The sequence below is a fragment of the Equus przewalskii genome, chromosome 15, assembly GCF_037783145.1.
Source record: "Equus przewalskii isolate Varuska chromosome 15, EquPr2, whole genome shotgun sequence".
Taxonomy (NCBI): Eukaryota; Metazoa; Chordata; class Mammalia; order Perissodactyla; family Equidae; genus Equus; species Equus przewalskii.
Genome location: NC_091845.1, coordinates 46,448,065 through 46,592,243, shown reverse-complemented (window position 1 = coordinate 46,592,243; position 144,179 = coordinate 46,448,065). Strand labels below are relative to the sequence as shown.

Sequence of the window (144,179 nt, the reverse complement as noted above, 5' to 3'; positions counted from 1 at the left end):
CCCCAGGGGGTCTGGGAGCCTCCCAGGTCACAGGGCTTCATCTTGGAGATGAGGGAGGGTCTGTACCAGATGGACATTGGTCCTGGCACCTTTTCAGTTTTTGTAATTTCATGGAGGGATGCCTGTTTTAACAAGGTTCATAGTGAGTGTTTCAATTTAAGTTCATTAAGAAAGAGGGGTGTGAGAAGAGGAGGATGGGAAACGTATTTTGTAAATGCATCAAGCATGGCACCAACACTGACTGAAGGGAAGGAAGCCAGCTAGACAGAAAGGGCGCTGGTTGTTAAGGCCTCTTTTCATCCTAAGACTGTGGGATTCAATGGCCAGATTGTATTCATGTGTTTTCATTAAGGTGTCAATGACTGATACCTCATGCAACTATCTTTAATCTTAAACAAGAACTCTGCACAAGGCTTCTCTCAGCCAGGCCATCCAGACAGCAGTTCCAGGAGCAGACACAAGGAGCTGAAACTCCTGCTGTGGGAAATGCCTTCTCCAGCTCCCAGCTGTACACTCAAATCACCGCAGCCAACCCTTCCAGGAGGAGGGGGCTCTAAGGGGTCAGACAGGCCAGGGGTGGACCTGGAACCATGGCTCAGTGACACTTCCCTGGGTTGGCTGCTCCCCCTTGGGCCTGATGGGCACCTCAGGCCAACTCATCCTGCAATAATAAAATCAACTCCTCTCCTTGCCTCCTGGGTGCCCTGGGGAGGGAGTGGGGCCAGGAGGAAAACTCTTCTCCTCTCAGGACAATCCCAAAGGCAAATATTTAGTCCTGTGGTCAGGTCCCAAGTCCCAGTTTCCAATTCAGCAAGTGTGGTCCCTGACCACAGGGACAGTCACGTCCAGATGCAAAGAGATTAGGGAATCAACCAAATATTTGCTAAGTGCTTTCCAGCTGGACTCTACGCAGGAAGATGAACCAGTGGTCTAGTGACTGTTCAGTGATGTTGCCATCGGAGGAATGCACGGGTGGGTGGTGCGGTGGAGCTCAGAGCAGGGGCACCCAGCCCTTGTGGGCAGGGGGAGGAAGTGGGAAGAACTGTCTGTAGGAGGGCTGACGCTTAGTGACAAGTCGGAGTCAGGCAAGTGGTGAAGGGGCAGAAGGGGCTTCCAGGCAGAAGAGAAGCTTGTGCAAAAGCCCAGAGGTGGAAGAGAGTGGCGCATGCGCCGGGCTTGGCAAGCAGCTTTGCCTTGCTGGAGAGGGAGCCCTGTGGAGAGATGGGGTCAGAGAGGTGAGTGGGCCACTTTAGGAGGGTTCAGAAAAGGAAGGAATACCCAAGGGTACACTAGAGTCTTAAGTCAACAGCAGAGCATCTGGTCTTGTCCCTGTGACAGCTGGGAGCAGGCAGGCCAGAGGGCACAGAGCAGGGCTGGGCTGCCTGCAGCAGTGGGGGCGGAGGTCCTTTCACACTGGATTAAACATGAATCACCAGAGGGTCCTGGCCAGGCACCTTCTAAAGGTCACTGATCCAGAGTGTCTGGCGTTATGATTTGTAGCTGCTGCCAAGTGGGAAGTCTCTGGTCAGGGGTCCTCTCAGTGTGATGTTTACAGAGTCAGTCCCTGTCTAAGGGGGTTGCAGCCCAAGACAGCCTTAACAGGGGGAGAAATAAATGCAGGGTTGTCAGGAGATTCCAGAAGCCAGAGGGTGGCCAGGAAGCTCCTCGCTCTACGAACCCCCGGGAGCCCTGGCTGGGGTGTGGGAACCAAGGAGCTTCCCCTCAGCCTCACAGCAGGTATGACATCCCTGAATCCAGGACAGCTCCCAGCCTGAGGCCATAGGGATGCGAAGACCCCAGCCTGGCCCTGTGGGGCTCCTTGCTGGTCTGGTCCTGTTTGGGTAACGGAGCTCCAGTTATTCCATCTTCCCTGAGGTGGGAATGCCGGCATTGGTGGCCACAGCACGCAGGGTCGTGGAAGGGGCGTTGGGATCAGATGCCAGTACTGAATAAACCAGTTGCATCCATTGGGCAAATCGCTCAACTTCTTGGGACCTGTGATTTCTCATCTGTAAAAAGGGTCAGCATCTCCAGCTTGCAAGGTTGAAGATTGAATGAGACAATGCAGGTAACATTGAGGCCCAGGCCCAGCTCGATCCTTCCAGCCGTGGCCTGACACATTGCAGAGGCCCATACTTCTGCCACCCTGGGCCAGATGGACAGGAAGCCTCCATCAGCTGACAGAGGCCTGGCTCAGTCCACAGACCCCAGCCTTGGGCGGCTTTCCGGGTGCTCTTTGGCTCAGAGCCTGCAGGGGGCAGCAACAGGACGCGCAGCCACGGCCAGGCCTGTCTGGTTTTCTCTGCAGTCTGGGATAGAAAGTTCTCCTCTGCATCAGTGAATGCAGCTTGGGTCGATTTGTTTTTAAATGGGTGATGTTTGAGATTCCTTTATGAAAGCCCTTCACATCTGGAATTCAAAGAAAATCATCAGTCTAGACTCTCAGGCCCGATAGCAGCTTGTGTGAAATTTGGGCTTGTCTTTCCAGTAAAACTGCCTCCCTGTTCCAAGCCAGCGCTCCCACCCTCTCTGCCTCCTTCTCTTCTTGTGACCTTTTATCTCAGCGGGAGCCCTGACTAGAAAGAGGGTTCTGGAAATGTGGTGTGTTTCTCATTAAGTTTCTGCAGCATGAAAGTCACGTGACACAAAGCTCTTTTTTCCCCCTGTTCTTTCTTTACCTTATGTATCTACAATAACTCCTGCTGCTTAGTTTTTATTTAATTTGAGATGATTGACGACCGAAATCTTGTTGATATGAAGATTTAAAAAAATCTGTTTCTAGGGTGCTGGTGGTACATTTGGTTCATTTTTCCTCGGCATCGAGGTGGTCAAACGGGATCCCAAATAGAATCAGTCCTGTGCTAGGACCCAAATATCTCCATTTCCTTCTCTTTGCAAATCTATAAATTCCTTTCTTTAAAACTTGAGGCTATGACTTGGGAGATTTTAAGGTTGGAGGCTGCTGAGGGGGCCCAGACTGCTGAGGGGGCCCCAGGGAACCCCTGGGCACTGCAAGGGGTCTCACAGCTCTCGGAGGTTCATTACTGTGACCAGCTGCTCTCTTTCCAGCATCTGCTGCGGAGCTCTCATCTGAGCCCGGTGGTCCGTGGCAGTGGAGTCAAGACAGAGAGAGAGAGAGAGGGGAGGGCAGGGCACAGGTCCTGACAACTGCCAGGTCTCTTTCATCTTCTCCTGAGGCCAATGGCCCTACTTTTCCTTGAAGCTGCACGCCCTAGACTGCCTCTATGAAACGTAAAGCCACAGGAGTTTGTGTACCTGGTCTCTCAAAATAGGCCCACAGCTTCCTGCCTAAAGCAAAGGCTTGTGAGAGTGTGACTCAAGTCCCACCTGTGCAGGTGAGCACTGCAGTCACGGCAGTGTGAACCGAGGGTCTCTCTGGCCCACCGCCCTGCAGCCCTCAGCCACTGGGACTCCTCTTCCCTTGGGCCCCTCACCTTGGTTTGGGCAGTGGGAGGGCTGGCCTTTTATCTTCCTTTGAAGGGAACAGGGGTACTGGAGCTCGTGGGTCAGCCTCATCCTTGCTGCCTGTGTTTGTCGAGGGGCCTTGCCCCTCATTGTGCCTGCCGGCTCAGAGGCTGATCCACAGGCGGGAGTGCTGACGGCTGTCTCCACGCCTGGCTCTCTGCTGACTTTTGTCCTTCCCTCCTCCTCCTCCTGGGGCATCATGTCACCCTCTATTACCAACATTCATAGAAACCTTTAGGATCAGCCCTAGCACGTAAGCTTCAGTTCTGAACAACAGACTAGAAAAAAGGAGTGGGCCATTCATTTCTAGTCTGCCTGCCACTAACTCCCAGTGGGGCCTTGGGCAAATCCCCTCTACCCTCTGTGTTTGTCCTTGTCTTTGCAATCCGGGGTTGGATCTGAGGTTCACTAAACTCCCAGCTCAAAGGGACTGTGGCAAGGGTCAGCAAACTGTTGCCCACGGTGGCCTGTTTTTTAAATAAAGTTTTATTGGCACACAGCCACACCCATCATTTACATACTGTCTGTGGCTGCTTCTGCACTGCAACAGCAGAATTGAGCAGTTGTGACAGAGACCACATGGCCTGCGAAGCAGAAGACATTTACTGTCTGGCTCTTTACAGAAAAAGTTTGCCAACCTCTGCTCTATGGCTTCAATTTTATTTTCTTTCCCCTGAAGTGAGGCAGAGTTGTTCCCAGAGCCACAGTAATTTTATTTTGTGGTGACGGGTTACTTGAATGAGGCAGAGGAGGCTGTTCCAGGATCCTGGCCAGAGAGCAGGTGAAGGAATCTGTATTAGTCAGCCTGGGTGGCCATAACAAAATACCACAGACTGGGTGGCTTAAACAATGGATATTTATTTTCTCACAGTTCTGGAGGCTGGAAGTCCATGATCAAGATGCTGGTAAATTCAGTTTCGTGCTGAGACCTCTTCTCTTGGCTTGTAGGCAGCCACTGTCCTGTGTGTCCTCCTATGGCTTCTTCTCAGTGCACGTGCATGCAGAGAGAGCTCTCTGGTATCTCTTCTTTTTTTTTTTCTGAAGGGAAAGATTTGCCCTGAGCCGACATCTGTTGCCAATCTTCCTCTTTTTTTTTTTTTTCCTTCCCAAAGTCCCATTGTGTGGTTGTATATCCTAGTTGTGAGTCCTTCTAGTGTTTTCATGTGAACCACCACCGCAGCATGGCAACTGACAGATGGCTGGTGTGGTTCTGTGACCAAGAAGTGAACCTGGGCCACTGAAGCAGTGAGTGCCAAACTTTAACCACTAGGCCATCTGGGCTGGCTCTCTGGTATCTCTTCTTATAAGGACACTAATCCTATCAGGTCAGGGATCCACTTTTATGACCTCATTTAACCTTAATTACTTCCTTGTAGGCCCTGTGTCCAAATCCAGTCACATTGGGGTAGGGACTTCAACATACAAATTTTGAGGGGACACAATTCAGTCCATGACAGAATCTTAATCCTTTTCTCAGGAGGCTTTCTAATTATGCCATCTTGACAGATGGGGAAACTAAGGCAGTGGGGGGTTAGATGCTTATTTTGTGTTTTAGGTTGGATTCTCCAGAAGGAAACCCTGAGATGAGGACTTATGTCAAATGACGCATTGAAGACGTGCTCCCTGGTGGACTGGGCAGAGAGTCAGGGAGGGGCAGGGCAAGACCTCAGGCGAAATCCTTCAGAGAGTGGCTTATCCTGACCCTGCAGGGAGCGCTGGAGTGTGAGTTTCATCCCAGAGCCTGAGACACCGGGCGCGTGTCAGTCACTGGCTAGGGCTGCCTGGGGGAGACGTCAACTCCCAGGCATTTCCGAGCTCTTCAGGTGTGAGAAAGCAGCTCTAGTCGCCTGAGGGCAGTCCTCCAACAGGAGTTGCAGATGCCTGCATCAGAAGCAAGATCACCCAGAGGCCAGTGAAGGGCTGAACACGGTAACCGTTAGAGGGATCGTAAAAGGGATCAAGGGCATCTGGGCAGGACACTGACTGTATTGCTCCATCCCACAAAGAAATGTCTGGGTCAGTAACAAAATGCGTATTGAAGAGTGCCTGGGCTCAATCCGGTAAAACATAATTCGGCACACCTGCAAGAATGTTCTCTGCTTGGAAGTCGTCTGAGGAAGGGACTGGACCTTTTATATTCTCCCATGCCCAGTCCTGGCACACAGTAGGTGCTCAGTTAGGCTTGAGGACTGCTTGGTGAGTGGCCTAGTGGATGTTGGGAGAGGGGCTGGAGTGATGGGTGACAGGCTGGGTCAGGCTTACAGGGCCAGCCCTGCCCTGGGCCTGTCCTCCCAGCTAGGAGACCTGCCCTCCACCTGACAGTCCAGGAAGGCTTGAGGTTTGATTGTTTGCCCCAACAAACGACTTTCTGAGTCTGAGTTTCACACTCTCTTTACCACACGGGGGAGTGGCCTTTCCCAGGGGGTGGGTGGTGTAGAGGGGCACTGAAATGTTGGGGGTGGGCTGGGTGGGAACAGTTGACTCGCGTGGAACGCGAGTGGGATTTTGTTTCTATCTTGATTTTTACACATCTCAGAACAAATAGAACAGTGGCTGATTTCAGGCGGTTTGTCAGTTTTATCACATCACCTAAATTTTTTTTTCCTGTGAGAGAATTGAACTGAAAACCTATTAGAAATAATGAGAGTTCAGTAAGGCAGGCAGTCACAAAATAAATGTACAAAAATCAATAGCTTTCCTATTTCCAACAGTAACCACTTAGAAAAAATAATGGAAAACAAAGATCTCATTCACAACAGAAACAAAAGATATTTATCACCTCGAAACAAACTGATAGGAGAAGACACACGCACTGCACTTTCCTCCCTCTGTCCCAGCATCCCTGTGTGGCGGGAGAGAGAGTTGTTATGACTACAGCGTGGATTCCTGCCCCTGCCCCTTCAGACCTTTGCCACGGGAGGATTGGGGGCCGGTGTTTCCCCGGCTCTCTGGGTGGGAGGCTTTTGCCTCCTCTGAGGCATGTTGAAGATATAAGCTCATGACAGCTGCTCTGGGCAGCTGCTAAGGGGCTGTGGGGCCTGCTGGTTGCCTGTTGTGGTTACTGTGGGTGGTCCGCCAAGCCCAGGGCCAGGCCTCGGGTATAGGCTGTTCAATGGAGCAGGGAGCCATAGCAGTGGTGCTGTTTTCTGGAGGGCTGGCTGAGTCTGGAAGGCTACAGGGTTGACCACTCCTATCATTCTGGGATGTCTCGATGAACAAGCTGGCTATGCCAGGGTGGGGACAGGGCACAAAAGATGTCATTGGTAAGAGTTTCTCCTGTAACCACAATGGTGTTATGTCTGGGATGGGGTAGGTCAAGGAAGACATCCAGGGCTCTTTTATCTCAGGAATGTTCTAAGCTGAACTCTGACGTGGGTGGAAGTGTCACATATAAGTCAGGATGTTTTTCCTTTGCACTTGGCAGAAAGCCTATCTTAACCTGTTTTCCCCCTCACTACAAAAATCGAACAAACAAACAAAAAAAACCCAAGATACAAAACAAGAGTATTCCACTCATTTCCCCTTGCTGCAGGGCCATGGCTGTCTCCGGAGCCTGCTTTGCCCATTTTCACAACAGGCTGGAAATGAAGGGGTACCAAAGCCCCTGAGAAGCAGCCTGACACAGTGACAGGCAGGAGAGGTGGATCAATACCCCAGCTCCCTTGCCAACCTTGGGTGGCATGGCTCTGAGATGTCTGCTCCACAAGGTCACCCAGAGTTCCTGAGTAGGACTGAGCCCAAGTTGGGCTTTAGCAGTTACCTGTTCAGTAAGGCACCTTCTCTTCCCTGTGTCACTTCCCCATTCCTCCCTGGTGTTTTCTGGGATTGCTTCTCAAATAAATTCTTTGCTTATGAATTCTTTTAGGGGGAGCCTCAACTGAAAGATGTGGGGAGAGAGAGATTGACTGATTGATTGATTGATAGATTTAGCCTCAGGTAACTAGAGTGCAGGCATAGGGTTGCCTTCCAGTAGGGTTGGACCTAGAAGACTGAAACAATATCATTAGGTCTTCATCTCTCTCTTCCCATCACTTGGCTCTGCTTTCTTCCCAGGCAGAGTTTCTCAACACAGTGGCTTCCAGCAGTCTCAGGCTTATATTCTCCCAACTAAACTACCCAAGCAGAAAGAAGAGAACTTACTTTTGTCAGTAGTTCTAAGAAAATCTTATAATTGCAAATGCGTGGCCTGACTTGCACCTTCTAAGTCAATCATTGAGGCCAGGTGGATGGCATGGTCTGATTGACCAGTCCTGAGTCTTGTGCCATGGTTCCCTGTCAGGTCCTCATTGTACGCTCCTGTTGTGCTTCTCCCACCCACTCCATTACCTACACTGGAGAGATCAAAAGCAGGGTCAAGGGACTTGAGTTTGGAAGTAGACAGGGGCAGACCTTGCCTGTGTGCATGTGCTGACGTCTGTCTATTTGTAGAAGGGGGGAACCTTGAATTTACGTGTACCTCCAGAATCTGATCACTTGGTAACCATCAGACAACACTGGTGAACATTTTCAGAGAATCCATGCATACGCCAGACCACTCTTCTCCTCAATGGTATGAGATAAAAAGAAAATGAACATTCCAGCTGACGTACTGCATCCCTCTGCTTTTCATAGTGGTGATTTCTGTAGAAGAAACCAATCTTTGGCAAGAAAATAGAAGGTGGGAAGGGAACTAGTACCTGCAGAGTGACTACCATGTGCCAGCCGTCATCTTCACACTGTGTAGTTGTGATTCATTTAGCATCAACCCCACGGTGCTCCTCTTATAGATTGGCACACTGAAGCTGGGAGATGTTAAGTCAGGTGCCAAAAAAGCAAAACAGGGATTCTGAGTCTGGACTGTTTGAGCCCTCAGCCATGGTATTCCCACTCTTCTAGACGCCTTCCCTCAGAGGATGGGAGAGGGAAGTCTGCTCTGCTGGTTCTGTGGGTAAGAGAAACTCTCTTCCCGCTAGTCTAAGCACTGTCATATGGGAAAGAAGAAACTTGAACCGAGTGCGGCATAGTCATACACGGTGTAAGAACTAGAAGCAGTCCATCAGTGCTTGTGACATCACGAAGAACTTAACAGCAAAGAATTAGTCGTTTGCTCAGATCCAGGCTGGAGAAACCTGCAGATGTAGTTCACAAAGCAGGCAAGAGGAGCAAAAGACAGCTTAGCGCTGAGAGCAAGGAATCTGCCTGCAGTTCTTACGACTTTGTCCCCAGCATGCAACATAGTGCCTGACACACAGTGGGTGAGCAGCAGATGTTTGGTGAGTGAATGAACTAATGGATGCTCACTGGCAGTTTTTTTTTTAAATGCAACTTTCCAAATGTATTTTCATGATAACAAATAAATCTTTTCTGATGGTTGTATAATAGTTCCTAATAGTTCAACTTATTTAACACTTTATTGAACTAACAGTTCAGAATTGTTTGATATAATTAACTGTTTAATTCTCTATTTTTGAATGGTTGGGTAGTTTATATTTTAGGGGGATATTAAACAATACTATGAATTCTTTGCATGTAAATTTTGTAAATTTTTCAAATAATTTCCCTAAGATACATGTGGAAAAGAATTGCTTGGTTAAATAGCCTGCATGTTTTAAGGCTTTTTTTTTTTTTTTTTTTTTGATTCACACAGCCAAATAAATATCCATGTATAATAAGGAAAAACATAATTTATTTTTATTTGGGGTAGACCTATCAGTCATATTTTAGCATGAATTAGCACTCCAAAGCTAGCAAATTAATTTTTGTGGATTATTGTATGAGATAAGTGGGCCACAGGGTAAGATTTGAAAATCCTTTGCTTGCTTTTTGTTTCCACCACCCTGTGCTGTGAATCTTTGGTGACTCTCTGGAGAGGATGAGCAGCTTGTCGGTGGGCCTGTGACACTGTGTCTCGTGTAGGTTATATCCTGCTATGCTTCCTCTCCACCCCCGCAACCTCAGTAGAGCCTCACACACAATCCGGATTCCAAAAATACTTGTGGAATTTAGTGTTGGCAAGAGTGTGGGAAACCCAGACTTGCACACACTGTTGGTGGGAGTGTTAATCTGTACAGCCACTTTAAAGGCAATTTGGCAGTGTCTATGAAAATGTAAAATGTGCGTGCCCTGTGATTCAGCAATTACACTTCTCCATGTCTTCTCAGGAAGACCTTTTACACATGTGCAGATGTTCACTGCAGCACTGATCACAATAGTGAAAAACTGGAAACAGCTCACAAGCCTATCTGTAGGGGAATGATCGAAACTCTGAAAAAATTCTGTACTGCCCAGTAGTTAAGGAGAATGGAATAGACCAGAGACTAAAAATTGGGTCCTGTGGGCTAAATCTAGGTCAGCAGAGGCATTTTATTCATTTTGCACAGTATTTTGGCCCATACAATCTACAACTATTTTAGTACAGTCAAATCTTGTTATTTGTGGTGCTTATAGTTAAAGTGGCTGTAAACACTGAATAGTGAATACGGAACCATTGCTCCTAGGGGAAAGATAGGGCTCGGTTCCTGGAAGCCTCTGGCCACATTTTCATCAACCAAATACATATCCTTGTTTGACATGTGTTTTGTTTAAAGACGCCTTGTTTAATATACATTATTGATTCATTAACATGGCCTCATGGCCGACAGCACTATAACTCATGCCTGAACGAAACTTATCTAGCAGACGTATTTACTCCATAAGGTGCATCAAAATCTTCTTGTGCTTAGGAACACTAGACTGCACTTCAACACTTCACTTAGGGGCCATTTGAAACAGAAACATCGCCAACAAAAAGCACAAAAATGTAAACAATGTGACTTAAATAGAACATAGAAAGGACACTTTTTTACAGTATGGGAGCTGAAATAAGAAGGCAGAGTGTCACCTTGTACAACCGCAGTTGAAAAAATGCACGTCGGGTGACTCAAATTTTTGGCCACTCTGCACCTGTCTGTGAATGACTGCCAAAACACAGAGAGTGTTGATTTTGGGGTTACAAATAAATTTTAGTGAGCAGGGGAATTCATAAATATAGAATTGTGCATAATAAGGACTGACTGTATATATCTTTAAAATATAAGGACTCTTAAAAACATAACTTCCATTACCATTATTACTCCTAGATTCCTTAATATTATTGAATATCCAGTCAAAGTTCACATTTTTCCAATAGCGTTTAAAAAAAATCATTATGAATCCATGGATTTAAACATATTTGATATATTTTAATTCATTGCAATGATGATTATTATTTATTTTTAAGATAATTACTGATGCTCAAATTGTCCCATCTTTGGCCAGTGGGAGCTTTTTCAAGTTGGCATAGCCCCAGTAGTCTTTGATAATTTCCTTACTTTCTGATAGAATTAGATGCTTCAGTCTCCTCTCATTTATTTCCTGTTCCATACATGGAATTATTTATTTCTCCAGGCAGCTTTGGTTACTTTTAGTAAGAAATGGTGTATAGAGACCCCAATATGAGTCCTGAGGGTGCTCATTGTTATTGGCATTGTCATTGGTTCCAGTCTGCTTGTGTGGGCAGAACTAGGGAATATTAAGAGTATCTATCTATCTAGGACAAAATACATTGTGAATTTGAGTCAGTGCTTCCTTTTCAGCATAAGGATTACATGGTTTTATTTAACCTCTTCTATCTAACACCTGCATTTCCTTCTTCTCATGCCCAGAATTTTTATTCTCAAAAACAGCATGGGTGATAAAATTAGAATATCGTGTAATTATTCAGTAGTTTTATGCCACATTACCCAGATAGCAGTCTTAGAATAGCAAAACTACACATTACCAACAGCAATATTATTACTGACAACAGTTACTTTTTTTGGTGAGGAAGATTCACCCTGAACTAACATCTGTTGCCAATCTTCCTCTTTTTTTTTTTTTTTTGCTTGAGGAAGGTTAGCCCTGAGCTAACATCTGTGCCAACCTTCCTCCACTTTGTACGTGAGTTGCCACCTCAGCATGGCTGATGAGTGGTGTAGGTTTGCGCCCAGGATCAGAACCCGCAAACCCAGGTCACCCAAGTGGAACTTGTGAACTTAACTGCTATACCACGGGGCCAGCCCCAACAGTTACTTTGTATTGTTGTTTTGTAGTTCTTTTTGTACTTACGATATATTCTACTAGGAGTATGCAGGCAAATTATTAAAACTTCTCTCTGGGTTATTTTACTGCCAAAATGGATATTTTATTTTATTTTCTATATTTTGGGAGTAATATTTTAAAATTTAATTTTGTCTTGAAATTATGTAAAAAATTACATAGCATTGAAGGCTATCTAAAAATCAAAATATTTGCTAATTAGTTTAGCTTCTATCCCTGTCCCATCCACTCTACACCTTTCTTTCCCCTGTAGAAAACCTTTTAAAATTTTTGTGGTTTATTCTTCCATTGAAAAATATAATTAAATCTGTATATATGTGTATCTATATAGCTCCTCCTTTCTTAAAGAAAAATTAGAATATAATACACATGTTTCTGCACCTTGTTTTTTTTTTCAAATTACTTTAACAATGTATTTTGGAAATTACTCCATAGCAGAGATGGAGATATTCCTCGTTCCTTTTTTTAGTCATATGCAGCAGTACTCTATCATATGGATATACCATAATTTATTCAACCAGCCCCTGATTGGGGCATTTTGATTGTTTTCTGTTTTAGCTATTATAATTAGTGCTTCAATTAGTGGCCTTGTTCATATATCTCTTTTGTAGTTTTGCCAGTATGTATTTGGGACAGATTCCAAGAAGTATGATTATTGGATGAAAGCGTAAATGAATATGTAATTTTACTAGATATCTCCAAATTCTCCTCCATGGGGCTTATACCATTCTGCATTCCTTCTGGCAATATATGAAAGTGCCTGTTTTCCCAAAGCTTCACTGATAGAATATATTGTTGAACTTCTAGATTTTTGCTAATCTTTTAGCAAATGGATGGGTGAGAAATTGTATTTCAGTGTAGTTTTAATTTGCATTTCTGTTATTGTTGTCCAACTTTTTGAGGAAAATAAAATCTATTGATAATATATAAAATAGTATTTTCTTTTAAAAACCTGAATCTCCATCTCTCTTGAAAAATTACTTTGGCAGCACTGAATCAACGTTTCCATGTGACACACCTGATTAGAACTGAGTACCAGCTGTCCACTTTAGGTGGGATGCATTTTCCAATTTCATATAGACTCCACTTTACCTCTCTGCTGGATTATAGTATCTGCCTTTCCCTGTCAGCATTTGAATTTGTCAGCCCAGTTCTTGGCTTGGAAAGTAGGTGTATCAGTTATCTATTGCCACAAAAATGCTGTGTAACAGTCACAAAACTGCAGTGGCACATAACACCAAGCATTTTTTGCCCTTGCATCCGGGGTGGTTGGCTAGGTGGCTCTGCTGATGTCAGCTGGGCTCATTCACATATCTGAGAGCTTGGTTAGCTTTCCTCTGATCTAGGTTGTTCTTGGCTATATGGTTATAGAACCATATGAAAAGTGTGATCCCATATATGTAAAACAATGTGCATTGGCTTGTGTGCTTTTTGTCTAGCTACTGCTCATGGCATGAGCCCTCATTGCTAAGTTTACACTTGGGGCCTGTGTCCTATTTAGGTGCATATGTCCTAATATTCCTCTGGACCTCATTCATTCCCTGATTTCTCTCCTTTTAACACATCCCTTGCACTCTAGCCTCAGGCATCTGTTCATTATCAAGAAGGACTTTTTATTCTACTAAGATCTTTTGGCTCTGTCAAAAATGGGAATGTATTTGGGGCCAGCCCAGTGGTGCAGTGGTTAAGTTCACATGTTCCATTTAGGTGGCCAGGGGTTCACCAGTTCAGATCCTGGGTGTGGACCTACGCACTGCTTGTCAAGCCATGCTGTGGCAGGTGTCCCACATAAAATAGAGGAAGATGGGCATGGATGTTAGCTCCGGATGTTAACCCAGTCTTCCTCAGCGAAAAGAGGATTGGTGGCAGATGTTAACTCAGGGCTAATCTTCCTCAAAAACACAAACAAAAAAGGAATGTATTCTGGTTCTGCATGGGGATGTGGCTGGGGGGAGAAATGGAAGTAGTAATGTTGGCCTTACTAGACAAAGCCTGAGCTCCTAGAGGGAAGGAGGAATTCTGCCAGAAGACCACATTTGGACTCGAACTGCAACTCCTTGTTGGGCCTCCAGCCTGCCAGCCAACCAGTGTGAACCAATCCTAAAAATAAATCTCTTTCTCTTTCTCTACACACACACACACACACACACACGCAGACACACACACAGACACACACACACATCCTATTGGTTCTGTTTCTCTGGAGAACCCTAACTAATCGGAATGTTAGTGGGAGAAGGGCTTCCAACCTGGGTTGTTTTTTGTCTTCTCAGCTAACTTAAAATTAAATACACCTCACTACTATGAGAATTCATTTCCTTCTGTTTCCTATGAAAAGATGACTGTTCCTCACATAAACAAGATGCTGACTTTCTTTCTTGTCAATTATAACTATTCTCGGGATCCACTCCCTCCTCATTCTGAGCTGCACTATGAAGATTTCTTGTATTAACTGACGATGAAGGGTCTCAGCTCCAGAGAAGTGTTCTGTACCGCTGGGTTTTTCTCCTGCAGTGGTGGGCTGAATGGGGCGGCAAGAGGGCAGAAGGAGCAGGGTAGAAAGAAGTCTCCTCACCCTGCCACAGACATTCAGAGGGTCTTTGTGGTTACGCCCCCATAGATTTTGACCCTCCCTAAGAACTATTTGTTCTCAGAAACTGTCCTGGGCTCTGGGACAGATTTGGTTCAGGCCAAACCCAATAAGAGGGATGGTGCAGACATGAGAATATTTCAGGCCATTTTGTCTCATTTAATCTACCAGAATTTACACTCAATGTGGACTCAGAAGAGGGACACTCTGGGTGTCCTGGAGATGCTGAGTTTTGTACGAATGGCACCATTGACCTACAAATCTTGACTCACCCCGAGAGCAGTGTGAGAAGGATCTTCAGGATTCCTGAGAGCATGTGAGAAAGTTCTCAGCAGCCTGAATTGGGAAAGGAGAGGAAGTGAGAGGGGACAACAGGTTGCTGATGTATCAGGTACTCTAGACTCTAGTGTTTTTATAGCACCTGAAGCTGGGATGCTCCTCTTCCTATCACGTTACTGTGCAAATATTCCATGCAGTGTTTGTTCTAAATAGCCTTTGATTTGGCAGAGGCACCTCTGCCTCATGGGGAACCAGCAGCTGAGAGAAGAACTGAAGCTAGTCTGCATTGGGGGCTGATTTCTTAAACGCTCATAAATTCTGCATGCTGTGGAAACGACAAAACACATAACAAACACGCTCTCTGCAAATCCTCTTATGAATCCTTTCAGCCTGTGCCTCTGCAGAGGACGGGGGCATCAACTGAAAAATAATCACGTGGCCTCCCAAACCCACAATGGATGAACGAGGCCCTGAGGGGCTTGACTCCCTAAATTTGGGTCTCACCCCCCAGATTCCCACATTAAGTGCTCACTGGAGAGGGGTAGCAGGGTGAATGGAGGAAGGAGAGAGAAGGAAGGAAAAAGTGGTAATGCTAGTCTGCAATGGAGCCACTGCTCTTCTCTGGGGAACGAAACCAACGTGAGGAAGGTGAGAGCAACAGTGAGCCACCAAGGCATAGAGGTATTTGAGCCAGATGTACCTGGACTCAATCCATGTCCTCCTGCTTACCAGCCACCTGACCTGAGGCAAGTTATTTAATGCCTTGAGCCTTAGCTTCCTTATGTGTACAATGAGAACAATAACCACCTCAGAGACGTGTTGGCAGGTTAAGGTCATGTATGAAGAATATGGCACATAGTAAGTCTTAATAAATAGTAGTTGTTGTTGCTTTTATTTTTACCACATGTCTCATTGTGGCCCTGTGAGGAAGGCCAATGGACTGCCATTTCTACTTTCTATGAGGGCCAGGGGGAAAGGAGACGAGAAGAGAAAAAAGGCACAGTGGCGGTGAGTCAGTGTAGGGTGGGGCTGAGTTGAATTCTTGGCTCCTGGTCCATGACTCAGTCTAATTAAAGGGCTGGATTCTTGATAAGCTGTTGCTGAATGATTGGAGAAACCAGACCAGCCCTGGGGACTGGTTTTGTTCTCTGACCCTTGGTCACCTTGCCTGGGAGAGGAAGATGAGCACAGGGCAGCCTTGTTTATCTGACCTCTGCTTCTCTGGGCAGTGGGTTTATCTGGACAGAGTCCTCAGCTGGCTGGCTTGTGTCTCTCCCACACTTCCTTCAGGACGGAGCACTGCACCCCTGGAGATGCAGCGTCTCTGTTTAGAGAGACTTCTCTGGCCTTCTTAGAACACATTTCTCTTAGATTATTCAGGAGTGAGCAAGTGAGTGAGTGTGTGTGTGTGTGTGTGTGTGTGTGCTGGACCTAATTCAGATTAATACAGGGTCTGAAAAGTGAAAAACCCCAAAAGGAAAAGGAAAATGAATTAAGGATGTAATCACTTCATGAACACACACTCCCTTCTCTTTCTCTCTCCCTCCCTCAGTCTTTCCATTGTTTTGATAAACTCGGTGCTGACCCCAGCTGTGGCATCCTGGTAGAATTTCAGCCTTTCTCTACTATCCATGAAGGTTATGTCAGGGTCATTTTCCCTTATAAAATGGAGTTGTTTTGAGGAACTGACCTACTCAGTATGAGACAGCAGCATGGAGTAGTGGCAAAGTTAGTGGATTTGGGTTCAGTTGGCCTGAGTTTGTGTCCTGGCCCTCCAACTCTGGCCTATGTGACCTAGAGTACATTACTTATCTACTTTGAGGCTTAGTTTCCTTATAGTGTAAATGATCTTGGTTTGCTCACTTTTTGTATGTGTCTCACTTTTTTGCAATATTTTTGTTCTGGTTAAAACTGGAATTGTGGTATGTTTTGAGGGTGAATAAGAACTGAACATCAACATTGAAATGCTAGGTGATTATTTATAATAATGCCTTGGAATGTTGTGGATCATGTCAGAGTGTTAGGGAAAAGGTCAAAACTTTCCTGAGGTTTTATATTGGGCAAGATTGAGAGGAACTGAAGATTTTTGGATAGGGAAAGATAAATGAATGACCTTCATTTTTTACGTCAAGAATCAGAGTATTGAAAGAGTAAAGATTCGGCAACATGTGGGGTGTGGAGCATGGCAATGGGTCATTCTAGACAATCCTGGAGATACCAGTCCCACCCAAACTCTGCTCTTCTATGTTTGTCCTGCTCAAAAAGGGCAACAGTGGGGCCACTGATGCCCAGGTACTTAGGATCAGTCTGTTTAGAGCTAGAGTTTCATCCAACAAGACTATTGTCTCTGCACCAGAGGTCTCCTGAGGTTGTGGAGAGCTGAGAAGTCATCCATTGGGTGGTGGGATGGGGTGGAGGACTGGGAGAATTTCACAGTATTCCCTGTTGGGCTGTGTCTCCCAATAACCTGCTTCTGCTTTAGAGCCTGGGGGATGGGCTGTTAATGGGAATGGGAGGGTGCTGGACATGAACTCTGATTGACTTGAGTTGATGTACTGAATGTCCAGGACCATGGGAACTCTGGGTTTAGCAAACACCAGTGATCCTAAAAGAGTCCCAGTCTCCCCCTGTGATGGGTTTGCCAGGGAATGGAGAAAGCAGAGGTTCTTGGATTCCAGGTGGCTTGTCAAAATCCTTCTTCAAAAGGGCTTCATTGTATTGTTGTTGGTGCAGGGGCTTCTGACCCCAGAGGAGGTGCCCTAGTATTCCCACCTATAGCTCCTTAACCCAGGGATCCTTTTGGAACATCTGTCAAAAGGGGCACAAAATAAGTGTAACAGAAGTCCTTTGTAAACAATGCCTTTTATGCATCTTTAAGCTGTCGTAACAATTCTTATCATCACATTGATCTTCAATGGATTGTTTTTATTCATCTCAAATGGAGTATAGAGAAACTCCCCCTGACTGTTGGATGCAAGTTATTGTCACTGTTTAAAGAAGAAAATTCTCCTAGGAATTTACTTTGTGGAATCTTTCCTGACGATGGCATTTTTTTCTTAGCGTTTACTGGTGAAGCCCCTGGAGCAATATTATTCCCAAGACATCTTAATGTGGATAATATTCCCTGTAAAAAGGCAAACAATCTTGGCAGTTTGCTTGCTGTGTAGTGTATGTGACACTTTATCATCTTTACTAAGTACTATGAGGAGTTTAGAAAAAGATAAGATTTCTGGTCCTGGCAAAATGGAAGATTAGATATTCTAAAACCCTCCTATTACTAAACAACTAAAAATGCTAGATAAAATCTAAGAAACACAGTTTTATATGCATGGATGACCTTGCAAGAAAATGAAGGAAGTAGTCAGAGACCAGGGATGAAGTGGGAGTGGGAATGAGGGCAGGGATGTGAATGAGCACTGGTGATGCCATCTGGAGGCACCTGCAGCCACAGACATGAAGGGAGACGAGATGTCAGGCCTGGGGAGCATTGGAGCCGAGTCTTCTCTGCACTTCGTGTGAAGCTATGATCCACGAAGGACTACATGTTCAGTAAAAATGTAAACCAGGAAAAACCCTCCTTGCAAATGAAAAATACAGGAAACTTGTTTGTCTCAGCCTAGTCTTGATTCTGTGTAAAGGAGGAAAGCATTCTCTGTCAATCTGTAGATGTGGGCTGGCCCTTGGGTGGGGTTGGTGTGCAAATGCCATTATTTGCAAGGTTTGAAATAAACAAGCTGAGACCTTTATTTCACATAGGCCCGGAATGGTCAAGCCCCCCAACATTTGCTGGAAGAAGCAACTGGAGATCCTCTCTAGCCTCAAAGAATTCCCCCTGCTGGAGTTCCAATGATTGTGGGATATGATTATATTCCAGTGATTATATAAAAAAAATTATAAAACTTACAAGGAAACAAGGCACCTTGAGAAAGTCAGTAGAAACAACTGTACAGGAAAAACTCTTCTTCTGTTTCTCTGTAATCTTAGTGCTCTCAGTACTTTAGTTCTGGTCAGCAAACATGAGTTTTTTTTCCATATCAAGCAATTCTCTGGCACCAGCTGGGTATCCTACAATTTAACTCAATTCTGACACTATCTACCTGGAGATAGCATGAGATTCCAAAGGTAATGGCCCAGTCCCACAAGACTGCTCCCATTTCAAACATTAATCACAAGTCCAGGTTGTCACCTGTGCTTCTGACCAACCAACTATGAATTGGAGGCTCCCATGACCACTCTTAGGTTCAGTAATTTATTAGAATGGCTCACAAAACTCAGGAACTTACTAGATCATTGGTTTATTATAAAAGGATACAACTCAGTAACAGCCAGATGGGGGTGATGCATAGGGCAAGAGGTGGGGAAGGCACCTGGAGCTTCCATGCCCTCTCCAGGCGTGCCACCCTTCCAGTACCTCCATGTGTTCACCATCCCAGAAGCTCTCCTACCCCTTTGGTGAGGGTTTTTCACGGAGGCTTCATTACATAGGCGTGATTGATCAAAACATCAGCCATTGGTGATTAATTCAACCTCCAGCCCCTCTCCCTTCCTTGGAGGTTGGAGGTCAGAGAGGGGAGGAGGGGAGGTAGGTCTGAAAGTTCTAACCCTCTAGTCACATGGTCGGTTCCCCTAGTAACCAGCCCCCATCCTTAGGGGCTTTCTAACAGTCATTTCACTAACGTTAACCCAGGTGTGGTTGAAAGGGACTTATTATGAATAACAAAAGACACGTTTATCAGGAGCTCTTATTACTTATGAAATTCCAAGTGTTTTAGGACCTCTGTGCCAGAAGAGGATGAAGACCAAATATTCTTATTATAAATCTCAATATCACAACAATGTACCTTAGAAAAAAATTCAGTAAAGCCTCATAGATCAGAATTATCAGATAGAGAATATAAAATAAATATTCCTACTGTTTTTAAATAAATAAAAGAAGGAATTCATAACATGAACAAGGAGCAAGAGATAGTAAAAATGGCCAGAAAGAACTGAAAAAGAGCCAATTCATACTCCTGGAAATGAAAAGCATGACGATGGAAATTAAAGATGAATGGAAATTAATAGTGGGAATTAAAACTCAATGGATGTGTTCAATAGAAGATTCAGGACAGTTGAGGCAAGAATTAGTGAACAACAAAAAACATGAAGAAATCACAAAGAATGTAGGATAGAGAGATGTGTGGAGTGTGAAATTACACATATTCTAGTTTGAGTTCTAATTTGATTGAGAGAATAGGGAGAGGCAATGGTCAAAGAAATACTTGCTGAAAACTTTCCAGGATAGATGAAAGACACAAATTTTCAGATTCAGGAATCCTCTCAAACCTTACCTGTAAATGGGGACATAGATCTCTACTTTGTTGAATTATAGGGATTAAATAAGGTGAGAGAAACAAAAATACCGAATATAATATCGTCACACTGTAAAAATTTCCACTAAATTCTGTTCACCAAACAATTATCAAACATGTAAAATTATAGCAACCACATATGACACTCACTAAATGAAGTGCATCACTACTCAAATTGTGGTCCTTGGACCAGCACCATTGGCATAATCCAGTAGTTTGTAAGAAAGGCAGTGTCTCAGGCCCCACCTGAGACCTGTTGAATCAGAATCTGCATTTTAACAGGATCCCCAGATGAATTATATGCACATTATGTGTGAGAAACACTGATCTAAGCACATGAATGAATTCATTTAATCCTTAAAAGAACTCTGATTCAAGTCCTTACTCCAGAGTTTTCACCCAGAATTGGAATCCCAATACTCAGCAAAGGCCTGGCCTGAGGTGTTGGTCCTGAATAATATACGTTTTGCTCCTTTTCCCATCTGGAAGGTGGAGAGGGGCCTGCCAAGTGCAAAATAAAATCTGAGTAGGGCCTACATTCCACAGGGTTTGGGGGAGTTGAACTAAATTCTGGGGCTCTATCTAATTCAAGTTTACAGTGGAATGGAACACGAATTTGGAGTTCCTTACCCTAAACCCCTGCAGCCACTTCTAGTCTCAGTCCATTCACTCAATTCTTACAGAGAAAGAATTAAGAATCAGAATAAAGAAATCACTAAGGCTTGGTGACCCAGGCTTTCCTTTTGATAGGCGAGTGTGTTTATGGTTGTAAGAGTAGCCGCAGGAACCCTGGATGGCGGTTCAGCCTTGAGAGCCAACAGCCTGGGAAGAGCCAGCGTCACTTGTAAATCGGTGGATGAATTGCTCTATGTGTGTTTCAGAAAGCCCGTGCTCCACTTCTGGGTGCCTCAGCACTCGCCCCGAGGGAATCATTAATCAGCCCGATCGCCTTAATTAAAGCTCGCCAATATTTCATTGGAGATTAATATCTATTTGCAAAGAGCTGAAGTTTCAACTGTTAGGTATAATGAGCTCAAACTCTGAGTTAGAGACACTCTAAATTCCATCAGCACCTCCAGGGCAGAGCAATGCGTGTGATGGCTTTGAAGGTCTTATGGGGCACTTTATGGAATAATTATTACTACTATCGCCACTGTTCTATTACTATTACTAAATGATAGCAACTACTATTACTATGCACCAGGCACTGTGCAAAGTTCTTATGCATTATCTCATTTAATCTTCACAACCATCCTATAAAGTAAGACTTATTATCCGTATTTCACAGATGAAAGAGTTGAAATTTCAAAAGGTTAAATGATGTGCCCAGTAGCAAAGCTAGTGAATGTTGCAGCTGGGATTTGAGTATGTTTTGAGTCCACGTCCTTAGCCACTGCCTCCCAAGGTGCAAAGTTCTCATTATGCTTCTCTCACTTTTGGGACCCCACAACACTCCCATAAGGGTGTTTCCCAGCCTTTTAATTGGTAAGGGAATTGTATCTGTTAGAAAGTTTTCTGCAGCAAATATCTCAGTCTGTGTCTCCATCTGGCTTAAACTATCAGGAAATATGTCACCTCGCACTCCTGGAAAACAGTTCAGAGGAAGGTAAGTATCAGAGAGGAAGGTGGGGATCATCACAGTGGCTCTGGCACTGTGTCTCTGTGATGACTCTGGCTGCATCTTCCTCTGTGTGGAGTCTTCGTCCTCAGATGGGCTTCCCTCATGGTGTAAGTGTGGCCGCGGCTGCTCCAGGCTTTGCATCTGTACTCCAGAGGAGGAGAAGGGACTAGCTCCTTTTTAGAGTGAAGAGAGCTGTGAAGTACCCAGTCTCTGATGTCCTCTCACTTCCTCTTTGAAGATGATAGGATCTGTCTGACCTGCCTATCTCCAAACTGAGCCTGCCCCCTCCCCCCAGCAGCATTGCCGTGGTTTACCATCCCCCTCTGATGTCCTCTGCTCTTGGGGCCTACTAGGCTACCAGTGAGAGCTAAGGAGATGGCCTTGTGTGTACTACTCGGCACTGGGGGAAACGTATTTGTCAGATGCTGTTCTGTCTTAACATGGAAATTCTATGGTTTTTAACTCAAAATGGAATCATGGGTAAACTCTTGACACTGTGGCAGTTGACGAGGTATATTCAGAAAAAGACCCTTCCTATGTCCCCCATTCTGAAAGTGTTTCTGCATGGCTCAGACAAACTGAGTAGTCTTATAGGGAAACAGGGTTCCCTTGTAGCGGACCAGGGTTCAGAAGAATAAACAAAACGACCCCCGTAAGGGACCCAGCCAGAACCTGGTACATAGTAGCTGCCATTATCACCATCATTCTTCCACATCGGTCTATTTACCAATGGTCTTGGGCAGAACACAATTTCCTTGAGCTTCAATTTTTGTATCAAGGATTTTGATTGCTCTTACCTATAAAGTGGAAGCAGTACAATCTTGCCTCTCCTCGATTGGGTTATTGTGTGGCTCAGATGAACAAAGGCAGTAGATGTGCTTTGTAAACAGTAATGTATTCTTCAAATGTGTAGCAGTAGCAGGTTGCTTTGCCAGTGCCTTGTGTGGGAAGGAAAACTTTTCCCTTCTTCCCTTCTAGATCCTTTGGCTGGCCTAATAATTAAATTAACATGACAGATTGAAGAAAATCAAATTTGATATCATACATATGGGAGCTCATTGAAATATGAGACTCAAAGAAGTGACCAAAGCAGGCAGCCTTTATATTTTTTTAGACAAAGAAATGATACATTTGTGAAGCATTGACAAGACAAAGAGGTTTGGGTTTGGGGTAGTAAATTAGTAAAGAAGTAACAAGGTCTGTTTGTAGAGGCGTCTTGGCCCTGAATTCCCTGTCTCTGGCAATAAGGATGTCTCTCTTTCTCCTGGTACTGGGAGGGTAGCTTTTAGACAGGAGATTTATTTCCTGCTTTCAGGGGGACAAAGGAGAGTCAAAGTGTCCCTGTTGCACTGGCTTTTTCCTAAGTAACTTTAATTCAAAATAATCAATATGCCAAAATGGCGTATTTTGGGTGGCCTGCCCTGAACCCCATTACTTGCTTTGAGAAATGAATTAATATTTTCAATAAATGTTAACTGAGTTCCAGAAGCCTGTGTTGAGCTCTGTGTTACACCCTGCGCTGGAGGTCAATGTTGAATAAGATCTCTTCTTGACCCTTGAGGAACCCACGGTCTAACTAGGGACACTGAGAAGTGACTAAGGAACTACAATAAATGCTATTGTATGGGTCAGCCCAGAGCTCTCTAAGAGCCCAGAGAAGGGCAGCAAACTCAGTGTGGGTGGGACCAAGAAAGGCGTCTCTGGGACATGATACTTGAGCTGAGTCTGAGGGTGAGTGGGAGTTAACCAGGAGGATGTGATTAGAGGCAGTGCGAACAGTCAGGGAGAAGATGATGAGTGACATAGAACTGGACTATGTTCAGCTGGCTGGAGTGTGGCACTGGGGACACCAGGAGGGCAGGGAGAAGTGGGTGGTGGCAGATCATACAGGGCTTTGTGTGCCATGCTAAGGATTTGGAATTTATCCAGGGGGCAAGTCCTTCCTGGTCGCGTGGAAACTCACAATCTCTTTAGCTGCTTTGTGGAAAACGGATTGGAAAGGGAGAGACTGGTGCATCAAGACCAAGCAGGAGGCTGTTGCAGTGATTTGGGAAGCATTGAAGAGGGAGGGGAAAAGAAGTGGATATATTTGGGTGTGATTGAGGAAATCAAATCAACAGGACTTGGTGACCGACTGGATACAGGGTTGACAAAGAGGGATCTGAGGATGTCACCAGGTCTCTGGTGTGGGTGAGTAGTTGGGGACATTCAGAGAGATGGGAAAGACAGGAAGAACCAAATAAAATATGCTGTCCACTTAACAGAGGTCTAATGGCTCCAGATGCCACTCAGGAAAACCTCCCAAGGATAGCTTTCATGAAAATACAGATTTGAGGCTGGAGCATCACTGTCAGTCCGAATCTCTGTGCTCCTCTCTGTGTCCTTGGTGGAGATGGCTTGGCAAGCAGAACAAAGCAGAGGCTAGCATGTCTGCCAAGTGGATGAGTCCATAGATGCTGATAGTTGGTATTCCAGCAACCAAGATGGGCAGCAGGAAGGCTTTTGTCGGTTTTTGTGGCATTTGCTTGGCGTGACAGAGCAATTTGAATGTCTCTTTGCTGCTTGCAGATGTGGCTGCATGGTAATGCATTCCTTTGTCTTGTCCAAATGTTAATAAAAATATTTTGCATAGAGCTGTAGGTGCCTTTCCGGAAGGTCTAAGGGCTTTGAACAGGTTCTGGCTGAGGAAGAATTGATCTCTGCAGGGGAGGAAGCTGTTTCTATGTGTCGCACACCAAGTTCCTCAGCTGAGGATTTCAGAGCTGTTGACGGTGAAGGCAGAGGACTCTCACTGCTTTTTCAGAGGTGGTAGCATCTCCTGAAATGGCTCAGCTGCTGTCCCAGGACAAGGAGCCAGCACCTCTGACTCCCACCTGAGCTGAGCCTGGAAAGACCAAATTACATCCCCCCGAAGTGGAGCCGGGCTTAATCACAGGGAGCGTGGTTTCTCCCACCGCCCAGGTCACTTTCTACTTCTGATTTTGAACAAAGGGGCCCTGGGTGGAGAAGTAGAAAGAAATGAAGAGGGTGTGGTATAGGTGCCAGGCTACGTGTGCAAGTTTGTTCATCCTTTTAGTGTTCAAAACAGCCCCGTGATGGAGACATTCTCATTCCACTTAGAGACGAGGAGCTGGAAGCCGAGAGAAGCTAAGACCTTGCCGAAGACCACACAGTGAGTTTTAGAGCTGTGATCTCACCCCAGAGCTGTCTGAATTTAAAGCCCACACTCCTTTCTCAATAAGACACAGAGAAGAGAGAAGAGACGATCCACAGGGAACGAGGGTGACATTTATGATTCCTTGTGTAGAATGGATACAGCGCCTGAAGGTTCCACCCGATCCCCAGGGAATCAGCAGGGCTCTGCTGAACTGATGGAAACCAGGAAAACTAATGACAGAGTCAGGTCCAAAATAGCCTCAAGGGGCTAATAAAAGACCAAATCTAACAAGCTGATATGGAATGAGTGTTATATATGAGTCAGATTCTTGAAAGTCATGTGGGCTAGACCTGCCCATGCATTGTATGGAGCTTTGCACAAATAGTCTCATTGAATGAGTACAACTACCCTATGAAGTAGGCACTGTTAACCCATTTTACCGATATGGAAACTGAGGTGCAGAGAGGTTAAATAATTGGTCAAGATCATGCTGCTACGTACACGGTGGATGGGGATCTGACTCAGGACTGGGCAGTCTGATCTGAAAGCCCATCCTCTTGACCACCGTGCACTGTTTCCTGCTGACAGCAGCTAGCTTGAAACCTGCTTGCGTGGGACATCAGATGTGCATCTGTTAACACCAGGGAGGGAATAAGGATGCTTGTCATTGCTGCAGTCATTTCACAACTTAAAAATAGAGTGACTAGAGTAAAAGAACAAGCAGAATTAAGCCTCAGTTAATCATTACGCACAGATGATATTATCAACTAACCCCCCCACCAAGAGATCCACTTGAAAAACTGTTTATAATAACATAAGATTACCGTATGAGGGTCATATTTTAAAATAGCAAAATCAATGGTTTTTATATGTCAGCAATAATTACTTATAAATCTTACTTTCAAAATCCCATTCAAAATAGGAATACAAATAGAAAGCTCTTAGGGATAAAATCAACAAGAAATGCATAGAAACTATATATAAACAGACAACAAAAATTTTACTGAGTGACATAAAAGGAAACATGAATAATTTAAGAGACATACCTACTCAAGAGTGGGAAGATCCAATACTTATGGGTGTCAATAATTCCCATATTAATGTGGAATTGTAGTTCTGTTAATTCTACATCAGTATGTTTTTTCATTGAAATAATACATATCTGTGGGATAATATATATGCATGGGATGACAATAATTCCCAAATTAATGGTTTAGTGCATTTCTTTTAACTATTTTTTAATATACATCTTTTAATTGAGGTAATACATGTTCTTGGCTAAAAAATCAAATTTTACAGGGCCAGCCTGCGTGGCCTAGTGGTTGAGTTTGGTGGGCTCTGCTTCAGCAGCTTGGGTTTGGTTCCCAGCTGTGGCTCTACACTGCTCTGTTAGTGGCCATGCTGTGCTGGCAGCCCACATACTAAAAATAGAGGAAGATTGGCATGGATGTCAGCTTAGGGTGAATCTTCCTCAGCAAAAAAACAAAACAAAAACAAAAATCAAATTGTACAAAGAAGCTTATAAAAAGAAACAACTGTTTCTTGTTTTGTCCTTCCTACCCTGAGCCCCACTCTTCAGAGACAGCCTTTATTAACATGTTTAGCTGTTTCTTCTGAAAGTTACGCCCATATTTTTAAGTATGTTTTGCTGAACTTTATAGGCTGATCAATTTTGGACATTAATTATTGACTTCCTACTATGGCAGATGAAGACTTAGCTCCCTTCTACCACCTCTCCATCTCTCCCCAATGGCCCAATATGATAAGATCACTCTTTATTTGTTTCTATGAGTTACACTTGCCACTTTTGGAGATTTGCTTACAGTTTAGATCTTGTTAGGTCAATAGCAGCATCTTCTGCCTCCTCCTTTTGTAAGATGAAGGTGTTAACATCCCTACTGAGCTCCTATCCCTTTCCTCTCCGTTGTCGGGCTTAAATGTCTACATTGTCAAGGTGGAGGATGTTTATACTGTGTACTTTTACCTAAAGTCTTCTGGTTTGACTCAATTTTAGGAGTGGACAGTCATTAAACAGTGATTGCATTGTTGTGACTATGTAAACGTCGTTCACTGCAGAGCCAACCAGTGTGCTGTGAGGACGCCACCCTCCTCCAGCAGGTTTGTTTTGATGTTTCCTGGAATTAAAAAAGATCTTTGCTTTTGTTTTTTCATCGTTTGCCTTGGCTGTCTCCTTCAGTCTAAATTCTCATGGAAGGTATAAGATCACTCAAATCTCGCCCCAGCCCCTAGCCTTCCATCCTCTGCTCCTGTTTGAGCTAATTGCCATCTCTCCAAGACTGCCCCTCGCCCTCTCTGCTGGCTCTATCGTTTCCCGGAGGCCATAGATGCTCCCTTATTTTATTGGGGCTCACATCCTAGTGAATTCCCGAGAAAGGACAGATGGGAGATAACTTTTCTCACTTCTACATAACTAAAAATGACCTCCTTCTCCCCTAATTCCCGATGGCTTTAAGTCTCCTTGATGATCCTCGTCTGAATCATTTACTTCATTCAGGGCTGCAAACTGGTAGATTTTCTAATTTCTTTATTCTTCTGCGTCTATTAGCTGGCATTCTTCTGTAAATAAAATTTTTTTAATCATCAATGTTGTGTAAACTATTACTCCTAAAACTTAGGGAATTGATTAATTCTTCTTTTCTACCAATTTTCAGGGTAAGGGTAGGTGAAAGTGTCACAGGTCAGGTTTTTTTTTTTAATGTCAGTTGAAAGTATCTGTGAAACAGAAAGCAAAAAAAGTCGGGCTGCCCTTCTGTGGGGTCGATGCATAAGCAATCCAGTGTGATTTCTGGATTTCTCCCTGTTTGGGAATCAGAAGGACAGGGAGAGCCCTGCACCAAATGGATTCAAACCCCAAGCATTTGCTTCAGGAGAGGTGGAGAAAGAGGACAGATCCTAACTCCTGGGAAAGCTTCCTGGCCTCTCCTGTGATACTGCACAAAGTGTATCCTAGGCACCAACTCAAACCACTGTAGTTCTGGTGTTTTAAAATTTCATGCTCCAGATGTTTTTGGAATAATTGCTGTGCCTACGGAAGCTGTGCCCACCTCAGCAAAGGCGACCTCCTCCCGGTGCTCCCCTCCCCACCCCCAGCCCTGTCCTTGAATGGAGGTGTGTGTAAAGGAAAAAGATCCCAAATGACTCCCCAGCCCTATTTGATTCATCTGTTGTGTTACAGTGACTATCCCTGGGTTTGGAGTTCGTTAGAACTTTGCAATAAAAGGAGAAAAGAAGGATATTTAAAATGTTGTGTAATCCTCTTTTCTCTTGGAGCAAAGATTGTAATTTCTGGTTCAGAGGAACTCCAGCATAGACAATCTGCCTTGTTCTGTTTGTCTCAGGGGAAAAATAAAACTAACACTGCAAAATGGCCTCCTTTCCCGGTGTGCATGAGTATATCTACACATTCACCTGCTCCTCCTTGGCTGTAGCATTCATTCTTTTCTCAACACAGACATAGGTCCTCTGCTGCTCTTCTGGACCTTGTGCTGGGCAGGGAGCTGTGGCAATGGGAGGCAGATGGTGTGGCCACATTCTGGGGTAGAGCGCCATTTCCACACACTCTCTCAAAAGAGTTTCTGTAGACAAGACGTAACTGCTCACAAAGTTTCCTTATCAGGAAAATGACCAGGCAGAACTGGGCAGAAGTCCTGTTCACAAAGTGTCCTGCACAGTGTGGGCACAGAATATGTAGTCGATAAGTGTCACCTCCACACCCCTCCACAAAAGGCAACCTCTAAAATCTCCAGATGTGCAGTTCTGTGCCTCCATGTTTAAATGCGTTGATAATGGGGATCAAGTAGATGCTTCCTGTGGAAATAGATGGGAAGGCTGTGTGCTCAGGCAGGGGTTTCAGCAGTGCTGTTCATAACTGAGAAGAACTCTGGGGAAAATTCTTCACCCAGAACCTCTGCTCTTCTGCACACATCAAGAGGGACAATGCCTTCTTATCTTGGGGAATGAGGCCACCAGAAAGGCAGAGCTCATGACTCCCATTTACTTTGCCATTTTTTTTCTTTCAAAATGAAACTATATTTATGCATTTTTCCTAATACTTGAATATTGTAAAAAAATTCAAACACTACAGAGAAAGTTCACATCCTCCCCTCCCATGGCGGGAATTGCTGTTACTAGCTGGGTATACAGTTGTTTGAGTTTGCTAAAAACCAAAATTCAGCTGAGTAAATCTGGAAGATCTTATTTTCTTTATTCAATGATTCACGAATCGGGCAGCATCCAATCTAGCTGATAGAAAGGAGCTCCAAGGAGCTGTACAAAACAAAAGACTTGTATAGGCAGAGGGGAGCAGACACAAGGACGTTATACTGGGCAAAAAGACGGGCTGGTTATTGTGAGGTCACTTTCCATTAGGGGCTGGCAGGGGTCCACCAGGCAGGTTACCTACCCAGTGCTGATCAGACAATTCTTGATTGACTGGTTTAAGATTCCATTTCTGGGAGAGCCGAAACTACAATGAATTGAGGTCTTGGTTTGTTGATGTGGGGCTTAGCATAAGCGATTCCATTTTGGGTCTGCAGTCTTCTTTTTAACAAACTTAAAAAATGAATATCTAGATAGGAGAATAACTGAAATTTATTACATACATGGAATCTGATTCTGTTTTCTCTCTCTTGCAACTTATGTATCCTTGTCTGTGTAACCCCATATTACCGGCATTGGTCCAGGTCTGCCCATCTTTACACAGAATTCTATTGTTTGGAATTTTGGATCCCCCTTCTTCCTCCTTGCTAGTCTAAGGACCTGACACACACACCGGCCAGGTCTCCTTGTGGAGTTCTTGCTGACTTCTCCCTGCAACATGCTTCCCCTGGTGGGAGGGCTGGGGACAGGTGTCTCTGTGTTTTAGCAAATATTTTCCTCTCCATGAGTACAAACCATAGTGACATCTGAGAGGGAGAGAAAGCATGTTCCCCAAAGCGGGAGGGACCCACAGTACCAAGACCTGATTTGTGTTTTGGGATCCCTGCTGTTCATGAAATACTTCCTCTGCTCCTCTCTCCCAGGGAAGGTTAGTCTGGGAAGCTTTGAACTGTGTCTCTGCTCCTCTGCTCTAGCCTCACTTTCTTTTCTTCCTCGTTTCATTTTTGCTTGAGATACAGGAAAGTGCTCACGTCTGATATTTGCAATGTTATGTAGATGATATTGTAACCACCCGTATATCCACTACCCTGGTCAATGTGCTGGACGTTCCAGTGTTCCAGTGCTTTCTCCGCCTGGCCTCCTTCCCCACTGCCCACATTGTAGAAGGTCTTCTGGCTGCCAATGGGGCCACCAGTGTACCAGGAAACACAGAGCTGGGCCACTGCATTTCCAACTCCCTATGTCACTTCCTCATCACCTCCTCCCCCTTCTTGTGACTTTTTCCAAAGAAGTCACCACCCTGGAGGAACCAGCCTCTTTCCTTCAGCTTCTTGGTTCTTCCCAGCTCCTTTTTCCTGCATCCCCACTTTGGTCTGGACCCAGATCCCTACCAGAGCTCCCAGCAGCAACCCTCGAAGCCCTGACACAGTCCAGAAAGGGTTAAACTCAGGCAAGCACCAGCTCTGCGCAGTTAATCCGGGATTCTCAGCACTGATCTCTGTGCCTGTCATTTGCATTTCTCTCCTTTGTGCCGGCTTTTCTTCCTCCCTTTCCGAGGCCCAGGCGCCTGCATTAGCATACCGTGCCCGGCTGCATGGGGCCTCCTGCTGTGTGCCAGCCTGCGCAATCTGCAGGCGCCATCAATTTTTCAGCACTTTTCTCATTTCTCATTACAGTCAGGCCCAAGAGGCTCCCCATTCAACACCCTCCTAGGCTGTCCCGCCGGTGAGCTGGTGAGCCAGGGGCTGTCACGTCCCTCCCGACCCTCCCGAGCAAGCACTCGCTTGTAGAGGCTCCCACCATAATTAATCACAGTATTAATCCTGGCCAAGTCTGTCTTCCTGAATAATTATAACAACACGCTTGGGTGCCTGGGCCCGACAGAAATTTTACCAACCTTGAGCACTGGACGATATCCCTGCAGCCAGGACTGCCATGGGGACCTGGGCTCCTTGCCTACCCCTGCTGCGACACTCATGTGCACGCATGCACATCCATGCACGTGGGCCTGCTTGCACACACCTACACAAGGCACAAAGCCGTAGGAGCTAGGGAAAGGCAGAATGGTGGAACTGACAGTAAACAGCATTTCCCTTCAAACAAGGAAGCATGGCCACACCATGAAGTTATCTTTAGGTACCAAAGTGGGTGGTTGTCATAGCGATGTGTGCATTATTAAGAGAGTGTTGTTCATCCTGGCAGCTAATCTTATAATGAAGCTGGCTCATTATCAAGTTGAAGCGAAGTTGGCTTTTGCTCTCCTTTTTGCTGTGGGCTTGCGGTGCAGTGGGGTCCTCAGCTCCAGCTCCAAGCTGGATCACCAACTTCCAGCGTGCATCTTTTATTTGGTTACCCCGTCCTCCTTCGCTGCTCTTCCAGGGGACAGATGCGGGAGTATGGGGTTGGGCAGGGCTCCTGATGCCTTTGCCTTCTAAATGTCTCATAGCCGGTACTTGCTCTAGTTTGTGAGGCACTTATCAGCACCTGAGAACCATGTTGGCTCAGGCAACTGGGGTCTGTGTGAATTAAAATTCCAGATTGGCCAGTAAACAATCAGTTCCTCTGCTTTCCTTCTGCACTTGTTTCTCTTGCTTACTCAGTCCAGGGAAGCCAACCTAAAGGACCAAATAGTGCCTTTTGCATCACGATCACCATTTAATGGGGACTTATTTATTTCCCAGTGGATATTGCAGTTTTTGAGTCCCCAAGATTTGTTAAAAGTCCACCATTGCCTCAAGTTTGGGTGCCTGACAACTCTTTCACTGTATGACCAATGTCCAGTTAATTTTCAATCATTTTGGAGAGTATCCAATCTGAAAAACAATTAAGATCTAAGATACACAGTTTTGACCTAAAGACACAAATAGGCTGAAAGTAAAAGAATGGAGGAAGATATACCATGCAAATAGTAGCCATAAGAGAGCTGGAGTGGCTATACTAATATCAGACAAAATGAAACTACAGTGTATCAAAATTTATGAGACACAGCTAACACAGTGCTTACAGGGAAATTTATAGCTTTAAATCACTGTATTAGAAGAGAAGAAACTTCTATTTTTTGAGGCTCCCCATAAATTAAAAAATAAAGAAATGGAAAATTGATGTAAAAAAAAGCATTTTGGAGATGGTTTGCCATTGCTTTCTTTGTCTGTCTCTGCTTGGGTTTTTTGTAGATTGTTATAAAGGTCTATTGGGTGCAAGTTTAGATTTCATGCGGCTTGTGATTTTCATCCTCCCCTTTCTTTTTAAATTAACCTGCTTCTAATTTTGCTCCCTGTTTGGGTTAGGAGAGCATCCTTTACAAAGGGAAGGAAGGAAGCAAGCAGGGTAACCAGCTGCCACATACACCATCCGGTGAGATGGTCGCCATGGACCTGAGAGGGGAGTCGGGGAAAGGAAATGGCTTGTACCTGACTTTATAATTAAGTGTTGTGTCCTGGTGAGCAGAGATGCTGTCCTCCCTGGGACAGCCGGTGGTGATGTGCAGATGCCCTCAGCTCTGCCTGTCTCCAATCCACCAGTTCCTCCAGTGCCTTCGGCAGCCTGTGCTGCAGCCGAATGCAGCTGGCATTTTGTGGTAGGTTTTCTCAGAGCCCAGTCCACTGACATGAGAATCACCTGGGGACTGATTAGAAATGCAGATTCTAGAGTCCCCTGACCAAATGGAGCTGCCATTTTCAACAAGTTCCTCAGCTAAATACGATACCCATAGATTGTTTTCATGAGCCTCTTTGTTTCACTTGTGTGCTTCCTTTTTCTTTTTCTCTTTTAAAAGTAGTATAGGGATATGGTGAACTGGTTCAAACAATGAAAAGGAGAAACAGTCCCTGGTCCTCAGGTTCCCTCCTCAGGGACTCCTACATTTTTCAGTTTTTATGTATCTTTCTAGAGATGTTCTTTGCATACATCTGTATATAAATCCCCTAAAATCCACAAACGGTGGCATCTTATACGCTGTTCTGTCACTTGCTTTCTTCACTATGCAATATATCTTGGCTATGGCTCCATATCAACATACTAAGATCTTCCTCATTTTTAAAAATGGCCGCATAGTACATTTTGTATGGGATGTAGCACATTTTATGGGTTTTGGATAAAGCTGGTGTCTGCTCCTAACCGGGCTTTAAGAATATGGTCTCATAAATCTGCAACAACCTCTAGGAAAAGGGAGACAGTTGATTTTTTTTTCAGCCATACTTTTGACTGTATGGTAGCCTGCCTTGGTCTGGGTTCCTCAGAGGCAAATCCTGAGACCAGGATTCCAGTGTGGGTAGTTCATCTTGGAGGTGACCACAGAGAACACCTGTAGGAATGGAGGGACAAGAGGCAGAAGGGAAGGAAGCCTATAAAAGGTGTGTTATCAAGCAAGTTACCAGTGTGAGGAACTAGTGTTTATCCTTCTGAGCAACTCTGTGAGGGAGTGTAGACCACACTTAGGGTATTATTACACCTGGAGGGTGAGGGGCCTGGGATGTTTATACACCAACTCTTGTCAGCCACTGGTGACGGACTGGTTATTGGTGGGAGTGTTCAAGTCTCCTGCACTTCTGGCCTGCCTCATTGGGTAGGTGGGTTCCAGCGGCCAAAGAAAGCAGATCTCAGGCAAAGAGAGGCAGGTGCCAGCAGCTGGAAGTTGTGCAGGGTGCACTGAAACAGTAAGGGCAAGGGGATGGCATTGGGGTACCAACAGTGGCTGCTACACAGCAGGAAGCGGAGGCTTCCAGATTGATCCCTATACTCAAAAAGAGCAATGCACATGGATGTGGTGCCAGGAAAACAGATTCTGTTCCTAGCTCTGCTCCCACTGGCTGGTGCCTTTGGGTAAGTTGAATCGTTCAACCTTTTGGAGCTTTACTTTCCTCGTCTGGAAAATGGGGTTAATAGCACCTGCTTCTCAGGATAGCTTTGAGGATTAAACGGGATTTCTAGTTTTGGAAACTAGCGCTTCAGAGCCCCTCATGTGGGTGATTACTGTTACTGTGTGACAGCTGATCCTCCGGGAAGAAAGGCAAATTGCATCCTTCAGAGCCTGCCCAAGATCACCATATATGGTGAAATCAGAGCCCCGCTGCGGTCACACAAGTTCTTCTCTAAAGATCCCCAAAGTCGAATTCAGACCAACCCAAATGGCACCAAGATGCCAACAAGAATAGGAACAAAATGATTCTCAGGCAATTTTTTCCATTAGAGAGCAGCAAACCCTTTAATCCTGTAGTAGCAGGAACACCTTGGTTTTTCAAAAACAGCCTAGATTTTAGGGGCAGAAAGATTTTAGGGGCAGAAACAATGCTTAGTTCATTGGTTTCAAGCATTTGTAACCTCAGAGCCCTTTCTTTACAGAGAATGATGCTCAAAAGATTTGTCAAACTGAAGTGGAGCTCCTCCAGTAGAATTTGGTGGGGGACCAGGCCCTCCCTGGGGGTCCTGTCACACCCACCGCCTCCTTTGCTCACCCCCAGCAGGCCTCAGGCTCCCCCAGGCTCTGCAGGTGCAGTTTGTAAACAACGGGTTTGGTACACCCCTTTTTAATGAACAAAGGATGAGGTGGGGCCATTGTCATTGCTTGCTGGGGCCTCTTTAAATGAAAAACCAGGCAGGGCACTCCGGGAGACTGAAAAAAGCAGTCAGGGCTATAAGACCCTGATCTTAGAGGGGGTGAAACTGGCAGAAACCTCTGTCCCTTTGCTTTGATTCTTTGCTTTAAGGATAAGTTCTTGAGTCCCTTTCCTCTGACCTCCTTTGGCCCCACCTCTAAGCTCCCATCCTCGTTCATGTGCATGGTCAAATCATTGCTGTCAAACTCAGTACACTCCTCCCCCATCACCCTTTGCTCTCAGGCACATAAACTAACTGAGATTCCTGCTTCTCAGTGGCCCCAAGGGACTGTCCTGCTGGGCCCACCTCCCTCCCACCAAGCCTTCTGCTTAGGGGAGAGGGACGGGATGCCCTGAGAGACCAGGTCACTTGCCTAGTGTGGCAGAGCGTCTGCAGGCCCCTGGTGCAGAGCGATTTTGACCACATGTGATTCCCAGTAGTTGTTAGTCCAGTGTTTTCAGGCATCTTCTGTTTTGCCTCTCCTCTTATCAAAATGAGCCTCCTCTAGAGGGCTCTGCCACCACTCCAGGTATCAGCCAAATGGCACTGTGGAAGGACAGTTCTCGACTACTGATGGGCACATCTTTTCTTCAGGGGAGGAACAAATGAAAACGAAATTGGAGGTTGTTGTATGGATTGGCAAGAACAACTCTGATCTTTCTATTGTAAATGTGCCACTTCCTGGCAGACAGACCCCCTGAGCCTCAGTTTCCCCATCATAAAATTGGGATTGTGTTACGTTCCTCCTTGGGTTGCTATGAAAACTACATAGAATGACATGAGTGAAAGGGCTTTGGAAATAGGAAAGTCTTCAGAAATGGAAGGGATTTCTTTTATTATCGTACTTTATTGATGGCTGTGGAAGTATAATTTCTGTAAGGCTGAACATCAAACTCAGAGGGAGCTTGGCATAGAGTGCAGAATATACCCACTTCCCCAGGAAACCTTACCCTGCCTGGAGAGGGCTGCGGCCTTCTGATGCCCATGATCGAGGGGGATGGGAGTCAATGGATAAATGCCCCCGCCTTTCATTTCTTCACTGGGGCCATTCAGAGGCACGGCCTCAGTATCTCAGAGGGTTCCCGGCATGACTGAGCCCCAGTACTCTTCATTAATGTACACTTTACTGGATTTTCTCCCCCTTGACTTGTTCTCCCACTGTCCCCTCTTGCCTACTTCCTGGGGGGTCTCCTCCCAAATAAACTACCTGTACCCCAATCCTTGTTTCAGAGATTGGTTTTGAGGGAGCTCAAACTAAGACACACAGCCACTTGGGCAACAGTGAGAAGAGGGCTGAGAGGGGATATAGGGAGACCAGAGAAGGTTAAGGCCTCCCACAACTGTGAAGGTGACAGGGAGGCAAGAATAGAGGTCCTTACTTAGTGGCCCAGGAAGGATGTGAGGCCACTGGAAGCTGCCTGGCCCCAGCTGGGGTGACCCCATCTGGAGCGTAAGGCTTCCAGCCCTGGGCTAGCTTGTCCTCAGAGCATTTTCTGCCTAAGCCCACGCCCAGGCTCAGCCATGCCCAGCTTGGGTTGGGGTAGAGAGCTTAGGTGTCCTGTGCCACAGTGAAGGCTCAACATCTCAATTCAGTGCACTCCTACCAAGCACCTTTTCCATGTGGAGCATTTGGGGCTGACTCTGCTGGGAGCATGTCACAATACCCCCAAGCAGTGTGATGCAGCTAAACAACAAAAACACACACACTCGGGGGAGGGAGGGCAGGAAATTTAGGAATGAAAAAACTCATGAACTTGGACACGTTTAACTTCTCCGGGTCCCTATTTTTCTGTCTGTAAAATCAGAGGGCGGGACTCCATGGTCCCCACAGGAGATCTCCATGGGTTGTCCTAGCTCTGAAATTCATATGTGACTTTTCTTCACTGACTCCATGACTAGGTACACCTGGCAGGGAGAAATCGAGGCTGATCGAATGTTAGCTCACAGTTTGTCCACACTACTTTTAGAGCACTACGTTTTCACAGTTCCCAGCTGGTCTGAGCCCACTGCAAGGCTGTTTCTTCCACTGCAGGTACTGTTCTGCATTCCTCCCCTCGAAGCCTCTGCTTCATGGAGGCACAGTCAAATAAGACCTTTTCCTGCTCCTTGTTTCTTATCTCTCCCTCAAGTCCATCCTGGACACTTAAAGGTTTCTGGCCCTAAATTAGGTCCAAGTTGGAGAAGGGAGAAAAATTTTAAAGTTTTGCTGTTAGATTGGGCTGGGCTTTCTTTTTTTTCTGTGAGGAAGATTCGCTCTGAGCTAACATCTATTGCTAATTCTTCTCTTTTTTGCTTGAGGAAGATTAGCCCTGAGCTAACATCTGCACCAATCTTTCTCCACTTCGTTTGCAGGATGCTCCACGGTATGGCTGGTGAGTGGAGAAGGTCCGTGCCCAGGATCTGAACCTGTGAACCTGGGCTGCCGAAGAGGAGCACACGGAACTTTAACCACTTGACCATGGGGCCGGCCCCCCGGCTGGGCTTTCTTAATACTTAAAAATAAGATAAGGTTTGGACAGGGCCACCCTCCATCTGAAGGCTCTAGGGGGAGAACCTTCCTTGCCTCTTCCAGGTTCTGGTGGCCCTGGGAGTTCCTGACTGTGGCAGCATCACTCCAGTCTCTGCCCTCATTTTCCCACGGCCTTCTCTGTGTCTTCAGAGGGCTTTCTTCTCTGTATCTGGGTCTTCTCTTCTTGTGTCTCTTATAAGGAAACCTGCCACTGGACTTAGGGCTAATCCGGGTAACACTGGATGATCTCATCTTGAGATCCTTAACTTAATTATATCTGCAAAGACCCTTTTTCCAAATAAGGTCATATTCATGGGTTCTAAGTGGACATATCTTTTGAGGAGTCACCATTCAACACAGAGCAGTGGGGCTTCTTGATGTCCGCTGAACATAAATTGTGGTACACATGTGCTTGACCATGCCTATACGAGACAGGTGGGCCCCCAGTTCTCTTATTCACCCAGCCACTTGGAATTGGGGATGAAAGCATGAGACGTTACCAGTGGAAGAATAAATATGAGTGAATGGAGCCTGAGACTTTGCCTCTGCACGTGCCCACCAGTCATGGTGCCCAGTCCACAACTCTGCCTCTGACCAAGCAGATCAGCATCTCCTCTTCCTGGAGGGGATGGAAAGAACTAGGAGGACAGTGAGTGGAGAGGAGACCTCCTGGCATGGGGAGGAGGAGCTGTGGAAATGTTCCCAAGAAGGAACTGACACATGCTTTAATCTTTCTGGTTTCTGAAATTGGTTATCTCAAGGGGCTTTCACCCCCACAGTGGGGGTGAAAGCATTACCTGGAGTAGAGTGGCCTTGTTTTGGGGACCCTGGTCATCGAGGGGATAGATGGGAATGAGTGTGAAAGCTGGATTAGTTTGAGAGATCTTCCAGCCTGAGGAGCCTCAAGAGGAGACAGAAGAGAGAGCCAGGCTGGTGGGGATGTCCCCTCAGTAGAGAGCAGTGAAGTGTTTCCCAGGGGCCTGGGGGCTGTAACACCTGCTGCAGTAGCCATAAAGGCCTTTGTTATCATAGCATGGGCCACAGTTTCCCTCAGGTTTCAGAATCAAGGGTGGCAATGACCATGAGAGCCGAGCTTGTAATGCTCATTAAAAATGATGATCCTTCTTGTCCCAAGGACCAGAGTTATGAAAAGTTTCCAGAAGAAAGAGGGCTTCACAATGGTGTAATGGTTCAGTTTGTACACTCTGCTTCGGTGCCCGGGGTGTGCCGGTTCCGATGCCCAGTGTGGACCCATGCACGGCTCATCAGGCCATGCTGTGGCAGGCCTCCCACATATAAAATAGAGGAACATGGGCACAGATGTCAGCTCAGGGCCAGTCTTCCTCAGTAAAAAGAGGAGGATTGGTGGCAGATGTTAAGTCAGGGCTAATCTTCCTCAAAAAAAAAAAAAAATGAAAGAGGGCCTCAGCTAGTGTTTAAAAGCAGCAGCCACAAACTACCCACCGACTCCAACTGGGCTGCAAGAAGAGAGCACTTGTGGAAGAGGCAGAGGAAAAGTTTCATCATTTTTACCATCGTGGTTCCCCCTCCTCCCCTTTCAAGGAACTAGAAGACCATCCTGAGATAATTGTTTCAGGAGACAAAAGTGACAAGCAGAAAGCAGAATGTAGCCTGCAGGTTTCTTCCTGACTTTGGGATCCAAAAACAGAAGCCGTCAGGGGATGGAGGGGACTCCGGACACAGACAAAATGCTCAGGAGACATGGCATGAGGGAGAGCAGATTGTGGTGGTCCTAGTAAGAGAGAGACCCCAGTTCTGGTTTCTCAGTGCAGCGTCGGGGAAGCAGCCAAGGCTGACACAGGCAGACAGGATCTGGGAGTGGGCTTCTGTGTTCTGTTTCCTGGGTAGAGCCCTGGGGGGGTGGGAGCGGTGATGTAGCATGTTTTGATAGACTAATACAGGGATTCTGTCACCCCCACAAGGCATGGCCTACACACAGGGAAGAGAGCTGCTGGGCCTGAGGGAGCTGGAGGATAGGAAAAGAGGACGACTCAGCAGCACCTTGTGCAGCCTGGTGACCAAGGATGATGGGATGGGGATGCCTTAGCTGATACCTAAGGGGTCAGGTGACTTGCCTATCAGTTGTTCCATCCCAGTCTGTCCTTGCCGTGCCTTGTCCCTCTAGAAATTCCAAGGAACTTTGACTTAAACTGTGTTAGTTTGATTTTCCCTGAAAACAGAGCCTGAGACAAGGATTCATGTGCAAGTGGTTTATTTGGGAGGAGATCCAGGAAGCAGAAGTGAGGAGGTGGGAGGAGTGAGTCAGGGAAGGATGAGAGGCCAATAAAGGGAACATTAATGAGCAGGTTACCACTGCAAGTACCTGGGGCTCTGTTTCTTGGGGCACATTCTGAAGAATAAGCCTCAAGTTTGTCTTCCTAGAGGACAGGAGGCTGGGGCACCTCCCCCCGACACAGCAAAGCAGAGAGGCCTGGTGGCGTGTGCTTGACTTGAGCACTGGCAGCGTACCTGGACCCTTGTGTACTTGTCCCCCACAACTGGGCTGAAGCCAGGTGCCCGACGGGATGTGGTGTGGAGCATCCCAAGCACCTGCTGTAGAGCCCTGGGAAGGGCAGGGGCAAGCAATTGCCTGAGTTTAAGTTACATCACCCTGGTGGAATGGGCTTCAAAGAGAAATTAAGTTGAATAATGGAAAACTAAAGAAAGTTTTATATTTATTAGACACCTGTATTTGTAGACTGAGATTTTATATCTGCTTTATGTAAGATATTCAAGTTGACTAATGTCAGTCTGGTATAATGGAAAGAACATAAATTTTAGAGTCAGACCAGCATTGGATTTGAATTCAGGTCCTATCACTTAGTTGCTGTGTAACTGTGGGTTAATCATATCACCTCTCTGATCTTCATTCCTGCCTGTGTCAAACCAGGAATGATGACATTTGCCTTGAAGTGTTGTTGAGGGTTTTCAATATGCATCATTTCACTAAACCTTAGTTAGTTTCCTTTACATGGTGTGGTCTGCTTACTCTTAACAAAATCTTTTTGTTATTTGAAAAGTTCTTAGCAAAGATATTCCTTCTGGATACTGCTGTAAACAGATTTAAATGGGGTGAACCCAGATGTCCTTAATGTCCTTGTCCTCATGGCCCTGGTGTCTGCAGTCATACCTGGAAAGGAGGCCACATAGAGAGTGCTTCTTTCTGTCCAACCATGACAAATATTGCACATGGGCATGTTTTCCCAACTGACCTTTTGGAATTAAGCATTTGACTTTGGTATTTGTTTTGGGGTTGGAAACAGTAGAGTAGAGGAATTCCCTTCCTTTCTCCTTTCCAGCCTCTCTCCCCACATGCCAATAAAACCTGAATTCTTTAGTTCCTTGCTACAAGTGGTGAAAAATGCATCTGTATTTGCAAAAGCCAAATCTACTGTGGCTGGATGGAGCTGCCATCAAGGCTTAAAAAAACTGGTGAGGTGGCGGCACTGCCTGGTGTAGGGCCCTCATTAAAAACTGGCTGACTCAGTGGAAAGACTCTGCAGACAAGATGTTTGCATCCACGGAGGGGCTGCGCTTGTAGTGGGTCGTAACTTTCTGTGCTGAAAGCAAGGTGTGGACGCTCAAGGAAATGACTCTGCTCTGGGCTTCCTTGTCCCTCCATGGTACCTAGCACAGTGGCCTTGCTTCGTGGGCTGCACTCGCCTAGATTGACAGCACAGCATCTGGGCACACTCAGAACTCTCCATAGCCCCTGCTCACTCACCGGGGAAGCCTCAGGAATACTATGAAAAGTCCTGGAAGCTCAGCTCCAGAACCTGGCTAGGCATCATTTCCAAATTCTCTCTGAGCCCGCTTACTCTCCTCTGGTGTCCTCAGTGGCCCTTCCAGCTGGAGTCTGCCTCCCTGCTCAGTCCTCTGGCAGGATATCAAGTTGGCTTTTATGTTTTCTTTTCACCCTGATGCTTTCTCTTAGCTGGCCTCCCTAGACTTCTTGCTTTGAGAGAAGAGTTTATCTCAGTCCATGAATTACTATCATGTCTTAGTCAGTTTTTATTGCAATAATGGAGCATAACAAACAGCACACCTTTATTGTTTTTGCTTATTGGTCTATGGAGCAGTGAAGGTGGCTCTGCTTCAGACTGTGGGTCACCATGGGATTCCTCCCTCTGCTCCCAGAGGCTCCTCCATGGCAGCTGGCAGACGCTCAAGAGGCTAAGCTAAATTAAGCAAGTGCATTTAAAGCCTCTGCTCACTTCATATCCACTGACATTCCACTGGGCAAAGCAAGTCACATGGCGCAGCCCATTGAGAGTGGGATGGAGATGTACATCCCTCCTCTTCCAGTGGGGGGCACTACAGAGTCACATGGCAAAGGATATGGATGCATAATGTTATCATAGGAGTAGGGAAGAGTTGGAAAGAGTAATCCAATTTACTACATTGTACCAGGCCCCATGCTCAGGACAGCCTCTGGGCAGTCTGGAGTAGAGAAACATCTGATGTCCAAGGAGAGAAATTCCCCTCTGATAAGTTATCTTTCTGTGAATTACCAAGAGATTCTCCTTGTGGGCAGATTGATTATCAAAGGGGCCCCTTCCTTTGGGGTAATCCAGCCTCTAGTGTGGGTGCTTGGCCTGGCAAGTGGAGGATGGGCTGGAATTCAGCCCCCTTCACTCTTTGGGTGGGCACCCTACTATAGGGTCAGTCTACAAGTCTGTAGGCTGTGATGCTGTGCCCACCCAAGGGGTGGCTCCCAGGGCCTGGGGAAGCACTTTGGTCACAACTGACTTCAAGCTATGCAGGTTGGAGTAGTCTGGGATAGTTTTCTGCTTTTGTCAATCCAAGTCAAAAAGCTGGGGTTTTGATTTTTCTTTTTGACTCCACCTTCAGAAAATAATGTGGATTTTTTCTTCCCAGAAGTGGCCTCTCCAGCCAACCACATAGGCCAAAGCCAATGTAAAAGAAAGGAGATGGTTATGAAACGCTTCTAATTGTAGAGTGGCACATTTGTCTTGGAAGAAAGGCCTTCTTCTTCTTTCCCCAGGAATGACCACACAACCCACAATTACCCTCACATTCCAACATCAGAGGGAACACCACATCTCTCTGAACAAGAGTAATAGCCAAGTCTGACAATACAGGCCCCTGAGTGCAGTGGTCCACGTTGACGGGTCCTGCAGGGCAAATGAAGTAGGCAGTGCCCTCCTCTGCTACTGTCCTTTAGTTTTTGTGGTGAGCAGGTGTGAGTGTGTCATTTGCACATTTATACTTGGTAATTACCAGAAATACAACAAATGGATGGGAACTCCAGAGTCTCCATCAATCATCACAGCTTCAGTTTGAGTTTGGAGGCAAGACCCAGGCTTTGGTAGATGGAATTGTTGACTCTGCATCCTTTAACCTGCCCTACATCCTCACCCTTGCTGTGGCCTCACTGCGGGTGGGTGCAGTCCCCACCCCTTGACTTTGGGCTCAGCCATGTGACTTCCTTGAGCCAGTGATATACAGGCAGAAGTGAGGGAGTGCCATTTGCAAGCCCAGGCCTTAACAAGACTTGGATGTTTCTGATTTTTCTCTTGAGCTCAGAGAAGACCTTCTAGGTGTCTGCATCCCCCTTAGTCTGGGCCCTAGGATGAATGTGGAGTAGAAATGAGCCAAGCTTCAGTGAAAGCCAAGATGAGCTATATCCAAAGCTTGAGGCAGAGCCATGCAGCCAAGCCCAGCCTGGACTGGCCAACCTCCAGCAGACCCGCAGACACATGACTGAATATGAATGATTATTACTAAGATCTGGGGTGGTTTGTTACATAGCATTATTGTAGCAACAGTTAACTGATTCACTTGTTTTCTTGGAGAATGTCATAGTATACTGACCTTGGACACCAGACATGGCTGGGACACAGGAAGCAACCCCAGCAGAAAGGCCACTCTCTTTCTGACTTGAGGGCTGGGATCTGCATGAAGGAGAAAGTGTGTGACTCAATTAAGATACAATTAAGATCCTCCTCCATGGTCTCCCTTTCATCCTCCGTCCTCATTATCCCGCTTCCTTTTCTTCTCACCGTGGGAATGGTGCTGCTGTTGCATGCTGATGAGTTTGTCTGTGGCCCAACTTCTGAACTAGAGATGTCTGGGTAATTAATTTGGATTTAAGCTCCTCTAGCCAGCCCTTGATAGACCCACGACTGAGTGCATTGGAAGGCCTTGATTTCTCCTGGGCATTTTTTTGGTACTTAGAGGTCAAGAGTCATTTGGTACCTGTCTATCTACAGTCAGTCTCAAAGTGAGTTTTGAAAAATGTATGAAAATGTACACTTGTTTCAAGTGACTTAGCTTACTCCTGGGAACCTCCCCACTCCCCCCTAATGCTGTGAAGTTTTTGCATTTCATCTCTGCAATTTGGTTACAGAGCAATTCTCCCCTATGAAAGTATGAAATATTTGCTGGGCATGAGGCTTGACTGGAGCTCAGGCAGAATATGGACACCTTGACACAAGGTCCCCATTGAAGTAGGTTGATGAGAAGGTAGAAATAAAAATGTAACTCCAAAAGACAAATGGGGAATTAACTCAAGAAGTAATAGCCCCAGGTTTATATGTCATTGTTTCTGGATGCACAATGTACTTTCCAATTTGTCATATTTCTTTGCCTTCTCTCTACACCCTTTGAATCTCCTGGAAGGCCTAGTCTTTCTAGATTTCTAGATCAGAATTAAATGAAACCACTTGTACTCTGAAATCCTGTAGTGCTTGCTATAATGGCTTTCAAAATTTTTGCTATGTCCCATGGTAAGAAATGAATTTTGCATCAGTTCTTAACACACACACACACATTTTTATATAGGTCTAGTTTAAAGTTGAATCTTTGTCTTGGTCTGGGTCCTCCCAGAAGTAGACTCTAAGATAAGGATTAAAGTTCAAGTGGTTTATTTGGGAGATGATGCCAGGAAAGACCAGTAGAAGAGTGGGGCAGTGAACCAGGGAAAGGACGGAAGATATTAGAGTATGTGTTATCAACAGGTGCGTAATCTCACTGGGGAACTCTGGAAATAGTTTTCGAGCCAGCCTTCAAGTTGGCCCCCAGTGATCCTTGCCTCCTGGTATTTATGTCCTTGCATAATTCCCTCCCACATTGAACTATGTGTGTGGCCCGTGCGTCCAATAGAACGTGCCAGGAGTGATGGTATCCTGGTAGGCAGCCTTTGAGAAGGCCCCAGTTCTCTCCACCTCCTGGAACTCATGGCCTTGTGTGATCCCCACCCTAGAGTGTGGGCTACTTACAACCAATAAGAAGTGACTCAGTTCTAACCAATAGAATATGGTTATATTATATTGTCAATAGAATATGACAAAGATGATGGATGTCACTTCTGAGATTAGGTCACAAAACGACTCTGGCTTTTGCCTTTCTTATATTCTCTTGCTCTTTATTTCACTAGCTTGGAGGAAAAACCAGCCCCCATGTTGTGAGCTACCCTATGGAGAGGCCCATTTGGTGAGGAACTGGTGTCTCCAGCCAACAGCCCGTGAGGCATTGAGGTCTGCCAACAGCCACGGGAGCAAGCCTGGGAATGGCTCCTCTCCTAGTTGAGCCTGGAGACACCTACAGTTCTGGCTGCAGCCTTGGGAGAGATTCTGAGTCAGAGGCACCAAGAAGCACCCAGCTAAGCTGTGCCCAGATTCCTGACCAGTAGAAATTGTGAGTTAATATATATTTTTTTAAGCTGCTAAGTCTTGGGGTAATTTGTTATGCAGCTGTAGATAATTAATGCAGCATCTGACTTTTGAGACCTTGCTGTTCTCTATTTGGTCTCTTTCTCTTGGATTACAGCCCAGGGAGAAGCCAGTCCCAGATCATGAGGACACTCAAGAAGCCCAGTGTGGTGATGAACTGAGGCCTCCTGCCAACAGCCAGCACCAACTTACCAGATACGTGAATGAGCCAGGCTGGACGCAGATCAGTCAGCCCCAGCCAAGTCTTCAATTGACTGCAACCCCAGCTGCCACCTTGATTGCACTCTCTTGAGCAACCTGGAGCCAGAACTACCCAATCAAGCTTCTTCTGAATTCCCGACCTACAGAAATTGAAAGGTAATGAATATTTATTGTTGTCTCAAGCTGCTATGTTTTGGGGGTAAACTGTTAGGCAGCAATAGATAACGAATACATTGTAGAATAAGTGACTAAATTATTCCATCCAAGTGAAGGAGCTGGGGCGCTTATACATCAATACCCATCTGTCAGTGGATGATGGCTGCTTCTAGGGGGTGTTGATTCACCAGCACTTATTTGTGGGCAGAGAGGGCTTCAGTGGCTAGAGAAAGCCTGCAGGCAGAGAGATGAAGGTTCTGGCAGCTGGAAGTCAGGCCTGTGTGAACCCAAAGGTAAAGATGAAGGTTATAGGTAGGGTGTTCACAGGGACTGCTAGCTCTCAAACTCAATTTAATTCTCATCTACACTACTTCCCTCCCCCCAGGCAGCTTGGAGCATCGACTCCTTCTTCAGAGCCTGATTCCTCCAGGGTTTTGTCCCTAGTAGAAGGAAGAGGAAAAGGACAAGCATCTCTTTATATAATTGTGCCCATCTCTGGTGTGCCTTTGTTGGGTGTTGGTGTTTCTTGGGCCAGCACTGATTGGTTGTTCATACTGTCTGTGACACGAGTCCAAAGGCTAGGCTTTCTTGCAGGTGCGTGTCTCGGTCCTTGAAGGGCCTTGTGGTAATTCCCTGATGGATGTTGATCTCTTCCGCCCTACACTCAGCTTTCACTAAGGAGTCGATCCCACAGCCTCCTGCTGCCTGCCTCCCTGTGCCTGGCAGGCAGTCCAGCTGAGTGGAGTACAGGAAAGACAAGTCGAGTGCAGCCATTTTCTGTGACATCCGCTTGACTTTTTGGGAACTCACATCACAGCCTCACCAAATAGCTGAGGTATGGGCTGCTCCAGGCTCTCCTCTTTTGCCACGGGCCTCCTCTCTAGGCGTTTCCCCTGCTCAGGTGGACACCGTGCATCCCTGGGGCTTGAGGGGCCAGGCTCTCCATCTTTTTTTTTTTTTTTTTTTAAAGATTTTATTTTTATTTTTTCCTTTTTCTCCCCAAAGCCCCCCGGTACATAGTTGTGTATTCTTCGTTGTGGGTTCTTCTAGTTGTAGCATGTGGGACGCTGCCTCAGCGTGGTCTGATGAGCAGTGCCATGTCCGCGCCCAGGATTCGAACTAACGAAACACTGGGCCGCCTGCAGCGGAGCGCGCGAACTTAACCACTCGGCCACGGGGCCAGCCCCCCAGGCTCTCCATCTTGCAGGAATCCCAGACCTTTACCACTGACTCTTGAAGCCTTCTCGCTCGGCTTTGAGGTGGGACCAGTGCTCAGATCCATTGGGAGGAATCACATTTCTCATATCCAGTTCTGCCTTCTGCTGTGGGTCCCGGCTTCTGTTTCTGGAACAGCAGGAACAGTCTCGCCTAGCACCCTGTAATGCAAATAAAACACCTTTCTCAGTGCTAGGCAGTGAGGATTCGACAAATACTCGTTTCCTCCTTCTTAGTGTCAATGATGGAGCATGCACCAGTGTGGTTGGTCTGAGGACATGGGCTTTAATACAAAGTGGAGCCCCAGAGAGGGGAAAGGAAAGGGCATGTGCATTACTGGCTCCTAGTGCAGAGCCTTGTGAGCAGTGGGCATTCACTGAAAGAATGAAAAATGGAGCTGATGCAGGAGCCTTTTCAGTGGAAAGCAAATGTATAGAGAGGCAGAGGTCCAGTGTCTGTCTCTCATGCTTATGGGGAAACACGGGGTGGTGGCCTTAGCCTGGTCTTCAGTGGCTGGCCCCCACAAGCCAGGGGCTTCCCCTTCTGGGCACCAGGCGGCTGCCACCCCACTTGCCTCTTTTGTGTAATATGCGGCCAGACCCAAGACCCTCATTATGCACCCTCCCTTCCAGACGCTGCCCGGGCTGCCTCCCCTTCCCTTTCTTCCTTCCTTTCTTATTCTATCCATCTATTTCTGTATCTACTACAAAGGTCAGAAAAACAAATCAATGAGGAGAGGGACCCAATAATCTTGAGACCTGACTCGGGGATGGGAGGTGGGGAGGGAAGCCGCTCAATAAAATGAAAGAGAATTTAAAAATTCCCTGAACAAGGCACAGCATGGGGTCCCGATCAAAGGGTCCAGGCAGCTTCAGCTTCGTGCGTGGAGGTGCTGGATGCTCTGAGGCTGGGGGAGAGACGGCCCCCAGGTCTCGCCCCCCTCCCCGCTTCCCTTCCAAGGCACGCATGAACGGGCGCACACACACTCACGTACACTCCTTCGACCACCACCTGACTGCTAAAGAAAGATCTGCTGATGGATTTTGGGAGTTTGGGAGCCAGAGGGGAGAAGCCTTTGGCAGCCCACTTACGTCCTTGTAGTGGTCCGATTTTCCAAGGCTGTCTCAAGGTCCGCATCCACACAAGACAGGGAAAATGCCCTCTGAGGACCAGATAATTGTATTGCTAGTGACTGAGGAATGGGATGTTATAAGTCCCACTTTGCTTTGTCTGAACTGACCTTGGAAAGAGGTGAGAAAAACCCATCAGTCTGCAAAGAGCTGAATCAGCTTTTTAAACTCCCTTCCTTGTGAATGGCAGCTCTTCCGTGAAGTCCTTCCTGACACCTACCACCATCCCACCTCCAACCCCGGGGCCTGATTGAGCACTCACCCTTGAAGCAGCCACTGCAGCCCAGCCCTCTTCCACCAGAGCCCCTGGAGTGCATTACCATGCTTCTTCATTAGTCTGCCCCATCCCTTTCCATGAGGGCCAGTGGTAAAGCAGATCGGGGCAGACTGCCCCAGCTCAGATTGAGCCATCACACCTTACCGGCGTGGGATCTTGGACAAGTGACTGAACCTGTTTCCTCATGTGTACAACGGGGATAATAAATATATTCCCCCTTTCACACAATGGCTCGTCAAATATGTAAGGGCAGGCTTTTCTCCTCCAGGCTCAACAGGCTCTATTTTCATAGTTCTTCATATAACATGGCTTCTAGAGATCCAAAAATGTTTTGAGCAAGAACAGCATCATCAGAATAAGGATAGAAGCTCTCCACTTTGGAGAACCTCACTCAGATGTATAAGTTCTGGCATGTTTGCTATCAAGTGACTCCTTGCTTTATTTTACGCTTATTGTACGTATCTGTAGAAAATATGAAGACATCCAGGTATACGTAGGTGAAGGCAGCATACGCGCAGGTCTGTGTGTGAGTGTGTGTGTGTCTGTGGGTGAGTGTGTGTGAGTGAGTGCATGTGATTATTTTCTTACTTGTTTCCAAAGAGTTTTGAGGTGGTTTGCTGATTAAAACAGGATAGAAGATGAGTCATTTAATAATAAGACAGACTAAAGATTACGGGAAAGATGCAGAAGTAGATGCTTTAAGATGTCTGAGTTGAACAGATGAAACGTGTACACGAAGTTTGGCTGTTCCTTGAAAGTTAAGGCTCTAAGACAAACCCTTCTGGTGCCCTTGTTTTTGTTTTTGGCAAAAATGGTTTTATTTCCTATTTCTTGCTTGCAATATGTCAGAGAAATGGCAGCTGGATCCAGGGAGATGAGAAATCTCAGGAGGTTTAGGAGTTGGCAGCCAACAGCACGTTAGTTTGTGTCCTTTTTTTTACCTACCTTTTCTTTGTCTTTCTCTTATTTATATAGCAAGAAAACCAAAAATAAATTCTGTATTTGTAAGCCACTCTCCACATTATTCCTGCAACACTTCTGTGTATGGCATAAACATTATTCTTCTCATAAACAGAAACCCAAGAGAGTTGAGTGACATCTCCATTGTATGGACATACCACAATTTATTTATCTGTTATCTTATTGATGGACGTTTCAGCTGTTCCACTTGGGACTTTTATAAATAAAACTGCTATGAACATTCTTGTACGGGTCTTTTTCTGGATTTATGTTTTCATTTCTCTTGAGTAAATACCTAAGGGTGGAATTCCAGGTAATAGAAGAGCTGAATGGCTCAGTTTATTAAGTTTATTAGAAAGCCAAGCAATTTTCCATGGTGATTTTTACCAGTTTGCACTCCCCCAAGTGGTGTCCCAGAGTCTCAGTTTCTCCATATCCTCTCCAACTCTTGGGATTGTTAGTCTTTGTTTTTAGTTATTCCTGTGAGTGTGTAGAGTTATCTCATTGTGGTTTTAATTTGCATTTCCTTGATGACTAATGACTTCGAACACCTTTTCCTGTGTGATTTGGCCATTTGAATATCTTCCTCAGCACCAAAAGGAATGAGCTTCTGTCACTCCCAATAACAGACTAATTTCAAACACATTATGTTGAGTTAAAGAAGCCAGACACAAAAGAGAACATACTGTCTGGTTCTATTTTTATGGCAGAACAGACAAAACTGATATATAATGATAGAGGTTGTCATAATGGTTGCCAGGGGAATTGGGGTGGGGGTGTTGACTGGAAAGGGGCAGGAGAAAAGTCCCTGTGGCTAATGGAAATGTTGTTTATCTTGATCTGGGTAAAGATTACACAGGACTGCTTTCCTCTGGCTCTATGAGTTGAACCTGGCCCTTTGCCCAGAACACCTCTCTGTGTGCTCACCTAGGGCCACTGGCTGTCATATCCTGATTCACCAACCCAAAAGGGGGCTGGAGAAGGGATCCTGGGAAACCACTGGGCCACGTTCAGTCTCCTCCCAAGGTATTAACTTTTGCTTCATCATACAACTAATCAAAACCACTTAATCCAGTAGTTCATTTTGTGCACTGCACAAAGTACCTGACAGAGGGAGTGAATAGTCACTGGAATCCAACCGGTGGGCCCTGGCTGTGCCAGTCCAGAGCAGGGACCTCTTCCTAATCATCCTCTAAGAGGGCATCGTTTTTATGATTTTGTAGAAAGTCCTCCTTTAAGCCTATAGCGCCATTGTGGCTAACATTGGGTCATGAAAAGCTGTTCATGAGCAAAGCTTTCCTTGGTGTTTGTTGAAATAGAAGTTTCTGATCATTTTGGTAGGGAAACATTTCTTCCTAAATAAAGAAGCCCAACTTGGGAGGTTGTTCATTCATTCTTCCTCCCTTTCTTCCATTCTTCTCCATTCAACCAATATTTTCTGGGTACCAAGGCTGGTGAATACCGTGTACTGTGCACTGTGCTAGCTTCTGGAGATGAATAGATGTTTTTCTTTTAAGCTGGGGATGCAGTGGCATTTTTATTCTTATGCTCCTGTCTCTGACTCCCCAGGAATTTGAAACATCTTTGGCCAGAGCACGAAAAATATCTTCGATTTCCTGGCTGGAGAGCACAGCTCTGCCTTTGGATATCACACACAAGCTGGAGAAAGCTCCACAAGGCAGTGTTTTCTCAGCTTCGCACCATCGGTTCCTCTCTGTCTGTGGGTAAGGCGTCTTACCTGCTTGGGCTCATTTGTGCTGCTGCCCTGTCAGGTCTTTGGCATCAGAGACTACTAGAGGGTCTGGTGTAAAATGTACCCTCTTCTTACAATTTAGACTTAGAGGACAATCTTGCAATCTGAAATGAGAAAAAAAATGAGATGGAGTACCATAATGATCAAAGTGATGATCTCTTACATTTGTATAGCACTCCACCTGCTTCCAAACCATTTTCACCTTAAATATCCCTATCACCCAACAACAGGAAGGTAGAAGGTAGACATTATTATTATTATTATTTATTGTGGTAAAAACAAATAACATATACTCTCTTCATAAATTTTTAAGTATATGGTACAGTATTGTTAACTATAGACACAATGTTGTACAGAAGATCTCTAGAACTTTTTCATCTTACATAGCGGGAACTCCCCATTTCTCCCTCCCCATAGCCCTGGCAACCACCATTCTACTTTCTGTTTCTATGAGTTTGACTACTTTCGATACCTCATATAATGGAATCATGCAGTATTTGACCTGTGACTGGCTTATTTTACTTAGTATAATGTCCTTAAGTTTCATCCATGTTGCAGCATATGACAAGGTTTCCTTATTTTTTATGGCTGAATAATCTTGCATTATATGCATATACAAAAATTTCTCTGTACATTCATCCCTCAATGGATATTTAGGTTGTTTCTACCTCTTGGCTATTGTGAGTAGTGCTGCATTGAACATAGGAGTGCAAATACCTTTTCGAGATCCTGATTTCAATTCTCTTGGATAAATAGACAGAAGTGGGATTGCTGGATCATATGGTAGTTCTATTTCTAATTTTTTTGAGGAACATTTATACTGTTTACCATAGCAGTTGCACCATTTAGAAGGTAGATAGTATTAATGCACACAGGAGCTCCCACTGTATTGACCAGCTAGACCCCCTACCTACTGCCTGCCCATCAGGCCTAGGTACTAACTTTTGACCTTTATAGAGCCTCAACAGATAAGGAATGTCAGTCAGTCACCCTAGAATTAGCCAAGCAGTCCCAGCCTTCTCTTGAGTTGGAAACATTCCCATTAACCCTTAGCATCTTTGTTCACCAGCACTTCTAACCAGCTGGCCTGGGAGCTAGAAATTTAGGGAGGTGGTGGGAAGCTGGTGGCCCTCTGCCATGTGACATGGGGAGCAGAGCAGGCAGAAAAGTAATAAAAGGCCCAGAGAGATGTGACGCAATTAATGCTTCTGGCTGGGTTGATGGCAGAGCCAAGAATAGAATTTTCTATGATCAGTTGGTAGAAATTTGTCTCATAGCAACTGACCTCATGTTGCATTGTGGGATTTTTTTCAAAATAGAGATTTCAGTCATTTCCTATTAATCTTGTTATTATTTCTCATCTAGCAATGGAGTTTGCAGAAATGAGACGATGTCATGTGAGTCAAAGAGGACTAGGTTTGAAGAGAAATGACCCTGACTCCTGGATAGGTATATGTTGTTAATACCAGGTTGGCCTGTGGCAGATGCTAGGAAAGAAGGGCCATGGCCACAGGTGGAAAGTGGGATCAAGGGAGACTTACTGAGGATCTCCTGCTACTTAGACTGGGAGAGCTCTTGGAGACCTGGGTGGGCTAGAGCTGACTGAGACAGTCTAAAATTGGGTGGAGCTCGGATTTAAAGAGCAGATTGATGTTCACTACAGCAGGAAAGGACCCTTGAATGGGTCAGTGATGGAGACTAGGAAGTTGGGCTGGGACAAAGGCTTGACTTGGAAGGTGAACTGACAAGCAGCTGTCCAGAATAAAGGCAGATGTGGAGAAGACATTTGAAAGACCCTTAAGCCTCATGGCAGAGAGAATCAGACTCTATACTGAAGGACCTAACACAATGCTTTGTGGATAGTAGGCCCTCAAAATATATTGGTTTCCCAAAAGATGTTGGGTAGTAAAAACTGAATGAATCCAAATAACTGCAGGGCAATTCTAGGAGAACATTTGTATAAGGAGTAGAAGGATCTTTGAATAAGGTGGCTAATGATTTCTTCATTACGAAAAATTTTGGACACCCTGGTTGGAGTAGGGGTGGGGAGGCCCAGGGTTCCTCTGCACTGCTACTTGGTATCTATCTGATTTTCCCCTCAGTGAACCAAGAATCATCTTCCTGGAACCCCCGTGGTTCCATGTTGCACAAGTTTAAAAACCACTAGATTAAATGATCTCTAAGGCCAATTCTAACTCTAAGAGTCAATGATTTGTGTTATTAGAAAATTTCTCCATAAATTATCTCGTATGTTGTCATCCCTGCGGTCTCCTTGGTTGGCTTCAGCACCCATGGCTTAGCTGTGCAGATACTGGGTTTGCATATCAGGGATTGTGAGGGCAGTTAAAGGGCCTTTTCTAGTGGAGGCTGTCCTTGGTCAGCAAGAACTATTCCAAGGAAGGCCTAGCACTAGATGTGAACCTTTTTTTTTCTCAGAGATCTTTGAGCAGAACTATGGTAGATGGCAAACACGGCCAGGATTATCCCCTTCCCTCTATTTACAGTGTGACTTTGCAGCTCCTCTCATCAAGATACAGAGTCTCCTCACCCTTTGAGTCTGAGATGGTTCTGTAACTTGATTTGACCAATAAAATGTGGCAGAAGTGACATTGTGCCTGTTCTGAGCATGATCAGCCAACACATGACAACCCCAGGCTAGCAAGCTAGAGAATGGAGATCATGTTGAGCAGGGACAGGCCATCTTAGCTGAGGCCATCCTAGATCAAGCAGTTTCCTGCTGACCTGGCAGCTGACTGCGGAGGCACGAGTAAGTTGACACCAGAAGAGCCATTCATCCGAGCCCAGCTCAAATTGTCAACCCAAAGAATCATGAGCTAAATAAATTGTTGTTTTAAGTCACTAAATTTTGGGTGATTCGTTACACAGCAAAAGTTAACAGATAAAACCCATAGGATGTACAACATCAAGAGGGAAACTTTATGTAAAATAAATACTTTGGGTGCTTATGATGTGTCAGTGTAGGCTCATCAATTGTAACAAATGTACCACTCTGATGGGGATGTTGATAATGGGAGAGTCTAGGCATGTGTGGGGGCGGGATATTTGGAAAATCTCTGTACTTTTCTCTCAGCTTTGCTGTGAACCTAAAACTGCTCTAAAAAAAAGAAGTCTTTTTTTTTTTTTTTAAAGTTAACAGCAGTAAAGAGTCGATTAAGGAAATGACCAACAGAATCTCCTGAATCTTAGTGCAGTTGCCATGGAGGCCCAGTATGACCCTTTATGGTAGAGAGAATGCTGTGTGTTCCACAAATAACTTCATTTTCTTCTTGGCCATACAGGAATACTAAATTTACCAGCCTCTTTGCATCTAGATGAGGCCATATCATTAGTTCTAGCAAAATATACTGTGAGTGGAAGTGGCGAGTGTCATTTCTGAGCTGGAGTGATTAACTGTTCAGTATGTGTGCCTCAAACTCTCTTTGTTTCATCTGCCAGCTGGATGAAACCAGAATGACATCAAAGACCATGATGATGGAGCCATGAGATGGAATCAGACTGCTTGGAAGAGAGTACCTCACCTGTATCCATCTTTGATGTGAGCTATTTATGTTGTTTTAAGCTACTGTTTGGAATCATTTGTTATGGCAGCTAGCATTTATTACCCTGACTAATACCTAGGTAGAGACCAGGCACGATTAATGCCCTAGGGCTCTGAGGGAATTTATTTTCAAGAGATTCAATTTATTTACTTTTTATTTTAAATACATTTAAAAATTTGACAATACATTCATATGCTTCAGAATTAAAAAGAGATAGGAGGACTTGGAACAAAAAAATCTTCTCAAACCTATTCTCTAGCCATCCAGATCTTTTCTTTCAGGGCAATGTTAGATATTTGCTGTATATCCTTCAGAAATATTTTGTGCAGATGCAAACAAGTAAATATATATATTCCAAATGTATAATATATACATATATATACACATATTCATATATATGTGTATTCTGCAAATGGTAGAATGTTTTACATATATTGTTGTATGCCTTACTTAAAAAAATTAACACTAAATTTCGGAGACTTTTCTTATAGTACATAAATAACTTCCTTTTTTTTCAGCTGCATACTATTACATTGATGGACATATTATAATTAGTTTAACTGCCTCCAAGTTGATTACCATTTGGCTTGTTTCCAATCTTTTGCTAACACAAGCAATGCTGCAATGACCCCATCCTTATACATACGTCATTGCTCACAGAAGTGGGAGCTTACCTTAAAGAAAAATGACTAGAACTGGAATCATGTAGCATTATGCATTTGTATTGTTGAAGAAAGTTTTCAAATTTCCTTCACAGAGATTTTACAATTTATGCTTCTATCAGCAGTGTGTGAAAGTACCTGTTTTTCTACATCCGCCCCATCACAGTATGATAATCAATGTTTTGATCTTTGATGAACTGGTAACTTCTGTATTATAAGTGCATTGTGAATCTTTTCATATGTTTGAGAGTTATTGGTTTCCTTTTGATGAACTGTCTTTGTCATTTGCCCATTTTTCTAATGCTATTGGATTGTTGGTCTTTTTCTATTACGTTGAGTCATAGGAATAGATGAGGTTCATTTAGGGAAGTAGAGGGAGTCTGCCTTTACTCCCCTCAACTGAGCACATAGCTCAGAGAACCCAGACAGGAAGGTAACCATCTGGACATGTGGAGAACAAAGGAAATGCTAGCTTTGTTCCAGGTCATATCCATAGGGCCTACCATGAGGCCTGGCACACAACAAGCACTTAATAAATATTTACTGAATTTCCAATTAGCAAATAAATGAATGCCAAATGCTGCAGCTTGGAGGTTTTTTCCAACACTGAATTCCTTCCAGAATGTGGTTTCTGCCCTAACAAATGGTTCTACTGCAGGGGCTTGGGTATTGGTAATGTAAGCACTAAGACTTCTTCTGCTACATTAGCTGGGAGAGAGTGCCAGAGGATGCTTAAGGCAGGGCTTTGTGCTCCAGAGATACTACCCACAATCCCATGGCTCTGGGGGATTCCACGCAGAGCTAAATGATGACACGTATGGTGTCTGAGGTGGAATCTCCCAATTCCCACTTAGTCCTTCATGTTTCTATAGCAGAAAGGAATGAAATGGGAGGTACAGGCAAACTTTTATCCCCTAAGCCTGTTCTCATATGAACTCCAGTGCCTTGCCTCTCCTCCCCAACATCAAAACCACTTCTAGGAAAGGTTCTGCTGTTAGTAACCTTGGTTTGGGCTCATCCAGCACCTGACTCTGAGACAAGGATTCATGTACAGCTTGTTTATTTGGGAAGCAAAGGAAGTAGGCAAGAGGGAAAGTGAATCAAAGAAGGGGAGCAAGCCCATGTAGAGTACATTAGCCTTCCAGCTTTTGCTGTAGCAACTGACTCTTCATCCCATTGGAGAGGCTCTGGAAGCCAGTGTAGACACATGTCTCAGAGCTATCCCACCCAAGAGGTGAGAAAGCCAGGATGTTTAGACACTGACTCCAACCAATCATTGCTTCTTGCTTACTGTGAGGGTTGCAAAACAGGGGCAAGAGAGGGTCCTCAGGCAAAGAGATGGTGGTGCTGGCAGCTGGTAGATGTGCCAATGGGCTCTCTGAGTGGTCTGGGTGAGGGGATGTGAGCAGGGCACTGACATTTGCTCCAGCCATTTCTACTGTGGCTTTGTCTTCAGTCTGACCCACTTCATTCCTCCAACTCATTTTCCTCCCAGCAGCCAGAGTGACCTTTCTAAAATGAAAATGCAATCCATTCACTTTCTTGCACTTAAGATAAAGCACAAACTCCTTAGCAAGGCTCACAAGGCCCTGGATGATCCAGTTCTCCAGCCTCATGGCTCACAACTGCCCCAGCCCTGCAGGTTTCAAACCTGAGACACCTGTGGCTCCCGTCGACCTTGCACCAGGCCCTCAGGGCTCCCTGCTGCACTGCCTTGTCTAGCACTGACCTCACGGACCTAAGATTGTCAGCCCACTTGTCTGGTCTTCCCGGATGCCCCAGCTGCTGTGTACACCTCCAGGGCCAGGAAAACGCACGCGGCTTCTGTAGCCACGACCCCAGGTACCTGGTGTGCTGCACGCCCTCAAGTGCTGCCTGTAGAATGGATACGTGAATTTCAGTGATGGAGAGAAAGGCATCTGGAGCAGATAAAGGAAGGTTTTGAGGGAAAGGTAACAAATAGGTATTTGCTAAGCTCTTACTAGGAACAAGGAACTTTCTAATTATTGCCTCATTTAATCCTCATGATGATCCTGTTATTATTCCCACTTAAAAAACAAGAAAACTAGGCAAAGAGAGGCTATGTGACTCTCCCAGAGTCATGAAGGTGTTGAGTGTTGTACGCAGATGCAAATGCTGGTCTCTCTGAAGTGAAAGCCTGCACATTTACTGATGACACCAGCTTGTTTATGATTATCCACTCTCTCTGCCCCTTTAAGGTCAGTCTATGAATGTGAATCTTTACTCCTCTCAGTCAGAAGGCCTACCCTCATCTCAGGCAGTAACGCCACACTGGGCTGAGGGCATGGGGGCACGAGGAAACCTGGCCCTGCCCCTCCTCCTCCCCTCACCTTCTTCCCTGGCCTCGTTGGCAGTGCTCGGAGCTTCTCTTAGTTCTGAATATCCAGCATTTGTGTTATCACATGTTATCAGCACCAAGTCTCCCTGGGACAGAGCACTTATTGGAATCCTCCAGAAGCCCACCTATCCAGCATCCCACACCAGAGAGGTCCCGGCTCTCCAGAATCAAGCCCCTTTCCATCAGCCTGAGATAGAATTAACCTCCCAAAGGACCCTGTGCAGCCTTTATGAACTGGTCACAACTGGTTCCATGTTGGGTTTCCATGGGCTTTATTTTATTTTTCCTCCAAATCTTGTGGCTGTTGCATTAGGCACCAGCTCCACAAGTTGCTTAGAAACTGCTTTGCGTCAGCGCGCTCATCCAGGTCCCCATGTGCAGGCAGAGTGATAAGCACCACTATTTATTTTTTTAAATACAGACATATAATTAAGCAAAACGTTCTGATGTCTGCAAAGTCCAGCTGGCAATGAACAGTCAGTGAGAAAGGCCTCAAGGTGGAACAGAACTGGGGATTTCAGAGAAAATGAACAAATAAGACCCCCTTTCACTCCTCTCTACAAACTTAGGGTCAGTGCCAATTTTAGGTGACTCACTTTTTTTTCCTCAATCTGGTTCTTCTCTGGCCATGCCCAATCCTTCAGAGCTAAAGATGTTTCTCATGGGGGAGACATTTCCAACCTCATGTCTTACTATTCTGGATGAGAAAAAGGAAGAGAAAAGAGAGGATGCAGATGGCCGTGGACATCTGTTGTGCTTGTCAGCCCAGCTTCCATGTCCACTTCTTCTGCTGACAGCACTTTGATTTTGCATTGGGATACTACCACTCCCCTATTCAAGGCTACAAAGTTTGTGGAGGTGACTCCACCCAGCTCCAGAGAGAAGACACATAACTCAGGTCTGGCCAGGGGGAATGGCTCAGGGCTGGACACACGATGCAGGAGGGTCAGTCTTGGGACTTGGTTGGAACTCTGGGAAAGGTGGCATTTTCTTCCTGCTTTAGTTGCAACCCTGGTAGGGTAGACACCTGGTTCTGCTGGTGGTCGTCTTTTCACCATGTGGGGAAGGCCTGCTGAGAATGAAGCCAAAAGAGAGAGAATAAAGTTAAGAGATGGAGGCCATTTTGTTGGAGCCACTGGATCCAGCCTTTACAGTAAAATGAGTCCATACATTTTCTCTCTCCCCCTTTGTTTTTGATTAATCCAGTTTGACTTGGACTTTTGTCCTTTGCAGCCGAGGTAGTCCTAGAAAGCAGTTGTGCCAGTCCCTCACTCCTCCCACCAAAGATCTGTTTTCCACCTGCTAGATAGGGCCAGGGCAGAAGGGTTGCTTTGCGGTGCTCCCATTAAGGTCCTGATACCTACTTGTGTCCTCTATGGACAGTGGGTGAAGAGGAAGTAGGTGTGTGTTCAACAACCTGGAGAAGGGGAAAGAAGTCTTGGAATTCTCTTTGAAGACAGTGGAAATGTGTATTACAGTGCACAGATGTGGTGGCTGAAGAGAAACATCAGATATGCACTCTTATCTCCAGGAACTTTGGTATTGAGAAAGGGTGACAGGATGCACGTGTAGATGGAGCTAAAGATATAAGCCCACAGTGCAAGCCCTGATGGGAGACCTAGACAGTCAGGGTTGTAGGAGTTTAAAACGGGTAGAGAGGCAGGCTTCCTACAGCAGTTGGGTCATGGGGTTAGAGCGGTCAGTGGAAGGGAAGGCAGAGGGATAGTGTCAGCAAAACTGCAACAGTTGCAACCAGGTCAAATTCGCAAGACTAGAGTCTACCAGCCCTTTAAAGCCATGCCTCCCTTTCTGGTTGAAGGGTCTCTTAGTATTCTCCTGTCTGCTCCTTTTCACACTCCTTCCTCTTCTCTTCTCCTTCCTTTTCTCTATCCCTCAAAACTCTTATGGAGTAGGGGACAGGCGGGAGGATGTGGTTGTGGGCACTCATTTCTGTCTGTTCCTCCATCCCTGGGAGTCCAGCACAGGATGAATGGGCTTTGAGTTGCATCAGGGTGGAAGTAGGTTAGACTGAAGGAAGAACCAAGAGACTCCTAAAAGGGCCGGCACTGGTTGCCAAGGCAACATGCTGACTCTTTCCCTGGAGGAATTTTAAAATAGGTCACACATTCCTTTTTATAGGAGGTTGGGAGTCCTGCCAGGAACGATGATGGGACCTGCAAAGGATTCAGCATGAGAGGTCAAATTCTGTCAAATCACAGATTTCATTTATAGAAATCTGTACAAAAGGGCAACTCTCTCTCATTGGCTAGGCTGCTCTCAAGGACGACCTGTTCGCACAGCCTGGGAAGCAAATGTGGTGGTCCAAGGGATGGAGGGGCCTGTGTGGTTATGGTTTCATACATGCTCTGGGGGTTTAAGCACCTGAGTGTCACCTGGGTGCATCCATCCTTTCTTTACAGCAGGTGGGGGTGCCTCTTGGTAGCCTCTCTTCCAGTGCTGGAGCAGGGGCCCCTCAAGCATACCTGTCTTCTGTTACTGGCTCCTGAGAGATGTGGATCCAGGTTTGACTCCATGGTCTGCCTCTTACTAACCAGGAGATGCAGTCAGCCCACTGAAACTTTGGGAACCTGGTTCTTAATCTGTAAAAATTGGGAAGCAGGCCACCTACCTAGAAGTGATGGGTAGAGGAGGAGATAAAATAGTGGAGAGAAATGGCCCGAGACACAGAGTATCTGGCACAGAGCAGACATGTAGACATTATCAGCTTCCTTTTTAAGTTCAGTGTTTTCATCTCTTTTAGAGAGAATTACTGAATTTAGGCAGTCGTACCTCTTGAGAATCTGGTCTCAGCCCACATGTTCCTTAGGCAGAGATGGCTTCCCTGAAGACCCACCTAGTGCAAATCTCACCTTATCCTCTCTCACGGCCTCCTTTATTCTCCTTTCTAATTTGTGCTTATATATTTATGATAATATGATGAACATCTGCCTCTGAGTAAGAACGGGGGACAGGGACCTTGTCTGCTATATTCTCCACTGTATCCCCAGTGCCTGGCATATGATAAGAGTTCAGTAAATGTTTGTTGAATGAACAAATGAATAATCAGAATCTCTGCTTGGTAGTTGCATATGTCTTTGCTTAATAAGACACAGGGGAAATGAAGACATAGTTATCTAATAAATGTAATTTCTCTGGGAGGAAAAATCTTTGCAAACATGAGCCCATGTGATGTATATAAATAATTAAACGGGCCCTTGGTGGTGAAAAAGTGAGTAATTCCTAGAGTTACATGATCTGGTTGAATTTTGCTTTTGTTTGCTCCAGTTTAATGCAGCAGCCTTCAAATCTGCATCTGTTGCTTCCACCTGCTGAATTCCATGGACTAGATCACATCTGTGTTGCTTTAGGTTCTTGGCAGAGGTATTTCAACTCAAAATCTATCCCTAATTGTTGCCCCTCACATATCCGTTGCTGTGTTTCTCTCTTCCTTCCTATAGGGCCGTGGGCAGGATTGTCCCTTGCACCATGCTGCTTGTGCTTCCTTGGGCTGGGCACAGTAACAGCTACATCACAGCCTCAGTGCATGCACATGTGTGCACATGAGTGTAAGCACATGTGGAGGCACTGGGCTGACGGGGTTAGAAGCCACTCCATTGGAAATAAGTGCTGGAACTGGAGTCAGGTGGATCAAGAAAGAGCCCATACAATTGATCATTAAAGGGCCCTCTTGCTTTGAAATGATAAACTAAAGAGAGCAAGTCTGAGGGGAACAAGGAAATATCGGTAAGAGTATCAGAGATGGGTGATGGGAAAAGATAGTGATTCTGATTTCTATACTGGGCCACCTGGAGGCTCAGGGTAGGCAAGGTCTCCAACTAGCTCCTGTGGGTCTCTTCATTATTCCAAATGGGGATAAACGTCTTCATCTCCACAACCCACATCAGAGTCTCCTTTATATCAACAAGGACTGACACAGGGGTTCCTTGGAAAGATTTGCTGAGAGAATGATGGCTAGTAACCCTCCTAGTATTCCTTCAGTAATGGAGAAAGAGATGGTATCAGAGATGGGTAACTGTCTGCTCTCCCCTCCTATGGTAAAAGTTGAGATGGAAAGAGGTTGTCCAGCTAGGGACTGCATTTTCCAGCCTGCCTTGTACTTTCTGGCCATGCGGCTTGTTTTCACTAATAGAATATGAGAGGAAGTGATGTGTGTCATCTCTGGGCCAAGGTTTTTAATAAAAGAAGGATGTGAACATATGTGTTCTCTTCACACTTGTTCCCCTTCTGCCAGTTGGATATATATGATATCGAGGCCTTAGGGAATGAGGGGAGTGGACATGGAATGAGGGGAGGGGAAGGATTCTCGTATTTGAATGACCATGTGGAGGGGAGTCACCTGCAGACTCAAACACCCTTCATGTGAACATGCGAACAAGAAATAAACTTGTACCGTGTCAGACCATTACATTTTTGGGTCTACTGTCTACAGGCAGTTTGGCCTACACTGAATAATACAGACAAAATACTCCAAGTATGAGCCAATGGAGTGGCGGGACAGAGAAGATCTCCCCCAAATCTGTGTATATATATTCTGTCACACAATTTTCATGACTAGCCTTGGCAACTGACTCTCGCAAGAGGTTCAAATAATATTTTATTGGGCTTGAGATGGTCATCCTTTTTGAATAGGTAATTCGTTCACATGGTTCAATAAGCAAAATGTTATGAAAAGATACATGGTGCTCACTCTCACCCCTGCCCCGTCTACCTATTTCCTGTGCCTCCCCTAACACACAGAGGGCTCACTATTTTCATTAGCTTCTCGTGTATCCTTCTAGAGTTGCCATTTGAGTTGTTTCCACTCTTCTTGTTACAGACAGTGCAGCGAAGAATAATCTTTTCGTGAGTGCAAGAATAGCAGTAGGCACATTTCTATAAGTGAGATTATTGGGTCAAGAGATAAACGCATTTCTGATTTTCATGGATGTTTGCTCCTCCCCTTTGAATCTGGTTTCTGGGAGGCACATTCAGGCTGGCACCTTGGGTTTCATTTCTCTGGCGTCTCCTAACACCAGTTGAAGCATTCAGTTGAGCTGAGAGAATGTGACCAGAGCTCAGTCTTGGGGCAGTATCTTAGAACGCTCCAAGGTGGGAGCTGCAGTCCTTCCAGATTCCCTGAGTCTCTGCCAGCCAGAGGTGCTGTCTCTGTGCTCTGTTCTCTTGTAACATGGTGCCCATTAGAGCTGTGAGTTGTGAGCTGTTGTTCCCCATCTGTCAAATGGGGAATAGAGCCTCTCTGGCTGCCACATGGTGGTGGTGCCACTCACTTGAAGCGATGTGTATGACAGAACTGCGGAGACTGGGTGGAGCTGGAGCTCTGGATGCAGACCGTTTGGGTTTGATTCCTGACTCCACCTTTCCTGAACTTTGTGACCTTGGGCAGGCATTTAACCCCATGAGAAGACCTTAGTTTCCTCAGCTATAAAATGGGAGAGTTAATAACAGAGGATTATCTCTGCTGCTGTGAGGATTGTAGAGGATAATGTAGGTACAACATTTAGCTCAGTGAATGGCACAAAGTGCTCAAAATGAATATAAGAGTTAAATGATCTAGATGAGTCGGCAAGCGTCATTTGTTCTTCTAATTGGCATTATACCCAGCCTTATGCATTTTACTTGTCTCTTCATGCAAACTGTGGTTAAATGAAATTTATAGGCCACCAGAAAGTTCCTAATTTTTGTCACATTTACTCCTCTGATCACCTCTTCTTGATAACAGACTGATCTAGGACAGCATTGGTATATTTCAAGTGAAGGCTTTTGGTTCGAGAGTCAGCAGCTCAAACATGAAATAAACTCATAACCCAAAACAGTGATAAGTTCACAAATGCCCCTTTCCGTCTTTTAAACTGTTTTTCAATTTGGCCAAACCAAGTGACATTTATGCTGTGTCATTGAAGCACAGAGCAAAATTGAGAGCAAAACAGTTTCTAGCACATCCGCTGATTTAGACAGACGGACTTCATAGGTTGGTGACCAGAGTGGATGAGCTGGCCGCAGTTATAGTTCTGAGAGCCATGTCATTTTCACAGAGTAGATATAACCTTAAGTCCTAACCGAAGATCATCTTTTTATCCTCAGAATTTAACAGTGTGCTTGGAGTGTAGTAGGTGCTCAATAAATATTTATTGAATGAATGAATGAACGAACCAATGGAGAAAGACGGTGAGTAAGAAGTAGAATACAGGAGTAAATTCATGCTTTTGGAGAGTATCAGTTTTCGTTCTATTGTTGGCTTTACTTCATGGGTCGTTATTTCTTCTCGCCAAGAGTTGGTTTTATTCAATAACCAGTATGCGCTGAGAGCTGACTTTGAAGGCCTAGTGCTAAGAGCTGGTGGGCATATAGGGGTCACTGATTCTGTGTCATTTATTTAATTTAAATTAGAGAACGTTTTTGCCTGGCAGGGGTTGAGATGTCATAAGTTGTTTGACTCTGTAACAACTTTGCTTCAGAATCCTTATTGACTTTAGAAAATGCAGCTCTGAACATTTTCTGCCTGTTATGATTCGGCTATGAAAATTGTCATCAAATAGAAATGAGAATGAAACACAAGAAGTCCAACCAATAACACAGGCAGGAATCTGAGCTCAAACATTCTACTGCTGTCAGACATCCCACATCATCACAGGGAGGAGGGAGACAGGAAAGGAGTCAGTGAGAGAGGCTGGCACTCCAAGGGCTTCCCCAGTGCCCGTGGCCTCTGCCCTGACCCGAAGCCCTAGCCCCACTCCCTGCTATTACATTGTCAACAGTTAAGTGCAGCCCAACTCAGTCCTTTTGAAGGCAGAGACCCACTCACCTTTTGAGACAAGACATGAGCGTGTTCTCAGCTGCCAACTGACTTCATGCTTGGCCACCCAGTGGGACTCGGTAAATTGGATCTGAGCACACATGTTATGGTGTGACCTTCTGCAAACGTGGCCTGAAGTGAGCACCCCGCCTTCATGTTCATAGCTATTATGGTTTATGTTTAAATGCTACTTGTAGGATATATTCTTTTTTATTTTTATTGTTTGCTTGTTTATTTATTCTTACCGTCCTTAGACCAGAAAGCATGCAAAACCAAATTTTCTGATTTGTAAACCCCTGATTTAGGTAAGGATGATGGATTCAAAACCGCCCCACCCCACTGCCTTTGAGCAGTGGGCATCTTTCCCTAATAGACAGAAAAGGAATAGGTGAAAGGCTGTGGAGAATTCTGCTACCAACACCCACATGCATATGTCTCAGCCACAAAGGGAAGTGAGCAGCCGTCTCTTATTAAGAATGGACTGTGCCAGCCACTGTGCTATGTGCTTTATCTACATAAGCTTAGTTCTTACAAAATCCTTCAAAGAAGGGGTCATTTTCTCATTTCATAGATGAAGAAACCAAGACTCAGAGACGGTGACTCATAACAGACCACCCAGCTGTGAGCGACGAGGAGATGTTAATTCCTTCTCGGGGTTTATCATCCAAGTCAGATACTATAGACTATGGGCCAGATCTGGCTTTCCTTGGCATACAGTATTTAAAAACAAGTTAATTTACTACATTTAAAAGCCAGAAAATTTCACAGAAAAATCTAAGCTTTGGGCTTCTCTTGAAGAGCATCTAGCCACATTGGACCTGCACACTTATATGGTACAATTGGCACAGCGGTGGCTATTCTCTCAGGTAATGAAACCCTCCCTAGGTTACCACAGTCCCATTTGGCCCACATTATTTGTATCCTCTGCCTGGTCCCTTTGCCATTTGAGTTTGGTACCCTTGATCTAGGTTTCTCTATGAGTAATGGTAAGGTATATGGTACGTGGTGGGAGTGATGTAGGGATGAAGGATGTTGAGGCAGAAGACATATTCTAGGATATTCTGGAACAAACTCAACAATCCCAAGCTGTATTAACCATTTTGAGCTTGGATAGCTTGGGGTCAAATGAAGGGGCCACACTCACTGGTCTCTAAATTTCCATCTAGTTCTAAGTTTCTCTCTAGGCCTTGCTTCACCTGAAAAACCATATTTCCTTATTGTGAGTGGGTTTGTCATAATTGCTATTGAAAGGTGACTTCATTATCAAGGTCACCAATGAGCAGTAATCTTGAGTTGATACTGATCAGCGCTGCTAAGTGTACAACTCCAGGGTTCCATTTTCACGGTGTTGTACGTGAATGGTGCCCTCTGGAGTTAGGCAACATGGCAGCCATGCTGGTGGTGTGTGCCACCATTCTAAATGGATAAAATAGTTAAGACAGTCTTTCCTTAGGGCCTATTAAGTCTAGGACAGCAATGTAGACTCGGAAAGGATATAGACAACTGAAGAAATGCGTTAGTCACGTTTATGGAGTGTTGGACTACAGAAAAAGGAGTATGTAATGCAAGGATTGGTATTTCAAATTTGGGTAGGATGAGATTGAAGGTTGTCACATTGCTTATCACTCTGGAAAGCTGTCATGAAACAGCCCTCTGTTTACGAGCTGATTAATAGTGAAGGGAAGCTGCCAGTTGGGCTGGGGTCAGGGATAGGAACGAAGGGAAAGAGAAAAAGCAATATTTTCAGGGAAAAGTCTTTTTCTAAGAATTTTTCCTTCCATATTAAAAAAATTTAGATGGAGCATTTCTTTTGGCATGAAGACAATTATTCCAAAAAATAGATTGCTACTTTGTCTTTATTGTCCCCAAATGATTTTTAAAAATCTACATACTAGGAAGATTTTAATGGAATATTTACATGTGTTTTCTGCTAGTCTCACATTGTTTTCCACCAGCCCAGGTAATCATCAACCTGTTTTTTAAAAATCCAAGTGTATTTTCAATTTCAAGTGTAAAAGAGAACAAAGTCAAGTATTTTACGAAGAAAGGAAGAATATCCACTTTTAGCCAATTTATTCAGTGTCTTGGGGCCATGTTGACTCATTGGGCCACGTTAGAAGGTGAACAGTCTGCTTAGGATTTGCTGCTGTGATGGGAGTTTTTAGGTGCTCAGACCCTGGGACACTTGTACACGTCTAGTCAATAGATGCACCTTAGGATTCAGCCAGACATGTTTCTCCTGCAACACGGTGACATGAACTTTGTACAACATACTGTCTGTCCTCTTCCTTTCGCACAGACTCCTGATTCTGCCATCTTCTGCTTGCTGTAAAAGAATCAGCCCATCTTTCCATCCTTATACCAAGCCAAAGAACACAACTGTGGAGAAGGATAATGAATCCTGAAGAAAACTTGAGTTTTGTAGTTATCCTCTTTTTTTTGAGGAAGATTAGCCCTGAGCTAACATCTCCCACCAACCCTCCTCTTTTTGCTGAGGAAGACTGACCCTGCGCTAACACTTATGCCCGTCTTCCTCTACTTTATATGTGGGATGCCTACCACAGCATGGCTTGACAAGCAGTGTGTAGGTGCGCACCCAGGATCCAAACTGGCGGACCCCAGGCCGCCAAAGTGGATCATGAGCACTTAACCACTGAGCCACCAGGCTGGCCCCTTGAGTTTTGTAGTTATTAGTGTCCCAGCCCATCCCCTCAGAATTTGCCTCTCTAAGACAAAGGCTGCTACTGTGACGTTTGTGAATCTCTGCCTGAGGGCTATTTATCCGGCCCTGGGAGCACACAGCCTACATGCAAGGCAAGCCAGAAACCCCATGTCCTGGAAGCAGCCCTCAACCAATCCTTGATAAGAGTCGGTGTATAAACACCCCAGATTCCCACTCCTTTGTAAGAATAATTCTGGGCGTTATATCCTATGCTGGCTTCCTGAGGTCCCGCCAAGCCTGAGCTCCGCCTATTCCAGCAGTAACTGGTTTGGTAACATTGTTGGCTGCCTTCCTTCCCTATCTCACTCCCTCACTCTGTTTCCCGGATTACCTCCCAAATCAGCTACTTGCACTCAAATCTTTGTCTGAGGATCTGCTTTTAGGAGAATCCAAACTAAGACATCTATTGAAAGGATAAAAGGGAAGCCCCAGAAGAAGCAGGAGCTGATGCTCATTATAACTGTGAAAGGGACATCGATCGGACAAATTTAAAGGGGGCAAGGGCTGAATCTGGTGAGTTTGGAACTCTTTATAACCCCCTCTTTTCTCTTAGCCACTTTGTTGAAAATGAGGCCTTCTATGTTTATTAGATATTAGAAAGGCCATAGTAAAAATTCTGATGCATGGTTGTATAGCTCCTAGCAGAAAGCCTGGCATGTGGTAAGCATGAGTAGTTGCTGAGTTCATGAGCATGGATGTATCAGACATGTTTTCAACTAACCCCCTCAGTCATTTCAACACGCATCACTGTTGCATCAGTTCTTACTTCCACTATTCATCCTGAGCTGTCTGGTTAATTTTTTTCCTAGTCCAAATGGGGGTCTTTACCTTCACCCGTATTGACCTTTTTCTTGTTAGATTTACCATATTTCCAGTTATTGGGGTTCTTCTGGGCGCTGGTTCTTTCACCTTACTATTGCTGCTGCTGTGCCCAGCTTCATATTCCCCATAGTTTTCCTCACAACATCATCTCGGTCCTCATCCAAGCCACTGGGACAGTTCTTAACCAGGAAGGAAGTTAAGAACCTGGGCAGGAAATCGTGTGACTTATGTCACTACTTCCCTTTATCTCAGGAGTTGCTGTCTAGCAAAGAGCAGAAAAGTGCTCAAGCTAGCTTAAGAAAAGGAGGGTTTGTTTTAAGCACTCTGGGAAATTTCATGCACTCTGATTTTGCTCTGCCATTTGAGCGCTCATGGTTTCCTATTTCTGCTAGGGGGACTGCTGCATTTGTAGCCCCACAGACTTGTAGCCCGTGCAGACTTCCATTTCTGCTCATTCACTGAGGCTCATGGTGAGCCATCATGGCTACCCCCAAGGAGTTCCTTCAGACCCCAAGCCCACTTGGCCTTCCAGCTCAGCTCCCTATGTTCATATACTTTGGACTGACCTAGTTTGGTACAAATGTCCACATTTGTTTCCACCATCTAAGGCCAAAGGCAGATTCATGTTGTATAGCGAGCTGCTCCTGCAAAATTGTGAATGAGACCGTTTCTCTATGTTAAGGTAAAACAGAGAAGAAAATGATTGCACTTATCTAGGATTCCTCCAAAGGCCCAAAATGCCACCATAGGTAAGAGGGTATTCATGGGGTAGATTTTGGAGACATTAGCATTTCAAGGCCACACAACCTTCTAGGTAGGCCTGCTATGTGATTCTCTCAGAAGATGGAGCCTAGGGCAGCCAAATGTCTATTGGAAGCCTACTTTTATTGGGAAGGTATTTATTTATTCACTACTGGGGAAAACCAACAATTTCCTATTGTCCTATTCTGATTTTAATTAGAATATTAATCAGCTATGCTCTGCACAATTTTAGCTAAAACTCCACAATGCAATACGCTAAAATTCCTAGGAACAGAGCCAATTTAATTCATATTAGATATTTTGCCCCAGGTTAGCATTAGGGACTTATTATTGCATGTCTCATGCAGCTATTATTATTATAAATGTGCATATTGTACAAATTAAAATCATATTTCATTCAGGGAAAAACCTCTCTGTTTGCTGGAGTCCTAGTGACTATGTCTCTGTTCCTGAGGGAATTCAGTACTTGTGCCACCCTTCATGGTAGATCTAGCAAGGAACTGCCTCTAGGCACTTAGCCACTTATCACTTCTGGAAGGACATCGTTTACCCACTGCTTCAGTGGCTGCACTGAGGACACAGAGGAGGACCAGATGATGGTCATCACTGTGTTTTTGTTCAAGGAGCTTTCAGCACCCACAATGATGTAGGATAAATATTATTATGGGGAAGTTGAGGATACTATGATATATTTGGTCATGTCCCAGCCTTGTCTAGGAGGTCAGGAAAGTTGTCTGGAAGATAGGATATGTAAACCAAGACCTGACGGTTGAGTAGGAGTTAAACAAGGGAAGAGAGTAGGGTATGGGAAGAATGAACTACAGTACAGTATGGCTGCATTATAGAGGGTGGGGTGAGGATTGGCAAGACTGGAACTGGAGAGCTAGGGTGGGGCCAGGTAGCAGAGAATTTTGAAGGCATAGTATGGAATTTTACCATAAGGACCAATGGGAAGCCAGTGAGGCTGTTACTAGAGGAGTGATATGATGCGATTGGAATTTTAGTAGAATCCCTCTGGCTAAGAAGTGGAGCATGGGTTGGAAGAAAATAGCAATAGAAGCAGAGACATTAGTTAGGAAACCATTTCCATGATGTAGACAAGAGAAGATGATGGACTGAACTATGGTAGTGGCTATGGAAATTGAGAGAAGTGGATGGACGGAGGGGTTATTTGGGGGGTGGAATTGACAGTTGGTGATGATTGACTAGATGTGGGGGGTGAGGGGGAGGTATGGGTCAAAGAAGAATTCCAGATTTGCTTGAAACATCTTGGTGGATGATAGTGCCGTTTACTAAGAGAGAAATATGGGAGGAGAAGCATTTTTGGAGTGGGATGGGGGTGGGCAGAAAGGGGATAAGTTCAAATTTGAACATAAGTTTGAATGGCTGGGAGATAATGCTGTTTTGGAAATGTTGGATATATGGGTCTGCTCTTCAGGAAAAGAGACGTGGGTTGGGGATAAAGACTAAGAAGTCTCAATGCGGGGATGGTCTTTGAAGCCATGGGTTTTGTTGGAGTACTCCAGGAGAGCATGTCACTTGAGAAGAGAAGAAGATGCAAAATAGAGCCCTGAGCAACAACCTGACAGTAGAGGAAGAAGGGCATGTAAAGGAGATTGAGAAGAGTGTGTAGAGTGGCTGGAGGGAAACCAGAAAGCACTGGTGCCACTTACATTTACGGAAATGTGTAATGGAACTGAGAGGGCATGGTCAACAGTTTCAAATGCTAAGGGCTCAAATTAGATGGTTCCCCAGAGAAGCTAAACTCAATCCCCTATGCCTATAACCCCAGAGTCCAGTAGCCAAAGATTTTAGCCCCTACTCACCACTGCATATTTATGTTCAATTTCTTGTCCTCTTTATCTTTTTTTGAATTTAAATATAACTTCATAATTAAAAGAATTGTATCTAGTATCAATAGGTATTCAGTGTAGTGAGTGCATTTCCACTGGAATTCTGCCACTTTGAATAGAAATCTTCATCCAGATATATATAATCATTGCTTTTCTGTACTCACTGATTTCACAGTCACATAAATGTTCATATTTATTTAGTAGCTCTGTTAAAGTAGTGGTTCTCAAATGAGGTCCCTGGACCAGAATCGATAGCATCATCTGATGTGATAAGCAGAATTCTAACATGTTACCCAGATTCCTGACTCCCTGGGGTACATGTTCTATATAATTCCCTCCCTGTGAGTGTGAGAGGGACTCATGAATATGATGGGATATCACTTCCATGATTATGTTATAAGGAGAAAGGATTTGCCAGATGTAGTTAAGGTCACTAATTTGATCAAAAGATTATTTGGGTGGGCCTGACAGAATCACTTGAGTCCTTAAAAGGGGCTGGGCCCTCCCTGAAGGAACAAGTTCAAAAACTAAAATAAATTTCTTCTACTGGTCTTGAAATGAAAATTGATATATTGTGAGAGGGCCTATGGAGAGGCCTGTGGTAAGGACCTGAAGGTGACCTCTAGTCTCTGGCTAATAGCCAGCAAGAAAATAGGGCCCTCAATTCTGGTCTCCCAAGGAACTGAATTCTGCCACCAGCCACCACTTGAGCTTGGAAGAGGACCCTGAATACCAGAATGGGGCGCAGTCCAACTGACACCTTGATGCCAAGGCTGTTGTGGGCTGTCCCTGAAGGTCAGGGGCTGACAGGTCATCCCCTACCGGGCGGCAAATGCACAGAGGCCTCTGCCTTGCTCACCCTGTGCTGCACACATCTCCCTGTTGTCCTTTCTTCCTCCTCCTGCACCTGCCTGGGTTCCTGGGTCCCTGGTAACCTCCTGTCACCAGCACAAGGGCAACCAAGGTCCCACACTTCACCAAAGAGTCTAAAGAGTTGAGTGGCCTCTGATCATTCAGTCCAGACACAGGCCCTGACTGAGGACAAATTAGACCCAGCCGTGAACGAAACCCACTGGAAGGAGGGGCAATGGAATTCGTTTAACCCCTCCTGGCCTCAGTTTCCCCATGCAAAATTAGAGGACAAGAATGGTCCTTGATTTGGTCTGGACTCAGACCTGCCTCTGCCCTTCCAGCTGTGGTCCTCACGCCAGCCCCTTCCCGCTCTGAGCCTCACGGCCTCACCACGTTCTGAGCAGCAAGTGAGAAGATGTAAACAAAGGGCACATGGAAGCCACAGGCAAAGGGCCCTGTGGAGGTGAGTGGTTATTCTTCCAGAATCTAGTTTTACTTGACTGAGACGCGTTCTCCAGGCGCCGTGACATTTTTGGCAGCACAGTTTAGTGGTTCAGGAGTGTGGCTCTGGAGCCAGACAGCATGTTGAATCTCGCTCTGCTAGTCACCAGCAGCAGCATCTCGGCAAGTAGCTCACACTGTGTGTTCCCCAGTGTCCTCACCTGTTAAATGGGTCAGTAACAGAACCATCTCAGGGGTCACAGTGAGGATTCAATGAGTCAATGCACTTAAAGGCTTCAAGCTGTTCCTGGTAATAATGCCTGCCCTCAGGAGATGCTAGAGTGTGACTCTCGTGGTGGGGTGGGGAGGAGGTGGGAACAGTGACCAGGGAGGCATCCAGGGAGAATAAGCTGTTTCCTGATCTGGGTGCTAGTTTCACAGGTGTGTTCAGTGTGTGAAAACTCATCAAGCTGTATGCGGAAGATAGGTGCCTTTTATCTGTATCACGTCTTCAGAAAGTTGTCTTTTTTTTTTTTATTAGTGCCTGGGAATTAAAAAATTCCTGGGAAAACTCCAGACTTTCAAAGGCTGTGAAATTGGTGGGGTCCAAGCCACATGTCCAAGGGGTAAAGGGCTTCCTGTGTTAGAGGAACCCAACTTATCTGTGCTAGAAGTAGAGTAAGCAGAAAATCACACTAAGATATAGATGTGATATGATGATAGGACAGGGCTGGAAAATAAGAAGTCCTAGAGGGGCTGACCTCATGGCATAGTGGTTAAGTTCACATGCTCTGCTTCAGTGGCCTGCTGTTTGTGGGTTCGTGAGTTCAGATCCCAGGCGCAGACCTATATACTGCTCCTAAAGCCATGCTCTGGTGGCAACCCACATGTAAAATAGAGAAAGACTGGCATGGATGTTAGCTCAGGGACAGTCTTCCTCAAGCAAAAATAGGGAGATTGGCAACAGATGTTAGCTCAGGGCCAATCTTCCTCACGCTGCCCCCTTATGGGAAAAAAAAAAAAAAGAATCCTAGAGAAGTGGGGAGGGATTTAGAGGCTCAGGAGGGTGGTGGAACCTCTTAGGCTGGGTGGTGGGGGTGAGGGGTTCCCTCTCCCATCCTCAGGAACTTTGTGACTATTAAGTCATTCCACGGTGAAGGTCTGGAATGCTCTAGAACAGAATACACATCTCAGTGCCCATTGCCTGAGGCAGCAGTGTGCTTTAGATGATGGACAACCATCTCTATCTCCTTTTCCTGAGGAAACTTAGTGAGACATGGAGCTTCAATTCCATTTTTAAAATTTCCATTGTGTGATTGGGCTTCTCCCTCTATCATTCTTCTTCCTCTAGGGGAACCAATTGCTGCCAGTCTTCAGAATAAAGGAGGCATCAACCAGGTAAAGGAGTCAAGGCCCAGACCCAACAAGACTGACTTCTGACTTTCCTGTTCCTCTTTCCATCTTGTAAATCAATTCTGTTGGCAGTGAGAGACATCTGAGATGGGAACATTTAGGAGAGAATGAAATTATCCTGTGGGAAAGGTTTAGAATGGGGACCAGGTTTTATCTGAAGCTCACAGACCATCTTTCTGGGTCTGATGGAGGGCTCTGGGGTGAAATCCAAACCACAGTAATTCAGTGGCTGTGGATGGATTGAGGTAGTTCAGGAGACCTGAAGGAGGATAGTGTTCCCCAACACTTCTTCAGCAGCTGCCTTCCTATCTTAGGTGTCTCTGGTATAAGTGTTTCCTTTGTGTTAGGGAAAAACTAAATGGCAATGTTGAACTTCTGAAAGCCTCTGGAGAGATGCCAGAGCCCTCTGTGTCCAGGAGCTTCATCATCCTACCTGATGAAGCATCAAGCATTGTAGGTCTGAGGCTTCATGCCTGTCTGCAGCTGAGGACTCCCAACTGAAATATCAACAGAGGATCATGTTCAGAAAACCTTTCTTTGAGTTTTTCAAAGTAAAAATAGGAAATATTTGTATCTACTTTAAAAGTGAATGTCTTGTACTTCCAATTCCAAACAAGATGGAGTAGAAACATTTCTCCCTACTCTTCCCAATAAATACAGCAGAAAACTCTGGAAATTATAAACAAACTAAGAAGGCTCTGAAAGATGTAGAAAAGAAGGTAGATCAGCCAGAGACCTCAGGACTTGAGAAACAACATAGCTGTGAGTTCCCTGGGTTTTCTTTTTGCCTCCTTACATCCCAGACTGCCTGCAGCTCAGTTCACATGTCCAAAAGCTGGAAACCCAGAAATGTCAATGGGTACAGACAAAAAGAGGCCCAAGTAAAGCTATCTCTCTTTAGCCAAAGGACATGAAAGGTACAGCCCGGAAGGATAGAAAACTCTTTGACAATAATTACTCTCATCCAGATAAACAAACCATACCTCTTCCTCACACCCAGGAAAGGCTAGTGGAGAGACTAGACTTCACCCTCACCTGGTGCTCTCATCACTCTTATTCAACAAGTACTCAAAGTCCTAGCCAGTGCAATAAGCAAGAAAAGGAAATAAAACGCGTACAGATTGGAAGAGAATACACCTCCCTATTTGCAGATGACATGATGGCCTATGTAGAAAATTTCCATAAATCTACAAAAAAAATTCTAGAACTAATCCATGAGCTGAGTAAGGTTGCAGGATAGATCAACAAACAAAAGTGACTTGTATTTCTGTACACCAGCAATGAATGCATGGAAATGGAAATAATAAACATATCATATATGATTCCTTTAAAAAAAGATGTATTTAGGTATAACTCTAACAAAGCTTGTAAAAGACTTGTACACTGAAAACTACAAAATGCTAATGAAAGAAACTGAAGATCTAAATAAATGGAGAGACATACCATGTTCATGGATTGAAAGACTCAACACAGGAAAGATGTTACTTCTCCCAATTTATCTATAGATCAACACAATTCCTTTAAAATCCCAGCAAGTTTTTTTTTTTTTTTTTTTGTAGAAGAGACAGGCTTATTCTAAAATTTATATGGTAAGACAAAGGAAGAAGAATAGCTAAAACAATTTTTTTTAAAAAGTGAGAGAAATCAGTCCACCTGATTTTAAGACTTACTATATGGCTACAATAATTAAGGCAACAGTTATTGGCAGAGGTGTATAGGCACACTGATCAATAGAACAGAATAGAAAACCCAGAATCAAACTAACTGATTTACTTTTGGGGCTGGCCCTGTGGCCGAGTGGTTGAGTTTGCGGGCTCTGCTTTGGCCACTCAGGGTTTTGCCAGTTCGAATCCTGGCACTGCTCACTGAGCCATACTGAGGCAGCATCCCACATGCCCCAACTAGAAGGACCCACAACTAAAAATACACAACTATGTACCGGGGGGCTTTGGGGAAAAAAAGAAAAAATAAAATCTAAAAAAACCCCACAAAAAACTACATTGATTTTTGATAGAGGTGCAAAAAGTAATTCAGTAGAGGGAGGATCATCTTTTTAACAAATGGTGTTGGAGCAACTGGATAGCCATAGGGCAAAAAAAAAAAAAAAAAGAAGAAGAAGAAGAAGAAAACCTGACCTAAACTTCACACCTTGTATAAAATTTGACTTAAAATGGCTTATAGATTTAAAGGTAAAACATAAGACTATAAAATTTTTAGAAGAAAACATAGGAGAAAATATCTGGGACCTGTAGCTTGGTGAAGAGTTCTTAAACAGAGTACCTGAAGTATGATTCATAAAAGAAAGAAAATTTTTAAATTGGACTTCATCAAAATTTAAACTTCTGCTCTATGAAAGACTGCATTAAGAGGATGAAAAGACAAGCTACATGGAGAAAACATTTGCAAATAACATATACGGTAAAGGACACATGTCTATAATATATAAAGAATCCTCAAAACTCAACATCCTCCCAATTAGAAAATGGGTAAAAGGCATGAAGAGATATTTCACTGAAAAGTATATACAAATGGCAAATAAGCAGATGAAATGATGAATACCACTAGCCTTTAGGGAAATGCAAATGAAGACCATGATAAGATATCACTATATGACTATTTGAAAGCTAAAATTAAAAAAAAAAAAAATGACGGTAGCACACACTGGCAAGGATGCAGAGAAACTGGTTCTCTCAAATTGATGGTGGGAATGTAAAATGGTACTGCCACTCTGGAAAACCACTTGGCAGTTTCTTTTTTTTTTTTTTTTTTTTTGCTCTTTATTTATTTTTTTTTATTAATGTTATGATAGATTACAACCTTGTGAGATTTCAGTTGTACATTTTTGTTAGTCATGTTGTGGGTACACCACTTCCCCCTCCGTACCCTCCCCCCACCCCCCCTTTTCCCTGGTAACCACCGATCAGATCTCCTTCTCAATGTACTAATTTCCACCTATGAGTGGAGTCATATAGAGTTCGTCTTTCTCTGACTGACTTATTTCGCTTAACATAATGCCCTCGAGGTCCATCCACATTGTTGTGAATGGGCCAATTTCGTCTTTTTTTATGGCTGAGTAGTATTCCATTGTGTATATATACCACATCTTCTTTATCCAATCATCAGTTTCTGGGCATGTAGGCTGGTTCCACGTCTTGGCTATTGTAAATAATGCTGCGATGAACATAGGGGTGCAACGGACTCTTGAGATATCTGATATCAGGTTCTTAGGATAGATACCCAGTAATGGGATGGCTGGGTCATAGGGTATTTCTATTTTTAACTTTTTGAGAAATCTCCATACTGTTTTCCATAGTGGCTGTACCAGTTTGCATTCCCACCAACAGTGTATGAGGGTTCCTCTTTCTCCACAACCTCTCCAACATTTGTCGTTCTTGGTTTTGGATGTTTTTGCACTTGGCAGTTTCTTAAAAGTGAAACATACAGTTATAGAATGACCCAGCAATCACACTCCTGGGCATTTACCCCAGAGAAATGAAATTTATTTCCACACAAAAAGCAGAACATGAATGTTCACAGCAGCTTTATTTGTCATAGCCCAAAACGGGAAACAACCAAAATATCTTTCAGTGAGTGAATGGATAAACAAATTGGGGTACATCCAGGCCATGGAATAGAGCAAACTATTGATACAATTTTGATGGATCTCAATGGCATTATGCTGAATGAACAAAAACAATCTCAAAGGGTCACATACTGTATGATTCCATTTATATAACATTCTTGAAATGACAAAATTATAGACATGGAAAACAGATTAGTGGTTGCTAGAGGTTAGGAATGATGAGTGGCAGGAGGTGGGTATGATTATGAAGGGTTAGCATGAGGGAGATCTTTGTGGTGATAGAATAATTCTGTACCTTTCTTGTAGTGGTGGCTACAAAAATTCATGCACATGAGAAAATGACATAGAACTATACACATACTGTGCCAATGTCAGTTTCCTGGTTTTGACATTGTACTATAGTTATTTAGCAAGTAACCATTAGGGGAAACTGGGTGAAGGTTCATAAGACCTTTCTATTTTTGCAACTTCCTGTGAATCTACAATTATTTCAAAATAAAAAGTGAAAAAATTAAAATACCCAAAAGTAAAATATCTTATAAGTTCACGCTGTTACCATCATTTCAGATTTAGGATTACAGAGTAAACCTCACTGATCTGACATCTGTGTCTCCTTTTCTCCACACCAAACAACCTGATTCTCAATGACACCATCATGAGTACCCCTTCCCTCCACTTTTTTTTACAATACACAGACTCAGAGTCTGTTGGGTAATAATACCAATACTCCCATCAACAATGTGACTACTGAAAGCAATTTAAGAATTTTGCAAGTCTTTCTGTCTTTAAGGTATATCTTACTAGGGATGTACCGGTAATTAGTTTAGATCACTTAGAATATCTTCTCTCAAGATCAAGCTACCAAAAGATATACATATACGTTCATTTGTTTAATTTTGCTTTTAATTTTAGGGATTGTATTTTTAAAATTTAACTTCATTTTGTAATTATGTAAATTCTGTACGTAGATTATGTTTCAAGTCAAATCCTCAAAACTAGGTAGAAGCCTAGATTTTTTGGGGGGAAGATTAGCCCCAAGCTAATATCTGCCACCAATCCTTCTCTTTTTGCTGAGAAAGACTGTGCCCATTTTCCTCTACTTTATATGTGAGATGCCTACCACAGCACGGCTTGATAAGCGGAGTGTTGGTCTGCACCCGGGATCTGAACCAGCAAACCCCAGGCCACTGAAGTGGAGCACGTGAACTTAACCACTACCCCTGACTGGCCCCTAGAAGCCTAGATTTTTATACCTTCTGTTCCCTTCTGTCTATAGGTAACCATTTAAAAAGTTTTATGGTTCATCCTTCCATTTTAAAATATGCATTTTCATATATATGCATATCTTTATATCCACCACTTTTTAGAATCTATACAAACTTAACCACATTGAAATTTTTACTTATTTATTGTGGTAACTACTTACTTATACCATACATTTTTGACAGGTGTATAACACTCCACTGTGTGGATATACCATTTGTTATTCCCTCACTTTTCTATTGATGGGGCATTTACATTTTTCTGGTTTTCTGCTATTATAATTACAACACTGCAGCAAATAGTTATATGCACATATCTTTTCTTATTTTTGCCAATGTATCTTTGGGATAGATTCCTAGAAATGGGATTGCTGGACAAAATGATAATTGTTATAGATATACAGATAGCTTTTGATTCATTAAAAAATAAAACACAATGAAACATGAAAGTGAAATGCAGAATTTCACTTCTGTGAGGATGACCACTAATTTTGACCCCTTGGTTCTTCCTTAGGTGGTGGAATGTTCCCCATCACAGGGGTGGGTACTGCAGCAGTTTGGAAGGTGAGCCTTCTGCCTGCCCCACCAACCCCTGGATGATCTTTGGGTAGTGAGCTGAATTAGGAATGCAGGTGAATACCTCTGGTGGTGCCGAGCAGGGTACCAAGTTATTTCTGGGACTGCTCTGCTCTCCAGCCTCTTGGGGAAGTCCAAGCTCTACTTTGCACTGACTGTTATCCATCTCTTGATGTAACGGGACTCCTCTGTGTCCCAACCATCATGCTCATTCAATACATCCACCCTAGGAAGAGAAGATTATTAGGAAAGTTGAGAAAACTGAGATTCAGAAAAGGTAAGTCTCTCTTGCAAAATGCCATAGCTAATAAATGATAGAGTCAGTTTCAAATCGTGGTCAGTAGAATATTCTGGAAGATGATGGAATAAAGGTGTTTCTCTGATCTTTCTGTTTTCCAAAAAATTATCCAAAATCAACAGGGAGAATAAGAAATAGAAAAGTATGAAACACTTGGAACCCTGAATCACAAAATGTCAAGTCAGAGAGACGAGAGAAGAAAGGTTCATGGCTTAGCTAAGGGAATGAAACTTAAAACCAAGTGGTTTCGAGGTGTGTGTGCATGTGAGTGAAGGTGTGCGTGTGCGAGTGTGTGTACGTACACATGCCTTGCTGGCTTTTGTCATGTAGAATAGGAGGAAGGCTCGGATATGGGGGTGCTGCAGGAGCTTTAAAATGCTGAGTGAGGTGCAGCCCTGGAAACAGGAGTTATTTGAGTCTATATAAGAAGCAGTTAGATATCAGATTCCCATCCCATGTCTGCAAGAGACCTAGAATTCGTTCTTTGGCAAACTGAGCCAGAGGATAGGAGGCCAGGCTGGAGAGGAGAGCTATGTCTTGGTTTGCTTTAACAGGAAGTCACTGGGTGATATCTAAAATGGGCAAATCTGCACATAACAGCAAATGCATCTCATTTGGAGACATAGCAGTAAAACCTGGAAAAAAATAACCCAAAGTATTAAAAATGATTGCTTCAACAAAAATAAATAAGTGGTGAAATTGGGAACAGAGGAAACCAGGAGGGCCAGATGTTGATAGACATTGAAACTGAATGACAGGTACATGGAGAGTCATCATACCATTCTCTCTACTTTTGAGTATGTTTGAAAATTTCTATAATTAAAGAGTAAAAATCAAGGGCCACCGTTGTTATTATTATTATTAAAGCACCATTTGACTTTTGAAGCTGTTCACCAGGAATATCCCGATGGCAGAACAGCAGCAAACCTGGTTTGTCCACTCCCTAGTCTACACTCTCAATACTCTTAAACTAAGCAAGACAGCTGAGGTGATGGAGGAAGCCCTGGTTTCTGGGGTGAGACCTGGAGGGCTTTGAGAAAGTTGCCCAGCCTCTCTGGGCTTCGAATTCCTTATCGGTAAAATTAAGAGTGTGGACCAACTCCGAAGTCAGTAATACTAGGATTTAGCAGGGTTGGAATAGACTCTGGGAAAGGAATGGGACAAGGTGGGGGAGCAGAGTGTATTAAAAATTTTGTGAGAAAATGAGGGTTAAAAAAAGTGAAGATTTGTCACTGTCAAAGAATCTTAAAAAGAATGGTTTCCACTTTTCCTTATTTTCTCCTCTAGTGCTTTGTAATCCTCTTCAGCCAATTTAGAAAATGCCCCTCTATGCTCTGGGAGGATTATATTCAACAGGAGCAACATTTGATTACATGGAGGAGCTTAGCAGGGACCAGTGAACACCACCGGTGACAGTGACTAATGAAAGAGCAGGGCCGACAGCGTGTGAATGGGAACGAGTGTTGTGTGGCTGCGCTTCCACTCTTAGTTAAATCGAAGGGCCCAATTTGGTCTGCTGAACAAACATATTTATGGAGGTTTATTGAACACAAAATTAATTTAGGAGACATTAATCTAAAGAGAACTCGACTGACAGCAACTGTGGTGGTATTTAATGGAAGACAGAGTAAAAAAATGAGCCAGCCCTGCCACAGCCCTTCCTTTTGTTGAGAAAATGTGAGCATCCCCAGGGCTTTAATAGACTCTAATCCTCTCTTTTGAACAATACAGCCTCCAAATAGACCAGTGAGCAAAATAGAATCCCGAAGAATGCACCGTCTAAGACATAACGGTGCTGAAGTCCCGTTGGCTTCAGGGCGAGATGCCGGCTGTGCACGGGCACATCTTCTCTTCTTGCTTTTGCTTTCTTTCTATGTTTGTTTGGGTTGGGGTTTATTTTATGTTAGACTGTAGCCTGGCTTCTCACAGTGTGGTCCACAGACCGACACTGTCAGCATCACCTGGGAGCTTGTTAGAAATGCAGACTCTCAGGGGCTGCCCAGACCTGCTGAATTTGAATCTGCATTTTAACCAGATTCCAGGCTATTCATAAGCACTTTAGAGTTTGAGAAGTTCTATTTCATAAAGTTCCCTCCGTTATGAGGGAAAAATGAGAACAACCTAACTTCAGGTAGTCCAGAAAACCAAGAACTGTCTGAACTTTTCCCCCTTCCACATGATGAAACTAAAGACCAGTGCAGAACATTTGGAAAAAAAAATACAGAGAAGTACAAAGGAAGAAACAGTCATCTGTAATCTTGCAAACCCAGTATGAAGACAATGAACTTTTTAGAGTGTGTTCCTCCTGTCTTTCTTCTATTCATATTATGTGTATTTTTAAATGCAAAAATATAATCAATCCTTCATTCGTTCATTTAATCATTCAACTTATTGAGCACCTAGCAGGCACTGGGTGCTGGGGATACAGTGATGAACAAGACTGATAAGGGTCGTGGGGAAACCAATATGCAACCATATGTGACTTAACCAGAGCCATACCATGGAGGGGACCCCTCTGTTTCCCCTTGCCCAATCTCTGCCTTCTTGTTCCCTATGTCTTTGTGTCTGACCCTCAGCTCCAGAGAGACAGGGATGGTCTCCCCAAAATCTGTTCTAACTGGCCTTGCCCTCACCCAGACACTTCCCCTTAATCCCCCTTCCTCAGGGTCTTGTTAATTATAAGATTAGCTAATGTTTATTGAGTACTTACAGAGTGCCAGTCACTGCCCTCAGTGCTTTGCATGTATTGTCTCTTATCCTTGCAACAATCCCATCAGGTAGATTATCAACCAAGGTCACCCAGATAGTAACTGGCAATCAAACTCCAGGGCTAGCCCTGAGCTGATAACACTGATTCATGCTAGAGTGTTAATGGATAATAGCTAACATGTGTCTGTCTGTGCATTTAATAGGCAATTATCAGAGAGCAGACAAGATTCCTTAACTCAAAGAAATTGATCCCTAATTGTAACATTTTAGGAAGAGAGGGAAACCAAGTAGGGTGGAAGGATGTTAGAAGAGGGTCTTCCATGTATGCCCTATTTCATATCATTTAATTTTTTGGTGATCTTGTTACATTGTGTTGGCTAAATGGGGAAACAAATATCAAAAAGATGTTCCAGTTACTGAGTCTAAAAGCCCTTTAAGAAATTTGACCTCCCGCAATACTGTCTATTTTAGATTCCCAGCCAGGCAAATGTTGTGGACCCCAGAAGCCTCCTACTTATTCTTCAAGGCTCAGCCCAGAGACTTCCTGCTCCTTGAAGTCTTACCCATATTAACAAGGCCAAGCTCCTTTTCCCTCCTTGTTGTAACGTGCTCTTCCCACTACCTAGTTATAGGACGCTGAGTCTGTGACTTGTCACTCCAAGCCTCAGTCCCGTCATCTGTAAGATGGGAATGATCGCAGAGTCTACATGACAGGACTGTATCAAAGGCTGCAGGGGATATGCTTAGCTGCCTGACCAGCACGTGGTAAACACTCAGTAATGGTATCGATTGTTCTTTTCACAGTACAGCTTTTTATCTTTTTATTTGCCTGTCTATCTCCCCTTTTGGGCTGTGTTTTGGAGAACAAGGGCTATGTCTTACTCATTTTTATATTTTAAGGAGCAAGGACCCAAAATTGGTGTTCAGTGAATGAAAGTACTAGTAGAAAAGAAAAAAAATCAGTACCTACGTTAGGCAAGAAATGAAGACAAGGATTTCATTTACGGTAGCGCCTCATGCTCCGGGGCATAGAAGCAGAAGAGGACAATTCGTGCTTATGGAGGGTGTGAGTAAATATGTTACATTTCCAAATGTTTCCAACGCATCGATAAAAATTAAGTAAATGTCCAGTGATCTTGCCTCTGCCTTTATATTCGTGGCCATTGCCAGTGGTTTGGTATATTCTTCAGTGTGAGGCTTCATAGCTATAGGTTTAAGTAGAGCTTGTCATTGGTTTAGGGAAGATTTAAGCTGATCATTGAATTGGAAAACACCTATAAAAGAAGGTTAAAGGTCCAGTACTAGCTGATATTAGAAGAAAAAACGTTTAGAGCAAATTGATATTATTACTAAGATGATAGGAAAATTGTGTGTGTATATGCGTGCATACACAAAGAATAGTTTTCCGTATCTCAAGTCATGTTTACACTGATTTGGGTATAGACTCATCTCAGTTCCTCCTACAGACAAAGCAAGTGGACCCTGGCAGTTTGGGGCTTTAGATCTGCCCTAAGGGCTTTATATTTGACTTAAGGGATTTAAGTTAGTTATAAACAATGGTCATTTGAGACCATCTTAAGCTGTTATCTGCTTCCTAAGTTATAGAGAAAGGTCTAGGAGTAGTCTTTACCTGAATTTATTTTTTTAAATATAAGAGTTCCTTTGCTATAATAAAAAATGCTGGTTAATGAATTTCTTGGGGAATTTTATGCAATAAAATATGAACAGAATACACCTATAAATTAATTTCACAAATGTCCCAGGTTATTATTAGCAAGGGAAGGACCATGTTTCTCAAGGGCCTAATAATGGCCTAGAACAACTTTAGACCTCTAGAGATTAAATAACAGTACTACTATAATTATAATGTTAAATTTCTCTGAAAGGCTCAATAATAATTCTCTCCCAGCTTCTGGTTGAACTCTCTGGCCTCCTCTGACTGACAGCAGACCTTGGAATGGAGAACTCTCCCTCCAGATGGTCACTCTGATATGGTACCGGTGGCCTCTGAAGGCTGGGGTCATGCCCATTGCTCCAGCTTCCTGTATTCTTAGCTTGCAGCTAAGCTGCATACTTAAGCTTTGTTTCTCTTTAATTTGTTTTTCCTCTTAGCACAACATTATTTCCTTTGTTGGCCACAACTCTGAACGACCAGTGCAACGGGAAGTATGTTCAGAGTGTGCTACCCTGGCCAGATCCATCATGGCTGCCCCACTTTTCAGTCAGTCTAACCAAGATCCTCCCTCAACACTCTCAGCCATTGTCTAGTGGTCTTAGACCTCCTAAAGGGGACATGGGGAGGGAACCTCAGGCCAAGTCAACTGCAGAAAATGCATGGGTCCCTGTTCATTGCTCTGTCAGAAGACTGTCATCCTGGGTGTGTTTGGACTTTTGATTGAGAAGGAGAATAAAACTTAATCAGTCATCAATTCATGCACTGAAGCAGAAAGCACTGAGCTCCTACTTTGCTCTAGCCTTTGATCCGGCTGCTGGACATACAAATGTACACAAAGACTTAGTCCGTCTAAGAAGGAGCCAAAGGTTGATATGTGAAAAATGGACACGTAAAAAAATATCTGTGGAACAGCGTGTTGTGGTGCTAGAGGTACGTCACAGGGAAGCTCCCCAGTCTTCTCTACGGGTGAAAAGCTACCTTAGGCAAGTAGCCACACCCACAGTCAGCCTATGAGTGTCCTTTCTGGGATTTGACTCCTGTTCTCTTCTAGTCTGAAGAGTAATGCCTTTATCTGTTCCTCTAGCATCATTCATTCATCATCCGTTCACTTGTTCATTCAACAAACGTTAAGTACCTACCAAGTGCCAGGCACCTTCACAGGTTTTAGGAATGCGAATATGACTTCTTGTTTTCAGAGAGCCCATAAGTAGACAAGGAAAAAGACCCTTAGAAACTAGTGTGACCAGTGCCCTGTTAGTGGTATAATCTTTAAAGACTTCATGGAAGATGATTCATCCACTGGGGCTATAGGGTGGAATTGGGAACTCTGGACTTGTCCCATTTGCTTAATGGTGACTCACTGGATGAATAAAGGTATGCAGAGAGGCAATTAGAATTATTTTCAGTTGAATAACGTACCTAAAATTCTCTGGTGCAGAATGTGTGGTCAGAGATAAAATTTCAAAATTGGTGCTTTTTGAAAATGATGTGATATGATAGTGGGATGTTTTATACTTAGCAGAACTTATGCACATTTCAGGTATTTTTATCTACAATTATCTTGTGAATCTTGGGGCAATGGTGAAGCAAAGATCTGCCTTTGTCCGTGACATGTCAGCATTACAGATGTGAGTCACTGGTATAAACCTTCAGAAGGGGTGTCCCTGGCCTCTACCTTGTGAAGCCAAAGAGAGCCTGGGGTGGCAACAGGTAAAGTGGCTGAGGGAATGAGCTTTGCAACCTCCCTGATCTGACTTTTATTTCCAGATCTACCACTTAAGTTGGGTATATTTCCTAACTTTCTAAACTTCAGATTTTTATTTTTGTAAAATAGAATAAAATTGTATTTGAGAATTAAATAAGGTGATGCAGGTTAGGTTGGGTTCTCCAGTAGCAGACTCTGAGTTGAGGATTTGTGTGAAAGTGATTTATTAGGAAGTGGATTTAGGAAAAAGATTGTTTTTATGTAAGAAGAAAGGCGGTTGTATACATTTATTTTCCTTGATGCCTCACAGATTTGCAATTCCACCTCTTAAATACACAACCTTTTATTTTATTCCATTGATCAATGTATTCGTTTATCATTGTTTTAATAACTATAGATTTACATTATAGATTTAGTTTAGTTATAGATTTACTATAGATTTACTAGCTATGATTTACAGCACATTTAATATGGATCCCCCTTAATACTCTCCTTTTTTGAATATTCTGGCTATTCTTATGTATTTGTCTTCCCAGATGAACTTTAGAATCATGTTTATCAAGTTTCTAGAAACTTTATCTAGGAATTTTGATTGGCGGTGGTTCAATTTATAGATTCAGAGAACTGACATCTTCCCGTTTTTAATCTTCCTATCCAAGAACATGACATTCCTCTCCGTATAGGCCTGTGTTCTGTTAGATCCTTCAGTGCAGCTTTATGGTTTCAATCTTATAGTCCATATACATGCTTGTTGGATTTATTCATATGTATCTTATATAAATGTGAGTGGGATCTGTTTTTATATTGCATTTTCTAAGTGAATTAGATCTTTATTCTTGTTGTATAGGAAACCTGTTTTCTACATTTATTATGTACTTGATCACTTTATTGAATTTCTTATTATTTCTGTTAGTTTTTCAGTTGATTTTCTTGTGTTTTTGAGGAATGCAATGAAAATATATGCAAATAATGGGAAATTTGCCTTCTCATTTAGAATATTAATGCTACTTATTTTACTTTTTAGTTATTTTCTTGTTTAGCATGTTTATACTGTTTGGAACTCTAATCAGAATGCTTGTGTTTTACCACTAAAAAGGATACAAGCTATTGGTTTTGTGTTTGTATATATTATTAATTTTATTGAATTTCTAAAAAATCAGAATTTTGTGCTCTTTGGAAATCTCTCTTGATCATCACATGATTTCTCCCTTTGATCCATTAATATGAAGAAATATAGTATTAGATTTCCTAATTTTGAACTGTGCTTACCTTCCTGGAATAAATCCCACTTGAATTAATTTTTAAAATATCCTTAGATTCTCTTGCTATTAAATTCAGACTTTTAATGTATATTTATGAATATTGGAGTGTTTTAAACAAAATTATCATGGACAAGTTCTAGTATAAGCACTGTGTCAATGTGGTTAAAAGAATGAAAATATTTTCCTTCTTCTCTTATTCTCTGATTTGTCCTAAAGAGCATATGAGGTTTGATTTTGAAATAACTTGCCCCTGAAACAATTTAAGACTGGCACTTTTTTGAGGAGTAGTTTCTTTCTGATAATTTCCCCAATTTTGATCTGTGGAGATAGGAGAAAGTGAATTATTTTCAGCTTCTCTTATCAAAGGGAATTGTCAATTATCACTTTGGCCATTAACTGAACCTAGAATTGGCTTTTCTGGAAAGCTATTTTCTTTTCTTATGAGGGCACACCGAGGAGCATCTACAGCCATGTTAGTTGCCTCCCAGGTTTGGGGGATGGGAACTTAGTGGACTGACTTCAGGGCTTGGTCATTTCCTCCCCCAGGACAAGACTTCCCTGAGAGGAGAAAACAAAGCAGGAAGGCGGGCTGGGGCTTAAATCCTGTCGCTGCTTGGCCCTCCCTCCCCATTGGAACCTGTTGTTGGGTTCCTGTATTAGCCCAAATGTTTTCAAATGCCTCCTAAACATCTCCTAATGAGAATCTCACCTGTCACCTTGTCCTCCAAATGACATTTCCTTCCATAGTCTTCGTTCAATTAACGGCACCACTACCTACTCAGTTTCCCAAATCCAGAGCTTGAGTTTTGTCCTCGATTATTCCTTACCTCTTACACATCCCATTTGATTTGTTGACAGTGTCTCTCACATCCGTCTCTTTCTCTCCGTCACCATCGTTGCTGCTTTCCTTCAGGTCCTTAAACCTGGTCACTTCATTTTGCATTAGCCCCGTCATCAGTCTCTTACTCTGGTCTTGTCCCCTGCTGTGTTCTCACTCCTCCAATCTCCTCTACCCTTGTACCTGTGACCTTTTTAAAAGATGATTGATTTTTATCAAAGTACTGTATATAGTTAAAAATATCAAATACAAGTATACAATTACTGGTGTGCATTTTTTAAATCAAAAAAGCTATGAAAACATATTTTTTGGGTACCTTTAGCACCAAAGCTCATTCTGGTGGCAAAACCTGAATTAAACTTAAAGTCTCATTGTGAAATATTGTGTTAATTATTGGATGCTGCCCCACACCCTGATGGGAGTAAGTATGATACTGTACGTGCGTGATATTATCTTTAAAAATCAGAAAATATCTGAATTCTGAAATACATCTAGCTTCAAGGATTCAAGGTTGTGGGTTGTGGTTCCCCATCCTGCTCTCCAGAGGCAACTCTGTAAACTCCTTTAGCTTTTAAAAATTATAGTTATATTCATATTTTTAAATAACATGCTTAGTCTTATAGTTCTTGATTTCTCAATTTTGAACATCTGTATATTGACTTCCTGTTATAATTTATGAAGATTTGGCTTACCTCTTTCCCAGTTGTGTTGGTCAGCTCGGGCCGCCGTAACAAAGTGTCACAGACTGGGCAGCTCAAACACCAGAAATTTGTTTCCTCACAGTCCTCCAGGCTCTTCTCTTCATTTTCTTCATCATTTTTCTGAAGCACATCTGTAGTAACTTTCCCAGAAAAGGCATGGGATATAAGTTTTTAGATTCCCTGCAGGTGTGAAAATGCATTTTATACTCACACGTGATAGTTTGTGTGGGCATAGAATTCCAGGCTGTGAACAATTACTCATTAGATGTTTGAAGGCATAGAACCCTCATGTCTACTAGACCTCAGCGTGGCTTGGTGTGTACCTGTTTGTGTTCTCTCTGGAAGCTCTGGAATCTATCCTGGAGATTCTGAAATTTCACAGTGACACGCCTTGTAGTGAGTCTTTTTCCACTCATTGTTTTAGGTATCCCTTTCACTTTGCTGGCTTATTTTTCAATTTTAGGAATTTCTTTGAAAATTTCTTCCTGTTTCTGTGTTCTCTTTCTGTAACTCCTATTATTGAGATATTGGACTCCTAGAATGATTTTCTAATTTTCTTTTCTCCCCTATTTTCCATTTCCATTTCTCTGTTTGACTTCTATAGAGATTTTACCTCTGACGTGAAAAGTTGATTGAAATGTGTGTCCCCTTTAATGGCTCTGTGTAGCTTTCAGAATAAAGTCCCAGCTTCTTTAATGATCAGCTCTACCTAAAACTCTTCCCTTGTCGTCTGAACCCATCCTTTGCTTTTCCGTGATATCTTTTGAATGTCTCTCTCAGTGCTTATCACACTGTATGATTGGTTCTACTCAGTTGTCTCTACTTTTTTTGTGAGCTTCCTAAGGATGGGGATTGACTTGTTGACTTTTCATCCTGACACACTCAATAATGTTTGTTGAGTAAATGTGAACAAAGCTACTATACCCCCCTTCTTAGGCTGATCACCCCCGAAGTGGGTCTTGAGATGAAGATTGGTGTGCAGGTGGTTTGTTAAGCAACTGCTCCCAGTAGAATTTACTAAGGGAGTGGGGAAGCAGGACAGGGAAGGGAGAGAAGCCAGGCAAGGATGTAATTTTAGGCAAAGTCATCAGCCTCAGTCTAATCCTCTAGGGGAATTCTGGAGTGTAAATTATTCCTCAGAGTTTGTCCAAACTGGAGGGAAGGGAGTTGAGTTTTCATAATCCAGCACTGTCTGGGATAGAGCAGAGTCTGTTCTGGGATAGGGCAACCAATCACCTTGCTTGGTCCAGGACTATCTTGGTTTTAGCATTAAAAGTCTCATGTCCCAGGAAATCCCTCAGTCTGGGGCAAGCCAGGACAGTTGGCCACATTAACAGGTATTTCCAGCTCTCTGTACTTGCAGACAAAGTGACTCCAGCAGCTCAAGGGAAGTCCTTGGAGGAGAGAAACAGCTGCAGCTATTAGAAGCTGTGGTACACAGAATAATGGCCTCCAAAGATGTCCACATCCTGATCCCCAGAACCTGTGAATACCTTACCTTCGATGGCAAAAGGGACTTCGCAGGTGTGATTAAATGAAGGATGTTGTGATGGAAAGATTATCCTGGTTTATCTGGGTGGGCCTTATGTAATCATGTGGATCCTTATAAGTGAAAGAGAGAGGCAGGAGAGTCAGAAGAGATGTGATGACAAAAGCAGAGCTCAGAATGATGTGATCACTGGCTTTGCAGACGAAGGGAGCTACAAGCCAAGGAATGCAGGCAGCCTCTAGAAACTGGAGAAAGCAAGAAATGGATTCTCTGCTAGAGACTCCAGAAGGAATATAGCCATGTGACGCCTTGATTTTAGCCCTGTGAGACCTATTTTGGACTTCTGACTTCCAGAACTCTAAGATTATAAATTTATGTTGTTTTAAACCACTAAGTTTATGGCAATTTGTTACAGAAGCAATAGGAAACTAATACAAGGCAAGCTGAGGGAGGGGAACACAGAAACAGTAAAAGGGATCTGAGGGGGCCAGGAGGTGCCCCAACAGTATTTTCTCCCTCCAAATCAGAAAACTAAATTGGAGAGCTAAAGCTTTAAATCAATGGTCAACAAATTAGTTGACTGTCAAACTAGGGGGGCATGGCGTAGTGATTAAGCCATGGCGTCTGGAGGTTGATGTCCATTTTAACCAATCTTGGCTTTGGGCATTTTTAGCTCTATGACCTTGGCATGTTACATAAGCCTTTCAGAACCTCAGTGCCTTGTCTGTAAAATGGGGATAACAAAACCCAAGAGCTAGTCTCCAGATTAGATGAATACGTATGTAAAGTGCCTGACACGCAGTAAAACCTCAAAGTAGATATTACTGGTAGCACAATAGGATCCCATCTCTATTCAACTACTACAGTCAAAAGACAGCATAAGGTGAAAATTAAGCTTGGTGAATATTAGGGATTAAAATCACTCAACTCGCCCAGAGTGTACAGAATATAGGGTTTTGTGTTCATTATCTTGTAAATAATGTGTACATATGAGAGGTTGCTTGTCACCACAATGGGAATTATATAATACTGAGTCCAAGTGCAAAGCATATGTTACAGTATTTTAAGTTACTTAGACAAGGGAGGGAGTTCTTGGATATTGTGCAGCGGGCTCCTCCGTACGTCTGGTATTTTAGCGTTTTTTTCAGTCCATGGTTTGTTTATGTAAAGGATGGCTTTCACCTTCATTTGCGTTTGCTCTCTTCCTGAGATCTTTGTTAAGCCAATAAAGTTGCCCATGATACCTGTGCCTGTCTTCTCTTTCCATGGTTATCTGGGGGGTATTTTCCTAGCCTTTGAATATGCTAAGCAGCCATAACTGGAGAAAGTTTAATAAACAACCATTAAGTTGCTATTAGAAGTGTCAGGGCTGGTGTAACTAGTAATTTTGTAATAATTAATGAAGCTCACCTGTAACTATAAAGCCACTTACTGTCCCAGATCAGCTTCAACTGGATCTAGAAATGGGCCCTACAGACCCTCTGTTATCAAGGTTCCTGCTGTCCAGGTGTGCGACCTTGGATATTTTATTCATCTCTATTAGAGAAGAGCACCCCCAAACTCAAATCAGCTAAATGTGGAGACTTTTAAACAGCTCTTCAAAGAGGCCAAAGCCAGCGGTTATATGTGGGGGCTAGGAGCCATCCAGAAGTGGTGTATCTGTGGTCTGCTCTAGCCCCCTCTTCCAGGTCACAGAGTCAGAGCTGTTGAACATCCTAGCAGCCCTTTCTTCCACATTCCAGGGACGTCATTGGGTTGGGCTGAATCTCTTTTAAATGTGGTGATTTTTCTGCCTTGGGTGAAATGGTGACAGAGAAAGGGCGGAAGCCAGGGGAGGAGGGGGAGGTCTTTGGCTGGGCTGTAGCCCAGGGGGCCGCCTGGAGCCTGCTGAGGAAGGGAGTGGGTGTGGGAGAGCTTGCTTCCCTCTGAGGCTGCGCCAGCTCCTGGAAACACTGCCTTTCTTTCTGAAAACCCTCCGTGAGGAGGACCAGTTAAAACAACAAAAGACATCAATCAAACCTTATGGGGTGATTTTAAGGCCAAAGGGAAAGTATCTAGATGGAAAAGGGAGGTGGTCAGCAGTGGGAACTCCACCCACTGTCTGCTCTCGCAGAGCCTCACTTTGCAGCCCCTCACACCCTCTGACCGCACTCTCCCCACCTCCATCTTGTTGCCCTGGAGCCTGGCCCCATTGCCTTGTTCGCCAGATGAACTGCCCTGTCTGTGCCTTGCCTTAGGCAGGGCCTCTCGGGGATAGAGCTGTGTTTGTCTCCGCTGTGTGTTGAACTTGGCAGGTGCAGGAGCATCTCATTCCAAGTCAAACCACTACCTTTCAGAAGAGAGGGCTGGCCTGGAACCCATGGCGTGGGGCGGCTCCCGTCTACAACCACCAATGGTTGGAAGCAAATGTTGTCCCTCACCATCACCCGTGCCAGGCCTGCTGTTGGTAAGGACTGGGAGGGGAAGAAACAGGCATTCAGGACTGGAGGTAATAGGAGGAGGCTGGAGGGCTGTGGGCAGGAGGAATGAGGGCAGCTTCACAGAGAGAGGTTCAAGCAGCCCCAGAGAGTCGACCGTTGCTTTGGACAAATGAGCAGTTATTGGCCACTCTGATGCCACCTGGGTGCATACCTGAGTGTGCAGAGCCAGCTCAAGAATGAGGTCTTGTTTCTCAAGAACTAGCCCTCCTGTTGGAAAGCTCTGGAAAGACAATGAGTACATTCAGGAAGCTTTTCTCCCTTTGCTTCCCCAGCTGGCTGCCATGGAATCTTTGCTCCCATAAAGAGAGGCTGCCCTCCAAGGACCAGGAAGGGAATCCTGCAGATCAGAGGGGCAGAAAGACTCCAGCCTCAGTTTCTCATTTGAAAATTGTTGCCAGATAGTGAGATCCGTTGTCCACTTCACCTGTGATAATGACTCCCTGACAGTTCAGTGTAGACATCTAGACGCCAGCTCTGCCATATACTAGCTATGTGACTTGGGCAAATGACTTAGGCTCTCTGTGCCATGGTTTCCTCATCTATGAAATGGGGATATGGCCTATCTAGTAAGTGTTGTGAAGATGAGAGGAGAGAACATCTGGGAAAGCGCTCACTTGGCTATTATTTTTATCAGCCTCTGTGCAGATGTCATAGCATTTTTACATGGAGTTTCTCACTTTCTCTTCATAATCGTTCCACGAGGTAGAAGTGGAAGGGTGGTGTGAGAATAATTACATTTTCTATCAAAGTTTTCAGAGCTTTGCCAACGGAAATGATGGTATTGGCAGCCCACATCTGGCACAGAGAAAATGACCCCAGCAGTTTTGTGCCCATGTTGGGTATGTTTTCTCTTTGCTTGGTGAACTGGCTATGAAACAAAGAATTTCAATGGAGGTAGACAATGTTGACCATTTTGAAGACCCTCTAGGGCCACCAAAGATGGGTAATCTGGTTTAAGGAAAACAATTCATTATCCCTACCAATGCTGTGCAGTAGAAACTTCTTGTGAATCACTCACGGAATTTTAAATTTTCTTGTAGGCACATTGGAAAAGTTTTTAAAAAGTGAAATTAATTTTAGTAATATATATATATTAACTCCCATATATTAAAAATATTACCATTTCAACACATAATCCAAAAATTATTGAGATACTTTATATTCTTTTTTTCATACCACGTCTTTGAAGTCCACTGTGTATTTTCCATTTACAGCACATCCCAATTCCATTGCTAAGAATTCATTGGAAATTCTTGATCTGTATTTAGATTTCATAAACCTGATAGCTGCCAGAATAGACTCACATACTCAAATCATTCCAAATACACTTAAAAGTTTTCCAGTAATGGAATCGAATGTCGGTTTTTAACTACAAATTTAAATTAACTAAAATTAAATAAAATTTAAACTTCAGTTCCTCAGTCACACTGAGCAACGTTTCAAGTGCCCAGTAGCCACATATAGCTTGTGGCTGTCAAACGGGACAGAACAAGAGAAGTTGTATTTGCTACCCCGTTTTCTTGTTTGCCTGTATTTCCAAAGTTAGAATTATCTTCATTAGCTTTCTTTCCAAGAAGGTTTTTAAGTCACTTGCCTATTTCACAAGTATTTTAAACTAGACCACACTGTCTAGTCACCTAACAGACACAGTGACTGAGGAAGTTCTACTGGTGACTTTGCACTGGGAGGGAGCCATGGAGTCCGCATGACTCGGGATTCTCTGCCACAGTGACTGAGGGAGGGCCCCAGTGTCAATCCAGATGTAAATAGTATAAAACGTTAATTTCCGTCTTTTGTGGAGGAGGGCAGACAAAAATAAACAGAAATGGAAGATCTAATGTTCTCCTCCTACACTCCTGTGGATCACCTTTGCATACCACGCTGGAAGACCAGGTTTGGAACATTGCTGCTGTGATCTTAACCTTTCCCCCAGCTGAGGCACAAGCTCGGTCCTTGACTTTCAAGGAATGGGTAGTGTTTGTTCTGGGCCTTTTCCCTTCTGACCTCCTCTTCCACCCCTAGAGTTCCTGGGTCCTTTTTTTAACCTGAGGAAGATTTGCCCTGAGCTAACATCTACTGCCGATCTTCCTCTTTTTGTATGTGAGGCACTGCCAAAGCATGGCCACTAACAGAAGACTGGTGTAGGTCTGTGCCCAGGAAGCAAACCCTGGGCTGCTGAAGCAGAATGCACCAAACTTAACCACTAGGCCACAGGGGCTGGCCAGCTTTTTGGTTTTTTTAAAAAGCATCATGTAGTACATTCATTTTAAGACTTTTGATTAAATAGTAAATACTTTGTCATCCAAAATAAAAAACAAAAAAATGTTTCCAACAGGAGTCACAAAGATGTGGTCACATCTTTATTTTAGGGTTTGACCTAATTTTATTCTTTGGGTACAAATTATACAATAGTTTTTCCCTCAAAATTGCCTAAATATTTCGGCACACTGTAATGGAGACAACATCCTGGGAATTTGTACTTATATTTCCAGTGTTATGATTTTCTCCAGCTTCACTATTTTCAGAAACAGAGATGCCTTCCGGTTTATGGAAGGATTATGGATTGTTTCATTTGTTCGAGATTTCAGAGTTTGGGCTGTGTCTTTGCTTAGCAGTTTCATCCTGGCTGGGTTCTGGGTGGTCCATTTCTTCTTCCATTTCTCTAAGTGACCCTCCTTACTCCTGCCACCTTTATTTTTCTTTCTTCAGCTATTTTGCTACTTAAGTCATCTGAGGTGGAACTTTTGGAATCCTTGGCTTTCTGTGGATACAAGTTTGACTCTTATGACCCGAGCAGGAGGAGCTGTTCCTTGGTGCTTTTCTTCTTTCCTGCTTCCCTCTTGAGGAGGATCCAGATTAAATTCTCTGAGGGAGTGAAATTCTTGGCAAACCGTAGGGACTTTCTTCCTCTCTTTTGTCTTGAATTGTATAAATAAAATATTCCAGAGCCCTGAAATGTTGTTTTGCACAAATGCCTCATGGGGAATACATTTTACTGGAGGAAATTTAGAATGTTCCTATCTAAGTTCACACAGGCTTCCAGCATACGGGTGACTTGTGTGTGGCTGTGCTGGGCCCTGCTCAGGGGCTGAGGCCCCTCTTGCTAGTTATCATGGCCTAGGACGTGATTCCAGTTTCTTTGATCTGTTTTATTTTGAGGAATTCTAACATTGTTTTATAAGCCAGGAGGTAACTTCTTATTGCTTCTGCTTCTTTTCTCATTTTAATTCCTCAATTTCAAATATATTTATTTCCTTAGCATCAGCTCTTGCCTTGTCTTCCCAGGGAAGAAACTCCCAACTGGGAATAGTTGGGCTCCGCTTAGCTTTTTGGAAAGTCTCCCCAATAAACACTGGTCCAGGATGGAGATTTGCATACATATCTATGCATAAAAACTCTCTGGGTTTCCTATCACCTTCACCTGCCCCCTAGGGGTCCTGTTGCCAAGGGGCAGGGCACTGAAGGGGAGGAAGGTGGCAGTGTGGTCATGGCCAGGGACCAGAGCACCTGGATTTCCATCAACCATGCTTCAACCTCCCATCTATTTTGTGAACGGTTTTTATTAAGGGAGTAGTATTTTAAAAATAGCTTTTTGTTTATGAATCAAGACTATTATTGCTTTTTGTTATTTAGTTCATTAATTTCTGCATCTAAATTAATTGAGTGCATTTTGTCTAGTTTTATTTTGTTATTCTTTCCCTAGCTTCTTGAATGCTTAGTTCACTTATTTTTCTATTATGCATGTATTCCATTTAAGAAATCTTTGCTTATCCAAGATCATAAATGTCATATCAAAAAGATAAACTGCTATGTTTTCTCTAGAATCTTTATAGTTTTTGCTTTCATATTTAGGCTCTATGAACCACCTGAAAACACTTTTTAGTGTAAGGTGAATTAGGGATTGTGTGGTTAGTCAACTGACCCAGCAACATTTATTGGAAAGTAATTCTTTCCCAATGAATAGAATGAATTGGGTGATCACATGTGTGTGAGCCTGTTTCTAGACTCTCTTCCACTTGTTTATTTTTTTATCTTTGCTCCAAAACCTTGTCATAGCTTTATGATAATGTTTGATATTTGTTATTATTCATCTTCTAGGTTCAGTCTTTTTCAAAATTGCTGTGACTATTCTTACTCCTTTGCATTTTCATGTATGTTTAGAAACAGCTTGTCAATTTCTGTGGATAGGGTGAAAAATGGTCCCACAAAAGATATCCATGTCCCAATCCCTGGCTCCTGTGATTACCTTGTATAAAAAAAAAAAAAAGGTCTTTGCAGATGTGATTACATTAAGGATCTTGAGATGGGGAGATTAGCCTGGATTATCCAGGTGAGTTCTAAACGCAACCACGATTCTGTCTAAGAGAGAGGTAGAGAGAGATCTGACTACACAAAGAGGAGAAGATGATATGAAGATGGAGCAGAGAGAGATTTCACGATGGTGGTCTTGAAGATTGGAGTGATGTGGCCACAAGCCAAGGAAAACAAGCAGCCACCAGAAGCTGAGAAGTAGGGAACAGATTCTCCCTTAGAGTCTCTGAAAAGAGCAGGCTCCTGCCAACACTTTGACTTCAGCCCAGTTATACTGATTTCAGACCTCTGGCCTCCAGAACTGTGCGAGAATAGCTTTTTGTTGGTTTCAGCCACCAGCTTTGTAGTAATTTGTTACAGCATCCTCAGGAAATGAATATAATTTCCAAAGAAGAATCTGTCAGAAGTTTGTTGAGGCTGTACTGAATCTATAGATCACTTTGGGAAAAACCGACATCTTAACCATTTAGTCTTTCTCTTCATGAACGTGATATAGTCTTTCATTTACTTAGAGATTTATTCATTTATGAAGAGTTTATTTTTTGCCTGTGAAATGTTGGTCAAAGGGCCAGCATTGAAAGGCACATGGAGAGGTTGGCACTATGTCCTTGCCCTGTGCCTTACTGCCACCTGTGTCTGGGTAGCTTTTGTCCACAGGAAAGGAACAAAACCAGAAAGAAAGGAAATGTAGATTGTTGTTCCACTCAAGGGGATGCACAGAAGGGTGAGGTCCTCTAAGGAGCAAGCACTGAAAGAACTCTTCTGAGTGAAGCAGGGATGGTATCTTTGAGAGTTCCCGCATGCTTCTTACTGATGTCACAAGAAAATCACCTGGACAGTTTAAAAAAAATACTAATACTGAGGCACACTGTAGAGTTTCTCATTTAATTGGCATGGCGTGGGACCTGGGCACCTATATTTTTGGAAAGCTACTCAGGTTATTCAGCTATGAAGCTAGGGTTGAAAACCAGGGTGCTACAGAAAAGATATGAAATCCTGGGACTGTGGGATCAACAGAAAAGGGAATTTTAGCTCCTTGTTTTAAGACTGGAAAGGCTGATCCTGGATGATGGAGGGTGTTTCTGTATATGTGTGTGTGTGTGTGTGTGAGAGAGCGAGCGAAATAGACAGAGGGAGAGATTGGGGTGAGGGATAGAAATAGGGAAGGAGCTTGGTCCACAGGGAGATACTTACCTCAATATGGTGGTGAGAGTGTAAGAAACTGAAGGGAGGCAGCCCTGTTTAAGAGGGAAGATAAACATGAAGCAAGGACATTTGGATGCACATAATCCAACCACGCAGAGGTCTTCCGATCTGGAAAGTGGGGCTGAAGGGCGTGATACCTGTGATTTCCATGGCAGCTTGTAGCCTGCCCAGAACAGTAGCTGGATGTGGATTAAGTACGAGGATAAGTGAGCATTCATTCATTCAACAAGTTTTGATCTCGAGGATAACTGACAAACACATTGGCATTCCCGATGCTCTCCTATTCATTATTCTCCTCCTTAGCATTTATCCTACATATATTCCTATATATATTTCATATATATGTGTATATATTCATGGTATAGCTTACTAAGCTATATATTTCTGAAACATATATGGGATGGGTATATATATATATACAACAAGGGATTATCACAATGTATAGAAGAGTCATACAAATCAATGTGTTATTTCATTTAAGAAAAATGGAGGTTGGATATGAACAGGAAATTCACAGAAGAAACATGAATGTTTAGTAAAAATGTGAAGAGTCTCAGTTTCACTAATGTGCTGTGGATTAAAGTGCTGTGTGAGCTGCAAATCCACTCTCCTGTGCTCTGCTTGTGGTGCTGGGCCTGGGATTCTGTGAACTGTGTTTCTCTGCTAGCTGACTTCCACTAGTTTCTGCCAGAAGGACTGGGAGGAGGAGAAAGGAGAAGGGACCTTCTCTTTCTTCTGCATCTCCTGTTTATCACAGTGTCACCTCGGGAACCGCAGTAGTCGGTTCCTTTTCCCAGCTTCTTTCCTCACTCCCTGAGACATTATTGCATGCCTTCACAGTGCCCCTCACATCTGGGCAAGGGTTTCTTCTCTGCATTTGGAGTTCAGTTTTTGGAAGTTCCTTTTCCAAGCTCCTGAAATGTCCACACCATCCATGCAATGAACCTTGATTTGTGGTCTAAACCTATCCACGTGGCTCCTCTCCAAGCTTCTGGCTTCCGAGAACCCCCACCCCACCTTCTGTTTCCCCAGCCTTGGGGGTGGATATGCTGCCTACATTTGCTACCTTTGTCTTACCTCTGACTTTTCCAGGACTCCAACATCTGTTCACCCAATTACCTCTATCAATTCTCTCTTAAGCTAACTAGTGTGGTTTTTCATAAGACTCACTTGAAAATAAAGTACAAAACACATTATAATATAGATCAAGGTTTTGTCTAGGTTAGAAAACCCGAAGTTAGTAATTACCTGATCCCAGGAATTGCTCAATAGGTCAATCCCCTGATCCCTTGCTATTTTCACCTTTATGCAGCTGTAGGGGGAAGGTGGTAGTCTACAAGCCTGCGAGAGCTAGAGTGGAGCTTCTTATGTCACAGAAGCAGGATGGGGCCTTCTCTGCTAAAATTCCATGGAAATAATAATAGTAATATTGACTTATTTATGGAGGGTACACTATCAACACCTGGCCTTGGCAAGTAACTTAACCTGAGTACCGGATCTCAGATATTATATTGAGATATATTATACCCACCTACTAGAATCTTCGCTTCTGAAGACTGAAGTGAACAAGGAAAGTGCTTTATACCATGGCAGAGTTATACACCACGCCGGGAGCCCTCCTACCTTTACTACATGGGCTCGGTGTCCACGGAGAACTCCAAGCTCTGGAAATGTCAGGATTAGTCAAGAAGACAGTAAGATCTCAAGTCACCACCAGCACTAAATGATAGAGTCAACAATCCCAACTCCCTTTTCAGGCCCCTTATCTAGAAAAGGGACTATGCCCACAGTCCCACTGGGAATTGTTTTCAGAAGAGCTGATGAAAGCTGTGAAGGCACTGTTGCCCAACAGTGAGGGGAGTGGAAACGACTTGGCAGAACCTCAGGGAAGGCCCATCAGGGCATGAGATCAGTGACCAGAGACGAGGACCACACTCCAGGGGTAGAGGCAGAACCACATGTCATGCCCTGCAGACTCCAGAGCTGCATCTCCAAGACAGAAGGAGGCCTCCAGCAGACAAGATGGGGATGCGGGCCTTCTAAAACTCAGGTATGAGTTGAGCCAGGCATGTGTTGAGACCCTACTGGGTGTCAGGATCTGTGTTAGATAAGAACACTAGCTATGTTTGCTTCCACTAGTGGTGGAAGGAAATACCTTTCTCAATTTTTTTTCTTCTTTTTATAAAATTATATAGCAAATTTGAAAGACATAGAAAAATAGAAGTATCCAGAGATTTGCTAACTTCACTATTGCAGCCATTGCGATGAGTAAAACTATAGAGAATGAATGGCTAGAGAGTATTTTCTATATTTTTATAATTTATACAAAAATTATACAGTACATTGACATTGATACATTTAAATATATTCTTATTTTTAAAATTCAACCAATTCAGATAAAATAAAAGCTGCCACTGGGGAATGCCATTGGGAATCACTCCCCACTTCCAGTCCCTTTGTAAACTCTGTCAAGAGTTTGGGCTGTAATCTATCAGAATTTATATTTATGTTTGTCTTACATTTGTTTCAAAATAACACAGTTATGTCAACAGCATCATTGTACAGTTTGAATTTTTTACCTACCATGTCCTGCAAATCTTTCCATGTCAATTCATATAGATTGACCTTTTTAAAATAGTGGATATGACATAGTTTTAGTAACCATTTGACAATTCCCCTACTGTCATTATTTGAGTCCAAGCAGTGCAGCAATGAGTGTCACACAGGAATGTCTCTGTACTCAGGTGGGAGTCTTTTCCAAGGCTGGCCCACTGGCTCTTTCAAGCTTTACTTGGCCAGAAATCTGCTCTTTAAGGACACAGGAGACCTTAGACTACCCTGATCTCCATTGAACTTTGCGCGTCTCTCAGTTCACTGTTTCCGAGGTGGTCTCCTGATTTTAGCTTAGGAGCTGGGGACTCTTCAACCTTACCTATTTCCCTGCAATCTTCAACTCTTTAAGAGATTCCTAAATTAATTTCTAGCATCCTTTTATTAAAATGGAAATTCACCTTAGAGAAGATGCTCTATTTCTTTGGTGAGCTTCTCCCTTCTAGACCTTCTCTTCCCTCAGGACCTTCTCTTCCCTCTGTTCTCTGCATCAGGGGCATTGTTATTCTATGGCTGGAGCCTCTTAGGGCACAACGCCCACTCTCATCCATTGGTAGGATGACCAACTCATCCTAGTTTGCCTGGGACTTTCCTGACTTCAGAACAGAAAGTCCTGTGTCCCAGGGAACCCCTCACTCCCAGGCAAGCTGGGATGGTTTGATCACCATATCCCTTGGCTCATTTTCTGCCATTGCTTCACCTGTAAGTTGGCTCTGGGCTGCATCCATTAGCCCCAACTGCAGCACCACTGTGCCACATTGTGTCCACGATGCTGAGTGTGAGGGGCTGAAAAGTGTGTCTGCCATCTTCTCCAGTCTGAAGGCCCTGTGTGAGCCCATGATCAATATCGGAGGGGGACTATCTCAGGGTCTTCTGGACTTCCACACTCAGAGGCACTAGGGCAGAGAGAGGACTACTGAGGGTGATGACCTTGTTTCCCAGGACTGCTTGGTAACCTTGGCTATGAGTCCTACCTTGAAACATGGGTGCTTGAGGGGGGAAAGGTAGACAAGGGAAGAGGCTAGGATTGGACATCTCTCAACTTAAATGCTTTAATGGATTCAAGGACCCTGAGAGGCACATCTGACTTCTGCCACATATAAAACCATAAACTAAGAACAGCTAGGACCTATTGAACTCCTGAACAGGGAAGAAAATCTAAGAGTGATTTATGAGGTTCCTAACCTAAGAAGGGGACCCAATTTCTGGTTTCTAAGCTATATGGAACTCCCCAGGAGGGGGCAGTGTAGAGTAGGCAGTGAGCCAAGGACCATTCACAACTGACTCAGACAGGATCCTGATTGGTCTGCCCCAACTTCTTGCCCATGTGTACCTTTAGGGCATTTTTCAGTTGTGTGGTCTCCCTTGGAACCTTTAATAAGTCATTTGCTCCTTGGTCAACCAGATCACTTTTAGCCTCCTCTTCAGTCAGACCCTGGACCCCTTACTGGGTAGCTTTACAAACTCCATTATAGCTTCTCTCTTAGGCCCCCCCCCAGGTCCTTTCCTAGCTGGGCTGGGTTGAGCCCTTCACAGGAAGTTTTCTGGGAGCTCCACTCATTCCTTCCTTAGGACCTTGTCCTTTTGGCCTTTAAACTCCGAGTGGGGTGAGAGTCTATGTTTGCCCTTTGGCTAAGAAATCCTGGTTATTTTCTTGGAGGCTGTGTCTGTGCCAGAGACTGATATTCTGAGGGTCAAGATCCACTGGAGGTGGATGAGTCCCCTCTGAACTCCAGTGCTCCAGTTGCTTTTGGATCTTGTTGCTGAAAAGAAATCTTTCTGAAAGGATGGAGACCAGCCACATAGGCCTGGGAGCCCAGGCTGGATGGGCAATGGTTGCGAGCCAGAGGATTAAGGCTTCCTGAGATCTTTGGACAACAGAGGGTGACCCACAAACGTCCCAGCTGCTTCCGCAACCAGTATCATTTCAGGTGTTGAATTTCAGTCAGGGCGAGGGCCTGTATCTCATCCTGGGTTCCAAGGAAAGATACACCACAGGCCCTAATCTGGGTTGTAAAAGATCATAGGACAAGGAGAGAAGGGAAAGAGATGAATCAACCTTATTCTGAAGAGAAATCAGATCCTGTGCTGCCTCAGGTCCTCTTGGCCAAGTTCCCCAAGCTGACCCTTTAATATTCCTCTTTGCGCCTCTGTGTTGATGCTGAAAGACTAGAATGAGGGGCTGAGACTCAAGTCTCACTCTTTTTTTTCCAGGCAGGTTGCAAACATAGTGCGTGAATAATATGATGTTCTACACGGCATTAATAAAGAGCTATGTTCTTTCCATGTTATTCACTTTTAAAGTGGATAAAAATATTTTCTATTTTTCCATCATTGAAAAACTCAAAGAAGGGTTTTTTGTACCATATCTTTGATTGGTACTTCGGTTGGTAGCTTTCAGATGAAGACAGCACCGAGTCTCAGACCTACGCTTGCTGGCTGTTCCATCAGATAGGATTCTACACCTGAGAACAGACTGAGGGCTCTATCAGCTGACCAGAGACTCTCAGAGGCTCAGCACCACTCTCCAGATAGGTCCTAACCCAGAGGAAGGGCTCATTTCAAGATGCCTGAGATGGGAAGCACTGACACACCAATGTTCTTCTGCAGGTGTCCTGAACTCCATTAATAATCCAGTCCATGACCACTGAGTCCCTGTGTTTGGGATGATATTCTTTTCCTTTCTAATGTTTCCTGTCTCAGATGCGTCTCTCTGAGCCAACATAATTGATTTAAAAAAGTGGGAAGAGGAACAGGAGAAATAAGAGTCAACTTCAGCTGGGGGCTGGGCCTTGACTCCCTTACCTGGTTGATGTCTCCTTTATTCTGAAGACTGGTAGCAAATGGCTCCCTTTTGGAAGAAGGATGACAGAAGGAGGAGCCTAGCCACACACAGGAAGTAAATGATGGAATTGATGACCCGTGGCTCACTCACTCTCCTCAGAAAGGAGATAGGTGTCCATCATCTGAGGCCTGAAGCTCACTACTGCCTCAGACAACAGGGCACTGAGATGTGTGCTGTATTCTAGAATGTTCCAGGCCTGCATCACAGAGCATGGAGCAGTGACAAAGAGTTCTTGAGGGTGGGGGAGGGGGACCCACAGCCCCACCCCAATAACCCAGACTAAGAGGTCTAACCACCCTCCTGGGCATCTGGATCCCTCCCCCTTCTCTGGACCTTCCTGTTGCCAGCCCTGTCTGCTCACCATATCACATCTAGACCTCAGTGTGATTTTCTATTTATTCTACCTTTCTATTTATTCTACCTACATTACCTGGGTAGCATTACCTGATATTTCCCTTAAAGATCTGCCTTAGAGCCCACCAATTTCACAGCCTTTGAAAGTCTGGAGTTTTCCCAGGAATTTTGCTAATTCTGAGTCACTACTGAAAAAGAAGACGCCTTTCTGGGGCTGTGACACAGAGAAAGTGCCCATATCTTAGCACTCAGCTTGATGAGTTGTCACACACTGAACACACCTGTGAAACTAGCACCCAGATCAGGAAACAGCTTATTCTCAGCACCCTGGATGCCTCCCTGGTCACTGTTCCCCTCCTCCCCACCCCACCACGAGAGTCACACTCTAGCATCTTCTGAGGGCAGGCATTATTACCAGGAACAGCTTGAAGCCTTTATGTGTATTGACTCATTGAATCCTCACAGTGACCCCCGAGACGCTTCTATTACTGACCCATTTTACGGGCGAGGACACTGGGGAACACACAGTGTGAGCTACTTGCCGAGATGCTGCTGCTGGTGACTAGCAGAGCAAGATTCAACATGCTGTCTGGCTCCAGAGCCACACTCCTGAACCACTAAACTGTGCTGCCAAAAATGTCACGGCGCCTGGAGAACGCGTCTCAGTCAAGTAAAACTAGATTCTGGAAAGAATAACCACTCACCTCCACAGGGCCCTTTGCCTGTGGCTTCCATGTGCCCTTTGTTTACATCTTCTCACTTGCTGCTCAGAACGTGGTGAGGCCGTGAGGCTCAGAGCGGGAAGGGGCTGGCGTGAGGACCACAGCTGGAAGGGCAGAGGCAGGTCTGAGTCCAGACCAAATCAAGGACCATTCTTGTCCTCTAATTTTGCATGGGGAAACTGAGGCAGGAGGGGTTAAACGAATTACATTGCCCCTCCATCCAGTGGGTTTCGTTCACGGCTGGGTCTAATCTGTCCTCAGTCAGGGCCTGTGTCTGGACTGAATGATCAGGGGCCACGTGACCCTTTAGACTCTTTGGTGAAGTGTGGGACCTTGGTTGCCCTTGTGCTGGTGACAGGAGGTTACCAGGGACCCAGGAACCCAGGCAGGTGCAGGAGGAGGAAGAAAGGACAACAGGGAGATGTGTGCAGCACAGGGTGAGCAAGGCAGAGGACTCAGTGCATTTGGGGCCCAAAAGGTGATGACTTATGAGACCCTGACCTGCAAGGACAGCCCACAACAGCCTTAGTGGGTGGTGCAATGGCATCCACTCTGTCCTACAGCCTTGGGGTTGCAAGGGGCACACCGGGATTCAAATACTAGCCTGCCACCTGCCAGTTGTGCACCCTGGATGGGTTGCTTAAGCTCTCAGAGTTGCTTGCTTTATTTGTAAACAAGGTTGATCGTAACACTGATCTCACCACATCCCAGGGTGGCTTGAATGGGATAGTATATGATTCATCTGACTCATGGCACATAGGGGACCTCAGGACATTTCTGTTTCCCTTTCCTACGATCTCTTTCTCCTCAACTCTGTTGTCCTCAATACTGATTTAGAGCAAGTATTGATGGGAACTTACCTCCTTTGCAAAGTAAAATGAAATAAGAAACAATATTGTTTAATATTCTTACTGCTAATTGTGTTCCAGGATCTTGCATGATTGTAAGCAGGAGTGGCTTAGATGGAGTCATTAAGGAGAAAACAGCATTGGATGTGCACACAGACCTGGCCCTGAATCCTATCTTGCCATTCACCACTTGGTGGCCGTGTGACCCTGGCCACGGCACTTCCCCTCTGATCAGCAGCTGGTTCCTCACATCACCTCTAGTGAGCGGAGGTGAGCGAGCACTTGGTGAAATGCTGCCCAAGGGCGATGGGTCCATGACCAGGCAGTGTAGCAACTAGAGCCCCAGGACCAGAGCCCCCCACGGTGGGGTTTGTTGGCATTTCTGGAGCGGCAGTTGAAACATCTCCCCAAAGTGTCTCCGCGTGGTCAGGGCTCCCCACAGCCCTTTACTGAGATGGTTGTCTCCATGCAGCCCCTCCACGGTGGCTGTCCTTCTCTGGAACTCTCATCTCTGAGGACTAAGAAGAGGGAGTGACGTGTGAATCCTATGCCAGCTTGTCTATGTTCTCAGACAAGTGTGTCATATTATGTGATCACGTTGAAAAACACGACCCAGACCTGACACGGCCCATGTCACCTGAAATGCACCTCCTTCAGTTCTCCAAGGGCTCTGGGTATACCTCTAACCATGCCCTCCCAGCATGGCAGCCAGGAGCCACACATGGCAATTCACATTTAAGTTAAATACAATAGAAAGTTCAGCATCACTAACCTTCTCACCTTGTCTCCTTCCATCTTTGATGTCACCTCTACCACTTGCCTCTTCCTGCCATACTCCCTTCACGTGGTCTCCTTTCTGTGCATGAATATGCCAAGCTCATTCTCTCCTTAGGGCCTCTGCACTCTTCATCTCCTTTGGAACACTCTCGCTCTGGATTGTCACCTGGCTGTCTTGTCCTCATCATTTAAGTTTCAGGGAAACACCTGTTCCTCAGAGAGGAGCCCTCACCTCTTAGCTGATGTTCCCCTCCCAGTCACTTTCCATCTGGCCCTGTTCTCTCCTTCAATCACTCCCCAGTACCTGGGGTCAACTTGTTTGTTTACACATTGCTCCCCACCAAAATGTCAGCTATTTGAAGGCAAAGATACCTACTGTCTCCTCTCACCACTGATGTCCACTACTTGGGGTAGATTGTCTTTGAACTTGAGTGTCTCCTAAACTCGAGTTTCCTAAACGTCAATCATTTGTGCTTCATCCTCGTGAGGTTTGCCTTGTTTGTGTAAAATCTGTACTAGGACTTAATATTTTTCTTTAAATTGATCTGCATTCTAACTTGAGTACCTACTTTAGCCTGATCCTAAACAAGCAACATTATGGAATTTATATCCTAATTTTTCCAAACATGGATAAATGCATAATTATTTTACACTGTTTTCTCCGTGCTACCTAAAAATCCTTATGCTCATCTCTCCTGTACGCACTCTTTCAGAAACGTTGCTGTACTCCAGCCCAGCTTTCCCATCACTATTCCTCAAACCCACCTTCCTCTCTCTGGTGGCCCGTGTTGCCAGCTCCCAGCACGACTGCCGTTCCCCACTCCCGACTCCTCTCCCACACCACTACCACCCTGTGGATGACAGAGCTGGAGTTTCCAGGTGTTGAGGTTTCAAGTTCATTATTGGGAACTGAAGTCCTGGCATTTGAGTGTTTGAATAGCTGGGTTCTTTCCCTGCTGGATGTGTGACCCTCTAGCAATTTGCCCTCTGTGTGACTCTGTGACTCTCCTAAAAGGCGCGGCCAACGTGCACAGCCCGACCAGCTCACTGACAACCACTGACTGTCCCCAGAGACCTGCCAGTTGACCAGAACCTCGGTGATCACTGTCATTTTCTTCTAAATTCAGCAGAAGCCTTAGGTCCTCCTCCACTGGCTGTGGTGGAAACACGAGTTGTGGCCAAGCCGACTTCTCAGACACCACTCTCAGCCTACCAAATGAAAAAGGAGGAGGTGAAAAAACACCCTGTAACCTCAGGTGCCCTGCCTCCAGCTTTGGGTCCACTGGAAAATCCATCGAGGTCTGCCAGGCCAGCTTGGACTGGTCTGTGTGTGTGTTCAGTTGGGTGTTCTGGATCTCCACAGCTGAGATGCCTCCACAAACAGGAGGTGTCATGATTTGGCATGTGTTACTTTGCTTTGGGTGTCTTCTCCTTGTTTTGTTTTTACCTCCTTTTTCTGAATATAACACATGGTTTCATCACTCCAGGGACATTCTCCTTCCTTCTTCCTGAGTTTCCATTTCCTCTTCTTTCTGTCTTTCCACACCTCATGACCATCAGCCCCACGCACTTTTTTTGCTCCTCTTAAGAGACAACTTGCTGGGGGAACTTAGTAAGCGCCTGCCTTGCTTCTCATGGCCACATCATCTGAAAGCCTTTAATTTCCTCGGACTCGCCTTGCTGTCGCTTCTCACTTCTGAGCCTTCTAAACCTGGATCATCATTTCCCATCACTGTGGGTAGCTCACTGCTAATCACCCTTATGGGATGCAAGTCCCATCTTAAGTGTCACTTCTTCCTGAAGCCTTCCTCTGCCCCTGCTGCCACAGATTAAGTTAAATGCCTCTCCTTTCTGCTTCCACAGCATCTCGCACCTCCTCTCTCAAACTCACAGTGTCATGTTGGGAGGGTGTTTGTGCCAAGGGTGGCTTCTCGGTGGTAGGGAGCCTCATCCTCCTTACAACTCCAACAGAATTACCCAAATAATCATCCAGCTGGAATAATAAGAGTGTTCTTGTTCCCCAGACACATTTCCTCTCCTTCAGAGAAATCCCAGAGCCCCTGCTCTAGTAATCCCGCTAGACTGTCGGCTGTGTGATGGAGAAGCCGTGTCCTTGCTCATGACTAGATCCCTGGTGCTTAGCACAGGGCTGGAATGTGGTAAATACTCCATAAATATTTATTGAATCAGTAACTGGATGAATTAATTTCCTTAGAATAATTGACACTGACTGAAATTTTAAGACTCTACTGAATAATAAAGAGATAACAAGAGGGAAAGAGTGAATATACCAGAAGCCTGAATGGCTGACAAAGTTTGAGTAAAAACAGGTCTTAACATAACCAGTTCACTCCCAAGTCAGGCTCTGGGCCAGTCCACATGCCCTTGTTCACGAAAATATCCTCGAGAGAGAGACAGAGAAGTGGATTTCATGCCACTGCCCACCTAGGGTCTAGCTCTCAGTTCTGTTTACCATCATCAGATGGTTGAAATGGAACCGAGGTGATAGTTTTAGACTTCTTCTTTCTTGTATTTGTCCCAGGTAGCTTCAGAGAAGGACTTCTTACTTTCAGAGAAATCAGGTCCAGGGCGGAAATAACGTAATGGAAATGTATACTGTAATTAAAAAAGGAAGTTTGAAGACGGCATCATAAAATCAGGATTTCTTCTTTTTTTTTCTTTCCAATATGAAATTTCAGAAAACCTAAAGAAAAACAAATGCAAATATTACATATCATAATTTATGGAATCATTTAAGTGATATTCAGAGGAAAATTCTCTCCTTAAATATGTGTATCAATAAAAAAGAGAGAATTAAACTAAATGAATTAAGTGTCTAATTCAGTAAGTTAGAAAAAAATAACAAATAAATCTGAGAAAAGTGGAAGGAAGGGATTAATAATACAAGAGGAGAAATATTGAGTTACAAGACAGAAAATAGTAAAATGAATTAAATATATCCAAGTTCTGATTCTTTGACAAAACCAATAAGAGAGATGATACATTATCTTAATCCAGGGGGAGAAAAGGGAGAATGCAAAAATATACAAAATAAAAGAAATGTTAAAAGGAAACTAAAGATATAGAGGAAATTAAACGAATCACGAGATTGCTTTGTTCAACTCTATGTAAATATATCTGAATACTTAGATGAAATAGATAATGTTCTAGGAAAATATATTTCACCAAAATTGAGTTGGGAAAAGATAAAAAATCATAATAAACCAAGTGCTATAAAAGAAATGGAGAAAGTCATCAAAGAGCTGCCCTCCAAAAGCACCAGCCAGATGGTTTCAAGAGAAATTCTCCCAAATCCTTCAAGAATAAATCATTTCAATGTTATTTAAACTGTTTCAGGCATAGAAAAAGGAGAAAATCTTCCAATTTTTTTTCATAAAGCAAGCGTAATATTAATACCAATCCCCATAAGATTGCACAAAAAAGAAAATCACCTTTCAATCTCACTTATCCTAATGCAAAAACTCCTAAATAAATCCAAGAGCACATTGATAGGAAAATATACCACAACCAATAGGGTCTAGTCCAAGAACATGCGGATGATTTCATAATCAGGATGGCTCAACAGCATGATTTAACACTAGGGCTTCTTTTTTATGGCTGTTGTTTTAAAAAAAATCAAAGAAGTTACATGGAAAATCAGAACTTCTTTAAATCTTTTAGCGTGTATCTTATTGCTTAATATTTTTATTTGAGAAATGTATTGGGTGGACATCATAGTAGTTCAATGCTTAGGGCTTCTGAAGGTCTTAACCAGGTCTTGACTGCAGCAAGAAGTTGGGTAGCACTGCCAACTGGCTCTGTTGTGTGGGGCTCGTGGGGTCTCTTGGTTGACACATTTTAGAGCACAAGTGAGGCTGGGGGCTGGGTATGTCGGAGAGAGAGAGCTGGCGAGGGCCCTGGTGCCCCTATGGACCCCCACTCCACCCCTCCTCCCACCTCACACCTTCCCCCACCCCCTACCCCTCCTCCCACACATCCTTCCACCCCAGCAGGGGATAGCCAGAGCATTCACCTACCTAGCTGAAGTCTGAAGCACTCTTAAGGGCTTGGATTGCCATAGAGCTCAAAGAAAAGTGTGCCCTGTCTCTTGAGAGGATCCTACAGGGACTGGCACGTACACAGTAGCAAAGGTGGCAGCTAATTTCTAGGACATTTAAAATGGTAATATTTTTAGATGCAGTCAAAGAGTGAAGTTGACCTTCAGGTGGAGGAGTGGGGGGTTAACATTATTGGGGATGAGCAGAATAGGGAAGCATGCCGGCCAGCAGGGTTCCGTGAGTGCCTAGAGCAGAATCCATGAGAGGGTTGCACCCATTTGGAATATTTTCACCCTGACATACCTATGTGTGTATGCGATAGAGATCAGTGCATATTGACAGAGAAACAGAGACAGAGAAAGGAGAGGGAGAGAAAGACTCGTTTTATTTTAAAGAAAGATCAATGATTAAGGATCAATACTTTCTACAATGAACCTGCTGGTTACTGGTTTCTGGTTTGCAGCAATAGCTGCTGCTCACTGAGGCTGCTTCCCTGGAGGAATGCAGGAAGCTGCCCGCACCGTGCCAGCTTGACCGGGCCTTCTGAACGCCCTTGTGCCGGGCTGCACTGCTAGCTCATCACTCACAGAAGGGCTGGCCAGACAGAACACAGGCAGACTTACAAAAATATTTTGGGGGGTACATACTGCATCATGTTACCTTGGGCAACTGGGCTTGTCCTTAAGTCCATCCTCAGTGAGCCCACCCAGACGCTAGTGCTTTGAGGACACCGTCTTTGCTCTAGTTTCTACCTACAAGCACTGGATGCCTTAACAGAAAATGTAGAAAGTAAGGCCCTGGAGAACCTGCTCTTCTGGAAAGTCTCTACTGTTATGCCAGCCCTGTGGGATCCAGCCCTGAGACACAGCACTGAAAGCTCACAGAAGCAGAGAGCTCAGCCCCAGCTCTCCCTGCAGCCCAGAATCCTCACTGCCCATTTCTAAGGCTTGGTAGCCAGCTTCTCTTTCATCTCTTCCACAGACAGGAAGCTTACCCCTGCAAAATCAGCTCCTCTCATCTTTTTAATTTTTAAATAAGAGAGCCTCTCTCAATGAAACTTTGCCTACTTTATCACTTTAAAAACCCATCAACTTCATAATTGAAAAATGACATCTCACCATTGTTTTGTTTTTTATTTCTTTGATACGGTGGAAATAAATGTCTTTTTTCATATCCTTATAATGGTCATTTGTATTTCTTCTTTCATGATTTAGCTTTACATTTCTTTTGCTCATTTTTTTCTATTGGTGTGATAATGTTTTTAAAGTTAACTTAGAAGAACTTTTTATGACTTAAAATGATAACCTTTATATTTTTCATATTTATTTTTATATTTCTTTCCTAATTTACAATTTGCATTTTTGTTGTTGGTTTGATGAATAGATATTTTTAATTTTATGGAGTTGTATCTTTCTATGTGAAATTTTTATTGTTTTTATTCATAGAAACTCCATTCTGAACAAAACTTAAATATTGCTTACACTTTACTCTGTATTTTTACATTCTTTAAAAAACTATTTGGTATGTATTCAACATATCTGAATTTTTATTTATTGGATTAGACCTACCTCCCCCCCCCCATAAAATGGCGTTTTCCCCAACACTGTTTTTTCTAGTCCATCTCTCCCTCTTAGTTTATGATCCTCATAATATGCCAAGTTCTTAAGCACACCAGGCCCAGTTTTCTTGGAACAGCTTTAATCATTATAAATTTCTTTCTATTATTGAATTGAAATCTGTCACCCTCTTTCACTTCTTGAGTCTTCTGTCCCTGTAACCCCAAAATATGAGGGGCTACGTGTTGTTCTGTCCAAAATGTGCTGAGTAACTCTGTGGGAAGATGGCGCAGTGCTGGAGCGCCTTGCCAGGGCTTGCACTTGGCTCTCATTGTCTTCTTAGTGAAAGGAAGTTGTCATCTATGAGAATGTACCTGGGTTAGACAGCTACCTTGTGCCTCTGAGGCCAGCTTTCTCTCTAGGCTAGGTCTAAGGAGAGTAGGCCCAGTTGTCAAAGGAAAAGCATTTTTCAAAACATGTTGCTTTTTAAAGGTTTGAAAACAAATCAGCCTGACTTACAGGTACTCAGACAGGTGGGCGGGGAAGGAGAAGAACCAGAGAAGAACCAACTTCTGAGCGTTGAAGGGGGTCAGGATATGCCACCCCAAAATATGGCACTTTGGCGTAACAATTATTTTGAGCTCAAGGAATTAGATTTCCTGAAACCCCACATCTGCATAAAAGCAGAGCCTCCCCATAACTCGATTGTCATAAGTCCCCTCCCTGCGAACCGCTCTAAGCTTCTCAAAAACGAGAGGTCGGCCCCACACTCAAACAGGTGTTGTCACAAAACTGTCATAGTCCCATCTCTTCTCCTAAGGATCCATTTATTTCCAGAAAGTCGTTTGTTTTTCCATAAGTGCCCTTTCTGCCCCCTTCTAGGAAGTTATTTGTTCTCCCGGAAGCGCCCCTCTGCCCCTTCTCATCTCCTATTAAGGTGTTAGATAAGCTCCAAATTTCTAACCTGGGTCACATCTTTCTGTGAACTCCCATATACATATGTAAATAAAAATCCATCTTTTCTATTACTAATCTGTCTTTTCTCAGTTTGATTTGCAGATCCCCAAGTACAGAACATAAGAGGGTGGAGAAAAAGCTTTTTTCTTCCAGATAGTCTGTAATGTGGCAGGTACTGGAATGAGAACTGCCTGAGCTCTCTTGAGGCCAGCTTGCCCATGGCCGCCCTGGGGAAGAGACCAGGGGTGTGAATGTGCATTAAAGGAGCAATTACCTTGGCGCTTGAGTTTGGGACCTGCTGTGCTTGCACAGGGACTATCCCTGTGCACCAGCATCCAAGGAATGGTGTGGGTCTCAGCTCCAATAGCCACAGTCTGTGGCAGTGAGAAACAGTGGTTGTCATGGGACACCCTGATTCCCGGTCCCTCATGCAGGATCAGAGAAGGCTGATTCCTTTGCTACTGAGTAACCCTCTGGGCTTCTGGGACAACCCAGTTTGGGTGGATGGGAAGCCTCACGAGGGATATACTGGACCAACTGTTCATCAGGTTTATGTGTACTCAATTAATTAGAAAAAGGAGAGATTTGACACGCATTTGTGAAGCAGTTCAAATCAGTTAAACTTGTCAAAAGAGGTCAAATCAGATCAAACCAGTTAAACCAGATAGTTACTGGCTATCCCTCCCAAATCTTGTCTTCAGACTAAATATTCCTATTTCTGTAAAATCATCCTTACAATGACTTATCTTCCTAGCACCCTCATCACTCTTTTCTTGTTCGTCGCCAGTTCGCCAATATTGCCGTTAAACTGTGGCATCTAGAATTTACCAGGTAATCCAATGAAGTTATCAGGTTGGCAATCACTCTTGTTCTGAACACAGGCCAGGATATTTTCAGTTTGTCTCTTCAGATCCACTCTCTAACGTCCCCCTGGTGGGAGCCTGGCAGGCAGCTGTGTGTCGAGGCAGCATTAATGGCCCCCTTGCTCTCCAGTTGATGGAAGGCACCAGTGAAAGATCCAGAGGACAGGAGGAGGGTGAGGTCCTGGGATTTATTCCCTTGGTTCCCTCCTGCTCTGCCCTCTACTCAAGGCCACGGCTCCTTTCAGGCCTGTCTTTCCAACAACTCTTCCTTTCTAGTTTCCTTTGCTCGGCCCTGGAGACCTAGGGATAGCAACAGGTCCCACTCTTATATCATCCTTTGTCTGTTCCCTTTAGTCTTTTTCATACTTTGTAAATAGTTCCTTTATTAAACGCTCCTTAATTACTCAATTTGGCGTTGCCTTCTGTGCCATCCATGTCCTAGGAATATGCATTTTATGAAACATCCCAGGTGTTTCTTACGCATGTTACATTTGAGAATCATTGAGAGGTTTGAGGTGGCTGAAAGCAATTCCCGGCAGTGTTTTACATGACAGAAATAATTAGACATATGTTGTGAGACCTCCTCTTGCCTCCCAATGAGCGGCAGAGCCACATGCATTGTTGTCTGGCTGGATATCTACAAAACCATCCATGAACAGCTCTGAAATGGACCTCCTTGTATGGGCAGGTCCAGCCTGGAGGCCAGGGGCTGGGCAAAGAGGAGGCTGGGACTTTGATGAGCTAGGGCTGGTGGAGTTACAGGAAGGAAGAGTTGAGCAGTCACAACAGAAGTTGTTCCCTCACATCCCTCTCTGCTGGGGCCTGTGCTGGGACAGCAGTATCCCAGAGAGGAGCTGGGTGCCAGGGCCCCAGGGGCCACCAGTGAACATGGGGGGCTCATGGCTGGGTGGACAACCCAGGACACCCTGCCTTTTTAAAAGAAGAACTAGAAAAAGTTATCCTTGAACTTGGTGGAAAGTGATGCTTATTTATAGTTATTTTCCTATCACTTTGTTTTGTTTAATGCAAAATCCTTCTCACGGTAAGCTTAGAGCAGCCAGTAACAACTTTTGCCTGGACTGCTGCAGAGGCCTACGCACTGGGCCCTCGACTTTCGCTCCCTTTCCTTCAGTTCATTCTCCCAGGGGCAGCCTGAGTGATATTTTTTTTTTTTTAAAGATTTTATTTTTTTCCTTTTTCTCCCCAAAGCCCCCCCCGGTACATAGTTGTGTATTCTTCGTTGTGGGTCCTTCTAGTTGTGGTATGTGGGACGCTGCCTCAGCGTGGTTTGATGAGCAGTGCCATGTCCGCGCCCAGGATTCGAACCAACGAAACACTGGGCCGCCTGCAGCGGAGCGCGCGACCTTAACCACTCAGCAACGGGGCCAGCCCCCTGAGTGATATTTTTAAAAATTCAAATTGGACCCTACCTCTCCCATGCCTCACGGTAAAGATCAGAACTGTGTTCCTAGTGCACTTAGGGGAAGGCACACACGGATAACACCGCCCAGGGTCCCCCTCCTTTATGCGCTTGTTTATCTGTTTGTTTATTTTCTTAAACTACTGATTGGATGACTTCGTTAGATGAGCCAACCACAACAGCAGAGCTTATGGCGAACACGGTCAGAGGGATGCACCTAAAAGAAAGACCACCAGGTTGCTTAGAACCCAACCCTACCTACTGGAAGGAGCCAGGACTGAATGGAGCCGGTGTATTGACATCTTAGGATGGCCCTGTTCCATGGAAACATGAAATGAGCCTGTTATATGATTTCAATTTTCTAGTAGCCACATTAAAAACAACCAGGTGAGGGGGCTGGCTCGGTGGCGCTGCGGTTAAATTCACACATTCCACTTCTCAGCGGCCCGGGGTTCACCGGTTTGGATCCCGGGTGCAGACATGGCACCGCCTGGCAAAAGCCATGCTGTGGTAGGCGTCCCATGTATAAAATAGAGGAAGATGGACATGGATGTTAGCTCAGGGCTGGTCTTCCTCAGCAAAAAGAGGAGGACTGGCAGTAGTTAGCTCATGGCTAATCTTCCTCAAAAACAAACAAACAAACAAAAACAACCAGGTGAAACAAATTTTAACAATTTAAAAAGTACGAAATATGTAATAATATCAAAGTTGTGTTCAATGGAAAGTATTTTTATCTTGCTTCAGATTTTCAGTTGTCACTTGAATTAAAATTAAATAATATTAAAAGTAGAGTTTTCCTGTCATACCAGCCACACTTTCTGTGCTCACTAGCCATGATCCTGTGTTATGCAGTCTGCAGGCTCTGCTGCGTCCCTGGTCCTCACCCAAACAGCACAGGGGGCCCCTGGTCTCTGCTGCTCTCCCATCTCCCTTAAGGACCTCTCCACAGCTCCTTCCTTCTCCCTTTGACCCTTCTGTCCCGTCAGTACTGTCCTCCTGGTGAAAGTCTACTCCGTCCAGCCTTCCCTCTCTCCACGCTCCCTTTGATGTCCTCCTCTTAGAAGGTAAGGAGATGGATTGCGGGCATTTGCAGGAAGGTGTGAATGAGGCTTCAGATGCAAATCTCCTATTCCAAATGATCCTCTAATTGCTGGAAGCAGGTGGGAGCCAATGGAAATGAAGTCTGCTGCAGAGCTTTTACTTAATCCTGGAGAGTAATATTCAAGGACTCAGCTTGGTGAGCACAAAACTTCCCCGCCCTCTCCCCAGCCCCTCCCTCACCCCTGCAAGCCAAGGCCTCAAACTCGGTCAATGCAGCTCCTGCTAACAAATAATAAAATAGTTGCCATGTGTACAGAACAGATGATTTCAGACCCTGTATCCTGATAGCTGGAATCCCCAAAATGACCTTGCAAGGGAGCCATTATCATCCCATTCACACGGGCTCAGAGAGTCAGCCAGGATGGGGACGTGGGTCTGACCTCCAGCTGTGGGCTGCCTGGACAGCAGTCCCACCTCCAGACCCTCAGCTGTCTGGGAGGCAAGGGCAGCTGTCTGAGCAGCAAAGCCCTGTGAGAGAGGCTGCTCCTGAGGGTGACTCACGGAGAGCTGTAGATCCACAGCAAAGCGCAAGAAGTGGAGACCTCTCCCCCTACCCACAGGGCTGTTACCCCAACCAGAACGGATTCAAGGTTACCTGGAGCTGGTGGAAATGAGCCCCCACACTTTTTGCTGCTGTTTCCTAGAATGGTTTGTTTTGTTGTTGATAATGTTTTTTTCGTTTCTTTTTTTTGAGATATAATGAAAAAAATATACCTCTGATGAATTTTGACAGTAGCAAACGCTCAATGTAACCATCACACCAATCAAGACGTGGAACATTTTCATTATCCCAGAAAGTGCCCTCACGCCCTCTTCCAGGAAGTGCCCCCTGCAAAGGCAACAACTATTCCAACCACGTCGATATAGATTAGTTTTGCCTTTTCTTGAACTTCATAAAAAGGGAACCATATGAGACGTATTCTTTGATGTCTGACTTTTGCTCAACATTGTCTGTGAGATTCTTCCATGTTGTGTGTATCGGTAGTTTATTTATCTTTCTTGCTGAGTGGTATTTCCTCAAAAGAAATACCTCAGTTTGTTTGACTGTTTTTTATTCTCCTGTTTATGGGCATTTGGGTAATTTCCAGTGTTTACCTATTATGACCAAAGCAACTATATCTTTTTGGGGACATACGCAGTCATTTCCACAGGGCACATACTAGGAGTGGAATTGCTGGCCCATAGGGTGGTATATGTTTAACTTTATTAGAAACCGTCAAACGGTTTTCCTCAGTGGCTGTACTGTACCCACAATTTTTCACAGGTGCTCTGGTTCCTGGCCAGGCAGCTGGCAGGTCCACCTGCAACCACACCATGGTGGCCTGGAGGGGCTGCTTGTGCACTGTCAATCTGGATGTGGGTCAACAGAACCCCAGCTTGAACCGGCTTAAATCAAAAAAGGGGAGTCACTGGCTAATGTAATCCCATGGATGGGGAGAGGGCTGCGTGTCTGGAGCCAGGGACAGTCCCTCCCCTTTCTGTCTCTCAGTTCTGCTTCTCTTGGCCTTTGTTTGACCATCTCCCAAACTGTCCTTCTCCACGTGGCTGAGGTATGGCTGCGGACAGCCTGGGTCCCCTCCTTACAGCTTTGCAAGCGTCTGATATCTTCCGATGCAAAGGTAAAACATGCTGAAAGTTAAAACTACCTTAAGAAGCCTTTATTGATGTTGTTGTTGTTGGATTAGCCCTGAGCTAACTGCTGCCAATCCTCCTCTTTTTGCTGAGGAAGGCTGGTCCTGAGCTAACATCCGTGCCCATCTTCCGGCACTTTATATGTGGGACACCTACCACAGCATGGCTTGCCAAGCAGTGCCGTGTCCACACCCGGGATCCGAACCGGCGAACCTCGGGCTGCCAAAGCAGAATGTGTGCACTTAACTGCTGCGCCACTGGGCCAGCCCCAAGATGCCATTTTTAAACTTTTCAGATTGGCAATAATCTGAAAGTTTGCAAGTGAGAGTGAAAAATTGGTACAACTCCTATGGAGGGAACTTAGCCCATATGTATCAAGACAAGCAAACCCACTTCTAGGCATACATACATTTTCAGACATGTAAGACAACATATGTACAAGGTTAGTCTTGGCTGCATTGTTTGAAATAGCTAAGATAGGAAATAACCTAAATGTCCATTGAAAGGGCACTGATTAAATAAAGTACAGTACGTATATTCAACAGAATCCTCTGCAGCTATACTGTTAAAAAAATATAGGTCAGGAAGTACTTCACATACTGAGGTGGAAAGATCTCCACCAAGATACAATGCTAAGAGAAAAAAATTCTAGGAGCAGAAAATGTGTACTTTATGCGACCATTTGTGTAACAAAAGGAGGGCGAGGTAATAAATTTGTATTTATTTGTGAATGTACCCAAAGAGTACCTGGTTATGGGAGGGGAACTGGGGAAAGGGAGGAAATAAGACTTTTACTCTATACCTTATAGCTTTTTTAGACTTTTTGATTTTTGAACAAAGTAAATGTATGACCTAGTTAGGATATTAAATACTTTGTGTTTCTTTAAGTTGAAAATTGTAGCCCTGTTTGTCTAGGCTTAGTAATGTGCCTGTCTCTGAACCAATCACTATGTCTAGGTTGACGTACTATTTTGGGCAGCCTTCACTAGAAAGAGGGTGGAAGAACATTTCCCAGGAGCAGAGGGATGCTGTTCTAAGCGGATGGAACCACAAATGTCCATTCTAGCCAGAGAGCAGCGTCAAGTGAATCCCAGACACCACGGCTCAGGTGGCTTCCAGAGACTTTCTGGGCACTGAGGAGACAGGTCTTTGGAGCCCCAGATGAGGTTCTGCCCCAGTGTGCTCAATGAGCCTGCTGACTCCCTTCTGCTCCCCCACCCAGCCCCTGGAATTAAAGGGTCACTGGCAGGAGCTCCTTTTCTGCTTGGATGAGGGAGCTCTAAAGGGAAATTTGCAGGTGCAGGGTGTCTCCTCCTGCTGCTGACATCCTTATGCCCAAGTCCTTCTATGTTATTGGTATAACTAATCCCATCCCCCCTCCGCCAACCACACACACCTAGCAATTTCTCTGTAATCCTTCCAGTCCAACTTGGTTGGTCCTTAGCTTTATCCTCTACTTTCCCATGGAGGACAACCTTGCCCACTTCTCCAGACCAAGTCTGTCACAAGCAGAACATGAGATGGGTGTTTTTCTGCACATGATTTTTTCCCGGTGAGCTCTCAGGGCAAAGGGAGGGACGGAAGTCGGATGGGGCAGGGGATGGACCTATAAAGGATGCAGTCAGAGCTGGAGTCTGCTTTAGCCTGATCCTGTGGGGAGCTCTGGAGGGTGAACAGCACTACAGAGTTGTTTCCACTTTGAGACAAGGGTGCCTGTGTTTTGTGCCCCTGTGTAAGTCAGTCATTGGCTGGTAGCCTGGGGGGTGGGGTCATGCCTAAGCTCCTGGCAAGATGACCACTGTTCAGCTGTCCAAGGAGAGTTTTCCAGAGAAGGGGCGGCAGTAACACTCAGCAGCTGGAGGATGGGTATACCTGCCTGGTAGGAGGTCTGAGTAGGGCACCCACAGTGTCCACTTCTGGTTTGGTTAGGTGTCTTTAGGAAAGCACTCCTTTTTGAGCACTTTATTAATTTTTTTCCTGCTTTTTTCTCTCCAAATCCCCCCAGTACATAGTTGTATATTTTCATTGTGGGTCCTTCCAGTTGTGGCATGACGAGCAGTGCCATTTCTGAACCTGGGATCCAAACTGGCGAAACCCTGGGCTGCCCCAGCGGAGCACATGAACTCAACCACTCGGCCCCAGGGCCGGCCCCATTTTGAGCACTTTAAGATGGTGTTTACTTAATTGCTATTTCTTCTATCCTCCCCTTACCTACTTCCTATCCACACTGATGTGGTATTTCAAAGTGGATTCCAACCACCATATCATTTTGTCTGTAAATACTTACATATGTATCTTGAATAAGTGAAGACGTTTTTCACAACTTTAATAACATTATAACACCTAATAAAATAATATGTCCTTAACATCATTTTATACCCAATCTGTGTTTAAATTTCCTGGATTGTCTCAAATATGTCTTTTTAGAGTTATTTTCTTTAAAGCAGGATTCAAACAAGGCCTACACATTGTATTTGGCTGACTGTTTAGCTCTAACACCCTTTCTCCCATTTTCTCACGCCATTCATGTGTTGAAGAAATCAGGGTATTTGGCCTGCAGAAGTTCCATGTTCTGGTCTTAGCTGGTTGCGTCTTCATTGTGATGTTTAGCATGTTCCTCTGTCCTCTGTACTTCCTGTAAACTGGTAGATATGAGGGCATTAGGCATGCTTACTGCTACTGAGTTGTCATTGTTTCCAATGGACAGTTACCAATGGACAGAGGTAGGAAGCAGACATTTTTTAGAAAGAGAAATAAATCATGAGTTCCTACTGTTATTTCCCACTTGAATTTAGGATTATATGGTTTTCTACTAAATTTTTATATTTGTATCTTTTTTCTTGTGCTGAGAATCTTTAGTCCTAACAAGCATTACATAATTTCTTATTCTCTCTCTGTCCCTATCTATCTATCCATCCATCTATTGATCAGTTGATCCCTATAGATATATTTCTTTATGAACAGCTTATCAACATTATTTCAACCCTGGCTGGAGCCCCATGGATGCAGGCACTCTAGGTGCCACACCTCCCAGTCCGGCCCAGTGGCTGGCCACAGTGGACACTCAGCCAACACAAAGCATCCAGGACAAGCCCTAATCTATGGGCTGAGAGGTCTGAGCACTGGATTTGGGATCCTGATACTATCCCTGACTACATACATGGCTCTGGGACAGTCACCTAATGTTCCTGAGCTTCTGTCTGCACATCTGTAGAATGGATATGAGAGTCCTTGCCCTTCCCCTCAAACCAATATGGCAGGATCAGATGAGATGATGGATGCAAGAGCCTACTGTACAGATAGAAAGCACCAAGTGAATGAAAGCAGTAGCCCCTAGGAGCCCATGAAAAAGGTCCAAGGGGTACTGAGCATAGGTTGTTTTAGGGAATAATTTTCTAGATTCTTTTTTTGTGTGTGTGAGGAAGATTGGCCCTGAGCTAACATCTATTGCCAATCTTGCTCTTTTTGCTTGAGGAAGATTGTCGCTGAGCTAACGTCTGTGCCAATCTTGCTCTATTTTATGTGGGATGCCACCACAGCAAGGCTTGATGAGTGGTGCTATGTCTGTTCCTGGGATCCGAACCTGTCAACTCCAGGCTGCTGAAGTGGAGCATGTGAACTTAACCACCATGCCACCAGGCTGCCCCTCGATTCTTAATTTATACACACACAATTTTCCTGTTTGATTTACATGAGAACATCTCTGATTTTGCAAAATTTGTTCTTATTATTAAAAAAAAAGCAAAAAGGCATATGCCTCACTTACCCCCAATCTGACTATGGTACATTGCCATAAGATGTGAAACCTGAGGGAGAATGGAGAAAAATAAGAGGAAGAGTCTTTTACTGCTTCATCAAGATCCAATTGCCCCTTGGACTCTCATATTTCCCCATCTTATACATTTTGTGTTAAGGGGAGGATGGTCTGAGAAACAGTATTTTGACAAGTTACACTGTTCTGAAAACAGACATATGGTAGCATGAGTGGTGGGAGCCAAGACAGTTTTCCTTCTCGAAGGAGGGTCCAATGGCAGCAAAGCAAAGAGAGCATCAGTCAGAAGCATTAACTGCTAAGGAAAAAAGAGCTCAGCTTTTAAAAATGTATTGAAATGTAATAACACTTTCCGACTACACTCAGTGCTAGTCCCAGGTCAGGTCTTCGCCGAAAGGAAGAGCACCATAGCACAGCACAAGCACGTAGCTTAGTGATGCTGACTCACTTGAGCGTAGCTGAAAGGCTTGCCAAGACAGTCACTACTCTCAAGACACAGTAGATAAAACCCACAGATAAAAGTTTTAGGTGATTTATTTTGGATGCAGTGTACACTATTCAGTAAGGTAATTTAAAATCCTTTATATAATTGACCATTCTTTTTCATCATTCACCAAAATAAACTCAAAATGGATCAAAGACCTAAAGGTGAGACCTGAAACCATAAGGCTTCTAGAAGAAAACGTAGGCAGCACACTCTTTGACATCAGTATTAAAAGGATCTTTTCGGACACCATGTCTTCTCAGAGAAGGGAAACAATAGAAAGAATAAACAAATTGGACTTCATCAGACTAAAGAGCTTCTTCAAGGCAAATGAAAACAGGATTGAAACAAAGAAACAACCCACTAACTGGGAAAAAATATTTGCAAGTCATACATCCAACAAAGGCTTAATATCCATAATATATAAAGAACTAACAACAAAAAATCAAACAACCCGATCAAAAAATGGGCTGGAGACATGAACAGACATTTCTCCAAAGAAGATATACTGATGGCCAATAGGCACATGAAAAGATGCTCATCATCGCTGATCATCAGGGAAACGCAAATTAAAACTACACTAAGATATCACCTTACACCCATTAGAATGACAAAAATATCTAAAACTAATAGTAACAAAGGTTGGAGAGGTTGTGGAGAAAAAGGAACCCTCATACACTGCTGGTGGGAATGCAAACTGGTACAGCCACTACGGAAAACAGAATGGAGATTCCTCAAAAAATAAAAAATAGAACTACCATATGATCCAGCCATTCCACTACTGGGTATCTATCCAAAGAGCTTGAAGTCAGCAATCCCAAAAGTCCTATGTACCCCAATGTTTATTGCAGCATTATTTACAATAGCCAAGACATGGAAGCAACCTAAGTGCCCATCAACAGATGAATGGATAAAGATGTGGTACATGTATACAATGGAATACTACTCAGCTGCAAAACAGAACAAAATCATTCCATTTGCAATAACATGGATGGACCTTGAGGGAATTATGTTAAGTGAAATAAGCCAGCTAGAGAAGGATAGTCTGTGTATGACTCCACTTGTATGAGGAATTTAAAAATGTGGACAAAGAGAGCAGATTAGTGGCTACCAGGGGAAAGGTGGGGTGGGGGGTGGGCACAAAGGGTGAAGTGGTGCACGTACAACACGAATGACAAACATTAATGTACAACTGAAATTTCACAAGATTGTAACCTATCATTAACTCAATTAAAAAAAAAAACCATATCATGAAATAATCCAGTGATAGCTAATGCTCATTTTACTTTACCAGATAAAATATTTAATCTTTTCTACCTCCTATTAACAAGAACAATATTATTCTATGGAATTAATTTGCATGATTAATTTTCAGCAGAATATACCTTTCTCTTTCATTAAATGCATATGAAAAGTTGGATCATATTTAATCTCACTAGAAGATGCATTTCCAATTATATTTAACTTTTTATGTTTAAAAAATTATCAAAATTGGTAATTCTTTTGCAGTTTTGATCAGTTGTGTGATAATTCCATCCAAAAGCAATTTTTTAAACATGGAGAGCTTAAGGTCACAAGAATAAAATATATTTTTTAATGTATTATAATATATATTTAATATATTTTTTACATATGATAGGATGATCAATAAAAGATTTTCAAATTTTAAAACTATGTTAAATTATGTTAAAGGTTTGTGAAGGAAGTAGAAAAGAAATATGAATTCAAGAAGAAAAAAGAAAGATGTAAAATTTCTCAATAGTGGGGGCTGGCCCCGTGGCTGAGTGGTTAAGTTCTTGCGCTCCGCTGCAGGCGGACCAGTGTTTCGTCAGTTCGAATCCTGGGCGTGGACATGGCACTGCTCATCAAACCACGCTGAGGCAGCGTCCCACATACCACAACTAGAAGGACCCACAACGAAGAATGTACAACTGTGTGCCGAGGGGCTTTGGGGAGAAAAAAAAAGGGAAAAAAAAAATTAAAAAAAAAATTTCTCAATAGTGAAGAAGAGCTTATTTATATATTTTAAATTTGGTGATAGAGATCATGAAATTATTATGAGCTCTAGATTACCTTTAATATTTTGAAAGACTGGTAGTTTTATGTTTAAATGTCAATATTTTCAGCAAAAGAAAATTATATCCCTTGCGATCACTAAACTTATGATAAAAACTTTTACACATGAATTAAAAAATATGTGATGGGGTGCATTGTTTTTCCAAATTCTTTTCGAGATGTGCACGTAAGCAAAACTTTGAATACCAGTGAACTACGGAAGGCCACAGCTGCAAAGATAGGAGATGCTGCTGCTCCTTCCTGGTCTCTCTCCACCTCCCCAATCCATGGCCAACTTGTCCAGGGGACGCTGTCTGCCTGAGCAGTGTTCAGCCAGCCTGCCCACAGAATTACTCTTTTCTCTCCAGCCAACTGCCTGCTGAAAAGAATAATAATAATAAAAACCAAACACATCAGTTAGCTATTGCCACAATTATTTTGTATGATAAAACAATCAGAAAACCGTCAGTGGCACACAATAGTAAATGTTTCTCTCAGGTTGTGAATCTGTGGGTTGGCTGGGCAGTTCTGCTAATCTTGTGCAAGCTCTGTTGATAGCAGTTGGGCTTACCTATGCATCCACAGGCAGTGGCATGGCTTGTCTGTCTTCCACGTGGTGTCTCATCCTCCAGCATGTTACTTTGGGCTTATTTTCATGGTAGCTGGGCAGAGTTCTAAGAGGGAGAGAAAAACCTGCAAAGCCACTTGAAGGCCTCACTCAGTACTGGCACTCCATCACTTCCACCACAGCTTATTGGCCAAAGCAGATCACGAGCTGGCCCAGATTCAAGGGGTGGAGAAGTAGTCTCCACCTCTTGGTGGGAGGAGCAGCAAAGTCACACTGCAAAGGGATGAAGATGAGAGAAGAGATAGAGAATTTGGGCCATGTTTACAATGAATCTATCACAAATTGTAATAGCTATTATGATTAGGTCCTTGTAATGAGGCAGATGCTGTGTTAGATGCTTCAAATGGGTGAATGCATTTGTTCCTCAAAAGGGTGGAAACTCTATCTATATGTATACTGTTATTTTTTTCCTGCCCCTCACAGGTATCCTGAAAACCTTTTCTCTCATAGGTACCCTGAAAACCACTTTTTTTTCCCCTAATGAGGCAGAAACAAAAACTTAAGGAAGTTGTAAGCCACAGTGGCCAACAGAAAAGTTAGAATGTGTCCTGCAGAACAAGCTTCTCTGCTCTCCCAAACCAGGTAAGGCTGGGGCTGGTGGGCAGGGGAAGAAAAGGCGGACTGGGGAGGAAGCGCACAGAGGGACTGTGAATGCTCAGAGTGATGGGGAGGGAAATTTCTCCTGGATTTAGGATGAAGAATGGGGTGGAAGGGAGCTGTGTTCACTTCTCCTTAAGTGTGGACGCCCACTGGTCTACAGCTGGAAGACAATCCACTAGGACCCTCTAAAGCTCCTCTGAACAGAGGGTGGGGAATTTGAACTATTTGCATGGAATGGGCCAGAAAGTTAAACCTTACACCTTGACTGAGATAGGAGGGAGCAATTTTCTATGAGCCAGGGTAGAGTGGACAAACTGTGCTTGATGAACTCTTGTTATTTGAGCACTTACGATGGGCTGAGCACTGTGCTAGATGCTTTACCTGTGTTGCCTCATTTAAGCTCACAACAACCCAGGACAAGAGTAATTAGGCTGTAGGACGGCTATTGCTCTCAGCACTGCAGGCTTTCTCCTTCACGTTTGGAGAGAGGGAGAGGGAGGGGAAGGAGGGAGAGAGAGGGCACCTCTCCCTTGCCAACAAACAAAAATCTTTCCCTTAATTCTGATTGGTTTAGCCTAGGCCATGTGCCCATGCCTTATCCAATAACTGTGTACCAAGAGAATGCTGAGTGCCGGCTGGCTTAGGCCTGGGCTGCTGAATCAATCACTGGCAGGGGAAATGGGATTATTATGATTGGCTGAGACTAATCAGGGTCAGCCTCTGGAGGGTCAATTTTTCAAACTACTTGCAGCTACTCAATGGGGGAGGGGTGGCGTGGCATTTGGGGGTCATCCATTCTGTCTACTACTTATGCGTTATCATCTTCCCATTGCAGACAAACAGCTGAAGCTTGGGGACGGGAAGGGGAAGGAGCTGTGAGGTAGTGTAAAGGATTTTCTATAGCCAGCAGATGACTGTGTGCAAGCTGTTGCCCTTCCAAAGGCTCATGGGAGCCTGGGAACCTCACTTTGCAATTCTCGTCTTTCGTCCCTCCCCTGCCTTTAAATGGCTTGTCTCCATGGTTCTTTGTGGTGTTTTTGTGCTGTGATTGAGACTCTATGACCTGTTCCATCTCACAAGGCCAGTAAACAGAAGCGCCCTGAACCGGAATTTGGTGAAATGGCTGCACCCTGCTCAAGGAAGTCTGGGAAATGTAGTCTCTAGCTGTATGGATGAAATTCCAGGTGATTTTGTTCTAAAAGGAAGAACAGATGTTGAGAGACAGCACTCTGACACCAAGGGCTTATAGATCTACCAGCTTTACTTTGAATAGTATGTGCCCTGGTAGCACATCTGAACAGTTAAAATATTAATGCACTCTATTTACTTATTCGCATATCTCTCACAAATGCAATTAATAATTTGTTTATTCCTAGGTACAACGTGTAGAGGAATATTATTTTGAAATTTTACTTGAAGCATCCTCATTCTTGCTAATTCATTTTAATCTAGTCCTTCCTCTGCTAAAATTAGACCATGGGACTGGGTCTTATCTCCTCAGGAGCGGACTGACATGTGGAGATAGAAATGAGCCAGTGCTCAGCTTTGGGTTTTGAAACAGACTTTTGAAGCTCATGGCAGAGCCAGTAACTTTGAGAGATAAGACTTTTTAAATTCTAGACTGTTTGAATACCACTAGCCCAAAGTTTATACCCTAAACAATCGTTTCTGAAGGAGTGCGTGATGATGAAAGAACTTGTTTTCCCACCCAAAGGAAATAAGATCTGTAGGAGGTAAGAGTCAGAGAGCTGGAGAGAGAGCAATAGAGAAAAGTGCCGGGTGGGCTCTGAGCATGCGTCTTCATCCCTTCTCCCACCCCCAGGCAGATCCCTAGTCTGGGAGGACCCCAGAGAGGGTTATCAGACAGGGTGGGGGAGCCAGATCACAGAGTTCGCATCCCAGTTTTGCCTTCGACTGCCTTCTGACTTGGGCAACTTCTCTCTGTGTCTGCATTTTCTTTTCTGTAAGACAGAGTTAATAATACCTACTTTGTGCTGTTATTGTTAGATTTCAATGAATAAGAACATATAAAATACTTAGAACAGAGCCTGGTACATAATAAGCACCGAATAAACCTCTTGTAATTGTTAATGTCTGAGAGGAGAGGAACCTGTAGAGAGTTTCATTTTGTCTCTCATTTTAAACATCTACAATTTTGGCATTTCTTGCACATTTTTTCAGTTACGTATGATTCAGACATTTTACACTTGAGAGTTTAAAATGTTTTATTAAGTAAATACTACTCAAAGTGTCCAAAACCTTTAATTACATAAATTGGTATTGAAGATGCAGAACTTCTTACAAACACCGAGCGCACTGCATGAGATTCAAAATCTGTAAATTGTGTTTGATGATACACCTTGTAGAAATTCTAGACTTAATTTCAAAAAGATTAAGTAAATTAACATTCAAAGATGCATCTGATTCTTATAAGCATACCTGTCACTTGCCATTAACAACATGTCCAAGTTGAGGGTGTGGCGTCCATCCATCCATGGATGCCTGTAGTCCATTCGCTTGAGAGATTATGAAGAAAGTATACCTCAATAAAACTTGGTGGAGGGACTGGCCCCGTGGCCGAGTGATTAAGTTCGCGCGCTCCGCTGCAGGCGGCCCAGTGTTTCGTTGGTTCGAATCCTGGGCGCGGACATGGCACTGCTCATCAAACCACGCTGAGGCAGCGTCCCACATGCCACAACTAGAAGGACCCACAACGAAGAATATACAACTATGTACTGGGGGGCTTTGGGGAGAAAAAAGGAAAAAATAAAATCTTTAAAAAAAAAAAAAAAAAACTTGGTGGAAACACACTTTGAGGGGAAGATTCCCACAAGCACAGAACTAATCTAGACAATTTGAAAAGGATTGACCTCATGCTGTCTTGAAATTGAGGTTGCAATTGAATACAGGGTCCACTTGACTGGGAACGAGGGACATGGCTTAGGGGGCAATCCCAGGGCCTCATGTGGAGTGGCTAGGCCTTTCTTAGTAGTAACATCATTCTTGTCCTCCATGCCACACACACTCATGTGCACACACAATCACATCCCACATACCAACAGGAAGCACAGCTTTCTCCCTAATCATCTGCTCAGGTTGCCATAGCAACGCTTGTAGCCAAGTTCCCAGTTGAACTAGTTTCACAAGACACCAGAATATTTTCCAACACTTCTCACTGGAAGAGCAGAGCCTAAATTGGGCTAAGATGGCTGGAGTGGCCTCCAGTGAGGGCAGTGGGAAAGGCCCCGAGAAGACACCAAACCAGCTCCACGTATAGCCACAGCCTGTGTGTTTGGAGTGACTTATCAGGGGCTGGTCAGATTACATGTGGAGTCCCTCTCTGGACACATTGCAGGAATCAGGGTTCCAGGAGGTGAGGACGGCTCTGTGCAGAGCCTCAGCTGCTGGTTCCCAGGTGCCTGCCTGCCAATACTACTCTCTTTCTACCTTACAGCTGGCAGGGCTTGAGCAGGATGCAAAACTTCCATCTCCGCCTTCTCAAAAGATCAAAACAAAAACATCTCTAATAAAATTCATGGTCCAACTATAGACCAATGTTTCTCATTGTCATTTTTTCTCAAGGCCTATTTTCTGCTCGTTGCCTGCTGCTGATTTAAACCAGCAGTCAGCCCCTCAATTCCCACCACACTCATTCTGGGAACAGGATCCCGAGTGTGGGGACTGCGCCTGGGACCTAGAACAAGGTAAAGGAGTTCACCTGGGAGGGCACACCTGCTATGGCCTCCTGAGGCCAGACCAAGGGCCAGAAATCTATTTAAGGCCCGTTTAGGGCTAGATAGTCAACATCGTCTAAGTAGCAACCAGATCGTGTGGTAAGGAAGGCTCTTCAAGCTTCACAAAGTCCTTGCCCTCAACAGTATCTCATTGGAACCTGGCAACAGTTTGGAAGGACCTGGAAGATATTCTTGTATCTGTCTGATGGAGAAACTATACAAACCTTGAGATGAAGCCTAAGTGATAGCTGAGGAAAATTTATAGCTTTTATTAGAAAACTATAAAAGATTTAAAATAAATGAACTAAGCTTTCTACTCAAGAGGCTAGAAAAAAAATCACAAGATTAACCCAAACATCTTAAGAAGTAAGATTCAAATCTTTTATTATTATTATTATTTTTTACGGTATTGGATTATAACATTGTATAACTTTCAGGTGTACCTCGTAATATATTTAGAATTCTGTGTAGATCACATCATGTTCACTACCCAAAGACTAAACACGAGCCATCACCACACACATGTGCCTAATCAACCCTTTCGCCCTCTTCCCTCCTCGCTTCTCCTCTGGTAACCACCAATCCAATCTCTGTTGCTGTGTGTTTGTTTGTCATTGTTTTTATCTTCTACTAAGATTCAAATCGTGAATCTTGGCTCTGCTATTGGCTCTGCTATTTATATTGGCTAAGAGACTTTGGGACAAGTTAATTCAACTCTAAACCTCAGTTTCTTCAACTACAAAGTGAATGGCGTAACAAAAATTTCTGTCTTTGCACAATTATTTTAAGAATCAAATGAGAAACTATATGCAAAAGTGCTTTGTTAGTGCTATAAAATATTACCACGAAGAATGTCTATTGACATGGAAAGGTACAGCGTGTACATATAATCTTATTTTTGTAAAATGGAAACATAGCATACATAGAAAAATCTGTACAAATAGCTACCAATATGTTAAAATCGCTATCTATGGCAATATTTCTCAAATTTCCTTGTAAGTATCACAACCCCCTCAGAGCCTTTTTAGGCCTTTTTTACCCCCATTTTTGCGCCCCATGAAATTTTAATACCACAGATATACTGTATATCTATCTGCTTATGTATTGTATGACTATTGGTGCTTTACATGTATAAAGAGTAAGTTTTTCTCCCCATGAGGACCAGTGTCTGTCCCTTAGGGACCATATCATTCCTGTTGAGAATACATGGTCTATGGATAGTGGAAACATAGCAGGTTTTTCTTTGTGCTTCTTCTGTATTTTCCTTTACTTTCCCCCCTTATTTCTTGTTATTCTCCTTCTTCTTCCAATTAACATGCATTCCTTGTGTAATTTAAAATATCATAGTGATTTCCAAAAAGAAAGATGGATGATAAATGTACTGGACATTTCCAGACCTCTTCTTTATGTATTAAAAGTTAATACCAGTTAAACGGGCAAAGTGTCCTGGAATCAAACTGCCTGAAATTGAATCCTGACATCATCTCACATTTGTGTGACCTGGACGCGTTGTTTACCCTCTCGAAGCTTCAGCTTAATCATTTCCAAAACAGTCATACCTGCTGTGTTCCTCCCTAAAAGTGCCTGATAGTAAATCCGCATTCATGCCAAGTTGGTGGGTGCTAACATATTTCCAAGGCAGAAGATGCACGTAGCTGGGGCCTCCTAGATAAAATACCTCAACCTACAGAAGCTGCTCTAGTGGAGAGAATTTTAGACACCGCAGCAAAAGAGGAGGCTTGTCATGTCCCTTCTGCATCAAACCACGTGGGCATTTATTTGCCTACTGCTCTTGCATCCTTCCTCAGCCTTAATTAAAAACCTAATTTCTCTATTACCATAACAATGAGTGCAATAACAACTGATTTGTTTCGCCAAATTAATTCTCCTTTTGGGAACCTGAGAGAACATTTATCAGAGCAGCAGAGATTTAAAAATGGGAACATCTTTCCAATCCATGTGCCAACTTCAGAAAATGACAGGACTAATGTTCCAGCATTTGAAGGCATCATGGAGATCTGTTTACTGCGGTGTCCCAAGAGCCCAGGACAATGCTGGTGTAGAGAAGACACTCAGTAATGACTTGACGAATGGTCGAGTGAAATTAGTGTCACCAAGGTCTCACTGTCACAAGTTTTGGCTGTTGCTTACACAAAGTGTTCACAAGCAGGAATAATTTCATTTGTTTTGACATTCCATTAGATGTTTCCTGTATTTTCTCTTGTTGACAAGAAAGAACAGGTTTGCCTTTTTATGCACAGTCAAAATGAACAAACTCCCCTAACGTCATTCTGTTTGCCAGTGTGAAATGTTCCAGAGAATGAAAAACATAAGATATTTCTTAGAAAAAGGGTGACTTTTTCTAAGAAAATATGACTATGTCATGGGATAGGACAGTCCCTTAGGAGTAAACATGGATGAGAGAGTGAACTCACTAAATATTTTAAAATTTAAGGTCAATGTTTTTGTAATTTTTTGGGGGGGGGGGGAGGAAGATTGTCCCTGAGCTAACCACTGTGGCAATATTCCTCTATTTTGTATATGGGATGCCACCACAGCATGGCTTGATGAGCGGTGTGTAGGTCTGGGCCTGGGATCAGAAACTGCAAACCTTGTGCTGCCAAAGTGGAAAGTGAGAACTTAACCACTATGCCACTGAGCCAGCCTTAATGTTTTAGTAATGTGAAGGACTCCCTCATATGTTATTTTTCTTTTTAAGAATCAAGAAAATTTACCCAACCTCAAAGTTGTACCCAGCGGGAGAAAGAATTAGATACCTTTTCTAAGATGTTTTTGACATCTCACAATTTCATCTTCATTTCTCACTTTGCATATCTTGTTTTATCCCAAAGAATTATTGAATGGAAATGAAGTACAATTATGTACCATCAGTGAAGAACAATTTGCAACATGGGAACCATCACCTACTCAATTCCTGTTATTAGACAAAACCTTCAGAGGAGAAGGAAAGAGAGATAGGGATGGGGAGAGGGACAATGGCAATGACCACTTTACTGTGTGTCATCTCTGATGTGTAAGATTCAGTAAGTCTTCCATTTCTGTGACTAGATTTTTCTGAGCTGGAAATTGCTGCCACCAGCTACGATTGGGCCTTTGCTTCAGGCACTCTAACGGAGTGATTTAAGAACTATTTCCAATCCTAATGGGATAATTTAGTACCCAGTCCCCAAAACCATGTGGTCTGCAGCTCTGTGTTGAAGAATTACAGACTTTCAGAGTTGGGAGGTAAACAAAAACCAAACAAAGACTCAAGAAATCCTCTAGTCCAGTGGTATCAAACCTTTTTCAAGCAGCAGGATTTGTTCAAACGAAAGTTTATCTGGAAACTGTAGCAGATAGTGTTGGTGCCCTATCCAGATTCCCCTCAAACCCCCTAACCCCAGACTGGGTGCACTTTCATTTCCAATGACAGGCACTGCAGCTGGGCTAGTGGAGCCCTCTTTGCCCACACTGGTGGAAAGCTGGAAGGGTCTGGAAATCTATATCCCTCTGGAGTGGCCCTTACTAATGAGTCACAAGTACAGGAAGGTGAGAGCCCAGCTCCCTTGCTGCAGGCCAGGACAACTCTGAGACGTAACTTACATGCCAGAGCTCCCCGTGGGATCAGGCTGAGGTCACTCCCTGCAGATCATATCTTTCCTTTGCTTTTTCTCCTGTCTGATCTGTCTTCTCCAACTTCCTTATGAGTCTCCCCTGGATGCATTTTCTCAATAAATCACTAGCACACATAATTTTTCATCTCTGGGTCTTTTCTGGGGAACCCAGCCCAAGACAAAAGCTGGACATATAAAAGTGGAGATGCGGCGAGTGAAGTGTGGGAGAGAAGTTTGCTGACCACTATTCTGTCTAACTTTTGTACTTTCTCCTTTCTCAGAGAGAAAAATCAAGGCCAGGGTAGTGGAGGGGAGGGTGGAAGGGACAACTTACTATTAGAAAGGCTCCAGGTAGACAGGGACCCTAAAAGCCTGGGGAAAAACTGTACTATTTCAGGAAGTTTGTTCATGACAGCAGATGCTGCTGGTTCTGAAGCCACATCATTTGTGCCACCCCAGGAGGTCATTTGTAGCTTCAGCTGACAGTTTCTGAACACCCTAATGCCTTCCTCCTTCCCTCTGCTCCAGGACTTTCTCGGCCACAGAAGATACTTGCCAGCGCACAGAAAGGGTGGAAGTACTGGAGAGTTAATTCTCCCGAGATCAACCCTGAAGCCATGCGGGTGGGAGTTGATAGATGAATAGTGCGGCCTCTTCACCACTTGGTGGGTCAGGTTTGAGGTTTATGTTTTATGCTGTCTCTCAGAGGGTTTCTGGCTGGATTGAGTTCCAGGTGCCCATAGCTGTGATCTGCTGATTAGCCCACTCTTTCTAGGCTTTTCTTTCCTTCTCGTATCCTTTACTTGTTCCCTCACTATATTTCCTTAGATTATCTCCCAAACAAGCTACCTTCACCCAGGTCTTTTCTCAGAGTCAGCTTTTGGCAGAAGCCAAGGCAAGACATTCAGTTTGGAGTAGACCCAGCCAGAGTCTGAAATCAAGGTCCAGTTTAAAGGAAAGGAGTTGCCTTTGCTGGATGGCACCAGCTGGTGGTCCAGAGTTCTAACACACCCCCACTTGATCAGGGCTCACTCTGGACCTAGTCATGAGACCTCCTGGCCCTGTGCTGAGAAGATCTGGATATGGGTGGTATCCAAGCACTCCTGTATGTTAGTTTTTCAAAAGGACAGTCCGCTGGATAGATAGGTTCTCCAGGTTGGGAAGTGTGGTGGGTAAGGGAGCTAGGGTTGTGGGTTTGAGAGTCAAGAATAGAAGATCTAAGGAGGAGTCATAAAGATGCTGAGACATCTTCACCTGTTGAGTTTGACTTTGTAACCCAGTTGAGGGCATGCCATTCCTCTGTGGGCTCTGTAAACCTCTTTTTACAAACATTAATGTTAAAATATTCAACAACCAGTGAGACGTGGACACTGACCAATCAAAGTTACGGTTGTGTAAGTGATCAGAAGGCCCTCCTAGTGGGCCTTGTTGAGCACCAACCTTGTTCCAGCTAAAATGTGGTCAGTTTCCAAAGCAAGGTCAGCATTGTTCACAGGCAGTGGGAAAATAATTTAGGTGGGATAAAGCTTTCTAGATACACAGGAAGATGCCACCTCTCCCCTCTGCAATTTATGGGCATGATTGCAGGAAGGTGCTCAAATTATCGGGAGCTGTTGTCCTCTTTCTGAGTCTTTCTACTCAGACCTGGGAGGATAGAACATGGGAGAAGGGAGGCAGAAGATCCAGCTTGGAATCTCCAGTGTTGCCATGCACAAGCTGTGAGATCCAGGCTCCTTAAATTTCTTTAGACCTCGGTTTTCCATTTGATGTACGTGTGTGTGTGTGTGTGTGTGTCTATGTGGGAGGGAGAGAGACAGAGATGGAGTCAGAGACAGAGAGACAGAAACAGAGAGGTGGTGGTGGGCCTTCATGCTTTAACAATAATACTTATTGCTATCATTTGTGGACCATTTACTACGGGCCTGGTATTATCTGAAGTGCTTTTCTTGCCTTCTTTCCCTTAATCCTTATCACAACCCTATGTGGTATGTATTATTCTCATTTAACAGGTATGAAAACTAAGACTCAGCTAGAAAGAGACAGAACTGGGGTTTAAGCCTAGATCTATTTGATGTCAGATTCTGGGCACTTCACCACCAAAGCACACAGACCTGGAACACATTGTGTATCTGTGATACTGTGTGGATCTGAGTCCTCATACAATGTACGACCTGTCTGCCTTTCTTTAGGGATAAGCAGAGTGCCAAATTACACACTAACATAACAGAGCATAAAGAGTGAATGATTGTATCTCAAAAGGCTTCTCAAGTTTCTGAAGTAATTTCCATAGCAGGGAGCTCTCCTTGTGTACTGAGTTCAGAATTTGACGTGCAGTTCTGTTTCCAGGGGATTTGATTTATACCTCCCCTATCACTCATTTAAAGCCATGAGAATGATCTATATTTATGGATATCTTTTGAGAAGTGTAGAATCCTTCACCATCTCTCCCCAGGTCCTCAAACCTTTCATCCTTATTTCACAGATGGGAGAAAGAGAGGCACAGGGAGATGGAAGGATTGGACCAAGGGCATTGAACGAGGATAAATCTGGGCCCAGAACACATACCCTACACTCCTGCTTGAGCATTCATGGGCACTTCTTGGCTGCCTTCATTGACCTCAGCCTTGAGGAGGAAGACACTCCATTTGAAAAAGTTCCTGGAGAGTCCACACAGCCAGTTTGATAGGGTTGCCTGGCCCTATCAAACTCCTCAAAGGCTATTTTTCTAGTGCCCTAAGAGTATTTGTTTCTTACCGCTTCCACACAGCCTTTTACCTACTTGCATTTCCAGAGAGCCCTGAGAAGAGGCAGGGATGAAGCATGCTCCTGGGCAGCCCCACAGTGTTTTCCATGCCTACCTGCAGGAGTAATCAAGCCTTTAGGGGCCAGTTGTGGGCCAGCCAGGAATCTTATTGCGTCTTCCCATGCCTGGAAAATCACAGGGCTTCAGCTGGAATTCTCACAAGGCTTCAAGAGCTGCTCCCCATCACTGCTCATGTGGTTATGGACCCCCTCTGTGGGCCAGTTTACATCCTCACCAGCATCCTGCACTCTGGGTGAGCACTGCTGGCGGGTGGCTGGGCTAAAAGAGCATGAGATGCTCAGTGAAAATTCATCCCCTAACAAGCATGCACCTTGTTCAAGAAGGCTTGGTAGCGTCCCCATTGAACAAGAAAGTAGATTGGGGTAGGGGCAGATGTTGTGAACATGGTACCTTCCCTCCTGTGAAGTGAATCTGCTCAAAGCCCTGACCAGGCCATGGCAAGCATCATCATTATTCTCGTGTAAGCTTCGTGATCAGCTGAAAATCAGGGCCTCCTACTGATTGGTGGACCTCAACTTTCTTTAAGGCTGAATGTAATAAATGGCCATATGTAGAATGTCTTGTGTTTTACAGGATTACTTGCAAAGTCATGGTCCACAGACTTTACGTATTCTTATTTTGCGTGTGTTTCTGTATACTCAACTTCATTTCACAGTGGAATTGAGTTGACGTACAAGAGAAACACCTACACTAAAATGGTAAAATACAGCTTAGAATAAAAATTCAGGTCCAGGGAAGTATAAACAATCATTTCCTTTGCTTCTTCTGTTTCTTTCCTATGTTGTGGATCTCTAAAAGTGAGCTTATTGTTTTCTTTTTCAACTAGGGTCTAAAGAAAATAGACAGGCAAAAGGGTCAATGGAACCTAATAATAAGTCAGGAAGAGGAGGGAAAGGAGTTCGACGTGCCCGCTTGATTCTCTCCGTGTAGGTGCTGGGATCGCACATCAGTCCCGCCTCTGAGATTTATACCAGCCAAGGCGGAAAGGGGAAGGAGGCAGTTATGTATTTTTTATTACCAGAGAGAACACAACATATCTGTTTTTCAGGGGAAGTAAAGGTTTTAGTACTTGACTCTAGGAATTTTCTCAGATATGAGATTCTAGAGGATTTGTACACTGCTTTCGTGGACAGTAGCTTCCCAGAGCAATTCTTTGGAGACCAATGGATGATGGGACAGTGGGGGCAAGATCAGCCCTCTGATGGCCTGGCTTCATTCAAAGATGTCAAAAGCCCTGAAGAAATTCTAGCTTGTGCCATAAGCGTCTCTTATTCTGAAAGGCCCTAGGTTCAGCTGTAGCTGGCAGCTGGATGCCGTGTTCCCAGAGACGAGCCCAATGGGCAGGGAATGGAGACTCAGAAGTGGAAGGAGGGATCTGAACAAGGTGGCAACCAGCATGGGCTGCTGTGTCTTCACTTCCAGACCTGGAAATGCCACAGGGCAAAAGAGAGGTTGCTGGAACCCAGGAACCAGAAACTGGGAGAAAACGCTGGGGCAGTGAAGGTGGGGTAGGGTCCCAGTGTGGAGTAACAGTGTCAGCCTGGCTTTCCAGCTGTGCCTTTTCTCTCCCAGATTGCCTTGGGTGGATGATTGCCCACTGGGTCAGTCTTCCACAGGGCAGGGAGCAGTCCTGCCAGAGAGAGGTTCAGAGTGCCACTAGAGCAGTGGATGGCACCCTGTGCAGGTGGTCTGGCAGTCTTCCTCCCAAACCTAACCCTGAGAGGCAAGCTTGCCTGGTGGGGTGAGCCCAGGGAGCTACCTGATGCAAGTAAACAGGTGAGAGGGAATGCGCATAAAGCTTTGAAGGCAGAGGATGGCTTGCCCAGCAAATGTTCCCTCTCCACCTGCCAAGTGGAATTTGCTCAAACATATGGAGGCTACAGTCGGCTGCACAGCAGGCTTCCTGGCCAGGGGCTCTGCTCTGAGAGGTTCCCTTTAGGAGCACAGTGAGAGCCCTCCATCCCCAACCAAGTGGACAGTACTAGCTGTGTCAGCTGACAATCCCAAGGCGGGTGGGGTGAGCACCCTCAGGGAAAGATTATAAGATGTCTGAGGAGCGCATGTGCTATCAAGAAGCCCAACAAATGCAGCAACTTGTGCAGGAGGGGCAGAACTAATGGAACAAATAGAACAAGAATTTAAAATAAGAATAATAAATATCCTCAGGGAGATCAGGAAGTAGGAATAAACATTTATGAAGACAACTAATTAGAGATAATAGGTATGAAAAATACAATGTTAAAATGGAGCACTCTGTGGATGCATTGAAGAACATCATGTATTTAGCTACAGAATGAATTACCAAGAGGGACGTTGGGGTCACCCATCTTATAGAAGTTATCAGAAAGGGATAAATAAAGAGACGGAAGGAATGAAAGAAAACAATATAGAGGCTAGAATTAGAAGTGCCGACATTTTTTTTCTGAATCCCACAGAAGGAAATGAGTAAATGGAGGGAAGAAAAATATTTGAAGAACTGAGAATTTTTCAGATTTAATGAAATAACTGATCTGTCTGATTAGATGGGTACATGGAATGCCCAACAGGATGGATGCACATACACATATGCACGCCCGCGCAAGCACACACACACACCTAGACACATTCTAATGCAGTTTAAATATATCAAAGACAGAGAAACGTTTCCAGAGACAGAAAGCAGATCCCTACGAAAGAGTCCATACAAATAAACATCAAACTTCTCAATCGCCAACTGGGATGGAGGAAGACAATAGAGTAATGTCTGCAAAGAGTAGAAAGAAAATATCTTCATAACTAGAATTTTATATATATCTAAATTATCATCTAAATATGAGTAGGAAAAAAGATATTCTCAGAGGTGCACAGTCTCAGACACAGACTCTGTAAAGTCCCTTTCTAAAGAGATCTGAGAAGATGTCTCCAGGAGGAAGCAATGAGATGTGGGGGCAGTGAGGGTAGACAAACAACTCTGCAATTTATTATCACCGAAGTAAGTAACGACTTTAAATGTGTATCCATACATCGTGGAACTGAAATGTCAGGCCCTTCGGCATCGCAGGGTGTCGGTGTGGATGGAGAAGGAGAGCAGGGAGGGATCAGCGGCAGATGGGAGATCATCAAGATCTGTCGTATTCAGATGGAAGACACGCACATGGACATGGACTGCTTTTTTTAAGAACTCGTGATTGGCAGCCTTGTCACTGGCCACTCCCTACTCTCCAGCCCTTCACAAAGGCACCTGAGGCAGAGTAGCCTTTCTTAGTGAATACCAACCACAATGACAAGCATCTTCCTCCTCAATAAGAATGACGGTTCTGAATCTCATTCCTTAAATAAGACAGACTCTGGGACAAGTCTGTTTCAGGAATTAGGGCCAGGAAAGACTCTTTTTTGACAAAGTGGATTGAGTTGTTCCTAGGTGAAAGTGATGCCATGCCCTGCTTGTCCTTCTTTGCCTCACTTCCCAGCACACCTAGGGCTAAGTTGTCTGGCCTGATGCCATCCCTCAACTTAGCTTCTTTTTTCTGTATGGTTATTTTCTCTCTCTGCCCTCTAACATCTTTGTCCCCTCTCTGCCCCAGCCTTTCTTTTCTATTTGTTACTGGACTTCACTTGGAGAAGGTGTTTTTTGACATGGCTTTTGAAGACTTTCGTAAGAGGCTGCACTGTATCTGTCTGTGTATAATGAAGTGGTTAGGAGCCCCACTCTGGAGTCCCCCTTGCACTAGCCCTGCGAGCTGGGCCAAGTGAGTGCTATTCTCTGTGCTCCATACTCTTCATCCGTAAAAGGGGGGATGCTAATGATCCTTATTATATCAGGGCATTGTTGTGGGAAACTGAGATCGTGCAAGAAAAGGGCTTGGCACAATGCCTGGAAAATATTAAGTCCTCAGTAAATGTTAGTGTTTTGGTCAATACTGTATCCTTTTTCCATTACATCTTTTATCTTTCCCTGGAAGGACACAACAATCCTTAAATTATGATCATGCGTTACAGGCTAGTGGCACCTAAATGGCTTGCTGTTGGACCTTTCTCTGCAAGATAGACAGTGGTCTGTATTTTAGAGAAATGTGTGTGTGTGTGTGAGTGTATATATACATATAACATATATGTGTGTCTGTATGTATATGGATAGATACAGAACGAGACAGAGAGATACAGAGCGAGGCAGAGAACTGTGAGCTCCCTGACAGGTGGCCATGGTTGATACTGTGGCTTGGAGCCATCAACGGATTCCATTTGCAATTGGAGCTGTTGCCCTGCATGAGCCCCCCACATACTGTCTGGTTTTCCCAGCATGTTGGTGGGTGCTCTGTGATGGACGTTCTTTCCAGCAGCCCCATGCCTGCCCCCCTCACTAGTAGGATGCTGGCTTTAGGCCCCTCTGGCTTTAGGCCCCTTTCTCCTACTTCTCAAAACATCTCCTTTATTATTCTATGAACAGGAAGGACTTTGAGCTTGAACATTAGACAACCTGTTTTCACTTCCCCTGGCTTCACAGGGCTGCAGTCCCCCCACTGTGGCCCCTCCCTGGTGGCAGAAGCCCAGATCCGGCCCTGCTTCTTAGGTTCACATCGCCCACCGCACACCTCCCCCTCCTCAAGAGTGTGGGAGAAGATCCGGGACTGGCCAAGCGTGAGCACCCAGGCTCTTGGGAGAGGATGGCACAGAGGTAGGCCTGCAGAGATGAGCACAGACGCAAGTACACAGGTGAGAGGGAATGTGCATAAGGCTTTGAAGGCAAAGGATGGCCTGCCCAGCAAATGTTCCCTCTCCACCTGCCAAGTGGAATTTGCTCAAACATATGGAGGCTACAGTCAGCTGAACAGCAGGCTTGCTGGCCAGAAACTCCGACAGAGTGGGGCCAGCCTCGCCTCCAAATTGTACCAATGTGGCTACTGCATCTCTGCTTGAATGTGCTGCAGGTGGTTCAAAACGCACGGTGCGCAAGCCCGCACCTCTCCTCCTCCCGTCCTCCTCAGCTCAGAAGACGCTTGCCGGCATCTGGTTGTTAGCTCTCCCTGGAGCAGGGACCAGTCTTTCTTGAGAGGGGGACCGTAACCAGATGATTTGTGGTGATTTTTGGGAAACTGAGGCTCAAATTCCAACAGCCAGAACAGTGCCCAGCAGGTAGCTGGTGCTCGATAATAGCAGTTGGATGAATGGGGGCGCTTTACGGAAGCTGAGTCTCTCTTCTGTTCTCAGTGAGCCTCTTCTATGTGGAGGTCTGAGAGAATTAATGTTTGCATTTCCCCGGGCATTGGTGGCTGTGGTTCACCCCTCCCCCAGCTGCTCTGAGGGGCTGCCATGGCTCAGAGCAGCCCCCTTCTCTGGAGAATTGCCCTCGGAGCTCACCTTGCCTGGGAGGTATGAACACCCCCAACACCAGGCAGCCCATAGAGACTGACTTACTGATAAAGGAGCGCCAAGCCCTTAACTGCCTCCGTGGGGGCAACTCTGTAGTAGGATTTCTGCTCCAGAGCCCCCACTGAGCTCAGGCCAAGGCTAAACTTACTGGAGACCAGGTCAGTTCGGCCCCTCCCCTTCTCTGTCCTGCTTCCCTCCCTCCTGTGCACTGACTCCCCGTCTCAGGCTCTGCTTCCCGGGAAATCCACCTAAGACATCCTGCAAGAGACTTCCTGTCTCACTCAGCTCCAAACTGTTGGGTTCAGAAGGGACCTTAGAGATCAAATTCCTTCCTTTGCAAAGCAAGGAAACTGAGGCTCAGGGTCAAGAGAGGACATACAGCTGGGCTGGGAGTACAACCCATGCACATTGTTTAATTTGGCAGCTGCCTGAGAGCACTGGGCAGGGGAGGTTCTCACTCTGGCCCATAAACCCATTTGCTGTGGTGCTTGGGGGAATCCCCTCACCCCGTGATCTGACCTCATCCCCTTCCTCACCCTGCCCTCCAGGGTTGCCAGGGCTGGGAAGCCCCCGTAGATATACCAAGACAGCTGGAGGGACTCTGTTCACAGGAAGGAGACACCACCCCTGTCCTGCCTCCACCTGGAGAAAGGCTTTTGAGGTTTCTTTCACAACCAAGAGGAATGGGTCAGGCCCACCCCTGGGGTGACTTCCCTGGGCCCCCATTCTTGGGAGCGAGGGGACACCCTGGAGCATTCTACCTTCCTTTTTTTTCTCATCATTAAAATCTAATTTCGAAGTGTTTCTGTTGATCATCATGACTGCATGGCCTCCTCCTTTCAAGTGTGATCCTCTTGGTGTCTCCAGCCTGACTGAGGTCCTGCGGGCCCCGAAAGCTTCTGGGAAGGACTCTGAAGGGCTTTGCTATGGTTAAATTTTATCTCCTGAAAAGCTGAACTAGTACCTACGAAGGTAACCTTATTTAGAACTAGGATCTTTGCAGATGCACTTAGATGTAAATTAAGATGAGGTCATCCTAGAGGGGGCAGGCCCTTCATCCACAGTGAACAGTGCCCTTATAAGAAAGGAGAAGAGAGGCGCACAGGGAGAACACCCTGTGATGACAGCAGCTGGAACGAGGCAGCCGCAAACAAGGAGCACCAAGGATTGATGGCCACCAGAGGTGGAAGAGGGAGGAAGGAGTCTAGCTGGAGTCTCATGGGGAGCATGACCTGGCTGACACCTCGATTTCATACTTCCAGCCTCCAGAACTTCAGGAGAATCGATTTCTGTTGTTTTGAGTACCCAGTTTATGCTACTTTGTTATGGTAGCCCTCGGAAATTAACACAGGGTTGTTCCTGGAAACCCACACTACCAGGTACCCTGTTATCATTTGGGGAACCAAGCACCTGAACAGGAACCAGCAGGAGCAAAACAGGTAGCTGTTGGCCCTACTTTGGACCCCCAGTGTCTGGGTAGGAGTCTGAATTCCAAGAATGAGAACCCAAGAAAGAAAGAAGTTCTTGCTTCTCCTTGTGGAGATGTCATGGGGTTGTGAGGGCGAAGGGCTGTGGAGTGGAGCAGGCTACCGCAGGGCTGGGACAAGGTTCTCCAGAAAGCTATATTTGCTCTGAATCAGTGTCCAATATATGGTGCTGTTTCTTTCATAGCCAAGATTCATGGGTCCAGGAATCAAGGGGTGGAAATGGGAGTGGGACCACTCCCTCACCCCAAGTGACCCACCAGCAAAATATTTGCTTCCTGTTCCCATGACTTACGCTCTGCTGGCCTAGAGGTCTTAGTTCCAGAAGGGGGGATGCTTCCACCAGGAGACGCAACAATGATTCCGCTGAACTGGAAATTAAGATGCCACCTGGCCACTTTGGGCTCCTTGTGCCTCTGAATCAACAGGGAAGGAAGGGAGTTACTGTGTGGCTGGGGTGGTTGATCCTGACTACCAAGGGGAAATTGGGCTGCTACTGCACAATGGAGAAAAGGAAGAGCATGTCTGAAACAGAGGAGATCCCTTAGGACGTCTCTTAGTATTACCAGGCTCTGTGATCAAGGTCAATGAAAAAGGACAACAACCCAATCCAGGCAGGATTAGCAATGGCCCGGACTCTTCAGGAATGAAGGTTTGGGTCACCCCACCAGGTAAAGAAGCACGACCAGCTGAGGTGCTTGCTGCAGGCGAAGGGAATACTGAGTGGGTAGTAGAAGGTACTTATGAGTTCCAGCCATGACCATGTGACTAGTTATAGAAACAAGGACGGGAACTGTCATGTTTCCTCTTTATTTTGTTATGAATATGTTTGTGTGTATATATCCATATATTAAGCAAATATCTTTGTTTTCTTTCCTCTCTTATTCCCTTATCATGTAACATAAGATGTTTTGACTTTCTCTCATAGTATTTAAGTATTATTAATTTGACATCACAGTATGTAAGGTGCAGGATACCAAGGAGAAGAGTGAAGATCACTCAAGGACTTTACTTCCTCTTCTGGGGAAGGGGTTAGTGCATTTTCGGTTGTACACAGGACAGTTGTTTGACGTTAGGTGGAATTATAACCTTGTCATTGTTGTTATTTGGACATTAGGTATAGTTTAAAGAGATGTGTATAGGTGTCAAACTGACATGGGGTGGACTTGTGATGGTTAACTTTATGTGTCAATTTTCCTAGCCTAAGGGATGCCCAGATAGCTGGTAAAACATTATTTCTGGATGTGTCTGTGAGGGTGTTTCTGGAAGAGATTAGTATTTGATTCAACTAGGAAAGCCAGTGGTATGATTCAGTCTGCGTCCGCAAGCCTGGGAACCAGGGAGCTGATGGTGTAACTCCCGGTCTGAAGTCAAAGGCCTGAGAACTAGGGACCACTGGGGTAAGTCCTAGAGTCCAAAGGGCCAAGAACCAGGAGCTTTGATGTCTGAGGGCAGGAGAATGAATCACCAATATGGGTGGGCCTCATCCGATCCTTTGGGGGCCTGAAAGGAACATAAGGTGAAGGAAGGGCGAATTCCTTCTCTCTTCTGGAACTAGGACATCCATCTTCTCCTGTCCTCACACATCAAAGCTTCTGGTTCTTGGCTCTTCGGACTCTGGGGCTTACACCATCAGCTCCCTGGTTCTCAGGCCTTCAGACTCAGACTGAATTATAGCACTGGCTTTGCTGGTTGTCCAGCATGCAGATGGCAGGTTATGGGACTTTTTGGTCTCCATAACTGCAGGAGCCAATTCTTACAATAAATCTTATACCTATCTATCATCTATCTATCTATCTACCTATCTATCTATCTATCCATCTATCCATCTATCTATCCTATTGGTTGTTTCTCTGAAGAATCTTGACTAATACAAAGCCCTATTCTTGCTCCTTCCATTGAAAAGTTGAAGCTTTTGATCAGGTCTTGGAAAAATAAGTGAAGGCTGGAGAAAAAGAAAATCACGTGCAATCTTTCCTGATACACATTTTTTAAATTAAAAAATTATTTTCATGAAGACAGATGCGTTTGGTCTTTGAGGAAGAGAACTTACTAGACAGATCTGCTTAGATGGAGAAAAAGAAAGGCTTGGAGTGGAAGAGAGGCAGAAAGGGTGTTACAAATACTTGACTAGTTGGGCTGAAGTTTACCAGGGATCTAGTATTAGCAGCTACCAATTTGACATGTGACTCAGAGTATGTCATATGATTTTCCTTGTAGGACTCACTTTGCCCCGAAAGATAATGAGAAGGTCTCTTTATATTTTGGCTCTAAGACTGATGAGTTGTGAGTAAGTTGGACCCATCTTAGGATGCAAGGCCTCCAGGCAAACCTCCCAGGTCTGTAAGCCAAGCCACCCTGCTTTTCTTTGGGTTGCTATAACGTGCAGGTGATTCCCCGGACCTAGAGACAAATGCCCAGCTGCCCCTGGGCCAGTCCCGCAGAGAAGGTTTTGAAGGGCAGGTGGCATTTATGAGTCATTGTGGGGCAAGAAGCATTATACCTTCTCTCTATCAGTGACATTCTTGAGTGATTCTTGTGGAAAAAACAAAACAAATCCCAAGAAACCTAGGCAGGTAAGTGCTTCTAATTCGATGTGATGAGAGATCTATCAGAATGTGGTGGGATCTCAGAGAGAATGTTTGGAATGTGTGTGCTGCCTTAGGAGAGATGGGCCAGATCAAGAAGGGCTGTGCCAGCGATGGACAGAAGGGCTTTCAGTTGAGGGAGACAGGAAGAGAGAGCAGGTTGCAGGTTGGCTACTGGGGTTCTTTGTTTCATGTGAAATTGACTCCAGATGATGTGATCAGAAAAAGGAATCCATTGAAAGGCTATCAGACAGCTCACAGAACCCCTGGGATATCTAGAAAATGAGGCTTGGGGGTTGGATGTGGACAGAAGGAGGCTGCACTGACAGAACCACAGCCAGTGTTTCTCCACAGAAGTAGACTAGGGGGACACCCCTGCTACTGTTAGCTGACTGCTGGACTCTGGATGCTATGGCTACACTGCCCCCATCACTGCCAGGAGGATTATCCTCAGTCTCTGCTTCTTTGGGTCACTAACTTCCAATTGCAAGTCTGGGGAGGATGGGTGTGAGTGACAAAGACTAGACTACCTGCCAATGCATGGTTAATTTGGCTTCTATGATGGGAGATGAGATTGATGGAGAAGACCCTAAACATAGGAAAATAAGGTTGGGATACTGAGCAACCAAGAACAAGGGAGGGGCATATCATCACTAAACAGGCTAAATTAACTTAACATGAACTTATCAGATCTTCTCAAGGCTTTGAGAAAGGAGACTGAAGGTCGAGTTACTAAGGAAG

The 144,179-nt window shown here is 44.3% G+C and overlaps 2 long non-coding RNA genes across 12 annotated transcripts; one reads left to right on the top strand and one right to left on the bottom strand.

Moving 5' to 3' along the window:
* Positions 1–24,509: 24,509 nt before the first annotated feature.
* LOC103541684 (uncharacterized) lies at positions 24,510–123,827 on the top strand. 4 transcript variants are annotated; one of them, XR_011527059.1, is made up of 7 exons: positions 24,510–24,593; positions 44,222–44,481; positions 44,614–44,873; positions 50,025–50,179; positions 53,665–53,764; positions 72,407–72,453; positions 77,828–77,975. It is a non-coding gene; the product is annotated as an uncharacterized lncRNA (long non-coding RNA). The 4 variants fall into 4 exon arrangements; XR_011527058.1 differs by lacking the exons at positions 72,407–72,453; positions 77,828–77,975 and adding an exon at positions 123,696–123,827 and having other exon boundaries at positions 24,542–24,593; XR_011527061.1 differs by lacking the exons at positions 24,510–24,593; positions 72,407–72,453 and adding an exon at positions 36,645–36,664 and having other exon boundaries at positions 77,828–85,585.
* LOC103552892 (uncharacterized) lies at positions 69,930–102,216 on the bottom strand. 8 transcript variants are annotated; one of them, XR_011527053.1, is made up of 8 exons: positions 101,979–102,205; positions 98,095–98,227; positions 96,552–96,742; positions 87,069–87,257; positions 86,366–86,566; positions 77,954–78,115; positions 72,902–72,965; positions 69,930–71,276 (listed from the first exon to the last, which is right to left on the bottom strand). It is a non-coding gene; the product is annotated as an uncharacterized lncRNA (long non-coding RNA). The 8 variants fall into 8 exon arrangements; XR_011527051.1 differs by having other exon boundaries at positions 96,552–96,595; XR_011527055.1 differs by having other exon boundaries at positions 87,069–87,217; positions 96,552–96,595.
* Positions 123,828–144,179: the final 20,352 nt, after the last annotated feature.